Raw genomic sequence first — 124,564 nt, forward strand, 5'->3', positions numbered from 1 at the left:
TCCAACCCTTAGGGTTGGGTTTTTTTTTCTCTAAAACTACAAGTTGTCGACATCTCCCGTGAAATAAAACCGGGGAAGGTTAAAATCGGATTAAAACCCAGTAACTTCTTGGCTTGCTCAGAAGCATTACAGGCACCTTAAACGTGGAAATTAAGTACCATTTGAAACATCCTGCATTGGCAGGTCAAAGCACTTAATTTCAGCTTTTAAATGGCCTTTCCTTCCGGTGCTTTCCCTCGTCCACTTCATTCAGCCGACGCCAACGACGTTCCCAGGGGTTTGTCTGACCAAGGACTCGTCCCTGCACGGTTCCTGCACCATCTCTGCTCATCCTCAAACCCAGCAGCCAGGCCTCTGCCCCAGGAGCTGTTTAAAGCACGAGGTGCTGAGAGCCTGGCACACATTCCCAGCTGGATCCTTTCCCTGCCCGTCCGCCCTGGGCCCTGGCACTGCCTGAGCTCTGATTAAGAGCCCGGCAGGATGACACACAGTCTGGGGACTGGAAGCTAATCCAGAGGCAACAGAGGGATTCACCCCAAACTCTGTGGCCTGGGGAAGGGAGTGGGGCTGGACTGCAGAGCCAGGACTCTGAGATCCATGGAATCATCATGGAATCACAGAACCACTGAGACTGGACGAGTCCTCCAGGATCAGCTGGTCCCACCGTTAACCAGCACCAGGTTCACCACTAAACCACCTCCCCAAGTGCCACATCCACGTGTTTTATGAACACTTCCAGGGATGGTGACTCTGCCACTGCCCTGGGCATCCTGTTCCAAAGCCTGGCCACCCTTTCCATGAAGAAATTTTTCCTAATATCCAATCTAAACCTCCCCTGGGGCAACCTGAGGTGATTTCTTCTCTTCCTGCCGCTTGTCACCTGGGAGAAAAAAGACTCAAATCTCCTTAATCTCCAGAATGTGCCCTGTGCAGCCCCAACGTTCAGGCTGGTAGCAGCTCCAGGGGGATCTTTTTCAGACTAAATGATTCTGTGATTCTAAAATCATTTAGTGCAGCCATTAACCCAGCACTGCCACATCGACCACTAAACCATGTCCCCAGGTGCCACATCTACACCTCTTTTTAATCCCTCCAGGGCTGGAGGCTGGCCTGGAAGTGGGAATTGTGTTCTGGTGTCCTTCCATGGCTTCTCCTGGTCTCCAGTGGTGCCTGGAGACCCAGAGGTGTCTGAGAACCCATCTGTGACTTGTTTGACTGGAGGAAGGGGGTATAATTTAAAGAATTTAAAGAACAGTTTGGGTCAGAAGGGACCTTAAACATCATCCAGTTCCAATCCCCTGCCACAGGCAAACACAACACACCTCACTGGGCACAGCAGGAGACAGGGAGATGTTTCCAGCTGTGACCAACCTGGAACTGCAGCCTGAGGCTCGTGGCAGGACTGCCACCCACGTGGGCACAGAATCATCCAGTGCCATGGAATCACTCGGGTTGGAAAAGACCTCTGAGCTCATTAATCCCAACCTGCATCTCTGCAGGCACCTCAGGACCAGCTGCCTTGGGCCTTGCAGGACAAGGATATCCCAAAGAACAAGGCAGGGAGGGCTGGGACACCTCTGTGTGTCACCTTGCTCTGTGCCACCTTGCTCAGCACCACCAGGCCTGGGCAAGGCCCTGGGATGCCATCCAGGAGCAGGGAACACACCTCCTCCCTTGCAGCTGCAGTGGCAAAGCAGTGGCTGGGAATTGAGGGGAAGGATGGGGGTGGGTTTTATTTTGTCCTCTCTTTATCCTTGCACTGACACCCCGTGGGTCAGGACTGGCTCTCCCATGGGACCCACACTGTCCCAGCTCTCCAGGGCCGTGCCCTGCCCCCAGACAGAGATCCCAGCTCCTCCCAGCTGCCCGTCCCGGGCGCTGTCCCTGCCCTGGCCAGGCTCTGCCGCCTTCCCTGGCTCTCAGTACAGTATCTCCCGGCCCCCTCCCTGCTCCTCGGGCTTTGTCAAAGCACATTTCCCAATTAGAGGATAAAAATATTCCATTCCTGACTCGGCACGCTATCGATTTTGCCTGTAGCTGTGGAGGGGGCGAGGGCGGGCGTGTGCGGGGTAGGGAGAGGTGAGGGGCTGTAGGCACGAAGTGCAGCTGCCTCCCCCCTACCCCTTTATTATTATTGTTATTATTCATCCCTGTGAAAAGCAGCGAGCAGGACTGGTTAGCTCAGCTGACCACTGATAGAGAACAGGGGATCGATACTTAATTGACACAGGCTGGGCAGCCGGAGCAGCGATTGGAGATGGGGGAAGGCTTCTGGGAGGAGGGAGGGGAAGAGGAGAGAAGGAACAAAAGCCGGGCGAAGGAGGAGAGGCAGGGAGAGGGTGGGAGGAGCGGAGGAATAGTGAAGGAAGAGGCAGAGAGGACGGAGGAGGAGGAGGTGGGAGGACAAAGCCCCGCGGAGCCCATCGTGCCCCGGGGGGAGCTCCGCGGTGGGTGCTGTGCCACACGCAGGGTGCGACGGGACAGGAGGGGACTGTCCCCACGTGGATATATCCACAGGCTCTGTCGAGGGCGAGGGGTGGGCTCTGCCACTGCTGCGGGTGCGTGGGCGCCCTCAGTGCCGCAGCAACACCGAAGAGCCCACGGGCAGCGCCGCCGACTGTCCCTCCTGGCCCACGGCGGGCAGGGTGGGGAGAAGCGCCCGACAAAAACACCCCAGGGAGCCCCGAGCAGCTCTCAGGAAATAAACCTGCCGGCCTCGCATCTCCTCTTCCCCCACGCCGTGGTGTAACTCCACCTCCCTGGGCAGGTCCCTCCCTCGGCAGCACAGCCTGTCCCGCGTGGTTGGTGGTGTTTTCTGCCGCTGCCGGTGGCCTGAACTCCCCAAACCTCAAGATTTCCGACCTCCAGATAATTCCTGCCCTGGGTGCTGGAAGAGTGAGTTTGAGTGAGGCTCCTCTACCGCCACTGATCCCGTGAGGGACGTCCCTGCCTAAGGCAGGAGGGTGGAACAAGGTGATCTTCAAGGTCCCTCCCAACCCAAACCAGTCTGGGATTTGGTGATTCTGTGACATGTTTTCCCTCACGTTGGTCATCCAGGTCCTCCCTCTGCCCAGCCAAGCCCTGCCATGGGGCTGGCAGCTCACAGGCCGGGCTCTCACCGAGGACTGATGTGTCACCTGCTGGCCCTGGTCGTTCCAGTCCCTCAGGCAGAGCTAGTTCTGAGTGCCCACTGGGTTTTTTTGGGAAATCCCTGAGCAGGTTGGGAAGCGCATGGGGCCCAGGTGAGGTCCCAGACCTGGCAGCCACCCTCTTGTTACACTCAGCTTTACTGAGGGCCCCACTGGAGCCTCTCAGCTGGGCTGGGCCCCAGATTCACAAGGAAAGTGTGGACAACCTGGAGAACCACGAAGGGAAGGAAGAGGAATTAGGCGTTTGGAAGGCGTGGCCTTTGAGAAGAGCAGAAGTTCAGGTACTCCAGAAGGGAGCAGATACCAGCAGCAAGGCCGGTGGGACACCACACCAGCTGATTTCTTCTCTGTCTCTGTTAAGGGACAGGAGAAACCACGGCAGGTTGAAGGTGGGCTCCCAGCCAGGAGCCCAGTTTCTCTCTGGGTATCTTGGTGGCCTTTGGTGACACTGAACATGATTTTTGCAGAGCTCTGGGGCAGAACGAGGTGGACATTCCTGCACAGCTCCAAGAGACACCACCTGTGGAATGGAGGTCTCCCAAGGGGACTTTGACCAGCAGGACAGAACCCTGTTGAACTTCTCCAGGACTTGGCTGCTCCCAAAGCATTGGGCAAGACATGCCTGGGGCCTTTTGCTGGGCCAGGAAGGGAGAAGCTGAGACTTGCCTTGACCCTCAAAGTCCTTGGGCTGCTCTTCACTGTGAGCTGAGCCGAGCTCTCTCCCCGACAGAGAGAGACAGCAGAACTCCTTCCTTCAGCAGAGAGCTCTTCACCCCTCCTTGGGGAATAAGCAGGATGACCTTTCCTAAGCCAGAAGATGACTTTTCTTCCTCTCTCATTTTACCCTGGAGCCTTCCAGTTCTTCCCCACCATCGTCTTCAAGAGGACATCCACACAGAGAAAATCAAGGCCATCACCTCCCACCACACAGCACAGCCATCCAGGGAGAGGCCAGTTGGCCTTGAGCAGAGCCCAGTGGAGCCTTTGGCTATCTCCCAGTCAATGGGAAGAAGAAGGACCTTCCAGGCACCTTGTCCTGCTCCAGAGGTTTCAACCTACATGGGACATACCAACCTGGAGACACGAACTAGGAGAGGTCTGGATGGGAAACACTCAGATCCTCTTCCCATCCACGCAGTTGACTATTCATGGAGGGCAAAGGCAGATATATTTAACTTTTCCTGGCACCAAAAGAGCTGGTAAGGGAGGGAAAACAAGATTTTGGTTTTACTTGTTCTTTTTATGGACTCTTATGGGCACAGGCTGCCAGTTGCTGCCTGTCAGGGCATGGGGCCCAACAGGCCATGGCAGCCTCAACGCCGGGCCTGTCTCATCGCTCTCGATCTATAACACGTCAGCCTTAAAAGGCTCCTCTCCATCTCCTTAAACAATATATTGCCGCTGTCCATCGCTGCCATTAATGCATAAAAAATCATTAGGGATTTCTATGGAGACCCATCTCCATAAACAGCCTCCCAAATGCAATCCGGCGTGAAAGGGCCAAAGTAAACTGAGGGCGATTTCTGCGGTGAAACCCTCTCATCACATCCCAGCCCAGCCCTCCCCCGGCCCTCGCCGTCGCTCTTCCCTCGATCAATTTTATGGTGCTTGCCTGGGGTTCATTAATGTTTCCGGAATCTCTCTCTCTCTGCCCTGCTTAAAAATTCTTAATTAAGCAAGGGGGGTTGTGGTGTGTTTTTTTTTTTTTTTTTTTTTTTGTTTACACTTGAACTAATTACACTTTTAAACCCGACAATAAAACATCAGCTCTGGGCCATTAGGGCCCGCCAGGGCCAGGCAATTCAGGAACTGCCATGCTCTGCAAGGAGATAGGAAGGCTGGGGATGAGGCCCTTCTGCCTGGTTTCAGTCAAGAGGACGCCAGGATCTTCACCTGGCACGTGGAGATGGGGGCCAAGGGTTCGAGCAGCCAGATGTCCCCTTTCAGCTCTTCCTCGTTCCCCCCGGATGCGGCGTCCCCGGATAGCGCCTGGCAGAGCGGATCGATGGGGACGTGTCCTCCTCCGGTGCTCATCCGTGTTTGCCGCGCTTGGGTTCTCCTCAGAGCCACCCTGTTTGCCCACGGGCACGTTTTGGCACGGTGGGGCCCAAGGGTGAGGGAGGATGGAGGTGATGGAGGGCCGGGAAGGGCCCTGTGGAGGATGCAGGCCTGGGATGGCAGTGGTTGGGTTGTCTCAAGCAGGCCGGGCTCGAGGGCTCGTCCCTACGGAAGGAGATGCTCTCCCAGGAGGCCAAGGAGCAGAAGCGATGGAGCAGGACCTCTGGGACACATCTACCTCCATCCACAAGGGAATGTGTCCCGGCCAAGCCATGGGAGGGCATCTCAGGAGCTTGGGTTCAGCTTCCCATCCCTGCAGGACTCTTTGCTCCTGGCCATTGTCCCCTTGAGCTTTGTGTGTCCATCCCTGGGGACAGGAGCTGGGTTGGGGTGCTGAGTCCTTGGGCTGATGGTGGTGGAGGCCCTTCAAGCAGGAGCTGGTGAAGCCGGTGGTGGGCACAGTGCCCCCTGACAGGGAGCTGCCCAGCACCACCACGGTGTGAGTGCCCAAAAGCCCCTGTGAGCAGAGCAATGCGGGTCACCCCGAAGCTGCTCTGCCCCAGTCAGGACCAGCACATGCTGGTCATTAGTTCACCTCCCACCACGCTTGTGAGACTCCAGGTACCAGCTCCAAACTGGTGTTTCCTGCCTTCTCCCTGTCCCATCGAAAAATAACCTCCCTGACATCAGGAAAGCACGTGGAGGGTGATGAAGGTGGGACCTGATGGAGGTGGGACTGGGGCCAGGGTTGTTGGGAGACTTTGGGTTGTGGTGCCAATGTCCATGTGGAGGGGGAGGGCAGGACAAGGCAGGTTCTGTCACCTGCACGTTGGCAGCTCTTGGTGGCCTCAGGTTTCTGTGTGAGGCACCTGACACACAACAAGAGGGGTGGCCACCCTCCATATCCCACTGAGCCAAATAGCCTTTCCCAGGTTCCCAAGGGACCCACCCAGAGGCAAAAGGGGGAACCAGGTCCTGGTGGCCCAGTCTTCACTCAGCTGCTTTCCTGAAATCCCCACCAGAGGGGAAAACCAGAATCCAGGGCTCCCTCTGTGGAAGGGAGCGTGGTGTTGGAGCCCCAGGAGACATCCTCCCACCAGGGGAAACTCAGGTTGGGTATTAGGAACGCTTCCTTCACTGGAAGGGGGTCAGGCACTGGCACAAACTGTCCAGGGAAGAGTCACCATCCCTGGAAGTGCTCAAACAACATGTGGATGTGGCACTTGGGGATGAGGGTTAGTGGAGAACATGGCAGTGCTGGGTTAATGGTTGGCCTCGATGACCTTAAAGGGCTTTTCCAACTTTAATGACTCCAGGATTCTGTGACTTTCTCTTCTGTGTCCAGGTCTCACCCAGCCAGGAGTGGGGGAGGCTTTTGCAAGGCAATAAACACCCTGAGGGAGACCAAACACTCCCCACACCCTGCTCCCCACATTCCTCCATCCCCAAAACCTGCCCACCTCACCCTTTGCAAACCCCTTGGCCAAGACCCTCACCAAGACCAACCTGCCTGACAAACTCACATGGGGAGAGATGAGGTTTCAAAACAATTCTTTTTTCTATAGAGAATTATTAAAAAAAAATAAATCCACAAGCAAAACTTTTTTTTTTTTAATGTTGCAATTTTTTTAACATGAAAAAAACCCCCAGAGGCACCAAGGTCTTTGGGAGCCTAACTCCTAAATGGAGCCATTGGATTTGCTGGGAAAGGAGAGAGGAAAGACAGGACTGGAATTGCCTTCCACCACACTGATCCTTCTTCTCTCCCCTCCTGTCTGAAGCAGAAAAATTTCACATTTTGTGAGAAAATCTGAAGAGAAGCCCGAGCAAACAGTTGGTTCCGTGATGATGCTGCCCACGTGAGTGCTCAGCCCTCCTCCCGCGCAGGAGCCCGAGCGAGGAGGCAGCAGCGAGTCAGTCCCCACCTCGCCCATCGATCCCTCCGATTCCCGTGTTATTTCCAGCCATTCTGGGCTGGACCTGCGTGGTGGCAGCTGCTGGTTGGTGTGAAACCTGCCTGCACCTCACTGCAGCCACCCCAACCTGCCCGGGGTGAGCTGCACCTCGGCTTAAAGGGGTTCCTGCCTTGCCCCCGGGCCAGGAATCCCCCTGGGGCTTCTCCTGGGGGGTTTTCTCCGTGCACAGCAGAGTCCTGCTTTGCCCCAAGGCAGGGTGGAAGGAAGGAAAGTGCTTTGTCCTCCTGGGCTTTGAGAGAAGCCGAGGCCCAGAGCAGGAGAGCAGCTCAGCAGACCTGAGAGCCCCTTGCAGGGCCTAAAGGGGCTCCAGGAGAGCTGGGGAGGGACTGGGGACAAGGGATGGAGGGACAGGACACAGGGAATGGCTTCCCAGTGCCAGAGAGCAGGGTGAGATGGGAAATTGGGAAGGAATTCTTGGCTGTGAGGGTGGTGAGGGGCTGTCCCAGGTTTCCCAGAGCAGCTGTGGCTGCCCCTGGATCCCTGGGAGTGTCCAAGGCCAGGTTGGATGGGTCCTCCTCACCCCACCATCCCCCTGCTCTCAGCAGCTGGAGCTGAGACCTGGCAGACTCGGTCCCTCAAGGAGTCACTGCCAGTCCCACAACCAGAGCTGGGGATGAGGGATAAAAGCACCCCAGGCTGCTGCCAATCTCCTTGGGAGGGATCAGGAGGGATCATGGAGGAGAGTACGAGGCTGTGGATGGAGGATGAGGAGGGCAAGGAGGAAGGAGCAGCAGGAGATGGGGATGCTTTTCCTGGAGCGCCCACGGGAACCTGCAGGGACTGGGGAGCCACAGGGAGGAAGGAGAGGGGCTCATCTCCCCCTGCTCCCCCACTGCCCACCTCCTGGGAGGGGGCTTTGGGTGGGAGAGATCCCCCTGGGTAATTTGGAGCAGCGTTTTGGGAGAGGATTTACAGCAGGGAAGGTGCCAGGGGAGGTGGAGAAGGGAAACAGCACTGGGTGGGGTTTGACACTGTGGGAAGGAGGAGGAGGAAAGGGGAGAGGGATGAAGGAGCAAATCACGGCAGGGGGACCACGTGGGGACCTTCATGCCTCTTCTGGCATGAGGGGTCACCCCTGGGTGTCCTCCTGGCTGGGACAGAGGAGAGGGGACACACGTTTTGCAGGGGGAGGATGAGCTGATGCCCCTGCACAAACCCTCCTGCCTCTCTTCATTTTTTCCCCCAGTTCTTCTCATAAATATCTTCCCTCATCAAGGCCTGGAGAAAAACTGCAGCTCCTGGAAATGCCAGGCAGGGTTTGCTCTTTGAGGCCAGAGGCAGCAGGGACAGGATGGGACAAGAGGGGAACAGGATGAGCGGCTGCAGGGGGCAATAAAAGGGGGACGATGCCTTCCCTGTGTGTGTCCCCAAAAAATACATCAGGACTCCTCTGCGGGCTTTGGGCTGGCCCCAGAGCTCTCCCCCTGTGGTGTGTGGCTGATGGGGGCCTGCACAGGGCTGGGGGCAGGAGCTTGCTGGGTTTGACACCCCAAACCCCCTCCAGGCACAGCCGTGTGTGTGTCCCCCTCCGTGCTCTCCCCTGACCCCACTCGGGACATCATTTGGTGCTCCCCTGCCCCACGCGTTGAGTCTCCGCCCCACAACCCCTCCAGCACCGAATCCCACCCCCTAACCAACCCCCCAGGGTGGGTGGGCAGCTCCCCCACATCCCTTTCCCCTTCCCGTGGTCAGCGTAATGGCCGGAGCGGGGCCGGGCTGAGCCTCCTCCCGCGCTCTGCCCTTCTTCCCGTTTTATGAGCTTTTTCTTGCCGTAAATACGGGCTTGAGAGCCCATCTGTCAGGTCCTGCAGCTCTGGAGTCAGCCTGCCGCGCTGCCCATGACAGGGCACGATTGACTCGGATGATATTAGAATTGCTATCGATCCCTTCGGCACCTCGCAGCGCTCCCGGCTCCGTGACCCGGTGTCAGGCTGGGCAGGACCCTGCCCCCAGCAGCCCCCCCTGCCGCCCTGCCCTTCGTCCTGCCGGCTCCCCGTCCCTCTGTCTGTCCCTGCAGCGGGGACACGACCCCCCTTTGCGCTCCCGAGGGCCGTTTATCCCCCCATCGCCTCCCCCTCGCCGCTCCGCTGGGAGGTGCTGAGCAGGACGTGCCCCCGGAGCTGCTCCGTGAATCCCGGAGGGAAATCCCGCTCTGCTCCGGGTGACTCTCAGGGCTCTGAGCCCGTCGCAGGAGCACTTTGGGGCTGGGATTGATGTGGAGCCCCAAAAGGGTCGTCAAACCCTCCGTGCCTCAGTTTCCCTGCCTGCAAAGGGAGAATCTTCCCCTCCTTCTCCTGCAGGGTTGTAGGATTGTGGCACTGGAGGCCCCTGAAGGCTCAAGCAGCTCTGGGGGGTTGTTTTTATCCAAACAAGCAAGCGCTGCCACCAGTTCAAGCTGAATTATCCTGGTTTCCTCCACCTCTGTTTCCTGGGGGATCCATGCAGGTTCCTCCCGTGCTGGGAGTCCTTCAGCAGCTTCCCAGAACACGGTCATTCCCACCCCCACGTTCCTTTGGCCTCCTGTCAAATCTTCATCCTGTTTTCCCCCGGAGAAGGAGACAACGGAAAGACCATTTGCTGTTCCTTCCTTTGGAGAACAGAGGGCACCAAAAGCAAAGGGCAGGCAGCAGCATCCAGCCATGCAGGAGAAGGGCCTTCTCCACTGACATCTCTCCCCTGCTCAGGCAAGAGGGTGCTCAGGGCCAAGGGCCACATCCACGGGAGACAAACCATTTGTGGTTGGGCACAGCCAAGAACCAAACCCTGCACCTGGGGGCTGAGGGAACAGCTGGGGCTGCCGGTGTGGTGGTGGGGTGGTGGTCACCCGTGGTCATTTGCCGTCATATGTGGTCATGTGTGCTTGTAGGCGAGTTGTGCATGGGGTTGTACGTGGTCATGGGTGGTCATGGGTGGTTTTGTGTCGTTGTAGATTGTGGTGAGTGGTCGTGGATGGTCATCCATGGCTGTGCATGGTAATACAGGGTTGCACGTGGTCCTGTGTGGTTGTGTGTGGTTGTAGATGGTGGTGAGTGGCCATGTGTGGTCATCTGTGGTTGTGCATGGTCCTACATTGTCCTTGGTGATGGTGAGTGGTCATGTGTGGTGACACACGATAATGTAGGGTTGTTATGTGGTCATGTGGGATCATGGATGTTTGGGAATGGTTGGGAATGTTCCCGTGTGCTCCTGTGTGGTCACACACTGTCCTGCATGACACTGAGTGGTCATGGATGGTCACACATGGCTGCAGGGACACCCAGAGCCACCTCCCTGTGCCCACAGCCCAGAGCAGGACACAGGGTGGCCACCAGCTCAGCAGCTCCCCAGGTGCAACCTCAGGGATCCTGGAACACCAGACCTGGCTGTCCAAGGGGTTTGTCTGGAGCCAGGCCTGGCAATCGATCAAGGGGAGACTCCACATCCTGCAGAGCAGCCCAGGATTAATTTATGTTTGTCTGAAGGACGCTAATTAAGCCTGTTTAAGAGAAAGTTAACTTTAGTACCGTGATCTAGTTGATATTAAGAAGCTGCCAAGGAGAGCTGGAAGCAGCTGATCCAACATCTCCCAGAGGCTCCGTCTCAGGATCTGCTCAGCACAGACCCAGGGCAGGACCTGCCTGCCCTGGGATGCTCCTGGGAAAGGCCATTCCCTGTTCCTGCATCCCACCTGCTGCAGCACCCAAAGGACCAAACCCTGATCCAACCTGGGCTTATCAAACAGGACCAAAAATGCTTTTTTTTTTTTTCAGTTTATTGGCAATTTCCCCTCCCCCCCCAAAAAAAAAAAAAATAGAAGTAATTTGATTTGAAACGAAAACCGGTTGGAAATCATTAACACATCGAAAGTCGAGCAAAAACCGATTGTTCTGGGTCGGGCAGCACGTTCGGGTTTGATTTCAGCCTTTGAGGCGCAGCTCAAACATTTTAAGGTCAAACCAAGGGATTTTTTTTTTTCCCCCACCAAACAAAGTTTGTCTGGTGGCGGAGCCGGAGCTGCTCTGATGGGAGAGGGCACGGTGGGCTGGGATCCCCTGGGACGCTCTCGTCACCCTCGGGCTGGGAGCTGGGCCTGATGCTGCTGCCATGGGCGGTGCAGGTAGCCCTGGGCTCCTTCTGCTGCCGGTTACACCTCTGGCAACCTCCGTGGTCACACCCCTGGCACCTCCGTGGTCACACCCCTGGTCACACCCCACACGCCCTGGCGCTGTGAGAGAGGCCACCAACCCCGGAGGGCTGAGCGGTGGCAGCAGCTCCTCGTCCCACCCAGCCCCATCACCCCGGGCAGGGCGATGCACATCGAGCCAACAACAACAACAAAAAAAACCCCCAAACAATCTGCTGGCAGCTCCATCTCTTTTTTTTTTTTTTCTTTTCTTTTTTTCTTTTCTTTTTTTTTTCCCCCCCTTAAAGCAAACATCTTCATTACAGCTCGGAGTTGTTTAAATAAATGAATTAATATTGACAAACCATCAACGAGGCTAATAAATGATTAGTTAAAGGCATACATACATCACATTACGGTTAGCATTAGCCCAGGCTTAATTACTTGTGGAGAGGATCCCATTAGAGCAGGTGCTACGTCGCCGTCACCCTCTGCTCCCACGGGGCTCCCAGCACCCCCCGTGCCCCCGTGGGGCCGTGCCAGGGTGGGCATCGCTGTCAGGAGAGGAGATAATAGAGGAATCCTCACCCTGGCAGCTGCTGCAGGCACCGCCCGCCGGTGCCATGGGCGGGACGGTCTCACCTCTCACCAGGCAGAGCTGGCGGCTCTCGCCGTGGGGATTTTTGAGCCCTGGCTCGGCGGCACGAGGTGGTCAAACCTTCCCCCCTCCCCCAGATCCACGAGGCCCGTGAAGAGAGACACCGACAAATAAAACAGGCAATAAATAATAATAACAATATCATAAAATTTTCAAATTTATTGAAAACCGGTCCACTCGCCGAATATCGGATTTTTCTATTATTTACACAGCTGCTGATTTTCTGTAAATATTTAATGCCCCATGGATTTTTTTTTTATTTATTTTTTTTTCCCCCAAAGTACAAATCTGAACAATTTCTAAATCTGAAAATCCTCTGCACGGCACAACACGGAGAGGGCCCGATCCTGCCACTCTCCCTCCTTTGGAGCCGTTCCTGGAGCTGGGACAGGACCAGTATCCCCCCCCACAAGAGGTGTCCACGGAAGCTCCTCCTGCTGGGGATGCTTCGGACCGTCCTCTCGGTCCTCTGATATCAGAGGGGAACAGACGGGCAAAGCAAAACCCCTTAAAACCCATTAACATCTTGGCGGGGTGTCCAGCACCCCGCGGCCACCCATCCCAGGGTGCCGAGGCCACCGCGCCGGTGACACACGCGGTGTCGCCGGGTTGTTCCTGCAGGGGGCAAAAAAGCCGAAGAGCCCAAAAGGCGAACGCCGAGATGAAAGGCAGCGAGCGCCCCGGCTCGCATCCATATGCATTTCGGCTTCGAGAGGTTTGTTAGGACTAAAGAGGCGCTTTCATCCCTTCCCAAGGTGTTGTAATGTATCCCCAGCTGGCTTTCATCTCCCCCTGATTGATACTCAGGGCTCTAATGAGCGTGACGGGAAAAGTGGCCGAGGCCGGGAGGAGGGGGGGAGTGGAGGGGAGGGGGGACACAGACCCCTCTGCAAAGGTTTCAAAACACTTTCCGTGTTGCAGCTAATGAGGGGATCAGGGAGGGGAGCTGGAGCCGCTGCCGAGGAGCGTGACGGGAGGACAGGGCTCCCTGAAGGCTCCCGGGGGCAGGACTGTGCCCACCCTGGGGACATCGAACCGTGGGTGACCCACCCCCTTCCCTCCCCCGGAGCGTTTAGAGCCAAAGAAAGACTCGAACTCCCTTTTGCTGCTGCTCCTCCAGCTGGTTTGTCCCCAAAACACAGAGCAGGGGGAGAATGGCCCCAGTGCCCCTGTCCCTAGGGAGGGGAAGGTTTGTGCCCCTCTCCTGAGGGTGGGTGAGTGAGAAAGGAGCCCCAGAACAGAGTGCCCTGCTCCTGGGCAGGTCAGATGCTCAGAAGGCATCACCTGCCTCCCCCTCCATCCTCCTCCTCGCTCCTGGGCCAAAAATCCCAGAATCCCTGAATGGTTTGGGTTGGAAGGGATCTTAAAGATGATCTTGTGGTGGAACAAGGGCCATGGGCAGGGACACCTCTCACTAGACCAGGTTGCTCAGAGCTCCACCCAGCCTGGCCTTGGACACTTCCAGGGATGGAGAATCTGTGCCAACACTGCTGGGACACCCCTGTGTCCCCACGTCACCTCCCTGCTCCTGCTCCCTTCCCATTTATGCCACCAGGGTCAGCTCGGTGGCAGCAGGACTGTCCCCTCCCTGCTGTCCTGGCACCAGGGGACCAGCCCTGCTGGCTCCTGCTGTGGGGAGAGGAAAAAAGGGAAAGGGAGAAATGGCAGCTCCATGGATTGGCAAGTGCTCCGAGCTGTGTATTGGAGATGTGCTGGGGAGCCAGGCACTGTCACCTCCCTCCATCCATCACCCCGGTGCAGTTCCCTCCTCTCTTCTCCCCCATCCCAAGCAGTTCCCACTGCCCCCAGAGGGGCTCAGGCACTCCTGGCCCTGGCACTGGGTGTCCTTCCCTGCAGCAGCTCCGGCCAGTGAAGAGAAAACCAAAACAACAAAACTCCCAAGCCAACCCACACACCATTTCCCAGGAAATGCAGGGATTTGGGGCAGGGCACCTGTGTGCAGCCACAGGGGAACAGGGATGGGATTTTTATCACTTTGTTTCATTTTCTGTTTTCAAGGAATCCCAGAGTGGTTTGGGTGGAAAGGGACTTAAAGCCCATCCAGTCCCACTCTCTGCCATGGGCAGGGACACCTTCCACCAGCCCAGGGTGCTCCAAGCCCATCCAACCTGGCCTTAGACACTTCCAGGGATCCAGGGGCAGTCACAGCTGCTCTGGGAAACCTGTGTCAGGGCCTCCCCACCCTCACAGGCAGGAATTCCTTCCCAATATCCCATCTATCCCTACCCTCTGGCACTGGGAAGCCATTCCCTGTGTCCTGTCCCTCCATCCCTTGTCCCCAGTCCCTCTCCAGCTCTCCTGGAGCCCCTTTAGGCCCTGCAAGGGGCTCTCAGGTCTCCCCAGATCCTTCTCTTCTCCAGGTGAACCCCCCAGCTCTCCCAGCCTGGCTCCAGAGCAGAGGTGCAGGGATTTACTTTAAATCTCTTCCAGCCCTTGAATCCAGCTGTGATGCAGGAACAAGAACTAACACAAGAGAAGAAAAAGAAGGGGAGGACAAGCAGATCCCCCACTGTGCACAAGTGTCTGCAGTTCAGAGAGACTTGCCCAGAGCCTCTGGACCCCCACAGCCCTGATGAGGAGTTGGGAACTGGGGGTTTCCCACCCCCAGCACTGCTGTGGTTGTGGTACCCAGGACCCGTCCCAGCTGACAAAACCCTGGGAGGGGCTTCCAGCCCTTCACACAACCACCTGGGCGGTGCCCCGGGCTCGGGAAAACCAGCAACGCACTGAAAAACCTCCCAGAATTCAGGGCCTGAGGCTTTAAAATCCAACCCCCAACCTGGCCATGGGCAATCTCTGTCCAAGCCAGCTCAGCTCCCAGAGCAGCTCGGGACTCCCACGACCTCAGCCCCAGCCTGGAGCTCCTGCCCTGTGGCTGCTCCAGCTCCCGGCCCCGACCCCAGCCCGTCCCTGCCTGTCCCACCCAGAGCTGGGAGGTGCTGGGGGGGCATCCCAGGTGGAGGTGGCGCAGGTGCTTCGGCCTCTGGCATTTCGGGCAGCCCCGATGGATCCACCCCCTCCTGCCGGCACAGCCCCCGGCTCAGGGATCGATGGGATTTTCTGTTGCACTGGGAGGAAGAAGGTGAAAATAAAAGGGGAAGTGAGGGAGGAGGAGCAGGAGCTGCGTTTGGCACTGGAGCAGTCGCTGCTCAGTGCCTGGAGTGCAGAACCCCCAGGCCCTGGTGGCTGCTGCTCCCAGAGATCCCATCTCAGTCCCAAATCTCCGACTGTGAGTGCTGGGGCCTCATGTAAAAGCAGCCCTGAGAGATGCAACAAAGGACCTTGAATCCCCTCCAAATTCCTTTGTCCTGCCTCCAACCAGTCTCCCACTGCCTCACCAGCGAGGGTTCTGTCCCATTCCCTTTGCTCCCTGTGCCCAGTACATCCCAGTGACTGTCTGGGTTTGCTGGTCTCACCCCGGGCAGGGCAGTGTCAGGCACGGAGGGGTTGGTTGGGGACCCCCACACTAACGGGGTCCCCCGTGGGGCAGCTGCTCCCCCAGGATCCGGGGTGGCCCCAGTCTAAGGGCAGCCGGGGGTGAAAAAAGAGGGCAGCAGGGCACAGCTCCCACCCAAGAACCAAGGGCACATCCCAGCTCCCCTCTGTGACCCTCCCCGGGCTGACCCCTCCTTCTCTCAGCTCCTCCAGCAGCTGCCTCTCCGCACCGCCTTCCGCTCCCTCCCCACTTTGAAACGTGCTCAGAGCGTGTGGCACGATCCTGTGCCTCCCCATCCTGTTCCCGTGCCTGCCCATCCCGCTCCCGTGCCTCCCCATCCCGCTCCCGTGCCTCCCCATCCCGCTCCCGTGCCTCCCCATCCTGTTCCCGTGCCTCCCCATCCCGCTCCCGGTGCCTCCCCATCCTGTTCCCGTGCCTCCCCATCCCGCTCCCGGTGCCTCCCCATCCCGCTCCCGTGCCTCCCCATCCCGCTCCGGTGTCTCCCGACGCTGCCCCGCGGCTTCCACAGCCACCACCGAAAGGTTGGGATCCACACGGAGCCTTCATCTCCCAGTTTTGTGTGAGGGTCCAAACACCTCCGGGCTCTCCTGGGAGAGGACGATCCAGCGGGAACAGGATGAGCCGTGTCCTGTCCTACCAACTTGCCGGCGAGGGAGTGGGCACGGAAGGCTCTGCCTGGGATTTGGGAGCTTTATCCACCCACCCAGGGGTTGCTCCCTCCTGGCGTTCCCGGGGAGGGGTTTTGGTTGAGCCCCAGCTCCTCGCCTTGTTCCTGGGGGTCTGTGCAAAGCCAGGAGAGGGGTTGGAAGGAGCCTGCCCTGCAATCCCAGAGCGCACAAGGAGCTGCAGGGCTCGGACTCACCGAGTGAGCCGGATCAGCAGCAGCTGCTGGATGGAAAAGGATTTTGGCAAAGCTGCCCCCCTGCAGTTCCCCTGCCCTTCCTGTGCCACAGCAGTAGGGAAAAACTGCTCTTTTCCACTCCAAAGGCATAGCCCTGGCAGATGGAGAGGTTGGAGAGAACCCAGACACTTCACCTGCCCTGTTTCTTGGGCCTGGGTCCTTCCCTGGGTGTTTCTTCTTTCCAAGGGAGACGAGATGTGGGAGTAGCTGTGGCTGCTTTGGGAGCAAAGGTGTTTGCCATGGAATTTTCCCACTTTTGACCAATTCCACAGGTATTCCCTTTCGAACCCAAACCATGGGCCCTGGAGCATGGATCCCTCAGTCTCACACGTGCACCGAGCGCTGCCCGTGCTCGGCTCTGGAGGAGCTGCCACACCACAGCCCCTGTTTAGCCCAAACCTCTGCGGGGAGCTGGTTTACAAGAAGAGGAGTGCTGGCTTCCCAAACAAGCCTCCCAGTCCACAACACATTTCCAGCCATACATAATCTAATATACGTTACCATAGCGCCAATCAATAACTCAGTAGGCCAGCTCCGAAATTATTCCCTTAAAGGGCCAGCGCGGCTCTTCCTCCCCCTCCCCGGGTCCATCTGGCTCTGTTATGGCCCAGAGGAGCTCTGTGCCCCCACATCTCACCTGCCAGGTGAGGCACCACGCCAGGCTGGCCGTGCCACCCTTCACCCACCCCGTTCCCCTCTGTGTCACATCCCTGTGGCACAGAGTGGTGAACACGTGGGTGTCCATCGCCAGGGCACGGCTCTGCCACCACCAGCAGCCTCCTCCCTGCTCAGCAGCTCTGCCACAGGCACAGATTTCCCCCCCTCAGCCTCCCATGCTCCCTCATCCCACCAGCTCAGCGGGGTTTTCCAGGTTTCCCGGAGCTGCAGCAGGAGCAGAGGATGAGGCGGCACCTGAAGCCGCTCCAGCCCCTGCCCAGCAGCTCCCTGCACCTGTCACTGTCCTTGGGGACAGGGACTTCCATGCCCAGCCAGTCCTGCCAAACCCCTGGGACGTGCCCTCTGGTGCCAAAGCTCCCGGGACTCCCAGAGTGTGTTTCTGCCTGGTCCTGAAGTACCACCGGCAGTAGCTTCTCCTCCTGCTTCTAATCCAAGAGAAGAAAAGCTCCAAAATCCCCCAAAATGGCAATGGCCTCCCTGCAGCCTTCCCTGGATTTAACTCCCCTCAGGAAAACCCTCCCCAGAGCCTCCGCTCTGCTCTCCAGGCATCCCCCACAATCCCACCCCGCATCGAAGATTTGCAGACCCAGTTCTGAGCCCTCAGGCTCAAGCACTTCCCTCAAACACTCGTGGTGGTGGCTGGAGCAGGGTCAGGTGGGCCCTGAGCTCCTCTCACCCGCTTCACTCCCGTTATAAAAACCAGGGAGCCACAGAGGGGCTCCTCAGTGCCAGGGCACAGGGAATGGCTTCCCAGTGCCAGAGGGCAGGGTGAGATGGGAGATTGGGAAGGGATTGTTCCCTGGGAGGGTGGGGAGGCCCTGGCACAGGTTGCCCAGAGAAGCTGTGGCTGCCCCTGGATCACTGGAAGTGTCCAAGGCCAGGTTGGACGGGGCTTGGAGCACCCTGGGCTGGTGGAAGGTGTCCCTGCCCATGGCAGGGGGTGGCACTGGGTGGGCTTTAAGGTCCCTTCCAACCCAAACCATTCCACGACCCTTGTGACAATTAATAAGACCCTAATGAGCCCCACCAAGTGGCATGGGCTGCAAAGTGTCTCATTTAGGGTGGAGTTTGGGAGGTTTCTGAGCTGACCACAGGCTCGGCAGGTGCTTCTGTTTGATTTGCGTTGGCAGAATTTGGAATTGCCCACCTGCCCCCAGGGCTGAGCAGCAAACGGCCACGGCCTGGGAAGGAGGAATTCTGCTGCTGCCAGTGCTGCCCCAGGCTGCTCCAGGCCCCTCAGCACTGGAGGGAAATGCTTTTGGGGGGGATTTTTGAGGCTTTGCTTTATTCCAAGCTCACCACAAAACGCTCTGCAGAGGTAAAAGAGACACTGGAACTCCCAACTGCTGGATGCAGGCAGGGTCCTGCTTCCACCCTGCTCCTCTGGGCACAGAGAAAGAGAAGCAAACTGATTTTAACAGGAAACTGGGGATTTTAACAGGAAGCAGGGGATTTTAACAGGAAACGGGATTTTTCTCTCCTTTTATTTCCACACAACCCCCAAAACGTTTTCTTGGAAATTCTGAACAAAAAGCCTCCCCGAGAGCCCCATGAGAAAATATCCCTTAAGCCCCGAGGTGCCTGGCTGTGGGTACAGACGATCTCCCGGAGCTGGGATCCCATGGAGGGGGTGGGATCCGTGGGCGCCAGGGGCTGTCCCGGGAACCGGAGGATCCCAAATCTCCCGTCGGTGAGAAGCTCCGGAGCCACAAGGTCCCTGCGGCCACACGGCCACCCCCTCCTCCCACCCGGCCCAGCGGCATCCCCGGCCCCCGGGGCAGGGCTGGAGGAGGGAGGGTCCCCGGGGACCCCTCGCGGCATCGCCAGCTGCCTTCCAGCAGCCCCCGAAGGGCAGCGCGGCCCCGGCAGCGCTGTCAGCCAGGCTCTACGTCTTCCATTAATTCACTTCACACTGTCCGTATTGATCGGCCCTGCTCTCTCCCCGGTGCCCCCCTCCCCGCCATCCCGCGCAGCCCTCCCCCCCGCCGGCTGCTGCACCGCTGGGCAGCCCAGCCTGCATGCTGCATGATCCATACAAACTCACTTACTCAGGGAAATCAATGGGCTCGAAAGAGCACACGCAGCAAGGCGAGGAGTCTGTCTGGGGATCGACCGCCCAACAAGGAGACACAGAGAGCAGCAGCCCGTGCCCCGCCGCAGCCCGGCGCCCCGCGGGGGGACCGAGGGGGATGGGGGGGTGGTGTGGGGAGGGTCCTGCTGCCACCCCGCAGTGCCCCAGACCCCCGTGGGATCAGCCATCCCGGGCGGCTTCCTCCCTTTCCTCCCGGGAAGTGGCGTCGCACCAAGGGCAGGTGCAGGGGAGGGTCCCCACAGAGACCGGCTGACTCCCCCAAAATCCAAGAGGAAGCACATCCCTCTTTCATGCTCCAGCATCCTCCCTTTGGTTCTCTTTGGCTCCAGACAGCCCTGCCTCAGTTTCCCCGAGTTTAACGGGCAGGACGGATCATGGAATACCAGAATGGCTGGGTGGGAAGGGACCTTAAATCCCACCCCTGTCATGGGCAGGGACACCTTCCACCAGCCCAGGTTGCTCCAAGCCCCGTCCAAACTGGCCTTGGACACTTCCAGGGATCCAGGGGCAGCCACAGCTGCTCTGGGCAACCTGTGCCAGGGCCTCCCCACCCTCACAGGGAAGGATTCCTTCCCAAAATCCCATCTAATTCTACTTTCCTTCAGCTTAAAACCTTTTTCCCCTCTCCTGTCACTGCATGGCCCAGGAAGCTGGAAGTATCTTCCCCTCCATCCCATTTCAGGGGAGGGGGTCCTGTTCTGCCAGGCTCACCCACAGCAGCAACAACTGGTCCTGGGCTGAGAAGCAGCTAAAATTGAGGATTTTTTGCCCCCTCTCAGGGCACCACTGGCCCTATTTGCCCCGGGAAACAGTTGCCACAGCACAGGCAGCTCTGGGGTGATTAATAAATCCTGCCAGAGGAGCTGCTGCTGTGCTGAGTTTGCCCATCAAGGAAGGAAATCTTTATTTATATATATCCTATAAACTAATTTTTGCATCATTGCAATAAATCCATCTTCCAGCCGTCAGCTGCAATCTGCCCTCGGTGCCGCTCACGTGCGGCCCCGGGCGGGATGCTGGGGGTGGGGAGAGCAGGAGCATCCCGGCACTGCTGGGGGCGGTGGGGTCCCCAGGGGTCCCAAAATGGGGACTCGGGGCCGTGTCAGGGGGGAAAAGCAGCTGCTGGCACCCAGTTCCCACCCTGTGGGTCCGCCAGAGTGGTGGGGGGGGTCCCCTGGAGCATCGATGACACGGGACCCCCAGCGGGCCAGACCTGCTGCGTCCCCGGGGAGGAACTGGGGGGAACTGGGAAGGCCTGGAGACGGCGCTGTCGGCCCAGTACCGGTAAATCCTGGCCGGCAATCCCCTGCCTGGCGGGGGGAGCCTTTTCCCAGCAGCCCCCCCCCTCCCCGAGGCCAGTGTGGTTGTGAGCTGGAGACACCGTGTCTGTGCCGCACAGGCTCCAGCCCCGGGGGCAGCTGCGGGGGCACGGGGAGAAGCAGCGGAGCTACGGGGATGGCCACTGCTCCCTCCCCAAAACCACCCCGGCTCTGGGGTGTCCCTGGGGGGGTTCAGTCTGGGGGACAGGAGGTGACAAGGCTGCTCTGAGCAGCCTCTGCTGGGACCTGGTGGCTTTTTGGGCTGGGAACCTTGTCCAGGCAGCTGCACCACCTTTGCACCATCCCAGCATGGGAGTTGTACGAGAAGGTGGAGATCCCACAGGCAGAGGGATGCCCCTCTCTGCCCTGCCAGGCTGGGGTGTCCCCAGGAGCAGGACCTCTTTTTGGGGGAGGATTTCAGTGCCCCATCCCACCCCCTGCCCGGGAGGGGGCTCTGCTGCCCGGCCTCATCCCAGCACAGCCCGGAGCCGAGCAGCCGGATCGAACACAGCCGAGGGCAGGCAGGGCAGGCAGGAGGTGAGGGCAGGGACCCGCTGGGGAGATGAGTCTGCTGGGCCTCAGCCAGGCCAGGAGGCCCCGCAGCCGCGGTTGCTGGCCCAGGACTGCTGGGGACGGTGGGAGGGGAGGAAGGCTCGCAGCAGTGGGGGTGGAGGGAGGCTGCCATGAGCTGCCCTGCGTGGCAGGCAGAGCCCCCTGAGCCCTCCCCAGGGGGTCTGCCCATTGCTGGGGGCACAGGGCTGCCTGCCCCCCTCCCCTCCAGGGTGTGGGTGGGGTTCAGCAAAGGCCCCTGTCCCCCCACCCCTTCCTGACATGGGCTGGATGGTGGGAGTGGGGTGTCATCCACGTGGGCAAAGGGGTTCAGGAAGCCCTGGAAGCCCCCCAGGCCCAACCTCGGGCACCCAAACCCCTCTCCTGGCCAGGGACACCCACCCCAGCACCCCCCTCTGCCCTGAGGTCCCTGCAGAGCCCTGGAGGGACCCACCTCAGGGGTCCCTGAGGGAGATGGAGGTAACTGGGACAGGCTTTGGAAACAGAAGTCTTTTCTGTTGCTTTTCTATCATTTTGCCCCCATTTTTATTCCCTTTCTCCCCCCACCCCTCCCCACTTTCCCTGCCAGCCCTGGCACTGGTTGTGGAGGAAACGCAGGGCCCTGTGCATAGCAATGAGATTGATTGACCCCTGTGACCCTGGCCAGGGCCAGGGCTCCCTCCAGGGCACCCAGGTCACCGGCTGCTGACCATCACTGGTTGCCACGGTGACACCAGTGGTCCCCGGGGAGGGATGGGGGGCTCTGGGATGCAGGGGGGGTCCGGGGCAGGTCAGAGTGTCAAGGCTGCTGTGTTAGTGGGATGCTCCTGGTTTGGGGAGGGCGAGGGTTCATTTCCCGGCCCAGGTGGGACCCTCAAGGGGCAGGTCCCTTCTGAGGGGAGCAGGACAGGGGGTGCCAGCATGTGCCAGATCAGCGGTGAGAGTTGGGGTGTGTGGGGGGGTTCCCTGGGGAAACTGAGGCACCGAGGGATCCGGGGTGGCACAGCAGGAACCCGGGAGTGATGGGAGTCGGTGGGGAGTGGGGAAAGAAGACTGGGGGAGTTGGGGGGCAGGGGAGGAAGGGGGTGTGGAGAAGAGTAGGGTGGAGGTTGGAGGTTTGGATGGGGAGGTGTGGGGTGGGGGTGCGGGATGAGGGGGGGGCAGAAGAAAGGGAGGAGGGGGGCAGGACAGGATGGAGGGGTGCAGGATGAAGGGTGCAGGGGTGGAAGATGAGGGGTGCAGGGTGAGGGGTGCAGGATGCGGGTCCCGCCCGGGGACCCCAATTCCTGGGCTCCGGTGCCCTCTAGTGGGCAGGTCCGGCCCTCCCCGCTCGGCCGTCCCCGCGCAGAGACCCCCCTGTCCTGGAGGTCGCGGTGCCGACCCCGCCCCGTCCCCCGGGATCCACGTGGGGCCACTGTCACCCCCCGGGGGGACACGTCGGGGACACGTCCCCAGGGTGAAGGGGACGGGGAGGGAGCTGCGAGTTGCTCTGGGGTTAAAGCCACCCGACCCACCCTCGGAGGAAGTCCCCCGCGCGGGACCCACGGGCCGGGTTCCCCCTGTCCCCTCGAGGGTCCCCCCTCACCCGGCGGGTCCCCCCGACCCCCGGCCCCGCCGAGCTGCAGTTCCTCCGGCGGCCGCCGGGTGGAGACACCAACCCTGCCAGGCCCGGCTCGAACGGTGCGGGACCGGCGCGACCGCGTCTGTCCGTCCGTGTGTCCGTCCTGTCCCTGTGTCTGTCCCTGTGTCTGTCTGTCCTGTCCATGTGTCCGTCCTGTCCCTGTGTCTGTCCCTGTGTCTGTCCTGTCCCTGTGTCTGCCCTCTCCCTGTGCCGGTCCTGTCCTTGTGCCCAGCCCAGACCTGTCCCTGTGTCTTTGTCTGTCTTGTCCCTGTCCTAGTCCTGTTCCTGTGTCCAGCCCTGTTCCTGTGCCCAGCCCTGCCCTGTCCCTATCCCTGTCCCTCTCCCGGCCCTGTCCCTGTCCCTGTGCCCAGCCCTGCCCCTTTCCCCAGCCCCGTCTCCAGCCTCGATTCTGTCCCCAGTCATGTCCTTGTGCCCAGCCTTGTTCAGACTCATCCCTATCCCTGTCCACAGCCCGGCCCCTGCCCACCCCACCTCCCGAATCCTGTGCTGACGCTCCGCATCCCGCAGGGCTGTCCCACCCGCGGGCTCCCTCCGCGACAGCCCCTGGTGGCACCTGGCAGGCTGAGTCACCCGGGCAGCCCCGGGCTGGTGACACCTGGGTCAGCCGACCGTGGGGACACTCGGCCACACCGCGGGCTTGGCCGGGGACGGGAAACTCTCGGTTCTGCTTCTGCCCCTCTGACGTGGGGTGAGATGTGGGAAGGGATCAGAGATCAACCCCCCCGAGGGCCGCGGTCAGGGCACGCTCGGGGACCGCGCAGCGGGTCCTGCCGGGGTTCAGCTGGTCCTGGCGGCCAGGACGGGACCCCAAACACCAGCCCAGGACAGCGACATACGGGGGGATCTGGAGCGGGGGCACAGCACCCCCAACCTGGGCAGAGCCGGGGGGCTCCCAACCCAGCCCCGCACTCTGCGGAGAGGGCTCAGCATCCCCTCATCCCCTGGAACCTTTCTTTCCCCATCAGTTATTTCGGGAGGTGGCACCTCCGCATCCCGCCGTGCCCTGTCCCGGCGGGCAGCGGGAACAGGGATGCTCAGGAGCGGCGAGGGAGCGAGGCCGGCGGGGAGCGGAGGGAGGCAGAGGGGAGGCAGAGTCCCCGCTCCTGCCCAGCCTGTTGCGGTTGGAGCCATGGAGTGGAAGTAACAGGCGGTGACACCGCTGCCCAAAAACCGCCGCCAGAACAATAGTAGGGAGCGCGGAGGACGCAGGCGGCCACGCCGCCCCCAACGCTCGCCAAGGAGCCGGGGACATCCTGGGGACATCCTGGGGACACCTCACACAGGCACCTGGCCTGGGCACCCCACCCGAGGGACGCCCGACGGGGACTGGGTGGCCCGAGGGGCTGACGAAGGCACCGTGTTGATGAAGAAGAGTTGGTAGTTCCGAGGGTGGCACTGGGACACAGCGGGGCCATCGCGCTGGGGACGCGACCCGACCGGAGGCATCGCTGAGCCCGGGGCTGAGCCGCCTGCGGCCCTGACGGGGAGAAAGGGAGGGAAGAGAAAATGGCAGGAGACACAACAGAGGAGCGGGGCTGCTTCGCCTTTAAAATAATGCAGCAAAATTAGCAGCTCTGCAGTCATTAATATGCAAAAATGCAAATGAGGAGGTAATTAAGCTGCAGTCCTCCGGAGGATATTTCCATCATAATGAATTCTATTGTCAGGGAAAGAGCAGCCAGGCGGATTTATGGTGCTTACATGAATAAAAAATATGAGTATCCAAGCGGTGTCCTTGCTGCCGGCTGCTGTCCCCTGCCCCAGCCGAGGGCTGTGTCCGTGTCCCCAGCAGAGGAGGGCACAGGGCACAGAGTCCCCGTCCCTGGGGCCAGCCTGACTGGCACTGCCCATCGCCGAGTCACAGCAGCAGAAAGGGACTTGGGCACCTGCAACAGGGGGAAGTGGCCTCTCCCTTCCCTTCCCTTCTCTCTGTGCCACAGCCCCAGCAAACCCCCCAGCCAACCGGCAGCACATCAGTGCCCACTGGCACCGGGACCTGTGCCAGGGCCACCCCAGTTCCACGGGGCCACAGAGGGGCTGGGGGCACCCAAGCCAGGGGGTGACTCTTCCACATGTTGGGGGGCTCCCCCAGCGGCACCCTGGCCTAGCCAGTGCCGTGTCTCTGCAAGGACCTGGGGCCTGAACTCGCCAGGATCCTCCCAGCCAAACTCCTGGGAGAGCTGGATGCTGGAGAACACTTGGACTGTCCATCTCTTCCCTGCCCATGAGTCCTTTGGGGGCCAGGACCCAGCTGAGGAGCACAGGGACTCTTGGACACCGCGACCCCAAACGGGGAGAGTGACCTGTGGGTACCCCCAGGATTTGGGGTGGGGGCAGCCGGACCCCTGAGCCACACGGGCGATGCACCAGCCACAGGGCCACCGGTCCTTGGGCACGGGCTCAGAGCCCGCCTTCCAAGTCCAATCCCTGCCCGCGGGTGCCCCCTCCGCAGCCCCCAAACCTGGCGAGGAGGGGCTTGGGGCACAGCCTTCCCCTTTCATTCCCTCCAGCGGCGGCCGCCACGGAAAACAAACCGAAACCCACCCAAAACGAAATAGTTGGCCGGGTGCCACCCTGCAGCTGCCGGCCCCGGCTCAGCCTGGCATTTTTCAAATGTCAAGGCGAGAGGCGGCGGGGCCGCCCGGCTCGGGGGCTTCAGGGGGCTCGGGGGGCTGGGGACGGGAGGGGGCCGGGAAGGGGCTCGGGAGAGGGGGAAGGGACACCCGCCACCCTCGCAGCTGTCATTGTCACCGAGAGGTGAGGTGTAGCTGCGGGAGGCGGGTTGGATGGGAGGGAACCGGCTCCATCTTAGCGTCGATGTGGTCGAGGCGAGAGAAGATGATTTAAAAAAAGAAGGTTGTAGGGGGGGGAAGTAGGGAAGGAGACGGGCAGACAGGAGCAGCTGCTCCTGGAGGCGCAGGGCTTTTTTTTTTTTTTTTTTTCTTGCTTTCAAAGCCGCAGAAGTTGTTGCTCGCGGGCTCGGGACCACCCCCCTCATACACACACACACAGAGTCCTCCATCCCATGTGATGTCTGGAGAGGGTGGTCAGAGGTTGGGGTTGTGCTGAGTGCCCGAGGGGAGCTGGAGGTGAGCTCGTCCTCACCCCAGGGCACCCCCCGGGCTCACCAGGAGGGAAGGGTCCTCCCTGCCCTGCTCAGCGTGGGACTGGGGGCTGGCGGGTGGGTGAAAAGCGACCTGCTTTCCCCAGCAGCACCATCGTCCTCCTCGGCACAGCCCCAGCGCGGCCCGCGGGTGCCTCTCGGCCAGGTTGAGCCCGCGGGCACAACCCAGTGGTCCCCCGTCCCCCCCAACCCCCTCAGCCCCACACACACCTGCACAGCCGGAAACCTTCACACCCCACCCTTCCCACGGTGGAGCCCAGAGCGGGGGCACGGGGGTGAGGAGTGGGGGCAGGAGGGGGGTTACCCCCGTCCCTCCTCCCCGTGCTCAGCCTCTCGCCGTGGAGCAGCGGGAAACCTCCGCCTTTCCCCACGGGAAGCTCAGAGCCCCGATGCTGCATCCCTGGAGGGGTGGGCACCTCGTGGGTGCCTGCACGGGTCGGGGAGGGATCGCCCCGTGTGACACCTCCACGGAGGAGCACCCGAGCTGTGGGGCCACTGCCATGCCGGGGGGGTTCCCTCCCCACCGCCCTCCTGAGCCCCGTTAGGGTCAGCGGGGGCTGGGAGGGCTCTGGGGATCAGCCGGGGGTTTAGGAATGTAGGAAGGACTCACGGCCCCCTCCTTGCCGTGTTCCAGCCCCACGTCCGGGGCTCACAGATTCCCCCCAGCATGGTCGAGGGCCCTGCTTTTCCCAGCTTTCAGGGTTCTCGTGCCCCAGGTGGGCTGAGGAGGGATTCAGAGGGTCCTGTGGAGGATGGAGGAGCAAAAAGGGTTTGTGGTGGTGGTGGCCAACAAGTCGATATCAAAACGGCTCTTGAGGAGTCCAGAAGCAGAGCAGGCTGAGGGCAAACCCCTCAATTCACCCATCCAGATCTAAGGTCTGACCCCCCTCCTACCCCAGGAGATTAAGGAGCCAGGGCTGTGTCCCCAACCCTTGTCCCAGCGCCACCAAATCCATCCTGGAGCAGATGGCAGGGATCGAGGGGCTGGGGTGCTGTGCTGACCCCACAGAAGGGGACACCCTTGTGCCGCCACCTGAGAAGGATCCTCGGAAGGCACCGGGGCATTTCCTTCAGTCACGGACCCAACACAGCCCTGCAAAGGGTCTTGTCCCCACCCCGGGAGGCTCCCAGTGCCCCGAGGCCACTCCCAGTCCTGGGGAGGACACGGGAGCTGCTCAGCAGGGCTGGGGTAGGGGACAGTTGGGAGAGGAGCAGCCGTGTTTACATACAGTGCCTTGCAACCCCCCCCTTCAAACCCAGCATCCCACACCCCCCCCCCTCCCGGTGGCAGCTCCTCTTGAGGTTTGAGGTGACATCCTGCTTTCTGCATCTCGCTGTCACCCTGCCCCGGGGGGCCCTGGAGCAGGCAGGGCAACCGCAGAGGCAGAGCAGGCAGGGCTGGGGGGGTGCAGATCCCCCTGCCCAGCTCGGGCTGCACCCAAAAAATGACAGCTATCAAACCCAGTGACGTCCCCCCTCTCCTCCTTGCACAGATTGGGGGTCGGGGGGGGGGGCGGGCAAAGGGATCACAGATTCCTTTCCTGAGCTCCCCACGCCTGCCTCCTTCCCCCATTCAGGGAAAAAAATTGCCAAATTTGGGTTTATGAACCACCAAGGCAAGGAAAGCAGCAGGCTGTAAGTCAGGGGACGTCCTGCCCAGCAGCAGGTCAGAGCAGGTGAAGCCTTTTGCCGTCAGTGCTTTGTTCTGGAAGCGCTTGCAGAGGCAGGATTTGGGACAAACACCGGGCTCTGCAGGCTCTGGGCACCTCCACACCTCCAGCACGGCCAGAACACCAGAGAAAGGGATGAAAATAGAGACCAGGGGGATGGCAGGCTTTCCATCCTCCCCTTCCCGGGACGCTGGGGGACGGAGGAGGGATGTGGGCATGGGAGCACTCTTGAGTTAACCCAGGGCAAAGCTGCAGTGCCAGCTCCGAGTGCCGTGTGTGGAGCAGCTGCTCCCCCAGGGTGTCCCCCACACCCTGAGGGGGGTGCTCAGGGCTGTGCCTGGGGATGGGGGTGCCCTGGCAGGGGTGATGGGGGTGTCCTGGCAGGGGTGATGGGGGTGTCCTGGCAGGGGTGATGGGGGTGCCCTGGCAGGGGTGATGGGGGTGCCCTGGCAGGGATGATGAGGGTGCCCTAGCAGGGGTGATGGGGGTGTCCTGGCAGGGACGATGGGGGTGCCCTGGCAGAGGTGATGGGGGTGTCCTGGCAGGGGTGATGGGGGTGTCCTGGCAGAGGTGATGGGGGGGTCCTGGCAGGCAGGAGCAGGGGAAGCCACGGCACTCAGCACTGGTTTCTCTTCGAGCACAGCCCGATGCAGAGATAAGATAAAAGGTGTCTGAGGCTGCCAAGGTAAACTGAGGTCACTGCGAACCCAGATGGCTGAACGTGTCCCCACAGCCCCGGGTTACACACACACAGAAGCCCAGGCTGGTTTGGGTTGGAAGGGACCTCACAGCCCATCCAGTGCCACCCCCTGCCATGGGCAGGCACACCTTCCACTGTCCCAGGTGGCTCCAAGCCCTGTCCAACCTGGCCTTGGGCACTCCCGGGGCTGGGGCAGCCACAGCTGCTCTGGGCAGTCTGTGTAACTCTGGGCCACATCCAGGTGTGTATTTTCATTTCAGGCAGGTTTGTGTCCTTCCACCCATCTCCTGCCCAGTGTGATAAAACACCCCCTTTTCCCACAGCCCCAGGTGTGGAGCAGAGCTGATGGCAGGGCAGGGCCAGGGGCTTCCAGGTCACTTTTTGCCTAATTTTGCTCGAAATTCTGGGCAAGATGCTCAGTGGGAGAGGGGCAGCCTCTTGGGCAGCCAGGGGTTCTTGTATTTCACAGCTGGAGGGGTTGGGGGCTCCCCCTCTCAGCGTAACCACGGGGCTGGTGTGGGGTGGGCTGTCAGGACACCATCCTGCAGCCCCCAGCCTGTCCCAGCTCTCCATGCTCCATGACATCTCCAGGGGCTGGCAGAGCTGGCACCCTCCCTGGCACCTCCTTGGGGGGATCCAGTGCTGCCAGTCACTGAAAGCTTTGGAAGCAGCTTCCAAAGCCAGGGTGCCAAGGGACTGTGGAGCCAGGGCTCTTTCCCCTCCCCTCTACAAATGCACTTTTCTCTCCCCCGAGCTCCTGCTTTTGAAACAAAACCATCATGAACCCCCCTGACTCCCTGACCTGGAGCTTTCCAGAGGCCTCAGAAGAGGAGAAAGCTCCTGGGTGTCCCAAAACTGGTTGGAGGAGAGGCAGGAGCCCAGGCCGGGGGCTGCCTGTGGGAACAAGAGGAACATCCAGGGCTTAAAAAGGGTAAAAAGCTCCTGTGGCACCCCAAGGCCTCCTCTCCCCACAGCCCCCCCGGATGCGGGTTAGCAGGGAGCAGGGTGGGGAGGGGCTGCAGGGGGTGGGGGAGGCATCGCAGGCGGATTCGAACGGGAGACGCCTGACAGATGGGTCTGCCCTACATTTCACGACTGGCTGCCGTTAATCTGGCTTCCTGCACCCTCCCCCCCAGCCCACCTCCCCTCCCAGCAGCTCAGGGCTCCCCACGGCCGGGGCAGGGGGTTGGCAGGGCCCCGTGGGGACACGGGGGGAGGGTCACGGTGCAGTGGGGGCCATCAGGTGTCCCCAGCCTTTGGCAGAGCTGCTGGGAACCCACCAGCCCACGGCCAGAGTGCCCCTGCTCTATCCTGAACATCCCCTGTCACTTGGGCACAGCCCAAAACCCAGCCCTGGGATGCCCATGTCCCCTCCCGACCCCCCAACCTCAGCTGACTGAAGGGGGAAATGGGCTTTGCTGCCACGTCCTTTCACATGCCCTGGGCTGAGCATCTCTTCAGCCTCCTCCTCTCCCTCCAGCGTCCCTTAACCCACTCCTGGATTTCATCCCATCTCCCCTCTGTGCCCCCCTATCCCCCAAAGCCATGGATACAGGGGAGGGGGAGCGCCCTGCAAACTGCCGGGGAGGGGCCTGACAGCTCGGGCTGTGGAACTGTCACCCACGGAGGGGCTGCAGGAGTTTTGGCCTCTCCCCCGCTGCCCTCTGCCACCCCCCCAAGCAGCAGCTTCGTGCCCTGCCTTACAGGGCACGGCGCATGGGGAGGATGCTCTGCTGGCCTCAGCTGCGCTTTGCTGTGTCCCCAGCCCAGCCCCCACCCCTCGGGTCCCCCAGCAGCAGTTCAGCCCTCCCAGGAGTTCCTGGTTCTCCTTCCTCTCCCGCCGTGACGAGCTCGGGGGTTGCCGGTGTCTGATTTCACCGGGGTTGGTGCGGTCGATCCCCCCCTCTCCCCACCCCTGCACCATCTCAGCCCGGGGAGGCGAAAGGGAAGCGATGCCGCAGCCAGGCCGGGTGGGAGGACACGGCAGGGACGCAGCTGCAGCCGTGGCAAAGGATGGGCAAGAGCCGGCAGAACTCCGGCCCCCCTCGTGCCCGGAGAGGGGGCTGGATGTGGGGGTGTGGTACTGCTGCAGCCCCCAGCTCCCCCCGGCATGAGGGGGTGTCCAGAAGCCCACCCAGACCTCAGCCACTTGCTGGGGAGCTGAGCTATGAATTTAGGTCACTCAGGGGTCACTTGGGGGGAGTTTTCAGCACGGAAGGTTCTTCCCCCAGAGGGTGGTGGGCACTGCCCAGGCTCCCCAGGGCAGTGGGCACGGCCCCAAGGCTGCCAGAGCTCCAGGAGCGTTTGGACAACGCTCTGAGGGACAGGGGGGGATTGTTGGGGTGTCTGGGCAGGGTAGGAGTTGGGCTGGATGGGTCCCTTCCTAGGATGTCCTGTGATTCTCTTATTCCACCCATGTCAGAGTTGCACAGAGTGGGATGGGGACATGGTGCAGCATGGGAGAGGACAGAGTCAAACTGGATGTTTCCAATACCAGCAGGGCTGGATCCAGCAGTGAGAAGGTAGATGGGGGCAGGTGGTGCCCAAACCACTCCCTGGGCTGAGACTGCAAGAAAGGAGGATGGAAAATGGGGCTGAGATGGAAAATTGGGCTCCTCTTTGCTGATGAGAAGGTTTAAGCCCTCTCCTGCCCTGGATCCCATCACCAGGATCTGGCCAGCCCCTCCCATGGATTGGAGCAGGGATCACCTCACTGTGTGGTTTCTATTACTCCTGAAGTGATCCTGAAAGTTGACATCACATCACAGAACCCACTAAGAGAAGAAATCTGGGCAGGGAAGGGAAATCCCCCCTCGGGCCCAACGAGGCATCTCCGTGTCCTCTCCTTCCCCTGTGCAGCAAAGGAGCAAAGGCCACGGTGGTCCCAGAGCTCAGAGCAGCTCCCCTTCAGGGGGTGTTTGCAGACTGAAACTTCCTGAACCCCCCCCAAAGGCAAGGATGGATTGCTGGAGCTGTTTAGCTTGAAGAATCAGGAAAGGCAGCCCAAGAGCAGCACATTCACACCCCAAAGACACCCTAACCTGTAGCTCAGCCAGGCAAAAACCTGCTGCCTCCTCCTGTCCTTCCTCAACTGGGGGGCACCCACCCCTGCTTTGGGCCTTTTCCAGCTGGCTGGGGGTACACTGGCAGTCCTGGGTGCTGTCCCCTTCCTTGTCCATGGGGAATATTCACCCTCAGGTTTGAGAGCTGCCCTCAGGCCCTGCTGTTTTCACCTGTGAAGGTGCTAGGTGCCCCATCTGACATCCAGGACAAGGCTCCTGTCCCCTGCTCCATGTCTAACTCCTATGACCACTACCTCATTCCCTCTGTTTCTCTCTTCCTTTCCTCCTCACTCTTCCCTCCTTTTCCTCCCTCTGCCCCCATCCTGTTCCCCAGAGCCTCCTGCCTGTGCCTCTGCCCCAGATCCAGGATCCAGGCTCCCTTCAGGAGGTTCTCCCACTCCCCTTTCAACCACGAGCCGTCCCAGGCAGCAGCAGCATCTTCACCCCCACACCCTGGTGGGGGACGACGGTCCCCGGGGCACCCCTGGAGATCCCCCCCTCCCCCCTCCCGCCCCAGAGGAGGTGCTAAGATGGTTTTCTGGGGGCGAGGGCGCCTTTTCTTTCCATTCAGAGGAGATTCCCCGGGCCCCCGCCCCGGCGAGCACGTCCCGAGGGTTTCCTGTTCGTGGGCGGATGCTATTCTGGGGCCGCGGCTGCCGCGGGGAAGGTGGGGGGGACCCCACCTGGGGCCGGGGATGCCTCGCTGCCTCCTCCTCCACACCACTCCCAGGGCACTCTCATGACCCCAGCTCGGCTTTGGTTGATTTTAGGACAGTTTTTTCAACCCCTGTGGGCAGGATTTCACAACCCCCCTCCTCGCCCCGGGTAGACACGACATCCCCAGGCTCAGCTGTGCCGTGGGGGGGGGGGGACAATATCCCACTGTCCAGGGCGTGTGGAGCAGGAGGACCTGGTTCCCACCTGAGATGCCCCGGGTGGGATTTCTGTACAACCAGACCATCCGAACGTGACAATTTGGGGACCCCTTTCTCCTGAGCCGCGGCAGAGGAGCTGGGGGGGTGTTTCCCAGGGGGTCCCGGCAGCGCCCAGCAGCCTGAGGGCCAAGGGCTGGATCACGGAGAGTCGCTCCGGGTGTGAGGAGGGGAAGCAGAGCAGTGGTGGCCGCGGGGGGCGGGGGTGGCCTCGGGAGGGTGTTCTGTCACCTCCGAGGCGTCCGGTCGCCCTTTCGATGGAGCGTTTATTTATTTATTTATTTATTTATTTATTTTAATCGAGCCTTGCCCAGAAAACGAGGTGTTTGCACACAGAACCACCCGCGGAACTTTCCAACGGGCTGCCCCGAAGGTTTTCGGCGTGGGAAGGTCGAGAAGTTTCCATCCCAGCTCTGCCTCCTGAGGGTCTCGAGCGATGGTGGAGCCACTCCCAGTGCCCCCAGTGCCCCTGCCAGTGCCCCTCCGTCCCACTGGGACGTAGCCCTGTCCAGCAGGTGCATGTGAAGACACTCAGTGGCCACCCCAACACGGGTGGGCTCTGTGCTCCAGCAGAGAAGCTGCTGCCCCTTTCCTGGGCCTCGGTTTCTCCCTCCACAAATGGGGCTGAGGGCTGCACAGACCCCCTGAATGGGGTCTGGAGGAGCGGGGGGGGCAGTTCACTGGGTCCCTGGGGGTCCCTGGGGACAAACGTGACCCCAACACCCATCAGCAACACCCAGCCAGGAGCTGAGGGGGATTTAGGGGTGACAGGGGAGGTGGCAGCAGGAGGTCAGAGCCACTGGTGTTCCTGCCCCACTCTGTGCCCAAAGGAGAGACTGAAGGAAGAGAGGAAGAAGAGGGTCCCTGAGGCCCCCGTGGCAGGGAGGGCAGTGACGATGACGCTGCTCTCGGTGTCACTTCTGTCCCCAGAGCTGGAAGAAAAGGAGCAAAGCAGGTCGGGGAAGGGGATGTGCTGGGGGAGGACCCTGTGGGGCAGCCCCGGCAGGCAGGGGTGAGCTGGGATCTGTTGGGTGACTCCAGAGTGTCCTGCAGGGGTTTGTGACTGTCCCAGCTCAGCTGGCAGAGACAGAACAGTGGCAGGGGCCACGGGGGCCATCGCTGGTGACAAATGGCACCTGAAGGGAGGGTGGTGAGTGAGGCCAAGGACGCTCCCAGGGAGCTGCCAGCGCTCACCCTTCGGTGGAGGAAGTGTCAGGAGCTGCAGGGTGCCCCAGCTCTGCTGTGCTGGCCAGGAAGGAGGGGGAACCCTGGGAGGGGAGGGGGACAGTGTGGCCAAAGGGGCTGTAACCACTGGCCAAGCCAAACCCAAAACTCAGCCCTTCCCAGAGCCCAGCCCAGCCCACCGCACAGTCTGGGAGGGAGCTGGGGACAAAGTCGCTGTAATGTGAGAGATGGGCGGGCTTTAAAGAGAGAGAGAGGGAAAAAAAAAAAAAAAAAAGAGTTTTGAGGCCTTTCTTCTCTCTCCCTGTTGTTGTTGTTATCCATAAATAATAATTAAACCCCCATTTCCAGCCCAGGCCACTTGTTTTAAATTTCCTGGCTAAAGTGATGTAACAGCTGTGCGTGATGCAACGCCATGTGGAATGCATCATCCAGGAAACCAAAAACAAAACTGCCTTTCTGTCCAAGCCCTCGGCCCAGCTCCTTCCCCCAGTCCCCAGAGCAGCCCCCAGGTCTGGACTGGGCACCCCGATGCCCCCCCAAGGGCCCAGCCCTGGGTGCAGGGGGACAGCGAGGGGCAGTGTGGGGGCACAGGGGGGAGGCAGCTCCCTGCTCTGAGCCCGCTGAGCTCCAGGTTCTTTTTTAATTAAAAACTTTACAAATCAGGACCTGGCGCTTTGCTGAGGAAAAATAAACCTGTGCAAGCCTGACACGTACCCTGCAGCTGAGGGGAGGGTCTGGTGGGCTTTTCCTCGGGGTTTGCCAAATTCTCCCCCTTCTTTCCCCCAGTTTTGCCGTGCCCTGGGACCTCACTGTGATTGCTGCCGGTGGCTTCAGCAGGGCTCCTGCCACCCCCCCATCCCCCCACCATTGCTGGAGGGATGTGGGGGCTCCCTGGCTCAACCCCCTCCACCTGGCAGGGTTTAACTCCTCCTTGGCTTCCCGCAGCTACAGGGAAAAATCAGCTCCCCGGGATGGCCGTGCCCCTCCCTCTGCCCCATCCTCTCTCTGCCCGGTGCCCCCTGTCAGCTCCGCTGCCACGGCAGCACGACCTGCCTCTGGAACAGGACTGGCCAGAAAGGACAGAGAGAGGGACGGTGAAGGAGAGACAGGGAAAAAGGGTGGGGGGAGAGAAAAGAAAAAAAAAAAAACACAACACAGAAAAAGAAAAGAAAAAAAAAGAAAAAAACACAAACCCAAACCAACCCAAGGTTGCAGTGGGAAATCAGAAGTCAGAGCTGAGGCATTTCGGCAGCCGGGGCTGGAATGTCTGACTCACACTGTGACTAAATGCAAATATGAGCTCGAAGTTGCTCCTTAAAGTCCTCGGGATCCAGCGAGGAGCCCCGAGCTCCCCCCGGTCCCTCGTCCCGGCGCTCCCGGAGGGGTGGCCCGAGCCGGCCACACGCTGGCCCGGGGCTCGGTGGCTCCGGGGAGGGGCACCAGCGTTGAGCGATGCTCTGCACCTCCCGGTTTGTTCTACCTGCCCGGAACTCCCTGTAAGGGGAGCCTGGCACCAGGATGGTGCCCCCCGCCCCCAGACCTCGGTCCCGGGTGGGAGGTGCCCTCCTGGTCATGCCCCTCACTGTTCCCCCCCCATTCCTGGCGTTTGGGGGCAGGGGGGCTTTGCACAGGCACTTGGTGCAGTGGCTTCTCTGGGTGGTCCTGGTCCCTCCACCCCCCCTGCACTGGATAGCAGGTCCCTGGTGGTGTGGGTGGCTGTCACAGTGTCCATGAACACACAGGGCAAGGGTCTGGGTCCCAAACAGGAGCAGGTCTCAGTGAGCAGCGCCATACCCAGGATAGAAAATCAACCCTGCTCGAAGGAAATTCCAGGGAAATGGGGACTTTCTCCAGGGCACATGTAATTTGTTTAAAGCCTGTTTCGTTTCCCAGCACTGCCCTGAAATTTCACTCCTTTTCAGTTTTTTAAGAGGGAGGTGGGAGGCTCTGACTGGTGTCCTGCAGCCCCCACTGGGGCCAAAGCCTTCCCCAGAGCGTTTCACAACCCACAGGCTGGACTAGCCCAGCATTCCCAAGCTCTCCTGGCCAAGGACTGCAGCAAGACTTTCCTGGACCCTACTGAACCACTGGAAGGTGACATGGGGACAGTGACAGGCCAGGTGGGAGCTCAGAGGCAGAACAACCTGCCTCAAACTAAGTCTCCTATCCATCCCTCCATCTATCCATCTTTCTATCCATCCATCCCTCCATCTATCCATCTTTCTATCCATCCATCCATCCACCCCTCTGTCCACCCCTCCATCCATCCATCCATCCATCCATCCATCCTTCCATCCATCCCAACTGGGTTTTATTTAAGCCACAGCTCTTGGTGTTACAGGACTTGGACACAACCTCAGCTCCATTTACTGATTTATCAGCTGATGTGTTATAAGATGATGAAAACTGCTATCCAAGGGTTCAGGGGATGGGAACAAGGAGAACTTGAGATGTTCTGGGCACCTGGGAGAATCTTAATGATTCTTGGGGCTGCCTCCCTGCAGGGCCAGGAGCTGGACACTTCGATGGTCCTGTGGGTCCCTTCCCACTCAGGAGATTCCAAGATTCTGTGATTCTGTGTTGTTGTGTTTTATTCCTCCCATCACCAGGTGCTCAGGGCATGCTGAGGTTGCTCCTGAACCTACAGGCTCCAGGGCACCCCCAGTGAGGAATGTCACCAGAGCCCCCCTGATGTGCTGGGGGGATGTGTCTGCACAGCACTCCTGTGGCACCCCTTTGTGTATCCCCCCCTTTGTGTATCCCCCCTTTTGTGTATCCCCCCCAGCCCTTCTGCTTCCTCCTGCCCAACCAAAATAGCTCTAAATAGGAAACTGAGGGGGGCCACGCCATGAACTGGAAGGGGGAACTTCCCAGCTCCCAAAAAACCCCCCACAATGTCAGAGGAGTTTTAAGCCCTCCCGGTTCCCCATGGGCAGGCCTGGGGAAATGCTTCATGCCACCAGGGAGGAGGTATTATTAATTATTGGCTAATTAATTATTTAATGAAGTTCAACAAAGGTAAGTGTAGGGTCCTGCTCCTCCTGGTGGGGGATGACCCCAGAATAGGGTTGGGGGTGACCTATCAGGGAGCAGCTCTGCAGAGAAGGACCTTGGTGGATGATGACAAGCTGACCACAGGCCAGCCGTGTGTCCTGGGGCCAGGAGGGATCCTGGGGGGCATTGGGAAGAGTGTGGCCAGGTCAGGAAGGGGATCCTGCTCCTCTGCTCGGCCCTGGGGAGGCACATCTGGAGTGTTGTGTCCAGCTCTGGGCTCCACAGCTCGAGAAGGACAAGGAGCTGCTGGAGAGGGTCCAGCAGAGCCACAGAGATGGTGAAGGGTCTGGAGCATCTCCCTGATGAGGAAAGACTGAGGGAGCTGGGCCTGGTCAGTCTGGAGAGGAGAAGACTGAGAGGGGGTCTCATCAATCCATACAAATATTTCCAAGGGCTGTCAGAGGATGGTGCCAGACCCTTTCCAGTGGTGCCCAGAGACAGGACGAGGAGTAAACTCATAAGCTATAAACCAAAACACAAGAAGTTCCACCTCAACATGAGGAAGAATTTCTTTCCATGAGGGGTGTCAGAGCACTGGAACAGCTGCATACAAAGGTCCTAGAGAGGGAGACATTCCAAACCCACCTGGGTGTGTTCCTGCTCCAGGTGACCCTACCTTGAACTGAAGGATCTCCAAATGTCCCTTGAGGATTAAGGAGGATCCTCCTTGAACTGGAGGATCTCCAGATGTCCCTTCCAACCCCAGCTATTCTGCTGGATTCTTTGATTCTGTGAAATGCAAATTCTACTTTCAGCGTAGGCAAAGTGACCAAAACCAGCTCAGAACAGGAAAATCTCATCCCACACTGTCCCAGCCACGGATGCCCAGGGGACACCAGCCAGCTCCTGCCCACCCCAGCTCTCCATGGCTTGGCTCTGCCCAGCCACCAGCAGCAGGAGAGCGAGGCTCTGAGGCTTAATTACAATTGTTGACAGGGAAATCATGGCCACACACGCAAAATTAGAGTATAATTGTGTTAGGGAAATGTTTTGTCTTCTCCCTGTCATCCCCAGGAGAGGAGGGCAGGGGGGGAGCAGGGAGAGGGACGGTGCTGGTGGGAGGCCCAGCAGGGGAAGGGAACAGCCAGGCTTGGGGTGCTGTGGGGTGACCCCAGTCCCAGGGGCCACTGGCACAGAGAAAATGCAGCAGAAAAAGGGGAATGGCTTCTTTTTACCGAGGGGGCAGCCATGAGGCAGAGCTGCCCTTCCTGGGGAGCAGAGGGGGAGTTCATGGCACAGGCAGGGGGGTAGCATTGCTGTTGTCCCATGAGCCCAGAGCTCAGCCTTGTGCCGATTCCCAAAAGCAGCAACACCCAGTGGCCACCCCATCCATGCCCTGCATCCCTTTCCATCCCAAGCCCAGGCTGCCCTTCCCCTGGCCGGGCTCTGGGCAGGGCTGGCTGCCTGTGGGCAAGTGCCAAGGCCAACGGTGATGCCCATCCTGCCATGCCGTGGGTGGGATCCGTGTGGGATGTGCCCTGAGCAGCTGGATCCCACTCCCACAGGAATGTGCTCCTCCTGGGGGGCTGCAGAAGGCTGTGTGGGAGTGTGGTGACTGGCAGGTCCTACTGTACCTGAAGGGAACCTACAGGAAAGAGGGAGAGGGACTTTGGACAAGGGCCTGGAGGGACAGGACAAGGGGGAATGGCTTCCCACTGCCAGAGGGCAGGGTGAGATAGGATATCAACACTGTGAGGGTGGGCAGGCCCTGGCACAGGTTGCCCAGAGCAGCTGTGGCTGCCCCTGGATCCCTGGAAGTGTCCAAGGCCAGTTGGGATCAAAGGAGCAATCTGGGCTAGTGGAAGGAGTCCCTGCCCATGGCAGGGAGTTGGATCACGACGGGCTTCCAGGTGTCCTCTAGCCCAAACCATTCCATGATTCTGTGATTCCATGTGCCCTGGATCAGCACCCTGGATCCAGGGTGGACTCAGGGAGATGAGGAGAACCCCTGGCCACATCTGCAGCAGCCACACGCTCCTGCCTCTGCTCCTGCACCTGAACCAGCTATACCAGGGGCAAAGCACCATCTCTTCCCCGTGGGCTGAGGGGACCCCCAGCTCCCCAGTCCAGGCTCCTCCTGCACACATGGAATGATAAAAACCTGCTGGGGAAGTGGTGGGGGAAGCAGCTCCCAGGGCACCAGGGAATGATCCTGCCAAGCCAGCACCAGGCTCCCTCACCCCCGTGAGCCAGGCAGACGCTCCAGTCGGCACCTTTGATCCAAAGCACCTGCCAACTGCTCCGGAGCGCGGCTGCAACGGCAAACCTGGCAGGGAGAGGGGAGGAAGGTCTGCCAGGGACACGGGCAGTGGGATCACTGCACACACACAGAGGTGCTGGTGAAAGAGCTGTGGGGTGCTGGAGGGAAGGGATGGCATCCACAGGGACCCAGACAGGCTGGAGAGCTGGGATTGGGAGACCCTCATGAAGTTCAGCGAGGCCAAGTGTGAGATCCTGCACCCAATCACAACACGGGCTGGAGAGAGAATGGAGCCCTGAGCAGAAGGACTTGAGGGTGCAGGTGGATGAAAAGCTGGATGTGGGCATGGCTTGGCTGTGTGTCCTGGCACTCAGAACCCTCCATGCCCTGGGCTGATCCCACAGCAGGGGAGGGGGATTCTGCCCCTCTGCCCACTCAGCTGAGACCCCCCTGCAGAGCTGCCCCAGCCCTGGGGAACAACAGCACAGGGACGTGGAGCTGCTGGAGAGAGTCCAGAGGAGGCCACGGAGATGCTGCCAGGGCTGGAGCCCCTCTGCTCTGGAGCCAGGCTGGGAGAGCTGGGGGGGTTCACCTGGAGAAGGCTCCAGGGAGACCTGAGAGCCCCTTGCAGGGCCTAAAGGGGCTCCAGGAGAGCTGGAGAGGGACTGGGGACAAGGGATGGAGGGACAGGACACAGAGAATGGCTTCCCAGTGCCAAACGGCAGAGATAGATGGGAGATTGGGAAGGAATTTTTGGCTGTGAGGGTGGGGAGGCCCTGGCACAGGTTGCCCAGAGCAGCTGTGGCTGCCCCATCCCTGGACGTGTCCAAGGCCAGGTTGGATGGAGCTTGGAGCACCCTGGGCTGGTGGAAGGTGTCCCTGCCCATGGCAGGGGTGGCACTGGATGGGCTTTAAGGACCTGCCAACCCACGGCGCTCCGTGATGACCCCACGATGTAACCCAGGGACTCTCCATCCCCAGCCCCGCTGCACCGCACGTCCTTCCCGAGCCCGGGTCAGACCCGTCCAGGCCTCACAGCGCTCCCGGGCGACCCCAGACCCCACAGCGGGGCTGCCCCGGCCCCACACCCAGGGTGGACCCGCCGGCCCCAGCGCCGCCCAACGTGCCCAAGGCCCCCCCGAGGGGCGGCGGGGCCAGGCCGCGGCCGCCACGCAGGACCTGCCGAGCTCCGCGGCCTCTCGGCGGGGCACCCGGGGGGCCGCGGGCTGTGCCGCAGCCGCTGCCGGGCGAGATCCCGTCCTGGGACCCCGGGGGGACCCCCCAGCCCTGCCCGCCCGCCCCGCCGGGTCCGCGCCGGGAGCGGGGGAGCTGCGGGCGGCGACGAGAACCAGCGGCCACCCCCGCCCCGCCTCCGCGCTCGGTGGGCGGGGCCGGGGGCAGAGCGCGCTATCATTGGCCGCGCCGCCTGCCACTCAGAGCCGCGCGGCCTTCCCATTGGGCGGCGCCCCGCTGCTTTATCAGTCCATCGCGCGGAGCCTCCCGTGTCGTCACAGTGATCCGTTCGCCCATCCCCCTCCGCTACGAAACATAGTCCCCCCATCCTGGCGATGCCCCCGAAACCCCCGCTCCCCGTCCTGCCGGTCCCGCCGCGACGGCGCCCGCGCCGGTGCCGCGGGGCGCGTAGCGTGGCGAGGGACATCCCCCTTCCCCGCTTCTCCTCCGCCTGTGCGGGCGGCGGAGGGATACGGCGGGGGGCGGGGCGTGAGGACGCGACTCGGCCGGGCGCGGAGGGGGTCGTCAGAGGCGGGCGGGGGGGCGAGGAGGGGGGAGTGTGCGCTGCCGCCGCCGCCGCCGCGGGGGGAGACCATGCGGGGGCCGCGGGTCCGGCGGGCGGGACAGCGGCGGGAGGCGGAGCGGCGGCGGCGGCACCAGGAGCAGCAGCGGCCCCGGCGGCGTTAGGGCCCGGTTGGCGGGGCGGGGCCGCGGGGCGGTCCCGGGGCGCACGCGCCGCCCGGTGCGGGGCGATCGCGCCGCTTTTCTCGCTACATTGTATCCGCCGGCGGCGGAGAACAATAGGCGCCGCCGCCGCCGCCCCCGGCCCTGGGCGCCGCGGCCGCCCCCGCCCCCGCCGCGACCCCCGCGACCCTTCATGCGCTTCCCCTGCCCCCGGGCGCGCCGGGCCTGGAACAGGTAAAAAAAAAAACCATACCCCGAAAATAATAAAAAATTATATATATATATATTTATGTAGATTAATAAAATAATAACCGAAGCCGGCCGCGCCGCCCCCGGCGCTGCGCGGAGTGCGCGTCCCGGGGCTGCCGGCGCTGGGTGGGGGGTCCCGGGGCTGCCGCCCCCTCCCTGCCTCGCTCGGTCCGTGCGGAGCGGGACGGGACGGGACGGGCTCGGCGCTATTGTCCCCTCGGCAAAGTTTGCCGGGCCCGGGGGAAGGGGGGGCGGCAGCGGCGGGGCCGGGGTGGGGGTGTGCGGGGCGGCTGGAAGGGGGTCCGCGGGTCCCCGGCGTGCGGGGGGGGCGGGGGCCGGTCCGCGGTCCTGCTGCGAACTTCGGCAACCCCCTCGCCCCCGGGGGTCTCCGTGCCCCTTCCCGGCTCGGGAGGCTGCACAAGCCGCAGGACCCACCGCGGGGGCGGCTGCTTTGGCTTCTTTGAGCCGCCCGAGGCTGGGAGGGGGTTCGTGGGGGCCGCTGCGGCTTCCTCCGGTCTGGGTGGGGGCTGCCCGCCGTGCCCCCCCCTGCCCACGGCACGGGGGGTGCGGGTGGGGGGCCCTGACCAACTTCACCCACCGTGGGACCCCCGGCCCGGCCCGCGCCTGTCCCGGGACAGCCGAGCCTTTGTCCGGGCTGGGGAGGGGGCGCGGGGGCATCTGCGGCGGGTCCTCAGCCCCGCACCCCCGGGGCTGCTTTGGGGTTAGAAAGTGTGCGTGGGGCATAAATACAAATAAACTCCCCGGGCTGACTTTGGGTTTTGTTCAAGTTGTCCCCCCCCCGGGCGCTTTGAGGGGGCTGCAAAGTGATGCCCCCACCCCCTTGCCCGGCTTCTCCGGGGTCTCGGCTGCCCTGGCCCCACTCAAGGCACCAGGGCAGAAGGTTGGGAAAGTGGCTTTAAAAATACTGACCTGCTGCACTGATGACACTTTAAAAAAGGGCTTTGCAAAAGAAAATAAAAAAGAAAGAAGGTGGTGGGGGAGGAAAGGAATCCCCCGGCTGTTTTTTTCATAGTGGTGAAGGGTTTTTACACGCTGGGCTGATTTCAGTGTTTTTTATAAAACTTCGTTGAAACGTAGTGGCTGAGTCTACAAATGCTTTGGATCACAGAGAGTTTTCTTTTTCTTTCTTTTTTTTTTTAACCTTATGATTAATGAGTTAAATTTATTGGCCAGCTGCCCTTTGTAACCATGAATGAGTTCCTAAAAAAAAAAAAAAAAAAAAAAAAAAAAAAAAAAAAAAGGGAATCTTTTATCTCATCCCAGGCCTCTCTTCCTCCCTCCCAAAGAAATATTTTTCTATCATAGCAAGCTGGCCAAAAAGATCAATCTCCCTTTTGAAAAAAAATAATCTGTAAAATTAGGAAGAATAATATTTACCTATCTTGCAAGGTTGCCTGGAGGGCTTTATTTTTGCAAAACACTCCGAAAACAAAAATTTTTTTTGTTTCCAGTCCCTTTTGGGAGAGCAGAGAGGTTCAGTTCTCACTGAGCACAGCCTGGCTGGGCATCCCCAAACACAGTCCCTGAAAAAGCAGCTGCAGGTGCTCGGCGACCCGAAGGAAAGAGCTGTAACATCAGACTTTTTTTTTTTTTTTTTTTTTTTTTTTTTCCTTCATTTTTTTTCAAACAAAACTAGGCAAGGACAAGAGAGCCTCCTGCGGGGAGCGAGCGTGGGGGAAGGCGAGGGGGCGAGCCGAGCCAGACAAGCGCCTGAGTGATAACTTGCCTGAACCCTTTGATAAATGAGTTGACTTTTTTTTTTTCCCTTTTTCTCCCCCCCCCTCCCAATCCCTTCATTCGCCACACGCCAGGAACAGAATTGGCCCGAACTAGTGGAATTGGCAGCAAAAAACTAACATACAAGTGTGTCTGGTCAATAGAGCGCTTGTTCCTGCCGCTGGGTGCTGTGTGAGGACTCCGACTGTGCTCTCCGAGGAGAGTTGGACGCTGGGGACGCGCTGAGGGCTCCTCTTTGCTCGCCCCCTCAGCTCTGTCTTTTTAAAATATTCATCAATGGGGTGGGTAGTTTGCTCTAGTCATTAAAATATCTCTCTCCCCTCCCCCTCGCTTTCTCCAGGACTGCCACTGTTGAGTCTGTGGGAATATGAATCAGCAGCAGCAGAGAATGGCTGCAGTTGGGACAGACAAAGAGCTCAGTGACCTGCTGGACTTCAGTATGGTGAGCGAGCGCGGCCGGGGGGCTCGGCAGGCCCCGGGGCTCTGCCGGGGCTGGGAGCTGCACAGGGGAGGAAATGTGAGCCTGTAAATTGGACATGATGGGTTTCAGATGTGCCGTGTTTGTGTGCGTGCACATGTGCTGCAACTTGTTTATTTTCAAGTTAAAGCAAAGCCTCTGCCCCTCCTCTCCCCCCTCCCTCTCCCCCCCTCAAACGTGTGTTGTTTCCTCGCAGGGAGCTCAGAGAGGTTTTTTTTTCTGGATGGGAAATTTTGGGGGAATTAACGGAGTTGTGTGTTCTCTGTTTAAATGCTCACTGGGTGACTGTTTCTGCAGCCATGCAGAGATGTAACTTCAGTAGCTGATTAATCAAGCTTTTTTCCTCTCCCCAGATCCAGACTATTAAACTTTTGCTCCCACAGGTTATTTTGTCACAGTTTGAAACGTGTCCAAGCTCTCCAGCGCGTTATTTTTGCAGGAGTTGGACACTTGTGTTCCCCATGCTCCGCTCCTCTGTATCCTGGAAACCTGGAGCTGCCTTTAGAAGCTGTTTATTTTCAAAGAAACGGGACCTATAGAGTTCCCCCCGAAGGGTGGGCACAGCTCAGAGGGAGGAGAAGTCCCTTTGGTGACGGCAGAGGGGGGTCAGTCCCTGGCATGTCCCGTGTGGCGCTGCCAGCGCTGCCACCTCTCCTTGGCAGGTGACTCGTGGAGGGCAGAGCTGGTGTTGGAAAGCAAACAACTGTCTGTTGGGTTCCTCTGTTGTGTGCTGCACCCTCATGGCACTTGGAGTGTGTGCCTTGCTGTTTAGATAAGCAAACGTGCTGCAGAGATAGAAACAACAGCTCCAGGAGGAGGAATGGCCGGGGGTGTCACGGCCGTGGGCCTGGGCTGGCCTGGGTCACCCAGCCCACGGCCCTGCTGGGCTGGATTTCCTGCCCCTTGGAGAAGGGAGGGAAGGTGGTGGCAGAACTGAGGTCACCTGCAGTCCTGGTGACACCTGTGACACCTGTGGGTGTGCTGAGGCTCATCTGCTTTTCTGCCCTGAGGTTCAGCAGTGGGACATAAACCTTTTTGTACAGCGGAGGTTTGTACCTGTTGGTGCTGGTGGGGAGGGTCTCTCAGCCCTCACAAGAGCAATTCTCCTGCTGGAGAGGCCCAGTTCTCCCAGCTTCACCCCTCTGTTGGGAGGCTGGTTCTGTGAATTCACCAGTGGTGGAACTTTTGCAGTGGGGTGTTTTACAGGGGCTGCAGTGAGAGTATCCCTGTAAAACCAGGAATCAGGTCAGGGCTTGCTGGGGAGCAGTGTGTGGTTGTTTGTCCCTCTCAGAGGTCCTGCAGGTTGGCAGGAGCCCTGGGGCTTTCCATCCCCTGCACTGGGAGTTTTGAACTGCACTTTGGGTCAGTAACCCAGAATCTGCTCCTTGGCTGGGGCTGCTTTGCTTTTTCTCCCCCTTGGAAAAAAATCCAACCCCACTCACCATTTAGAGCTTCAAAAAAACCCCAAAAACCCAAGACCTTTTCAAACCTAACGAACCATCCTCATTTGCATGCTCAGATCTGTATTCCCTGGAGGGGTCCTGACCTGTCCCCTCTGTACACAAATGTTCCTGTCCTTGAAGATGAATCCACTCCAAATCTGGGTTTGGATTCAATGCTTTTACACTGGTGCAAACCTGGGAAGGACCAGGACTCGTCCTGTGTTGGGGTAAGGCTCGTCCAGCAGCGCCGGGGGCGGCTGCTCTTGCAGCATCAGGGCCTGCAAATGTCATTTGCCAGCAAATGATTCGGAGACATTCCCTCCAGGATCAGTTGGCCGATGGGCTCCGACGCAGCCTGGCCCGGAGCCAGCTCTGTTTCACAAACCCTCATCTCCACACACCCTTCTCCCGAGTTTGCATAAAGGGAATGTTAACATCTCTCCTCCAGGACGAGTAGCTGAAGTGGAAAAGCTTCCTAGACTGTCCATGGTGGGTCTGTCAAAGAGGCTCCCCCAGGATTCGCTCTTTCTGTGTCCTTGGGATGCGGGATTTTTGTCCACAAAGCTCCCCCTTCCAAGTATATTTATATTTTAATTTGAATAAACAGGAGTGGAGCATCAGTTCTGCAGTCCTCTCCAGGAGAGGAGATGGGAGGGAAATCTAGAGATATTCAGAGCAGCTGGAAGCATTTGCTCCAGATCAGTATTTGGATTGCTTTTTTTCTAGGGAAAATGTGCTCAGCCCCAGTAGCCTGTGGTCCAGCCCTGCGCTGTGGGAATTTTGAGATTTGGCCATAATGGGTTTGCATGGTCTGCCCTGAGTTCCTGGGCCATTAAATGCCAGGGTTGTGTGAGATGCTATAAGTTGGACTTACAGTCCTGTTAATAAATAATACCATTGCATAGATCCTGAGCTGCCCCAGAGCTTTGTGCCAGTGCAATTTGCCAAGAGGGCAAAACCCAAGGGATGTTCTGTAAGTGAGCTGGAACCAAAGGCCCAGCAATGCAGCCTCGTGGCTGCTTTGGGGTGTGCATGGCAGCACGCTTCCCTCTACCCTTGAACAAATTGCCTTTTATGATTGCCCCAAAGTGCAGGTAATTTGTAAGCTTGCCTTCACCGCTGCTCCCTGGCAGCCGGCCAGGACGGGCTGGCAAATCTGGAGAAGAGCTTTCCAGAAAGCATCCTGCACATACACCCGAGTGGGCAGCTCAGCCCATTGGTTAGGCTGGGCTTTGGGGGCTGCCAGGCTTTGCAGGTCAGTCTGGCAGGTGCAGGAGCTGCCCTTGGCCTGTGCTTGTGGGAGATGATGGATCGTGAGGACTTGGATGTTAAGGAATGGTTCTTCCCCCAGAGGGTGGTGGGCACTGCCCAGGCTCCCCAGGGCAGTGGGCACAGCCCCAAGGCTGCCAGAGCTCCAGGAGCGTTTGGACAACGCTCTGAGGGACAGGGGGGGATTGTTGGGGTGTCCTGGGCAGGACCAGGAGTTGGGCTGGATGAGCCCTGTGGGTCCCTCCCAGCTCGGGACATTCTACTATTCTGTGACTTGTGGTTGTTGGTTATCCCAGGCAGTGTGCCATCTCTGCCAGTGCTGGTGCGCTGTGGGAAGGTGTGGGTGGGTATCCTGGCTGGGCTGGGATGCTCCAAGGGCAGGGGCACCCCCGGGCACGGCCGAGCTGGGGCAGAGCAGCCCCAGGAGGGTCTGTCGGTGCCGCCGAGCGCCTGCGGAGCCGGAGAGCGGCAGCGGCTCGGTGCCAGCCGGGGGCTCTGGCAGGAGCGAGATGCTGTTAACAGCCATGATTATTAGCAGAGTATTAACCATATGCTGCGGGGAGGCTGCTGTCAGAGGGGGTTTCTGGCTCGATGAGACGGTGCAGGGTGGGCAGGGGCCTGAGCAGTCGCACAGGACCTGCCAGTTCATTTCCCCACACGCGGCTGCTCCCGCCGCGCTCCGGCCCCCGTGGCTTCAGCCGTGGAACCGGGGTAGGAATGCCTGACTGTTGGCAGCAAGCAGGGCTCGAGCAGCTCCTCCTGCCCTGCTGGAGGATGCTGAAGCTGTGCCCTGCTCCAACCAAGGCCCAGTGCCTGCCTTTCCATGATAAACCTCTCACTTTTGTTCAGAGGGGAGCAGTTGTAAAGTTCGACTTCACGCCGCAGTGGGCGTTTGGGGCCGTAGTCAGGAAGGTCTGTCTTAAGTGAACACATATAAAATGTCCTGCTGGCAGTGGTTTTTGAGCCGAATTCCCTCTTCTCCCCAGATTAACAGCTGGATACTTTCCACGCTGCAAAACAGATTTCAGGTTTGGAGTTCAGGCTTGAGGTTGGGTCAGCCTGGAGTTCAAGAGGTGGGAGAGGGGAGAAAATGAAAACTGATTGAATTTGAGAAGCGATGCGCTGGTAGCAGTGCACAGTAAATGAAATGCTTCTTGATGTTCCTTGTGTCTGGCAAATTCTCTTTCTTGCCTATGAGTTTGCTCATGTTGAGAGTTTGGGGTGTCTTGGCTATAACCTCCCTGGGGGAAGGGTGCAGGCGTTTGGATCCTGCCACGTGCTGGATTTGCCCCGGGAGAAGTGGATGGAGAATAAATCCTTTGGGAGGGGTGGAAATTGAGCTACAAGGGTATGCAGAAGTTGTCAGCTCTCAGGGAGGCTGGAGGTAGGACCTGAGAAACCAAATACAGCGACTTAAGATGGGGGATTTTACATAACCGTTTCAATCTACATTATTCAAATCTAACAAAGGCCGAGTAATGACCCAATTACAACCCTTGAGAGCTCCTGTCTGGGTCCCTCCTCAGTGCCTGGGTCCCTCTGTAGGTGCCAGCTCTGGTTCATCTCCTCCCTGCCCCCCCCTCCTCCCGTTTATTTTTAAAGCAGCATTTTAAAAGCAGAAAGGAAATTTGCAGTGGGTGGATGAACTTTGCCTGTGAGCGACACGCGCCAGCGAGGGCAGGCGCCACTTCACGTATGACTTGTGCTGGCTCCTCGGGGCTGCAGCCCACACCACAGTGGAAAAAGGAGCTGGGAGCAAGAAAAAAACCACCCCAAAACACTTCCTGGGGCTGCCAAGTGATAAATGTGGAGGGGTAACCCGGGGTTCCCCCCTGCTCCATCACCCTGCTTTGAGGGCTGGAGCTGTGCCAGGGGGGTTGGGAAGGATCTCAGGGAAAGGTTCTTCCCCCAGAGGGTGGTGGGCACTGCCCAGGCTCCCCAGGGCAGTGGGCACGGCCCCAAGGCTGCCAGAGCTCCAGGAGCGTTTGGACAACGCTCTGAGGGACAGGGGGGATTGTTGGGGTGTCCTGGGCCAGGAGTTGGCATGGATGATCCCTGTGGGTTCCTCCCAACTCCCAATTCCATGATTCTGTGCCTTGGCATCCCCACTTGCCCTGGTGCAGGAAGGGGTCTGTGACTCCTAAATCCCTTGTGGGGAGGGAGAGCAGGAAGGTGTTGCATCAGCCTCAAAACACCTCTGAAAGCAGGTGGAGGAGGGGAGGGAATCCCCGGGGATGTGGGGGTGTTTTGGGGACATGGGGGGTGATGGGGATCACCAGGGGGTGGGGGGGACCCACCTCCTGTTCTGCAGAAGCAGAAGGCTCTGGGTGCAGAGTGGAACAAGGCTGTTCATTTTCTCCACTCGTGTTTGGTGCTCAAACCTTGGGTTTTTCAGCCTCAGCAAGTGCTGAGCAGAAATGCTCATGAAAAGGAGCCAGCGGTGCCTTGGGGTTTAATTTTTTTTTTATTTCTATTTCTTTTTTTTCTATTTCTATTTTTTTTTTATTTTTATTTCTTTTTTTGGGTGCCTGGGTTCATCGTGCATCCCTTCCCCCCATGCTTGCACATACAGACCTGCCCCTTGGAAAGGGGGATTTCTAAGCACTTCATCCTCTTCCCTACCTTAAGAGCAGGGAGTGAGCACAGGCCGGGTGGGATCAGCCCCGTAAATTCCAGTAGTTTTTTGGAGGTCTTTGCAGAAACCACCCCCTGCCCTGCAAGGGAAGCCCTTGCAGCAGTGCAGGGAGGAAGGCTGGCCGCAACCTTCGGTGTGTCAGGGTTTGTTTTTATTTTCTAGCCCAACTTCCTGAGGAAACAAGTGCCATCTGACGGTGGGGCTGCTGGGCCGCCCCAAATCCCTCTGGAGCCCCTCGGGTGGGCAGCAGGGGCTCCCTTCTTGGGGCACCTCCACAGTGGGGGCTCCGTGGGCAGCCAGGTGTGGGCAGGTGCTGGCAGCAGTGCCAGGATGCTTAAACACTGTTTACCCCTTTATTTAAATCCATATACAGAACATCTACACACCCCGTGCATGCATATACATGATCCCAAATTTGTGCTCTTTATGAATGGCAGTTGGTTCCTTAACTGCTTTCTTTGCATCTCCACCACATTTTAACTGGTTTTTGTTGGGTTTTTTTGTGTTGTGTTTTTCTTTTTTTTTTTTTTCTCCCCAGCATTTGTGAAAACAAAGCTGGGCAGACGGCTCTGCACAAAGGAATGTTTCTGACCACAGCCAGACATCAGCTATGTCAGGGCATGAAACGCTGCCTTTCTGTAGGCTCTTGTGCCATTACATTGTTTAATCTTCAAAGCATTAAAACTTTTGAGTTACTCAGACATTACAAAGCTAAAAATAATAAAAATTCAAATGACTTGGTGGTGAAAGTATCTTGAGTAGAAAAAGGATATTAAAATGTTAATTCACTAAACGTTTTCCCACCGGTTGTTTTATTGGCTGGAGCTCCATTTGTGTGGAGGGGAATTAGTTTTCTTTTCTGCTGCACGCAGGTGCATGTAAATTATTAAATAACAGCTTCTGAAACTCTCCCAACTTTTATTAAAAATATTTATACAGGTTAGGTGACGAGGTGTGCAGTATTTTTGAGGAAGCTCCTGGCAGGAGGAACTCAGTTGTGATACTGGAGCTGCAGCAATAGAGCAAACAAGTCCCCAGAGCGACTAATACCCTAAAACAGGTTGATTTTTGAAACCTTTGCCCTTGGAGTAGCTTCTCCCCCCCAGACCCCGAGGCTGGGCTGGGTCCTGGGGCTGCTGGACCCCCGAAGCAGCGGGGTGGGAGCTGTTCTGGGGGGTGGGAACTGCTCTGGGGGGTGGGAGGGCTCATCCCGCGGAGCTGGCGCCGAGGTCGGGCATCGTCGGCTCCCGGGGCTGAGTCATCTCTGCCTGTGCCAACCAGACCCACGGGCAGCCCACGTCCTGCCCAGGCACTGTGTGTGTCCAGAGAGACTGGGAGCTGGGCTGGGGAGGGATGAGATGAGCTTTTTTGGGGTGCTGCAGTGCCGTTATCCTGCTGGGTGTTTGTGAATGGGAGGGCCTCGGTGAGCAAGTTAGGGAAGAAGCTGCTGGGTTTGACCACAGCAGTGATGCTCCTTGGCAGGTTTTTAGTTGCACCCAAGGAGGCAGGCACGCTGTGGACACAGGAGCATCACAGAATCACAGGGTAGGCTGAGTTGGACCCACGAGGATCATCGAGTCCAGCTCCTGTCCCTGCTCAGGACCATCCCCAGGAGTCACACCGTGTGCCTGGGAGCATTGTCCAAACGCTTCTTGAGCTCTGGCCTGGTGCTGTGAGCCCTTCTCTGTGGTCAGGTTGTGTGTGTTAGTGCAGAGCTGCTCTGCTGCCCCTGCTGCAGCTGATGGATGGAGCAGGGACACAGGGAGAGGGAAGTTTTTTGCATCAGTAAAGTGCTCCTCTTCCCCCTTTCCTCCCCCAATCTGACCCCTTTGCAGCAGCACAGTAAAACTAACAGACTGAAATCTCTTTTCTCTTCCCTTCTCTCTCATCTTCTTGTTTTTCTAGATGTTTCCCCTGCCAGTGGCTAATGGAAAAAACAGACCCACGACCCTAGCGAGCACTCAGTTTGGAGGATCAGGTACTGTCATCTTACTTTTTTTTTCTTTTCTCCCTAAATACCATAACGATTCTCGCCATAAATTTGTGTTTGGTTCCAGAGACACTGAAGGAGGGGTTGGTGTAGTTTTGTTATGTGTTTTTCTGGTGATGGAAATCTGCTGCTGTTTCTCTGGGTGATTTTCTTGTTGCTTCGTGTGTCTCCCGGTGGGCAAAGCTGCTCTTGCTGATCTGTCTCACGTTAAGAAGTTGCTGCCTGAGCTGGAGATTGTTGTCCCACCACTCCAGGATCCTGGGAGCAGACAATCAGGACTGTTCTCTAAGCTGCTTAGACGTGTCTGCACTGCCCTGGAAGACTTTTGCTGCCCCTTTTTTTGAAGACATTGTGATGGTTCATTCCTGGGGCTCTGGTGCAGTTTGGGCTCCTCACAGTCCCTCCAGAGGCTCCCTGGTTGGGATCTCGGCATTCCCAAAGGGATCTTGTGAAGCCCTCCTGGCTGGATGCTTCCAGGGTGCCAAGAGGGGGCCAGGGGTGCCAACACCCAAGGGCTTTGGGAGCAGGGCAGCTCTGGGGAGGAGGGGGCAGGCGATCTGGGTGTGACAGGAGACTCTGCAGGGTGTGTGGCTTCAGGTGTCTGATGGGAAATGTGCTGCTCCTGGCTTTGAGGCTGAAGTGGAGAATTCCTGGGCAGTGCTGTGCTGGGTTTTTGATGCCTGAGGAAGCTGCTCTGTGTGGGGCTCACACGGCCCCTGGCACGTGGGAGGTTCGTTCATCTGCCCTTCTTGCTGAACACCTTGTGGATGGTTAAAACTCAACCATCTCTACCATGGGCCAACTCCAGCTGTCCAGGGAAACCCCTGGTCACATGGAACAGGCATGCTGTGACATCCTGGAGGTTTCTGGAGAGCACCTTTGATGCCCCACAGTGTGTTGTGGGGCACTGGGGAACCTGCAGCAGCAGGATGGGGGGCCCTGCCCTGCCCTGCCCTGCCTTGCTCGTGCCCTCTTTGACCAGGGAAATGTGCTGCTTTGGGGTTGAGCTGCTTAGCTGCATGTCAAGATGGTTTTGAGCAAACACTTTTCCAGGGAGGGAAGCTGTTGAGTGGGCTGGAGGAAACTGGAGGGGGGAAAACTCTCGGGTTAACCCAGATGGAAGCCGAGCTCTCCAGCGAGCGTTCCTTGCGCGACTTCTGCTGTTAAAATAATCCACAAAAGACGTGCTCCACGCTGCGGGGGGACAAGAGCAACGGCATTCATGTGCTTCCTGCTCAGAGCCTGGCCTGGCTGCCGGGCCTGTGGTGCTGGCCAGGAGCAGAGGCACAGCCGGACCCCCCCGCTTGGCTCGGCAGCCGCCAGAACGACACCGAATCTTTGAATGTCCCTCCCTCCCCTCCTCCCCTTCTTTTCTTTCGGGTGAGTGAAAGGTAACGTTGACACCACCCTTCCTCTGGGCTGCTGCTCTCTGAGGCTGCCTGCGAGCAGCTCCTGGGAGCAGAGCGCTGGTGTTATACAACGGCGCTGGAGGACGTTGCACAATCCCCGCTGTCCCGCTCGTGGACTCTGCCAAGGCTCCCTCGTCCTGCCATGAGCATCCTGGGGTGGGAATTCGGCTCGGGGAAGGGTTTTGCTCCAGCAGCAGAGTTATCCCTCGGACAGCCGTCCTTGGCCTCTCCTCAGAGCGGGGGACACGTTCCATTTGTGCGTTGGCTTTGTGGCTTCTCGCTGTGCCTGAGTCTTTGGCTCTTTGCTGGTGGGATGAATAGTGCAGGGAGGCATCAGTGAGATGCTCCATGCACAGGGCTGTGCTCTGCTTGGTAGAAGGATCTGAAGAGTCTAAGCGAGGTCCTAGATAGTGGCAAGTGGTTGTTTTCACAGTTTGTTGATGTTCTGGCTTTGTTCACTAATAGTCAGCAAGGTGCAATCAGGTGCTGGTTAGAATCATAAAATCATGGAGTTCCACCCCCTGCCATGCCTTCCAGTACATCAGGTTGCTCCAAGCCCAGTCCAGCCTGGCCCTGATCATCCCCAAAGGCAGTTCATCCCCAAAGGCAGTTCATCCTCAAAGACATACCCAGCCAGCCAGCTCAAAATTTGATTTGAAGTCAAACCTTCACGAACCCTGCTGTGGTCAGAGGGTGAAAAGCAGATGGTCCTTGGATTTGGGGACCTGGCCTTACTGAGGGAGCAGAGTGTCTCGCAGCCAAGCCATAATCTGGACCTGGAGATTAGCTCCCTAAGTCTTGCCATGCAGCAAGGCCAAGGCTTCATCTTTAATGTGCCTCATGTGTTTCGAGCCCTCCTGCTCAGTCAGGGCCAGGCCACCAATAAAGGCAGAGCAGCATTTCCCCTCCACTGCCACCTCTGCCCAGAAAGGAGAAGCAAACACTGATTTGTGTAAGTCTGAGCTCAGTGCTGTGCACCCCAGTGCCAGGGTCTCATCCTTTGTGCTCATTATACTGGGCCCAGAATAATAAACTGGTGTTGTCCTGCGTGCCAGAAAAATTGGTGTGTCATTCCCTCTGTCCACACAGGATGGGATCCCATCACTGGGTTGATGGCATTGGGGCTGGACATGGGAATTCATGGCTCCCACTCTCCACCCCCTCCTGGTGGAAACCCTGGAGCAGTGTGTAGCTTTTCTGACTTTTCCCCTCCAGAGGAGCTGTTACCTCGAGGTTCTTTTCTCCCCAGGGCAGGTGAGGAGTGAAGAGAGCAAGGCACTGACTGATCACTCCCCTCCAAAACTTGCCAAAGTGAGGTTCTTGCTTCCAAAGCCCAACTGGTAAATATGATTCTGATTACTGCCCTGCCCAAGCTGCCCGTGGCCCTTTGGCCAAAGGGGAACCTGTTATCCCCTCCCAGGCCAGAAAAACCCAAATTGTTCGTGCAAACCCCCCAGCCTCGAGGTCCCTTCGCTCTCCCATTTGCCTCCTGCTTTTATTTTAAGCTCTTGCCACCGTTTCCCTCGTCTCTGTCCTCAAATGCCCCGGGGAGGAACTGCTTTCGCTCCCCCGCCGCACGGACAATTCAGCACCTCCGCTCTGCCTTTTCTTGGCAAGGAGAAACCCAACAATTGCCACGAGGATGGAGCTGACGTCACGCAGCCCGTGTCTGCGGCATTTATAGCACATATAGGTCACGGTGGGAAGTTGGTCTTCCTGGGGCTTGGAGCTGCAAGCCCGTGTTTTCCAGCCCAGGCCCTGGGGCGTTCAGGGTTTTATTTTGGCCGGGTCACCCCCCCTTGGCCCGTTGTGCCTCTTGTCCTGCCCTCAGAGGCAGCGGTTGTGCCGGCCCCTCCCCGAGCTGTTTGTTGTTTGCAGTAGCAAAAAAAGTCGTAAAGGATTCATCTGAGTGGCACCCATCGCCCTCCTCAAAGCTGCCTCGGGCAGGATTTCGGGATTTCGCCTGGAAGTGACCGCTTGGGTGGACGTGGGGACAGCAGGAGTGTCAGGAGGCAGCGAGGTCAGGCTGTGCTGGGGTGGCTGCTGAGCTTTGGCAGGGTTGGTGTGGGCAAGGCTGAGCCTTCGCCCCAGCGAAGGAGTTTGGGCTCCGCGGGGCAGGGGGATAAACCCAAGGCACGAAGCTGTGCGAGTGAACTCATCTCCTGCAGCAGCACAGGAGCAGCACTTCCAGCTGGGGGTAGTGTGGAGGGCGTTCAGCCATCTCACTCCACAGCCCAAATGGTGTGGGGTGCCAGGACTGGGTCCTGTTGGAACAGGAGCCCACAGGTCTTCTGCTCACAGACAGCAGATAAAACCTCTGCTGAAAAATAGGGGGGTTTTGCCTTTTAAGTAAGCTAATTCACCATTAAATGCCTTTTTCTTCTTGCTTTGTGCCCAAGTGAGCTCCTTTGCTTGGGCTCTCTGATGGCTTTGGGGTAGAGTCCCCTCCTGGCCTGTGCTGTGATTCCCACCCCCAAAATTTGTTGTGTCCTTTCTTGCTCGTGAGCTGAGGCTGCTCGTGGGGGAATTGCTTTGATCGGGGGAAGTTCATCACGTACATTTGAAGCTGGCTGAGCAGGGAGTTTTTCAAAGAGTTACAAGCTGGTGCATGTAACAAATTTTAAGTTATAGTCTGGTGAACAAAGCAAATGGATTCTCCCCGGAGGGAGGCGAGCCCAGATCCCCTTTGAAAGGCGCTTTAAACAACGCTCAAACTTGGATACCTGTGGCAACAGCACTGAAAGTCATAAATTCTCTGAAAGCTGGGGTTGTCTCTGTAAATTGGTGCTGTGGGGGAGCTGTTTGAAGGTTTAATTAGTTACTGTGTGCAGGCAGCCCTGCGTTAGGAAGCCCCGAGCGGGCCGGGCAGGATCTGGTGCCCTGGTGGGAGCAGGATGGTGCTGGGCTCCACTCTGCTCCTGGGGCTGGGGGGGGCTGGCAGTGAAACCATGGAAGGTGGGGCTGGGAAGAGCCAAGCACAGCCTTCCTGTTGCCATGCTGTCAGCAGCCGAGTCTCGGGCTGCAGAAACCCGTTTGCAACCGTTTTCCATAGTGAGGAAAAGCGGGAGCTTTTATTAGCAAGGCTGTATCACGTTTTCCTACAAACTGCCTCGAGTTCCCACGTGTTTTGCTTGTGCTGAGGTGGGGAGTGCTGGGCTCCACTTGCTATTTTGGTGGATGATGAGAGGCAGACGTGGAGTGTGCAGTAGATGGGGCTTGGTGTTTCGAGCTGGCACTTCCCGTGGCAGTCCAGGCTCGGTGTTCGCATGGGGGGCGCGCGTGGGACGGTCCAGCTGCCACCAAACACAGAGCCACCACCACAAAAGAGGGCAGAGCAGGAAAGTTCACTCGCCAGCCCCTTGGTGTGACCATTTCAGCTTCAAAGGAAATGTTGCTGTTGAGCAGTTATCAAAGGAAATCAAAGGAGAGCTGGGGCTGTTCAGACAGGAGCAGAGAAGGATACAGGGAGACCCTGGAGCCTCTTCCAGCACCTGAAGGGGCTCCAGGAGAGCTGGAGAGGGACTTTGGACAAGGGGTGGAGGCACAGGACAAGGGGAATGACTTTAAGCTGAAGGAGGGTCAGGTTTAGGTGGGATATTGGGAAGGAATTGTTGGCTGTGAGGGTGGGGAGGCCCTGGCACAGGTTGCCCAGAGAAGCTGTGGCTGCCCCTGGATCCCTGGAAGTGTCAAAGGCCAGGTTGGATGGGGCTTGGAGCAACCTGGGGTAGTGGAAGGTGTCCCTGCCCATGGCAGGGGGTGAAACTGGATGGGCTTGAAGTTCCCTTCCAACCCAAACCACTCCATGATTCTCTGGAGAAGCCTGGCCATGGGCAGGTCAAGCTTGCAAGGCTGTGAGGTCTCATTAGCCTGGAAGGAGACAGTCCCTGCAGCCCCCATTGCTCTCCACCACTCTGGAGCATTTCCATTCCTGCTGCTGGCAGAGCCCACTCCTGGGGTGTAGGAAGATGCTGCCAGGTACGCCAGGGACACCCTCAGGATGCTGCAGTCCTGACTTTTCCAGTATCAAAGCCTGGAGGACTTTCAGTGAGGTTCATCTCCCACGTGCTAGTCGGGCTCTCTGCTTTGGTTTAGTCTTTGCCTTTGGGAAGCTCCTGTTCTTCTCCCTCTCCCCTTTCTGCTCCCTGTTTCTCCCGTGGGGTGCATCCCATTAACCAGGATCCAGAAAGCAGGGTTCTCTGCTGGACACAGGAGGAGTGAGGTGGGGAAGGGAAGGAGCAGGGTGACCATGCTGTGGGGGTGCCCTGGCAGCAGCTCAGCTGGGGAGAGGCAAATATAACCCAATCCCTGTCTTGGTGTGTTTCTGACTTCAGGGGCTAAGGGGTGCCTGTTTTCAGGGGAAGATATTTTTGGGGGTTCTTTTGAGTTTTTTCATTCATCTCCCACCCTGGAGAAGAGTCCTCCTGACTGGATTTGACATTTTGAACTAGGAAAGAGCACAGAGAGTGCTGGGGGGTGCCAGAGCTGCACTGAGAGAAGTGACAGCTTTTGTTTAGAAACTGCCAATTTGCCACAGACCTTGTTTAAGCACAGTTTTAACTTTGCCAGAATTGCTGAAGCAGTGCAGTGCTCTCTCTTCCTGGCAGAGCTCTTTCCTTCCTTTGATGAGGCAATTCCTACCAGTGGAGCTGTGCCTGCTGGAGGGGCTGGGATGGGATCAGTGTCTTATGTAAAAATCACGTGCCTGGGCTGAGACTGAGGTGAAGCTGGGCTTGGTGTGCACCTTCTGTGTGTCCAAAGAACAGCTACAAGCCCCAGCACCTGCTTGTCTTCTAATGAGGGGAGCTGCTGGGTAGTAACTAATGAGTAAAGAGAGTGGGTTCACATCAGATATTGGGAAGAAATCCTTCCCTGTGAGGGTGGGGAGGCCCTGGCACAGGTTGCCCAGAGCAGCTGTGGCTGCCCCTGGATCCCTGGAAGTGTCCAAGGCCAGGTTGGACAGGGCTTGGAGCAGCCTGGGCTAGTGGAAGGTGTCCCTGCCCATGGCAGGGGGTGGAACGGGATGAGCTTTAATGTCCCTCCCAGCCCAAACCCTTCCTTGATTCTGTGAATTCCCTGCTGTCACTGCCCTGTTCATCCTGCTCTCTCCCCACTGCCAGGTCTCAGTGTGGGTGCTCTCCAGAAGGCAGCACACTGGGATTTGGTGCTGGATGCAGCAGCTCTGCCTCAGCCCACCCCAAATCCCGCGCTGCCCGAGCGGCGCGTGCCGGCTCAGCCTCCCGGCTCGAGGCCTCCACGCTTGTTGTGCCCTTTCCAAAGGAGAGAGATGGCTTTGGAAGGGGCCCAGCAGGCCTGGCAGGCGTTTCTGCTGGACCTCAGTGCTGCTAATTTCCAATGCTGCATGCCCTGTGGGGTGCCCTGCTCCAGCACGTGTCCCGCGTGTGACCAGCTCCTCGGCCTCGTGCACCTCCCCTTGTTCATCTTTTTGTGCAGTGAGACTCAAATTGCAATTATTATTATTATTATTAGTGTTATTATTTTGAGACAACAAACGGGCATCTTCAAGGGGTGGATTTAAAGCCAAGTGGTGTTTTGATGCTCTGGGGAGCTTCCTCTCTCACCTGGCACCAACCCCTCCGATGTTAACACAGCTGAAGGATGTGCCACTCATGCATTTCTCAGCTCACCAGCACCCAAAGGCACCAGTGCAGGTGAGGTTTTCAGTGCTCTTCTAACATAAGGGAGGGAGACCTGGGAGCCCCTTGCAGGGCCTAAAGGGGCTCCAGGAGAGCTTGGAGGGACTTTGGACAAGGGATGGAGGGTCAGGACACAGGGAATGACTTCCCAGTGCCAGAGGGCAGGGTGAGATGGGAGATTGGGAGAGATTGTTCCCTGTGAGGGTGGGCAGGCCCTGGCACAGGTTGCCCAGAGCAGCTGTGACTGCCCCATCCCTGGAAGTGTCCAAGGCCAGGTTGGACGGGGCTTGGAGCAGCCTGGGCTGGTGGAAGGTGTCCCTGTCCATGCCAGGGGGTGGCACTGGATGGGCTTTAAGGTCCCTTCCAACTCAAACCATTCCATGGTTCTATCTGCCTGCTGGATTCCCAGCTGTGTGGGTCAGGATTATCCTGCCTTCTCCCAGCACCTCCAAAGAGCTGAGAGCACAGCAGGAAGGTGTTATCCCAGAGACTCCGAGGAAGGGCACCCACCTGGCCCTGTGTGGTGGTGATGAGACCTGGGCAGCCTCAGGGCTGGGTGCTGGTGTGTCCCTGGCACATTCCCAGGCTGCCAGCCCAGCTGGATCCGTGCAGGTGCCTCAGTGTGATCAGCTTGGGAAGCGAGGATGGACCGTGACCCACTTGGTGTCCCTTCCTCCCGAGGGCAGGCGGAGGGGCAGGCGCTGAGCTCTGCTCTGGGACCAGGGACAGGAGCCAGGGAAGGGCTGGAGCTGTGCCAGGGGGGTTGGGATGGATCTCAGGGAAAGGTTCTTCCCCCAGAGGGTGGTGGGCACTGCCCAGGCTCCCCAGGGCAGTGGGCACGGCCCCAAGGCTGCCAGAGCTCCAGGAGCGTTTGGACAACGCTCTGAGGGACATGGGGGGGATTGTTGGGGTGTCCTGGGCAGGGCCAGGAGTTGGACTGGATGATCCTTGTGGGTCCCTTCCAGCTCAGGATATCCCAGGATTCTGTGATTCCCAGAAGTGGGCAGCTCAGAGCCCCACAGACCCTGAGATGGTGTGTTGTCCTGACTGCAGGTGCCTGGTGGTGCCCGGGGCTGCCAGAGGAGGGAATGCACATTAAGAAAGTGGGGCTTTTCCAGAGGCTGTGGCATCAGGAGTCGGTGCCTGTGTGCCCCCCAGGCAGAGCCCAGCTGGTGTGGAGCACATCTCACTGCGTGATCTGGAGCCCCCTCTGCCAGGAGGTCCCCAAACACTTGGCAAGCCCCGATTAGCACATTACCTCAAACAAATTGAGCCGTGTGTGCACGGAGGGGAGAGAGGTGCTGCACTCCTTCGGCGCTGACTTAAAGTTTAATTAATTTTGTTGCCAAATGAGGCATGAAATACAGTGTGAAATACGCCGTGGTGCTGAATGTGTAATTATTCGGGGGACTGGGAGCTCTGAGGATCAGGGATCACCTGAGGCAAGGCGGGCACAGAGCTCTCATGGCCCTGAAACGTGTGTGAGTGTGACAGCAGAGGGGGGCACACACAGGGGACAGACCCCCCAGCTCTGTCCTCTCCAGGAGCAGCCACTGTGGCCACGGTGTCTCTGCCATCCCAAAATTGATTTGCCCCAGGTCTGGGGTGGGGTGGAGGGCGGTGGTTTTGCCCCATGGGTTATGGAGATCCTGGGTTGTCTGTCCCCTTGGTGGGGCCTTGCAGGGTGGAAATAAATGTGAACAAAGGGAAAAAGCTGAACTGTGGGGGGAGATCTCTGGGTTCACCTTCTGGGAGTTTCTGTCGTGGCTGTTTGGATGCTCTTCTCCCTGCCCTGATTAACGTTTCTGGAGGGAGGTTGCCTTCACAGTGCCTTGCTCCCCCCTCAAGTAAAGAAGGGAAAGAGGCAGCCTGGGACATCTGCCCCCATTTTTTAATCTTGAATTTTTCAATTAACTCGCCAGGTAGCCCAGCTCCAAAGCCAGCAGGGAGAAAAAGCTAAAAAACACTGTCCATCTGCCTGTTAACCCTGGGAAGCACATCCCCACCTCCAAAGTGACCTCAGGCAACATCTTCCTCTAAATTTAGCTGGGGATTGCGTCAGGAGTGAGAAGGAGGTGAAGTTAATGTGGCATAAGCTTTTTCTAGCAGGGGAGTTTGCATGATTAGGCAGGGACTGAAAATAAATAAATGGGCTTCATATCAGAGCATCTCAAGCATCTGAGGCCGGGGCTGGGAGGAGGGGCAGCCTCCAGCACCCTGGGATCTGTGGGGAGGTGGCTTTTTTTTTTTTGGACCAAGTGGGGCAAAGGATTGTTGTCTACAAACCTCAGCTCTTCCTGCCTGGGAAGAACCTTCCAGGAGAGCGGGTGATGCTCCCCAGGTCCTGTCTCCAGGGCACTGGGCACGGCCAGCGAGCTCTGGGGTCGCTCTGGGACTGGTGGCAGCAGGTTTGGTGGCAGCTCGTGGGCACCGCTCGAGGCAGAGCTGTTCCTGCCCTCCTCAGGGAGTGCTGGAGCATCTTCTGCCCATCCTTCACCCCTGGCCCCTGGCGGTGAGGAATTAGCAAGTTTTTTTTCTCCCCTCTAAAAGCCCTCCTGGGTCTCTGTTGTGGTGGCATCCAGGAGTGCCCCAGGGGACAACCCAGCGTGGCCCTGAGCTGGGAGAAGAAGCTCAACTCCTGCAGGACAAGCCTGGCGTTGCCAATCCCCTCTCTTCCCTTTCAGCCTCATCCTGCCCAGCCCAGGGGACGAGTCTTGGTTGTGCCAAGTGACAAACCCCGTCCCCGTGGCGCTGAGTGCGTGACCTTTGCCGGGAGAGTGGGGGTGGCCTGGGCCCCTTCTGCTGGCTGGGACTTTTTTTTTTTTTTTCCCCAAAGTGCCGTGGTCTCCCTTCCAAAGGCTCCTCAGTGCCCCGTTAACATTGTTATACAAAGCAGCAGTGTGCCATTTAATTAGGAAAAATACGCACTAACCTCTACCATATGTTGCTCTTCTCCTCGTATTTGCATTTGAAAGTCCAGCTGAATTTCAATGTGAGACTGGATTTTATCCAAATGATGAATGGCCTGGGAAGCTGTGGGAAGGTGGATGTGCCTCCCCATCGCATATGGTTGGTTGGTTGGTTGGTCGGCTGGGGTTTTCTTTCCCGTTTTAAATTAAAAAACTGGGTTCCTTGATTTCGTGTCCTGCTCACACCTCTCCTCCAAACCCTGCCGTGGGCTTGTCTGGCTGGGTGGGCACTCCTGAGCATTCTGAGGGGCAGGAGCTCCAGCCCCCACTGAGGGACAGAGATTGGATTTACTCTTAAGTAAATCCTCCCAGGAGCCAGGCTGGGAGAGCTGGGGGTGTTCACCTGGAGAAGAGAAGGCTCCAGGAAGACCTGAGAGCCTCTTGCAGGGCCTAAAGGGGCTCCAGGAGAGCTGGAGAGGGACTGGGGACAAGGGATGGAGGGACAGGACACAGGGAATGGCTTCCCAGTGCCAGAGGGCAGGGTGAGATGGGATATTGGGATGGAATTGTTGGCTGTGAGGGTGGGGAGAGGCTGGGATAGAACTCCCAGAGCAGCTGTGGCTGCCCCTGGATCCCTGGGAGTGTCCAAGGCCAGGTTGGACGGGACTTGGAGCACCCTGGGCTAGTGGAAGGTGTCCCTGCCCATGGCAGGGGGGGGAATGAGATGAGTTTTAAGGTCCCTTCCCACCAAACCATTCTGGGATTCTCTGATTCCCTTCATTTTCCCAGCCCACCATCAGGTGTTGTCGGTGCCTGTGCCCCTTGACTTGTTTCCTGGCACTCAGGGCTTTAGGAGAGGGCACCACCCACAGCTCCTGAGTTGAGGGGTTGAAGTTTTTGGCTTGGCTTTCCTGGTTGGAGCAATGGCAGCTCCAAACCTCTTCCCAACCAGGGCCATGGCTTGGGGCAGAGTTCCCCAGCCACCATAAAACAGGAGCAGAGCCATTGCTCCTGCATAGACTGCTGGAAGTTTTAGCAGCCACGTGGTTGCTGAGTCCTTACAGCACATCCCCACATCTCCCAGAGCTGCCTGGACTCTTTTTTTAACTGGCTTTTTCTCCTCATTTCAGCTGAGTTAAGCTCTGTGACACACTCAGCATTACGCTGCTGAGCTGGGTGTGCTCACACTGCTCTTAGTGACCTTTTACCTCACCTACCTGGCAAAAAAACCCCACCAAACCCTTAAAAATCACTTCATATCCTGATGATTTCACATCCTCTGCAAATGTGTCGTCAGAGGGTGGCCTGGGTGCCGGGCTGGCCCTGCTGCTCACAGGGGGACCTGGTTGCTTCAGGTTTCTGACTTTTGTTCTCCTTTCTCTTCACCCCTCAGAGATCAGTTCAATCTTTAAGACAATTTCTGTTGGTTTTTTTTTTTGTTGTTGTGTTAATGCAGCTGAACTAATATGATTACATTTCCAGATTTGGGTAATGGAATAACAAGTCAGGAAGCTTTTTTTTTCTTTTTTTAGAAAAAAAAGGAGAATTTATGTCACTTCCAAATTATCCAAGTCTCCAGTTGGGAAGCTCTTTCCTTTTCTCAGTTAGTTGCCCAGAGAGGTTGTGGACTCTCCATCCCTGGAAGTGTCCAAGGCCAGATTGGACGGGGCTTGGAGCAACCTGGGCTGGTGGAAGGTGTCCCTGCCCATGGCAGGGGGTGGGATTGGATGGGACTTAAGGTCTCTTCCATCCCAAACAATTCCATGAGTCCCTGTTCTACACTTGGCACGAGGCTGCTGTGGTCATGGACCAGCATCCCAGTGCTCTGCACTCTGAGCTGTGGGCATGGAGCAACCACAGGGTTGTCCTGGGTGCCCAAAAAGAGGACTCTTCCCTTTACCCTGAGAGCTGCCAGGCCAGAGGGGCCACGTCCCTGCCCTGGGGCTGTGTTTTGGGGCAGAGGCCCTTGCACATCTGCCCTTCCTGGAATGGTTTCATCGCTGTCTTGAGGCGTGTTGGCTTCGCTCATCCCCGTGCTCACGTTCAGAGGAGAGATCTGGAAAACAGCTCAGCCAAACCATCCTGCAATGGCAACTTCCTTTCTGAAAAAGAGAAGGATGTTGTGGAGTTGGTGGCTTCCCATTATTTTCCCCAGTTTGAGCTTTCTTGACATTGGTCCCACGGTGTCTGCAGGGTCAGAAGGATCTGAAGCTGTTGGGGAGGGTCCAAAGGAGGGACAGGGAGCTGGGGAAGAGTGTGGAGGGGAAGGGTGTGAGGAGCAGCTGAGGGCACTTGGCTGGCTCAGCTGGAGCAGAGGAGACTGAGGGGAGACTCCTCGGGGGCTGCAGCTCCTCCCGAGGGCAGGCGGAGGGGCAGGCGCTGAGCTCTGCTCTGGGACCAGGGACAGGAGCCAGGGAAGGGCTGGAGCTGTGCCAGGGGGGTTGGGATGGATCCCAGGGAAAGGTTCTTCCCCCAGAGGGTGGTGGGCACTGCCCAGGCTCCCCAGGGCAGTGGGCACGGCCCCAAGGCTGCCAGAGCTCCAGGAGCGTTTGGACAACGCTCTGAGGGACAGGGGGGGATTGTTGGGGTGTTCTGGGCAGGGCCAGGAGATGGGCTGGATGGTCCTTGTGGGTCTGGCTCTCGTTTTCAGCCTCACTGCTGCAGTTCTCACTGTAGTACAGGGTGCTCCTGCCCTCCCAGGCATCCTCCCTCCCTGCCATCCCAAGGATGGTGGTCCTGGCCAGCAGAGCCCCCACAGCAGCACAGCCCCAGTGAGCAGGAGCAGGACTGTGGTGTTTGCCCTTTTTGGGAATGCTGTAAGAAGGTAGTGACTCACTTTCCATGGAGCTGATAGTTACCCTGCTCCTGTCTTGGATTTGTGTTGTTTAGCCAGCAGGATTATTTATAACTTAGCCAGCATCCCGAGTCTATTGTTTCTGCAAAGAGCAGGAATGACTAGATGACTTCCTGAGACTTTTTTTTTTTTCTGCCACCCCCTCATTTTTTATTTTTTCAAAAATCTGCTTTTCCTTCCAAGTATTATATTCGCCAGTTGGATGCTTTCCCCCCACATCTTCCCCTCCTGATTGTGCATTTGTGCTGCTGACAATCCCACTACCGGTGCTGCTTTAACTCTAAAGTCTCTCCCAGGAAAACCTGGGGGCTGTGCCCCAGGAGGGCTGGGGCACCTTCCAGTGGCACAGGGGGCTCTCTGGCCTTGCAGGTGCTGAGGACTGAGGCACGAGGCTCCAGCTTCCCTGCATCCCAGGGGCAGGGTTAGTGCCTTCGAGGATTGCACCACTGAGCTCCAGGTCAGCCTTGTTGTTGCTGCCCCTCTGAAGGTGTCACTTGGGGCAATGGAAAGTCCTCCCCTGAGCCCAGGGCTCTGCAGAGCAAAAGTCCTTTCCATCCTGGTGCAAGTGGCACATCCAGGCCTGGGGAATGTGGCAGTGGTGGGCGTGGAAGTGGAAGAAGTGGGTCCTGAGCTCCAGCCCTTGGACGTGCAGCCACTCTCCTGGTCCCGTCTGGGCAGGGTTGGCCCTAAATCCTGGAGCTTTCTGGGTTCTTCTCTTCCTTGGCCTGAAGAGCACAGGCTGTATAAAGTGGGAGCTGCCCTCAGCCTGTGCCATGGGGAGATGCTCAGCCATGAGGACTCGGATCTCAGGGAAAGGTTCTTCCCCCAGAGGGTGGTGGGCACTGCCCAGGCTCCCCAGGGCAGTGGGCACGGCCCCAAGGCTGCCAGAGCTCCAGGAGCGTTTGGACAACGCTCTGAGGGACAGGGGGGATTGTTGGGGTGTGCTGGGCAGGGCCAGGAGTTGGACTGGATGATCCCTGTGGGTCTCTCCCAGCTCAGGACATTCTGTTGTTCTGTTCCTCTGTTGTTTGTCCATCCACCTGCAGTTGATTCACTGTTGATACCACAAGGCCCAGCTTTAATTAAGCACTTCCCTGGAAGTCAGTGGGTCGTGAAGGTGCAGAAAGGAGGGAAGGGGCCTGACACTTGTGCCTGAGACCCCCACTTTGGGTTTGGTTGAGTCAGGTTCTCCCCGTGGCCGTGTGGATGCTCATCCCAGCTGTGCTCCCTTCCTTCCCTTCTGTGAGGGAACGAGCAGCCTCGGAGCTTCCAGCGGCTGCAGGAGCCACGGGGGCGAAACAGCTGAAGGGGAAGGAGCCCGGGCTGCCTTGTGGGCAGCAGAGACCCTGCTCAGTCCTCTCGGTTTCCACCAGTCCAGAACACAAAACTGAGCGCTCGTTTATTTTGAAGCTGCCGTTCCCAGAGGGGCAGAGGCCTCTGCTCCTCCTCTCCCCATCGGTCACTAAAAGCTTCCTCGTGGCCCCTCTGGCTCCAGCCCTTTCCCGAGCTGCAAGGAAGCCGTGGAAGGGGCTGGCACTTGCCAGGCCCATCTCTGGTTCTCCCCCTTCCCAGGGCTTGTGCCACTGAGGTGCTGCTGTCCCTGTGCTGACTTCCCTGGCTCCACAGGGAAGCGAGAAGCTGATCCAAGTGGAGTTCTGTCGTGCTGGAAACGCCACTCGGATGTGAGCAACTTGTAGTGGAAAATGAGTCCTGAATACTGTCCTGTGGGGTTTTTACACACTCTTCAAAGAGCCATAGAATCAAGGAATGGTTTGGGTTGGAAGGGATTTTAAGGATCATCTCATTCCACCCCCTGCCATGGGCAGGGACACCTTCTACCAGCCCAGATTGCTCCAAGCCCCGTCCAACCTGGCCTTGGACACTTCCAGGGATCCAGGGGCAGCCACAGCTTCTCTGGGCAGCCTGTGCCAGGGCCTGCCTACCCTCAAAGGGGAGAATTCCTTCCCAATATCCAATGTAAATCTGGCCTCCTTCAGCTTAAAGCCATTCCCCCGTGTCCTATCACTCCATGCCCTCTTCATAGCCAGTTTTGCTCTTCCACCTTTGCTGTGGTGCAGAGCCCCAGATGTGGGCAGAAGCTGGAGGAATGGCTGTCACCTGAGGTGCCAGGCTTGGGGCCGAGATGGTGCTCTGAGAAGGGCTCAGGAATTGAGGCATCTCAGGGAAGTGATGTCTGGAGTCAGGGGCTCCCAGCAGACTTTGGGGTTCTCTGTTAATTGCTTAGTGCAGACAAATTGCAGACAAAGGCCAGGCCCTTCACTTGCTTCCTGAGAGAGTTGGTCCCAAGTCCTTTACAGCCTGAGCTGAGCAGGTTTGTGCATCCCAAAGGGCACCTGTGCCAGCTGCTGGGCTGCTCCCTTCTCCTGCTGGTCCTGTGGCATTTTCCAGCTGCTGTTCCCCGTGCCAGGGCACCCTTGTGCTGCCTCTGTCCCATCCCAGCCACTCAGTTACTGTGGTTTCCTCCCCAGCTGGAGCCCACAGGCAGCGAGTGATCTCCCGAGCAAAGCGCTGGTGTGGTTCCATCCCACCCTGAAGTGGTGGGAAAAGCCAGGGCTGGATGGCACTGGATTCCCACTTCCTGCTGGTCCTTGGGTTCCTTTAAACTGGAATGCATGGAAAATAAAGCTGAGTGAAAAGGTGGGGAGCCACAACACTCCCCATGGTGAAATCACGGGAGTGGGACAGCGGGATCGGAGAGCCAGGCAGGAGCATCTCCCCCTGCCTCTGCCAGCCCTCCTGGGCCAGCCCAGAAACAGAGAACAGCCCTTCTCCTCCTGCCTGCTTCGTATTTTTAAAATCCTTGTGGTTTTTTTGTTCTGTTTTCTTTAAATAATTTTCTAAAAAGTTGAAACTGTAGAACTGCTTTTTTTTTTTTTTTTTTAACCCAAAGAAGAAAACTGAAAGATGAGTGAGACGTTGTGGTTTGGAGGACCACCAGTTGTAAATAGAGGTTTTTCTGGGTGCTCCAGCGTGCCAGGCTCTCCCACCTGGAGAGCACAACTGCTTCTTCCAGAGGTGGGTTAGGAGCTGGAGATGTGTTTGTCCACACAGGTATTCCAGGGATAATCTGTGTCGCTGTATATTGTGCTGATATATATATGTGTGTGTGTGTATATATGTGCTGATATATATATATGAGATATATAAAGCTCAGCTGTCTCAGCTCTGGGCTCTGCCACATCCTTAGCTCTGCCCTCATTTTTGGGCAAGTCTCTCCATCCGTACAATAGCAGAAAGAGTTTTGTTCCCTGGAGAGGCTTTGAGGTTTAACATTTACAAAATGCTTTGAGATCTGCAGATAAAGAAAGCCAGACAATAAGCAGCTCCCAGGGCTGTGCCACGGGAGCCCCCCAGATCACCATGGCAGAGCCAGGGTTGGGTGGAGGTGGCTTTTGGGAGAGGGCAAACAAACAACTGCTCCAGCTGCAGCCCTGGTTGGGAGCCTGGCGAGCAGGAGGGGTGCTGAGCCGGCCTGTTAAGGAGATAACACGATGGAATCACGGGATGGTTTGGAAGGGATCCTAAAGCTCATCTCATCCCACCCCCTGCCATGGGCAGGGACACCTTCCACCAGCTCGGGTTGTTCCAAGTCCCGTCCAGCCTGGCCTTGGACACTTCCAGGGATCCAGGGGCAACCACAGCTTCTCTGCCCCACCTGTGCCAGGGCCTCCATCACCCTCATCTGGGGCTCAGAGCGCGACTGAGGCACTTGGGTGAGTTTTTCCAGGGCTCCCTGGGAGCGATCCCGGTGTGGGAGAGCTGCTGCCCAGCCGCTCTTCTCTCTCCGGGCAGCGCTTCACAAAATCCCCCCCCGGCAAACCCGATCCACTCCATCAACTTCATTAACTCCCCTTGCACTGGCGCTGCCCGCCCTCCCCTCGCTCCCTCCGCTGTCCCCAGACAAAGAAGGGCGGGCAGGGCGAGGGACCGAGCGGGAGCTGCTCCTCCCCGAGCTCCGGCCGGGGTGGGAGGAGCGCGCCGGGCTGGGAGCGCTCGGTGCGGGGTGCGGAGCTCCTGGGCTGCCCCGCGGACATGGCATCCCGCAAGGAGCTGCTCGCGGGTAGGTCCTCCCGCCGGGCTTCTGGCAGTGCCGGGGTTTTTTTGAGGGAGGGAGGGAGGGTGGAGTGCGAAGGAGCGATCTGTAGTGGATCAGTTGGGAATTGTGCTCTCCGAGGGATTTGGAGGCAGGTGGGCTGGAAGTCTGCAGGGATCGTCCTCTCCGCGCTCTGAGTGTCTGCTTTTGGGCAGGAGCAGGGAGAGTTAAAGCCGCTTGAGGACCTGTTTTGGGAGGAAGATCAGCTCAGCTTTGTCTGCTCTCTCCCTGCCATAGCGTGTGCCCAGGTCCCTTAAAACTGTCCCAGCTGTGGTGAGGGCAGGGCAGAGGAGGATAAGGGGATGTGGATGGAGCCCTGGCTGGCTCCAGCACACCACGAGGGTGGGTGCCAGCCGAGGGTGCCCTGGGTGGGGGTGACCCGTGGTCCCCAGGCTGGGGGGGGGGCACTGGCACAGTCCCTGTGTACGGGGTGGTGACACGGCCTGGTGGGGGTTTCCTTGCTCTGCAAGGGTCTCCTGGAGTGGAACCAATGCACAGCTCTCTGGAGGTGGTGTGGCTGTGATTCGAGTGACTTGTGTGTGTTGTGTTGTAACTCAAGAGAAATCAGTTTGTTGGAATCACTGCAAGTGGTGCCTGCTTTGAACTGAGCTGGGTACAGGGGCTGCTGGGGAGACCTGCACCTCTGGGTTTGTGTTTAGGGTGAGGGGGCATCCTGTGTGCAGACTGGGTTCCCTCTGGGATGCCAGGGCGCAGCTGAGGCTTTGGGATGCTGTGAGACAGGAGAGAAGGTGCAGGATGGACAAAATATTGCAAGCCCAGAAGTAGGTTCCCATCTGCACCCCGTGCTAGTGGAAGGTGTCCCTGCCCATGCAGGGGGTGGAAGATGGACTTTAAGGTCCCTCCCAAACCAAACCACTCTGGGATTCCGTGGGAGAGTTAAAGCTCCGTGCCTGAGGTCACCAGAAGTCAGTGTGTGCTCCCCATCCTGACCAGAGCAGTGTGGGCAGGAGCTGGATGGACAATCCCTCGAGTATGGTGGATCCTGGGCACCAAAGGGATTTACACCAGCTTGTTTCTCCTTGATTCTGCAGGGGGAATGAGGTGGAGTAGCTGGGGCAGCTTGCACAGAGGTGGTGTCCCCCCCAGCCTGTGCCCTGATGGCAGCAGTGATGGGGCTCTGAGAGGCAGGAGGTGAGGAGCTGTGGTTTTGCAAACCAGCTGCTGGCTGAGGTCTTCCTCTTCCCGTCCATCTTGGCCTGCCCCAGCCTGGGGGCTTCTGGGGCACGTTGTGCTCCAAATGGGGAACTGATTTTCTTTGGGTTTCCTGCTGTCTTACGTGTTCAGCAGCCCCTGGAAAGTCCAGCGAGCCCCAGAACTCGTAGGGTGAGGAGGGCCCTTTCCTTCCAGAGCTGCCATGCCTTGAGCCACCTCACTAACCCAGTGCAGTGAGGATCCAGGGGGAGTGGTGATCCAGAGGGAGCTTGGTCCACAGCCAGGGTAGCCCTGGCTCTCCCAGGAGCAGAGGTGGGAGCTGCCAACAAAGCTCGTGCACTGGGGTCAGTCCAGTCATTTAGGGATGACTTTGGTCCTTCTCATTTTCCTTGCTACACTAGGCTAAGAGTGGCTTTATTTTTCCTTCCTTCCTCATTTTTATACATATATTCTTTTCAAAGCTGCATTTGAAAATGCAGCCACTTTTCTTCAGGACAGCAGCCTCTCATCCAGAAGAAGGGGGAGCTCAGCTCTCACCATCCCAGCAAACTGCAGCTCCAGCTTCTTAACTGATGCAGCTCCTCTTGTTCATAGAGGAAAACATTCCCTTGAGCTTCTCCTAGTTAAAAGAAAGCAAGCTTTGAGCAAAATATCAGAGAAGCTTGTTAATGGTCTATTTTCCTCGACAGTTATATTGGGATTCCTGATAAGAGGCGTTAGTGCCTGGCTTGACAAAAGCACCAGAAAATCGAACCATCATGTAGAGGAGACACAGACAAGATAACCTAATAGGTCCCTTTTTGTCTGCATGTTGTTGCTGTGAGCAGCACAGCCCTGATGTGTGGGATGTGGGTGTGAGGCAAGGCTGGATGCTGCCCTGGGGTTGCCACACGGGATGTGGAGCAGGGAGGGAAAATCCCCTCCCACCTTCCCAGCATCACCCAGCAGTGGTCAGTGCATGCCCAAAGTAATGTGGAAGATCTCAATAAAAATAACAAACCCCGTTTTCCTGAGGCCTCCCTGGGGCTTCTGAGGGACTGTGCAGTGTTGTTTTTTTTTTTGTTCTTCAAGGCTCTTTTTGAGCCTTGAACCCTCCCACCATGAGGGGTCAGACCAAAGGAGCACCAGCTCCTGCCAGCCGCTGTTAAGTGATGCCAAAATCGCACCCAGGAAATGGTTTGAAACGTTCAGGCAGGACCAAAAGTGTTGGTTAGTCCCGGAAAAGAGAGGATCTGTGAGGGAGGATCCGTGCTACACATGGAGTGCCATCTACTGGCACCTCACCCGTGCCATCCGTGTGATCCGGGGACAGGGAGGGAGCGGCGCGGGGCAGAGCTCAGTGCCCAGCCCGGAGGGATGATGGTGATCCCTCGGTCATGTCCTCCTTGCCCTTCCCTGGAGTCCCAGGTGGTGCAGGAGCAGCCCAGCAGTGCCTGCTGAGGGTGGCACATCCCAGCCTGAGCCGGTGCCTCGTGCGGTGCCTCCGTGGCTGATTCCACTCGGGAGGCATCCACGCTGCCCTGGGCAGGAGCTGTGCCCCCCTTCATCCTGTCCCCACCCCAGACACTTCTCTACACCCCAAACCAGACCAGGTGACGCATCCAGATTTATAAAAACCCACCCTCCCCCCCCAGCTCAGTCCCTTAATCCCTGACCAGCGTTCAGGCTGAGGCCCTGCGTGGAGCCAGGGGGGTTGGAGCAACTTTTTGGTGTCCCCTGACCGATGTACAATTAGAAACAGAGTCTCAGGGGCTGATTGGCAGCCTGAACCCATGGTGTGAAGCATCATTGATTCCCACCAAGGTCAAGAGTCTGAGCCCTGACCTGCTGGCCCTGCACTGTGCACACCATAAAACTCTGTAGCCCTAAAGCTGACGGGTTTGGGTGGTTTTGTTCCAGGTGAGCTCTTCCTGTGGCTTGTTGTCCTTTTGGCTTCAGGGTCACAAGGGGAATTTGGAGCATGGGGTGTGGTTGTACAAAGATGAGGATTCTTTCAGGGGAAGGGACAGATGAACATCTTGAAATATTTATGTGTAAAGAGAAGGGGAAAAAGAGTTGTGGTCTGTGAACATGGTGCTCTGTAGCAGCAAGTGGATTGAATTCAGCCCTTTTTAATGCACTTTAAATTATCAATGGTCTATTCAGTTACAGAGATATTTGGCAGAGCTCTAAATAGGTCACATCTGTCTTTAAATTGTTCCTCAGGTGGATATCTCACTGGGTGGTATCACATTGACCAATTCTGTAAGAGCTGGTGTCTGGGAGAGAAAACTCCTTGGCAGTACAAGCAGTTACCCCCAAAACTCTGCACGTGGTATACTCTGACCCTCAGGTTTGCTTTAGGGGTGCCTTAGTAAGCCTGGCTTGTGTATTTTGGGTATATCCAGCTACTGAAGTTTGCACCCCTGAGATTACTGTTTGTAACTGGGCATGGCCAGAGGCTTTGCTGGCATCTCCTGTGTTCCTCTTAGGGGCCAGGGTGGCATCCTGATCCCACTGTGCCCTCAGAGACGGGGGGAGGAGAGAGCAAAAAGACCCAGCTTTTGTTGTGGTGACCCAAGGCTGGAGGTTACTCTCGAGCAGAAGCCGGGGCTGAGGGAGAGAGGCAGGTGGTGGTGAGAACACTTTGTTTGGGAAAGTTTTCCTCATTGTGTCCAGCAATTCTTCTTAGATGATCCTTCCTGTGGGCTGAATCATCGTCTCGGCAAACACGCTGGCTCCGGAGCCGGCCCCGCGGCCGCATCCTGTGCCGGGGCATCCCAGCTGAGCCCCAGGGTGCTGGGCTGCCCAGCACCCCACAGGATTGCAGAATAGCCACTCCTGGGTGTCTTTCTCTCCCTTTGGGGTTGATTTTTTCCGAGGAAGTTTGCAGGGATGGCACAGGCATCAAGTCATTAACCACAGTCCCTCACCCCGCCAAGAGGAGACTCTCAAACAAACTGCCAAGGCCACTGTGGTGGTGTCTACGTGTGTTTGGCCATTTCCCCGTGTAATTTCCACATTTTTTGGAAGCAGTCGTTAATTTGTCTAATTTTTAACAGCCCCTGGCCTCCCTCCCTGCAGCTCTGTGGCACTGGAGGGCTGGGAGGGCTCACGTACGCAGGGCTGGCACTGCGCTCTGCCGCCAGACATCAAGCCCAGCTCTTCGATCTCAAATGCCTCTCTGGCAAACTTCTGGGTTTGTTTTTTTGGTCAGTTATAAGTAAACACGCGTTTGCCCCCGGTTTTGTCACTTGGTGAGTAACGGAAACTGAGCGGGAAAAGGTTTCTGCTCCCCAGAAACAACGCCGGTGTCCTGGTCGCGTGGCCGCGATTCGGTTTTACATTGCAAATGAAACAATACTTGGAAAGATGCAAATCAGGGCAGAAATAGAGGAAGATGCTACGAAGGGAAGGAGTGTGGGGGTGTTGCACCTACTGGGTGCATCTGTGGGGGTGTGCAAAATACACCGTGGCCCCAGGGACATGAAAGGGCACCGAGGGCATCCCGGGGAACCCGCGGTGTTTCATCCCTCGCTGCCTCAGGCTGCTGAGTTCACTCCTTCACTCAGCAAAACGAGTTCTCTCTCTCTCTCTCTCTCTCTGGACAACCACCCGTGTGTGAGTGTGGAGTGTCTGCAGCTCTCATGAGTGTGCAACTTTTGTGGTAAAATAAATGAGCTGGAAAAACCAGGATGTGGATTTACCCGTGCTCTTCTCCCTAAAGCTTTCTGTTTAATGGGATGTAACCCCTGGCTCTGTGAATAACCCTGGATCTACTGAATTTAATTTGTTTTGTGGGAGCAAATGTGTTGATGTTGCTGAATGCATGTGAGGCAGAACAAGAGTGAAGGTTCTCTACAGGCCTGTCTGAGTATTTCAGTTCCCCTGGGGGAGAACGGACTGAGAGCAGCCCTGAGGAGAAGGACCCTGGGGGTGTGGGTGGATGAGAAGCTTCACATGTCCTGTCACCCAAACCCCCTGTGCCCTGGGCTGGTCCCACAGCGTGGGCAGCAGGGGAGGGGTGGATTCTGCCCCTCTGCCCCCTCAGGTGAGACCCCCCTGCAGAGCTGCCCCAGCCCTGGGGAACAACAGCACAGGGACGTGGAGCTGCTGGAGAGAGTCCAGAGGAGGCCACGGAGATGCTGCCAGGGCTGGAGCCCCTCTGCTCTGGAGCCAGGCTGGGAGAGCTGGGGGGGTTCCCCTGGAGAAGAGAAGGCTCCAGGGAGACCTGAGAGCCCCTTGCAGGGCCTAAAGGGGCTCCAGGAGAGCTGGAGAGGGACTGGGGACAAGGGATGGAGGGACAGGACACAGGGAATGGCTTCTCAGTGCCAGAGGGCAGGGTGAGATGGGAGATTGGGATGGAATTGTTGGCTGTGAGGGTGGGGAGGGGATGTCCCAGGTTTCCCAGAGCAGCTGTGGCTGCCCCTGGATCCCTGGAAGTGTCCAAGGCAAGGTTGGACAGGGCTTGGAGCATCCTGGGCCAGTGGAAGGTGTTCCTGGCCATGGCAGGGGGGGAACAAGATGAGCTTTGAGGTTCCTTCCAACCCAAACCATTCTGGGATTCCATGACTGCAGCTCCCAGGAGTCCTCAGAGGTCCTACAGACACTCGTGTGGGCTTCAAGCTGTGGCCTCCTGAGTGCTGAGGGTCTGGTGTTCCACACAAGGATGTAACTCCTTGCAGCTCCAGGGATTTTAAGTATTTAGGGAATGGAATGGAATGGAATGGAATGGAATGGAATGGAATGGAATGGAATGGAATGGAATGGAATGGAATGTTGTCAAACTGCACACCAGGAGCAGTGAGAATCCTCGTGCTGGCAGCACTGGGTGACCTCAGGGCGCAGGACCGCGGGGAGGTGACATGGTGGCACTGCTGGTGTCCAGGGCTGCATTCCCTGCACCAAGATCTATTACCTTGAGTCAGACCTGGGTTCAAGGCATGGATGTGTCCCCAGCCCCTGTCACAAAGCACTCTGAGGTGCTGCCTGACACCCTGCTGGAAAGGGGGGACTGTGGGGTCGGGTCTGAGCCGCCTCCTGGCTCCTCTGCAGGGTTGTTTTTATCCCAGGCTGTTTGCAGCAGCTGCAGGGGGCTCGTCATCCCCAGGGTTTAGGGCATCCCCTCGTGCTCTCCCACCCTCTGTGGGCCCTGTCACCTGCCATGTCACAGAGCAGTGGCCCCACAGGGCTGTCCAGCCACGGGGTTCCTGCTGTCACCTCATGGTGCCTCCATCTGCAAGAGCTGCTCCTGCAAAGCACCCACTGACCCGAGGTGCAGCAAAGAAAAGCAGCTCCTCTGACACCTGTTATGGGTCTGACTCAGCCCAGGGTTGGTCTTGGTCCCTCTCCCTGCACTTTTGTCCCTCAGACCCTCCTTGCTTCTCGCAGGGCTGTGGGGCTTGGGTAGAAGGTGGGGCTGAGGGACATGGAGAGGTTTATCCCAGACAGGCTGAGGACAAGGGACACAGAGGGTTTGTCCCACAGGCTGGTGACCTTTAGAAAGCACCGACTGCTGGAGCCCTGTGTTGCCCTCCATCCCCTTCTCATGCCTCTCCTTTGTGCTCATGTTTGGTCATTGCTGGCCTTTGTTTTTACAGCTGGGGGAAGTGTTTTGAGCTTTAAAGTTTATTTTCTTCCCCCTGGTTGTCGTCACAGGTTTGTTTTCTTTCTCCCTGTGGCATCTTGCTGGCTCTCCTGGGGGCTGGGAGAGAGGACTGTCTGCTCTCCATGAATTTCTGCTGGAGGGAGTGGGCTCTTCCCTGCTCTCTGGGGGAGGCTCAGTGGCCTCTCTGCCTTCACGTGCTCCCTCTGGCTTTTTGGTATCACAGAATCCCAGAATGGTTTGGGTGGAAAGGGACTTAAAACCCATCCAGTGCCACCCCCTGCCATGGGCAGGGACACCTTCCACCAGCCCAGGTGGCTCCAAGCCCCATCCAACCTGGCCTTGGACTCTTCCAGGGATCCAGGGGCAGCCACAGCTGCTCTGGGAATTCCACCCCAGCCCCTCCCCACCCTCACAGGCAGGAATTCCTTCCCAATATCCCATCTAACCCTGCCCTCTGGCAGTGGGAAGCCATTCCCTGTGTCCTGTCCCTCCATCCCTTGTCCCCAGTCCCTCTCCAGCTCTCCTGGAGCCCCTTTAGGCCCTGCAAGGGGCTCTCAGGTCTCCCTGGAGGACCCTCCTGTAGGACTGCAAATAACACTTGTGTCTAAAGGGAGGGATGGTTGGATTTGTTTGTTGCATTTTGTTGTTTTTTTCCAAGCCTTCCCCATCCCTGTGCCAGGCACTATTTTGTTATTTATTATTGCTTGTAATTATTATTATTTATGCACAGGGTGGGATTGTTGGGGTGTCCTGTAGAGGCAGGAGTTGAACTTGAGGATCTTCGTGGGTCCCTTCCAGCCCAGGACATTCTGTGCTTCTGTTTCTGGGGTGTCACACCAGCACCCCCAAAACCAACCCTGGGGCTGCCTTGGATCCTGCCCTGTCCTTTGGGAGCAGTTTCAGTGACATTGGAGCATCTTCCAAAGACCAGGAGTAACTAAAGTAGTTCTTTGACTCTTTTTCCCCCTTTCTGGTAAATTTGGGTGTCCTGTGCAGGGTCAGGAGTTGTACTTGATGATCCTGCTGGGTCTCTTCCCCCTCAGCATATTCTGTGATTCTTTGATTTTGGTGTTGACTGCAGATTTAATTTCTCTCCATACTCATCCCATATGCAAAGCCAATGGGGAATGGGTAATTTTTCCCTGGTTCTCTCCCATCTTTCCCCAGCCACAAACATTTCCTAAAATCCATCTCTGAGTGTGCAGAAACTGCTGAACTGGAGCAGGGCGCAGGAGATAACGGAGCAGATGCTCAGCAGAGGAATTAGTGATCACCCAAGTGGTGGCATCAGCTTTTTTAAGTCAAAAATTATCCCCGAGTGTGAGTTTGGGATAGGGGGGGAGGCAGCAGCAGGTGCTTCCCAGGAACAGGGGATGTGCCTGTCTTGGCTTCGAGTTCTTGCTTCATTCATCACCACAAAGACCAACAGGCAGAGTCTGCTCCAGAAATCCTGCAGGGATCTGTGGCAGTGGTGTCTGGAACAGCTCTGTGTGTCCCCCTGCGCTGCCTGGGCTGGGCTGTCAGGGTCCAGAGCACCTGTTTTCAGAATCCCAGAATGTCCTGAGCTGGGAAAGGACCCCCAAGGTCCATCCAGCCCAACTCCTGGTCCCTGCCCAGGACACCCCAACAATCCCCCCTGTCCCTCAGAGCGTTGTCCAAACGCTCCTGGAGCTCTGGCAGCCTTGGGGCCGTGCCCACTGCCCTGGGGAGCCTGGGCAGTGCCCACCACCCTCTGGGGGAAGAACCTTTCCCTGAGATCCATCCCAACCCCCCTGGCACAGCTCCAGCCCTTCCCTGGCTCCTGTCCCTGGTCCCAGAGGGCAGTGCCACCTGGCCCACTTGCTCCTCTGGGACAGCCTGGCCCTGGACACTGCAGGGCAGCAGAACAGCTGAGCTTTGCTGTCACCACCAGTTCTGGTCCAACCTCAAATTTCGAGGCAGTGGAGGGGATAAAACGCCCCACTCCAGCCCCACGAGCAGGGCCCTCTGGGATGGCACTGCCAGGGACCCCATGCTGCCCTCCAGGTGTTTGAGGCTGGTTTTTTACCCCCCTCCTCCCCCTTTTCTTTCTGATTGTTTTGTCGTGCGCCGGGAAAAGGAAGTGACCGAATTGTGTAGTCCACAATCGACGTCCTGTAAACAGCTCCACTCACAGCTGTTTTTTCCTATTTGGGGGCGGACGGGGCTGGTAAATAAACAGGCAGAGCTGGGAGCCGCTTCCAGCACCCCCTTTTTTTTCCTGACAGGGGCTCTGCCTGCACCCCCGAGCCTTTCCCAGGGCGGGTTGTTCCGGGCTGAGCGGTGGCGGCGGCTCTGAGGGGCCAACTCTGGCCGGGGAAAAACAACTTTGCTGCTTTGCCTGGGACTAAAGCTAATTACTAGTCGACTAATTTTATTGATTTCCAATCCCTTTTAGCAGAGATTTTGCTGTGGGGCTGATGGCCAGGGCGATTAGGACACAAAGCCGCTTAATTTGGAAGTGTTTATCAAGCAGCCTTCTGTCACCTCTGCTTCAAATCAAATTATGGGGCTGCCACCGTCCCTGCCCCTGGTGGTTTGTGCTGTCCCCACCTCCGAGGTGGGCAACAGGGATCCCCAAACTCCTCCTCCTGGGGTTTGGAGGGGGTTTTGGAGCTAGATGGTCTTTAAGGTTCTTCCAGACACAAAGCATTCCATGATTCCCAGTGTATTCCGTGAGAATCGTGTGGAGCAACCCAGGGGCACCAGGACAGAGCTGAGTTTGCTGCCTGTGGCTCTCAGAGCCCCACCAGGGGCACAGAGTGGGTCAGCAGACCTTCAGAGGTGGAAAGTGCCAGCTGTGGTTGCCTCTGACCCCTCTCCAGCCTGTGTGAGGGATTTGGCCTAAATATTTTTATTAGAATTTAGAAAAAAAAAAAAAAAGAAGCCTGGCCTGGTGGTTTTGATGGGAATCAGATTAGGGAGAGGGCTTGGACAGTGGCAGATTGTGGGGGCAGGGGTGGCTGGGGGGAGGGAGATGCTCAGCCCAGCTCAGCCACAGCACAGCAACCCCAGAGAGTCCCCCACTGTCACCTGTGATGGTCCCATCGCTGCATCCTCCTCCTGACAGTGAAAACGAGGTGCCTTTGGGTCATTTTGAGTCACAGGGACAAATTGTTGGCTGTGAGGGTGGGGAGGCCCTGGCACAGGTTGCCCAGAGCAGCTGTGGCTGCCCCTGGATCCCTGGAAGTGTTCATGGCCAGGTTGGACAGGGCTTGGAGCACCCTGGGCTGGTGGAAGGTGTCCCTGCCCATGGCAGGGGGTGGGATGAGATGATCTTTAAGGTCTCTTCCAACCCAAACCATTCCATGCTGGGCCACAGCTTTGCAGCAGTGTGTGCTCCCCTCAGGGTATCCCAGGGTGCAGGATTTAAGAGCAGAAACTCTGGATCTTGCCACACAAATGGTGTCTGAGAGGTCTCAGGAACAAAATGTCCTGCCCTCCATCCCTGCCTGCCCTCTGGATCCAGAGGGATGGCTGCACCCTCTGGGAACTTTGCTCATGAAGCCATCACTGGGGGCTGAGCTTGTTCTGAAAGACCTTTCACAGAATCCTGGAACATCCTGCGTTGGAGGGGATCCCTAAGGATCCTCCAGTCCCACTCCTGACCTTGTCCAGCTCAGGACCGTGGCCTGAGCACAAAGGCTGGTGCTCAGGGCACAGTGTGACACCAGAGCCACGCTCCTGCCAAGCCACATCCCAGTGCTGTGCCCAGACTGGGGGCTGCAGAGCTGGGAAACACCTCAGGGCTCGCCCTGCCTGCAGGACCAGCCCCTGTGCCCAGGTGGGTTTGGGAGCTCCGCTTGTTGAACCCAGAGCAGCCCCTCTTGGTGCGGTGTTTGGGGCTCCAGGGACCCCCTGGATGGCAGAGAGCAGGAACTGAGCAGGGGGGATGTGGGATGTGGGATGGATCACAAAACCCTACACCTTTTCACAGAATCCCAGAGTGATTTGGGCTGGAAGGGACATTAAAGCCCATCCAGTGCCACCCCCTGCCATGGGCAGGGACACCTTCCACCAGCCCAGGGTGCTCCAAGCCCCGTCCAACCTGGCCTTGGACACTCCCAGAGATCCAGGGGCAGCCACAGCTGCTCTGGGCAACCTGTGCCAGGGCCTCCCCACCCTCACAGGGAGGAATCTCTTCCTAACATCTAAACTAAATCTCTCCTCTAGGTTAAACCAGCTCCTCCTTGTCCTGTCTCTCTCTCTGCCCGTGTTTTCTTGACCAAAGTGGTTCCTTCTGGGTGGGGGACAACTCCCATCTCCCTGTATCGCTGGGCACTTGCCCACAGCCTGTTCCTGTGGCTCGTTGCTGCACCAAGGACTTGTTTTTTCTGAGGCTCAACGTGGTTCAATTATTTTTATCCCAGCTGCAGCCTGGGACAGCTCTTCTTGTCTGTCAGCTCTTCTTGGCTGCTGCAGAAAAATCGTGAGGGGGGGAGTGGAAAAAAAAAACGGCTGTCTGACAGCTACATCTTATTCTATTAGTATGTTTTAATTAGAACATGAGCAAGAAATGTGTTATGAATATTCATGCCCAGGGTTATTAAAATGCACAATTAATCTGTACGCGGTTTAATAACTGTATTAATGGCGGGAGGAGGTAGCTCTCCTATTTTTGTCTTTTCTCAATTGGAGAGTGTGCCTGAACTTGGGGAGCTGGGAAATGGGGTTATTTTAAAATCAGGCTGGCTCCTGCCAGCAGCGTGGGCACGTGGGCGTCTCCAAAACTCACACACCCTGCACTGGGAGAGCGCTGGGACAGGGGCAGAGCCAAGGGCTCCAACGCTGGGATGAGCTGGGATGGAGCTCACCTGTGCAAACTTAATCAGCTCAGTGCCATGGGAGATTTCAGTCACACAGTCACGGAATCCTGGAATGGTTTGGGTTGGAAGGGACCTTAAAGCTCATCTCATCCCACCCCATGCCATGGGCAGGGACACCTTCCACCAGCCCAGGTGTGCTCCAAGCCCCGTCCAGCCTGGCCTTGGACACTTCCAGGGATCCAGGGGCAGCCACAGCTGCTCTGGGAATTCCATCCCAGTCCCTCCCCACCCTCACAGGCAAGAATTCCTTCCCAGTATCCCAACTATCCCTGCCCTCTGGCAGTGGGAAGCCATTCCCTGTGTCCTGTCCCTCCATGCCTTGTCCCCAGTCCCTCTCCAGCTCTCCTGGAGCCCCTTTAGGCCCTGCAAGGGGCTCTCAGGTCTCCCTGGAGCCTTCTCTTCTCCAGCTGAACCCCCCCAGCTCTCCCAGCCTGGCTCCAGAGCAGAGGGGCTCCAGCCCTGGGAGAATCTCTGTCCCACCCCAGCTTCCCTCTCCTCCCCCTCCTCCTTCCTCTTCCTCCATCTTCACCCAGCCTGGCTGCTCCGTGCCAGCTGTGCCCAGGGGAGCACCAGGCTGGTGGGCTGGGGAAGGGGTGGTGGCACTTGGGGACCACCCCGTGTTCGGGGGGGCTCTGTGGTATGAGTGGAGCAAACCCTGCTTTGGGAGCTCTTCCAGAGGCTCCTGCCTTTGGCCAAACACTTGGATTTCACAGGGCTGGCAGAGGGGCGTTTGCTGCCAAATTGTGGCTCCTTCCCCGTAGGAAGGGAGGGAAGGGCAGGCTGGCAGGGAGTGCAGCACAGATGCCAGACGTCGGGCGCGGGCAGTCTGCTTTTTCCTGGCTCCAGCCCAGAAATCCCTGAATTCTTAAAGCACCTGCAGGCTGAAGATGGGAGGTTTTTGCCAGCACCTTTCACGCTGGTGGCTGCAGCCTGGGGAAGGTGTGAGACCTTGTTTTTCCAGGAGGCATCAGACAAAGAGCTGGCACGGGCACCTTTGGGGGTGGTGGAGCCTCGGCTGCTTCCAAAGCCATGGGATGCTCTTTGCTACAAGGGTGGGACAGTGATAACCTCACTTCACCTCTCTGGGGGTCTCTCTGCCATGCTGGTGACACCGCAGGGTGGGAGCAGCTTGTGCCAGGGGTTTCTCCTTGTTGAAGGGATGTGTGAGCCCTCCCCTCAGCTTTTGTCCCCTGTGCCACCCACCCTCTCCTCTCCCTCCTTCCCTGGGGAAGCCTGGCAGGTTTGTTTTTATTTTTCAGGGATTTTGGCACAGAATCCCAGAATGGGCCAGGCTGGAAGGGACCACAGTGGGTCATCTGGTCCCACATCCCTGCTCAAACAGGGTCATCCCAGAGCTCAGTGGCCGGGGATTGTGTCCAGACTTTTTGGGAATATCTGAAGGTTTCTGAATATCTCAAGGGATGATTCAAGTGAGGGAGAGTCCACAAGCCAGGACAAAATTCACTCTGGGCTTCCAGGCAGCCCAGGTCTCTCCAGAGACTGCGGTGCTGCAGTCCTTGTCCTTCCAGAGCAGAGGGATGAGCGTTCCAAGGATGTCCGAGGCTGCAGATCCTGCCCGTGCCTTCGCCCTGACCCTTGGGGAGCTTTAAAACCACCCGTGACAGCAAAATGACTCCAAGGAGCATTTCTGCCTCCTGCCTCGCTGGGGTTTGCAGGGATTGCAGATGAATTGCTTTGGAAAAACACATTAGCAAAGCAAAAGTTTATTCTAGGAAGTAGGAGGTGGGAGAATTGGCAGTAATTCTCCCCAGTATCCAAGGTATTATTAGAGGCTTATCCCTGCTCTGCACAGTAATCACATTGGAAATTTTTGATTAGAAAACAAAATCTAAATGAGAATTATGAATATTCATTAGGTGTGGAGATTAATATGCATAATTATGCAAATTAGACAGCAATTAAACACCAATTCTCTGGGGAAATGATTAACACAAAGGCACCGAAATAGAAGGATGTAATTTGAAAGAAGTTTCTGGTTAAATGAACAGTGAGGGGAGCGGAGGAGACAAATCCGTGGCATGTTTGCCATAATAATCAGCTTTGCCGAGCTGGAATGGGAGTGAGCCCTGTCCCCCTGCCCCTGCCCCCGTGTCCTTGCTCCCACACACTCCCCACCCCACTGTCAGCACCGCTGCAGGCAGCTCCCTGCTCCCAGCACAGCGTCCCGGGGCAGCTGGCAGGGAGAGCCCCCAGTGCAGCCAGGGGGTGATCCTGGATGCTGCCAGGAGTGCCATGTGCTGCTCCATGACCAGTGTGGCCCTGAGCCCCTGTGTGGGGTCGGGGTTGCCGTGGGCTGGAGCAGAGAGCTGGCCCCAGCCAGTGCCCTCCACACTGCTCAGCCTGCCAGGAGCTGGCATTTCTCCTTACCAGTGTCCCTGCAGCCTCCCCAGAGGTGGTGCCCCCACGCTGCCCAGCGCCCTCTCAAACCCCTGCATTCAACCCCCCGAGCCTTTAAAGCCCTGGTCACCCAGCAGAGCGGGAGGTGGAGCAGCACAGTCAGAAATGCTGCTGCTCTCTTCCAGGCAATGCTCATCCTGTGCAGTCGTGGCATCAGCTGCACCTCCAGCAGCTTTGCTTATGCAACACCCCAGGATTTTTGTGTCCCAGTGGGAATTTGCATCTCCCTGAAGGGGACCCAGGAGAGCTGGAGAGGGACTTTGGATGAGAACCTGAAGAGATAGGACAAGGGGGAATGGATTCCCACTGCCAGAGGACAGGGTCAGGTGGGACATTGGGAAGAAATTCCTCCCTGTGAGGGTGGGCAGGCCCTGGCACAGGTTGCCCAGAGCAGCTGTGGCTGCCCCTGGATCCCTGGAAGTGTCCAAGACCAGGTTGGACGGGGCTTGGAGCACCCTGGGCTGGTGGAAGGTGTCCCTGCCCATGGCAGGGGGTGGAACTGGATGAGCTTTGAGGTGCCTTCCAACCCAAACCATTCCATGATTCTCTGGCTCCCCAGGGTGCCTCGTGTGCCCAAGAGCTGCAGCCTGGGTGGACCTGGCAGGGGATGAAAGGAGCCCATTTCCCACCACAGGCTGTGCAGGCTCATTGCAAAACCCTCCTGGTTGGTCCTTTGCCATTTGGGTGAGATCCCCTTTGCCAGGGATGTGCTTGGAGATAAGCAGGAATGTGCTCTGATGGGCCCCTGCTGACATCACACCTTGACACCATGTCCTTGTAGCTCCATGGACAAAAATCAGGTCCTGCTGGAGAACTGGGATGGGTGCACTGGGATGTTTTCGACTCACAGTCCTCTTCACCGTCAGTCTGTGGGGGGAGGAGGTTGATGGGTGCTCTCTGGAATAAAGGAGTTAAAATGCTTGTTTCTCCTCTTCCCACTGTCCCGTGTTTTGAAACATTTCCAGGCTGTGGTGGGATTTGCTTTGAAGTTCGTGGAATAAATCCCAGCGGGAGTGGGAAGGTGAGGAGGGAGAGGGGAGGCTCACTCACGCCAAGTGGAAGTGGTTTATTAATGAAAATATTGGTTTGTTTGTAGAAGGAAGAGTTAATTTTACGAGAACACCTTTGAGGCTTTGCTGATAAAGCAAAGAGTAACCTTTGTTCTTCCTGTTTTTCGGCAGGCTTGGATGAAAGACCGGGATCAGGTTCCTGGGGAACGGGAGATCAAAACAGCTCCGCGTTTGACCAAGGAAGGGTAAGGACAAAGCACCAACAGCCACCTCCAACCAAAACAAAAGGGGGCTTTCCCAGGCCTTTCAGAGCACTGGGTCTAACCCTGGAACAGCTTCTCTTGCCCCGTTTTGGCCGTGGGTTCTGTGAACCCTGCGGGGGTGACAGCAGGGCCTCCCATCCCCGTCTCCCCAGGCTTCGCTGCCTTGAGGTCCCCTTGGAGAAGGTTTCTCCTCCAAAAGCCTCCCCCAGCCCCACTAGGGTGGTCTCCCATGGCTGCTCAGGCATCTCCCCTCCCTGCACAGTGTTGGTGTGGGAGAGGGGCGTTCCTGGGTGGGGGTGGGACAGGTCCCCAGATGGGGTCACAGTTGAGTGGGCTGAGGATTTTCACCGGGTGACAAAGCTTTCTGGGCTTTGGGAGACCAAGAAGGGGATGCAACCACATCATCCAGCCAAGGTGGCCTTAGTGGGGATAGAGAACATGGCAGGGGTTTTGCAGGAAAGGAGTCAAGGCTGCAACAGCTCTTGGCTTGGACCTGGGGAGGGAAAGAGAGAAAAGACATGAACTTAAGTGGAAACAGTGGCAGATGCTCGTGTCTAATGGGTTTGTGCCATTCATTTTTACAATGGCACCTTCCCCTCCCCTCTGGTCGGCAGCGGAGCTGTTGCTGTGCTGTCGGCTCTCATTTATATATTTAGATCTCATCTATTTATAGGAATATATTAAAAAATCATATTTATATTTATCCAGCCTTTTCCTAGCCCCTTGGCCCCCCTGGCTCTGAGAGGGCCTGCCTGGCTCTCGCCTGGTGAGTGCCAAACTGCCTGAGAGCTGCCAGCCTGGGGCAAACCGTGGTGCCACATCCCCTCCCAGCGCCACATCCTCGTGGCTGCACTGCCCAGCTCTCCTCTGGCATGAGGATAAAAAGCCTTTTCATAAGGAGCCTTTGCCCCTGCCAGGGGGAGGTTGGGCCCTGACAGTCCTGGGGTTTGGCTCAGCCCCCCCTGGCTCCAGGGTGACCCTCTGGTGTTGTCCCAGCAGAGCTACGGCGAAGGGCCCCACTACGGCGAGCACCGGGACATGCCCTCCCACAACAGCATCTCCTCGTCACCATTCCTGGGAGCAGGGCTCGTGGGTAAGTGCCTTCCAGCTGCCTGGCAGGTCCCCAGGGCGGGGGACATGTGGCACAGACTGGCCCGTGGGGGTGGGAGCGTTTGCCATCGCCCAGCATTGCCGTTCCCTGTGTCAGACCCGCTCCGGGTGTTCTCCAAGCTGTGGATCCAGAGGGTCTCATCAGTGCCCGACCTGTGGGACAGCTGCTGTGTTTTGTGGGGGGGGTTATTTTTCTCTGCTTCACAGGAGCACCCAGAGGCAGGTAGCAGGGATCAGTGCCTGACCGGCAGGCACAGGGTGGGCTGAGTGTGCTCCTGGGGGATGGTAATCAGGGGTGGGAGAGCCCCAGGAATGAGGGGGAGAGAAGACACGCTCATTGTTAAGGATTTAGGACAACATTAAGGACTTGGGATGAGCCTGCTTGAGCGGGGAGGTGTGACCAGATGAACCCACTGTGGTCCCTTCCAACCTGACCCACTCGGTGACTTGAATTGCAAGGGGCTCGTGGATGTGTCGCTTCCCAGCCTGGCAGCCCCTGCAGAGAACTGGAGGTGCTGCCCTCACTGCAGGGGGATTTGGAGGGGCCTTTTCCCGTGTCCTGCAAGGTTCCAGCAGCCCCACCCAACTCCTCCATCCCCAGCTCCAACAGGGCAGTGTGAGGAGCTCACAGGGACCGGCGAGTGCCGGAGATGATGATCCTGCATGACCGGATGTGTGTGACCATTTACCCAGTTACCTCTCCCAGCTCGGGGGTGGGAGGAGAGATTAAGAGCAGAAAATACCCATCCTGGAGGGCTTAGAGAGCTCTAATGGCATTAGGTCAGGAATTGGGGTTAGTCCTCCCCACCTTTGCCCACGCAGGGGTGATTAAACCCTCGGGCAGGTGTGGAAGGAGCAGTGCTGGGACAGGACCCGCTTGGGTTTGAAGGAGGGGTGGGAAGAGGGAATGGTGTTTGAAACAGAAAATCCCCCCCACAACAGGACCTCCTGCAGAGCTGGTGGGAAAGGGGAAGAGCAGAGCAGGCTCGTGCTGGGAAGGGAGCAGCCACACGTTGGCTGCTCCTGGCTCAGGTCGGAGTGAGGGGCTCGCTGTCAGCTCTGCTCCCCCCTTTCACCCCTCCTGCTCTTGGGGGGACGAAGTTTAGTTGCCCCTGGGGGCGGGGGTGTTGTGTGCAGGTGGAGGAGCATTTCTGAGCAGCTCCCCTGGCCCTCTGCAGGGGTGGTTGTTCCTTCTCATTTCTGCCCCAGGAGGATGTCGGTGAAGCAGAGGAGACGTTTCTGAGCGGGACGGAGCAGCCTTGATGCAGCTTGGCAGGGTTTGGGGGGGGATGTGCGTGGGGGGCCCATCCCAGCCCATCCCACACCTGGGGCCAAGGCAGCCTTGAGAGTTTCCAGCCCAGGAGGAGCTGCCCGGGGAGGAACACGGAGGTTTCCCCTTTGATGTGTACAGGGAAGACGCCTTTGGCTCCCTCTCAAAGCCGGGGCTCCCAGTCCTTGGCAGGCACCGCGGCACTCCCGGCGCTCCCGGCGGAGCTGCCGGCCCGACCGGTCCCCGGCACGTGGAGCTGGAGCCTCCACAGCCCCAGAGGGTGATTTCCAGTGGCTGGCCCTGGAGCTGAGGGCAGTCAGTGGCCTGTGGGACAGTGGCCACGCTCCGTGCCCGAGGCTCAAGTGGCATCTCCGCAGGGTCCCAGCCCGGGCGGTGGGTGCAGCACCGGGAGCTCCAGTGCCAAAACAGGAACAGCAACAGCCAGGGGTGTAAAGGGGTTCTTCACATTTCAAAGTCTCTTTTGTTCCTAAAACTGGGTGTGGTGAAGTAGAAAGCGTCAATTCCTGGAGCAGGTTCCAAAATACATAAATAAGTTTTCAGTGTAGAATCATGGAATGGTTTGGGTGGGAAGGGACCTTAAAGCCCATCCAGTCCCACACCCTGCCATGGGCAGGGACACCTTCCACTAACCCAGGGTGCTCCAAACTCCATCCAGCCTGGCCTTGGACACTTCCAGGGATCCAGGGGCAGCCACAGCTGCTCTGGGCAACCTGTGCCAGGGCCTCCCCACCCTCAGAGGGAATTTTTTCCCAATATCTAATCTAAACTTACAATCAAATCTGAACCTCCTCATGTGCTGAGCAGGATGGACCCAAGGAAGACCACAGGTGGAATTTTCCCTTCCTCTTTTCCAAGCTGCTTCTGAAAATTTTTCAGGTGGACAGATGCTGAGGGGTGGGGAGGAGGAACAGGCAGGGAAATAAAATAGTGCTTTTGCATACAGTAGTGTGAAAGCAGTGGCAGAATGGGAGGGAAAGGACAGTTTTGGAGGTTTGTCACTTCAGCTACCAGTCCCTTATTGCCATCAAGGTCCCCCTGGGCTGGGAAGCTCACTCCAGTGGGGAAAATGAGCAGAACCAGGAAATTTGAAAACTGGAGGAGATGGAGGGAGCAGATGAGGATGAACATGTTCTGGTACTTGGTGCATGAAAGGTGTGTGAGACATCTGAGCCCTTCTCCAAAATCTGAATTTGTGTCTCTTTCCCACTTGATCTTGTCTCTTCAAGAAGGATCAAGAACTGCTGAGAGAAACATTTTGGGTGGAATAAGGATGATCTGTGTTGGCAGTGGCGGGCTTGGCCAGCCAGAGATGGAGGCTGAGCTGGAAGGGTCCCCCAAAGCCAATGTGGACATTGGCTTCCCGTGCTGCTGCAGGCTCTGAGCACAGTCCTGGTGGTGCTGGCCTCCTCCTGGGACCCCTGTCCTCTGGATTTTGGGTTCCTGGAGTCAGTGCATGTCCCAGGGCCAGGCTGCAGCCCCCCATCCTCTGCCAATGGGCTTTAGGGACAGCGAGCACCTTCCCAGGGCGCAGGGACACCGCTGGACCGGGCAGCACTTGCTGGGGAAACAGAGCCAAAGGGTGATTTTTTTGGCTCTGTTTTCCACGTGGAAAAAGAGGCTCCTCTCTGACCAGGCTTTTGGTGGGCTGAGGAGCTCCTGCCAGCCTGAGCTTTGAAACAATCCTTTCCAGAGTGGAGATTCCCCCTGCCCCTGCAGGCCGGTGACATTCTGGGGCCGTGAAGTGCCCGAGGAGGATCCCGGGGGCAGCCTGTGCTGCCCTTCCCTCATGAAGGGATGTGTATCACCACTGTGTCACCACTCAAACTGATCTGACATGAGCAGAGGGCAAGGAGAGGGAGTTGGGAGCTGCAGGGTGGGGTGGTCCTTTGGATGGAGGAGCAGTGGAACGTGTGTGTTCATCCAGGGTTCTTCCCGCTGTGTCCCTGCACTGGGAGCTGGCTTTGCAAACTCCACGAGCAGACACTCCATGAAAAAGGCAGGGCTGGAGGGATTTGCCTGGCCCAGGAGAGAGGGAACATAGATGTGAGCTCAGCCAGAGTAGGGCACCGCCAGCACATCCTTGAAATCCCTGTGGGGCTGCAGCCCTGCCCCTTGTTCCTGTCCTGGCAGGTCCCTTTGCTGTCACCCCAACCCGTGCCCTCCTCCCCTGCCCACAGTCCCCTCCTGGAGCAGTGAGGAGGGGGCTGCTCAGCCCCTGGGGCAGAGCTGGTGGAGCACAAAGCTCTGGTGCACAGGCCAGGCAGATTTAATCCCGTTGTTCCCTGTCATTCCCTGCAGGCAGGCAGTGGTCCCAGCAGTGCTGGCAGCCGGAGGGACGGTCCCTGCCTGCTCCTCACAGGCAGCCCTGGTCCAGCCCATCCTTGGGGTGGTGTCCCTGTGGATTGCAGGGTGCACACCTCACCCAGAGCCAGCTGGAAAGGAGAAGCACTGAAATCTGCTCAGCTCAGACACAGAGATGTTGGATTTGGCCTTAGGGATGTTCTTTTGTTGAACGTCTGGCACGGTGGGATTTGCTTTGGGAGGCCCCTTCAGCACAGAGCAGGGAGGGCTGCCCTGGCGTGGGACCTGTGGGAGCTGCCCTCAGAGCTGACCTTCCTCTGCCCCCAGGGCTGCCCCAAGCTGGGGGTGATGCCCCTCCTGCACTCCTGGAGGGGACAATGTGAGGGGAATCCTCAGTGAGTTCCCTCTGCCACAGCTTCAGCTCCACGAGAGAGGAACAACCAGAGCTGTCTGCGGGACTGACTGGGCAGGGGGCTCTGGGCTGGGTTACACTGGGATGGCATAACCTGAATTTACAAAAAGAAGAAGAAAGTAAATTAGAACGTGTCCAAAGGAGGGACACAGAGCTGGGGAAGGGTCTGAGGAGCATCTGAGCTCTGCTCTGGGACCAGGGACAGGTCCTAGGGAATGACTGGAGCTGTGCCAGGGGGGTTGGGATGGATCTCAGGGAAAGGTTCTTCCCCCAGAGGGTGGTGGGCACTGCCCAGGCTCCCCAGGGCAGTGGGCACGGCCCCAAGACTGCCAGAGCTCCAGGAGCGTTTGGACAACGCTCTGAGGGACAGGGGGGGATTGTTGAGGTGTCCTGTGCCAGCCCTTGGTGCTGTTCCTGGAGGACAAGGGACATCCTGGGGACTTCTGAGCATCCCAGCCCGGGATGTGGAGAGGTGACAGGAGGGTCCCTGGCTGTCCCAGGGTGGTGCCAGGACACGGTGTGGTGACAAACCGGCTCTGCCCAGAGGATGAGGAGGATGAGAGGAGCTTTTCTGTCTGTTTGCAATCACCAGCTCCACAATTTACTGTTCATCTTCAGCGGGGGCAGGCGGGGAGGGGGTTGGTTAAACAGTGAGGAAACTGATAAGCCAGAACAGATTTCTTTCTAGTAATTATTTCCAGTAATTAGCTGCCTTTCAGAGCAGTGTTTCTAATCGGGTGGGTATTGTCAGAGACTGTGTATTGGGGTCTTCCTGGACAATGACTTTAATCGGGGGGTTGTTGCTGCTCCTGGGTTTTTAACTTTTTTTTTTTCCCTCCCCCTCTTTAATCCCTGGCTGTGTTTTTCCTCCCCTTTTCCCCCAGGCTGGAGCTCTAATGGAATTATCGGTGCAGGGCTGGGGGAGGCACGTGCTGGGTGGTGGGAGCTGTTTCAGGATGGGGTGATGGCACTGGTTTTCCCAGCAGGTGCTGCAAAAACTCATAGGCAGCACTTAAATACCTTTTCTTGGGGCGTCCTGTGCAGGGCCAGGGGCTGGACTCTGATGATCCCCATGGGTCCCATCCATCTCAGGACACTCTGTGAGTGGGGCTTGTCTTGGGGAGAGAAGTGGCAAAGCCACAAGTCCATTAAAAAGCAGTTTGCACCAGTGGGGATGAAATGCCACCACAGTCCAGGTGCCAAAGCCAATCCCTGTTGCTGCCAGAGCTGGTGGGAACCTCGGGGAAGAGGAGTTTTGACTGTGCCACCCTGTCCCTGGGCTCAGGAGCAGATGTGCCTTTGGGAGGAGCCAGCACAGACGGCTTGGGGGGGTTCTCTGGAGAAGCCCTGGGTGAGGGCAGGGCCTGGGGGAGGCTTTCCTGAGCCTGGCACAGCCAGAGCCTGCAAGAGGGAACGTGCTGGAGATGCTGAATGCTCCCAAACAGTTTCTGGGGGCACCTTGCTCCAGGTGCCTCCACAGTGCTTCACCCTGGCATGTTGAAAATCTGCAGAGGTAAATCCCACAGGGAGGATTTCCAAAGGAAACCCCTTTCCTCTTCAAGGGATTTATTCCCAGTATCTCCTGATCCCCCTCCCACAAGAGCTCTTAACACCCGTCTGCAGGATTTCAGTAATGCTGTCGGGAGCACGACGGCACCTGGGGAGGTTCCTGGGGGTTTCTTTGCCGAGAAACTGCCTCCATCCTGGTCCCTGCCTCCCTCCTGGTCCCTGCCTCCCTCCTGGGGCTCTGCCACCTTTCCTGGGCAGTGCTCTGGGCTGTGGCTGCCAAGGGGTGACCAAGGGGACTCCGGGTTTGCCGCCTGTGCCGGTGGCATCTCCCTGCCCACGGAAACAGCTCCTTCTGCTGGCAAGTTCAGCTGCTTCTGGCCCAGCCTGTGGACTTCTTGAATTTCATCAGGCTGAGTTACCCGCCTGGAAGAGTTTGCCATTCTCTTTTCTGCCTTGTTTTTGTAGGAAATTAAATGTATGATTTCTACTGCTGAGGTTTTTGCTGCTTTTCCCCTTGTTATGGGATGATGGAGGGTGCAGGAGCTGGGGCTGGCTGGGGGCTGCCCTCTCTTTCCCAATCTCCCACATCCCAGGAGGCTCCCACTGATCCAAGCGTGCAGGAGACCCTGATACTGGGCACGTTAACCAAGCAAGGCATCAGAGACCACCCAGAGAAGGTTGTGGGTTTGGAACAGTGCAGTGCAGAGCTGGCCCTCGGTTCAGAGAATCCCAGAATCTCCTGAGCTGGGAGGGACTCACAGGGATCATCCAGTCCAACTCCTGGCCCTGCCCAGGACACCCCAACAATCCCCCCTGTCCCTCAGAGCGTTGTCCAAACGCTCCTGGAGCTCTGGCAGCCTTGGGGCCGTGCCCACTGCCCTGGGGAGCCTGGGCAGTGCCCACCACCCTCTGGGGGAAGAACCTTTCCCTGAGATCCGAGTCCTCGTGGCTGAGCATCTCCCCATGGCACAGGCTGAGTCCTTTGCAGCGTGGCCGGCGCTGCGGCAGATCCAGCCCTTAAGCTCTTTTAGGAATTAGGTCATTTAGGGGATCCATCCTCTGACATCCTGACCTTTGTTTACTTAACGTTTAAGCCTCTGAGAGGAAAGGGCAGCAGTGCCCGGGGGACCTGTCTGTGGCTGCAGGTGAGGGGTGGGGGGTGCTGGGGAACTGTGAGCTTCCCATTGGGAATGGGGTGCTGGGGCTTGGGGCTTGCAGTGGGGGAACCCACGCTGAATTTTCTGGCTCGAGTTCAAGGCCTCCATGGTAAGGTTGCACTGTGAGCAGCCTCCTCTCTCTTCCCATCTGGCACAGGTTGCCCAGAGCAGCAGTGGCTGCCTCTGGATCCCTGGGAGTGCCCAAGGCCAGGTTGGATGGGGCTTGGAGCAATCTGGGCTGGTGGAAGGTGTCCCTGCCCATGGCAGGGGTGGAACTGGATGGTATTTAAGGTCCCTTCCAACCCAAGCCAGTCTGGGATTCTATAAAGTCCACGTGGGCACTGCTGGCATGGGGCTGCTCCCGTGTGGATCCCAACTGGCATCAACGCTCCGGCCGTGAGGAACCCACAGACCAGGAGGAGTCTGCCTGGTGGGACTGAACAGAGGGGGCTTGGCAAGGAAAGGAGTGCTTTCCTATTAATCCCCCCTCTTCAGATCTGGATGGGGTTTGGAAAGTTGAATCCCCACCAGGAGAGGGGGAGAAGGTGACCAGGGCACTGGAGCGGAGCAGGAGCGCAGCTCTCGTGCTCTGGGGTTGTATTTCCTGTTGTCTGGGAAGCGCCTGTGGAGTCTGGTCACACATCCTGGCGCTCGGTTCGCTCCGTCCCTGCCTCTGCCAAGTTCAGCTGGCTGGATCTGAGGTGTCTGCAGGGATTTTTTTGGCTCTGGGCTGACACTGCCAGTTTCCATGGCCACGGGCACTTCCCTGCGCCGCTGCAGCACCAGGGTTGGTGTTTCTGGACCCGCTCTCCCTCAACTTAGAGCGGCTCCTCTTTCAGCACAAGCGTTTTTGGGGGGCTGTCGCTTCCGTGGAGGGTGGGGGGAGCTGCCTCACAGAAACAGGCTTTGCCCCTCAGCCTGGCCTGGGTGCTTGGGGGCACACAGAACACATCCCCTTCCCTCTTACCCAAAGCCTTGTCTTTCCTCTGCAGGGAAGAGCAGTGACAGAGCCTCATACTCCACGTTTGGAAGAGACACAGGGATGCCAGGACTAAACCAGGTAATGATCGAATGCAGGGTGATTTTTTTGCCTGGTTTACTGGCTCCCAGGAGTGAGAGCCTGTGAGTGAAAACCAGCCTGGGGTTTGCATCTCCCCTCTGTGCACGGGGTCCTGGAAAGCCTCTGCTCTGCTCCAAAACCTCTGTGGAGTGTCAGGAGTTCACAGAGGCGTGTGTTGCTGGCTCAGAAGAGTTGTCAGAGGTTAGAAAATGTTGGTTGTAGCAGCTTCTCACTTCTTTTCCAAACCTCTTCAGTCAGGCTCGCTTGTTTTGTTATTGTTAATCCTGGCTTGTATTTAATCAGCCATGACCCAGCTACGCTGTCTTGGTGGGGAGTTCCAGTGAGTCAGATCCAAGCAACACCTTTCCCTGTGCCAGGGTGGCCAAGGAAGGAATCTTCTCCCTCCTACTGCCTGCCCTGGGGCTCTCTCTCTGTCTCTCTGTCTCCCCAACCCAAAAATCCCCCAGTACCCTGTGTCCCATTTTAGGGCAGGGAGGTTCCATGAGATGGTTTCTGTGCTGTTGTATCATCATTTCAGTGACTGTCGGGCAGTGGTTTTGTTTTATGGTGGGGACCCACAGACAAGTTCTGTGTTCAGCTCTGGGGCACCAACATCAGGACGTGGAGCTGCTGGAACAAGCCCAGAGGAGGCCACAGAGATGCTGCCAGGGCTGGAGCCCCTCTGCTCTGGAGCCAGGCTGGGAGAGCTGGGGGGGTTCACCTGGAGAAGAGAAGGCTCCAGGGAGACCTGAGAGCCCCTTGCAGGGCCTAAAGGGGCTCCAGGAGAGCTGGAGAGGGACTGGGGACAAGGGATGGAGGGACAGGACAAGGGGGGATGGCTTCAAACTGACAGAGGGCAGGGATAGATGGGATACTGGGAAGGAATTGTTGGCTGTGAGGGTGGGGAGGCCCTGGCACAGGTTGCCCAGAGCAGCTGTGGCTGCCCCTGGATCCCTGGAAGTGTCCAAGGCCAGGTTGGATCAAAGGAGCACCCTGGGCTGGTGGAAGGTGTCCCTGCCCATGGCAGGAGGTGGAATTGGGTGGGCTTTATATCCCTTCCAACCTGAATCATTCCAAGATTCCACAATTTCCACACTGCAGGACGGTGGCAGAGCCTCCTCTTGCAGCCACAGCCCAGCCCCGCCAGGTCACCCCGTGTGAACCCCCGGGCCGTGCCGGGGGAATGAAGGACGCGCTTCCTGTGGGGAATACCACGGGCGTAAATCCGAGCCCGGGAACGCGGTCCAGCAGCCCTGAGATAATCCACCAGCATCCAGAAATAGTCTGTCTGGAAGGAGCGAGCACCTCTGCTTTGATGTGCTGCTCCCAGTGCCCCCGTGGGTGCCCAGAGCGGCTCCAGGGGAAACAGTCCCACCATTTGATCTGCGGGAGGGGCTCTTGGCCGGACAGCTCTTATTTTATCCGTGTACACACACGCACACATGACATGTTTTAATTTTGCACAAATTGGTCATAATTTCCTCCTCTCTGAAGTGAGGATGTTTCCTTTGCTGGAGCAGCTGTGCTGGCTGTGCCAGAGTGGATTTCATTTACCGCTGAAGCTGCTCAAACAAAACCGGGCCCGGTGCCAAGTGTTGCTTTTGGATGTGATGGTTTTGCTGGGCTCTGGTGGAGGAGGGGAGATATAAGGTAACACAGATGGGGGGGGAAAATGGTGCTGCAGGGCTCTGGATCGGGTGGCAGATCCCATCTGATGTGGGGGGGGGAGACAAAACCCCCTTGTGTGGGGCTGGGGAGGCGAACGGAGCCAGCTGTGACCCCCAGAGCAGTTGTTGCTTCTGGCTCCCATTTGCGGGGAGTGAGGGGAGGGTTGGCCTTTTTTTTTTATTATTTTTGAAGAGATGAAAAATTTCCTGGTGGAGATGCCCTGGCTGGGGGAGCAGGTTCTTCCCAAAAACACTCTGCTCCGAGGCAGAGCCGTGGCTTCCTCCTTGTGCAACTCTGAACCACCTCCAGAGGCATCTCGAGGGAGAGGGAATGGGAAGAAAACTCTTTTCTCTTGGAAATGGCCTTGAAATCCCAGAGATGCCCACGGGAGGAGCTGGGCAGCAGCTCCCGGGATCCCTCTGGGCTGCTTTCCTTGGCAGAGCAGGTCCGGTGTGACGGTAACCTGAGCGCTGGAACAGATTGCAGGAATGTCACCAGCTGTGAACACACGAGCTCCTCTTTCCCTCCCTGACCCCTTTCTGGAGTTTGAAAGCAGAGTTTTTTCCTTCCAGTTTCTCCAAAGCCTGAAATCCTCCTTTATTTCCGTGTGTTGCCCTCGGAAGATGGGTCAAAGCTGAGCTTTTGGGACTTGAAGGGCCCTTTGGCAGCCCTGTGCAATTCCATGTAAATACACTGAACTTCCTCCCGAGGTGAGGGGGGCTGGAGGAAAGGTGGGATTGCTCCATCCCAGGAGGGTTGGAGCACCCTGGGCTCCGGCTCCCCCAGCTCTGTGCTGCTTCCCAGCGTGCCCAAGGTCAGCTACGATAAACACAGGGGAGGAGTTTCCTGGTTTTAGAAAGAGGGATTTGGCTTTTCTCTGATAAAACACAAGAGAAAACCACCCCAAGCAGCAGCAGCAGCTTGTTCTCAAGCAGGGCTTGCCCATGTCTGGATCTACCTGGGAATAAACCATTTTGCTTTTGCCAAAGGCCGAGCTCAGGTGTGAGTCTAACTTTGGAGGGAAGACAAGTTCCAGTTCCCCAGAACTTGTGTTTCTTGTCACAGTTCCCCCTGGACCCCCCAGAATCACTTTCCTGCTACTATTTTGGGCTTTCCCAAACAAACAGAACTGGCTTATCCCACCCTCCTGAGCAGCAGGGTGAGCTGGGACCCCAACACTCCCACCGTGGCACCTGCAGGGTGAGCTGGGACCACGATGCTCCCCGTGATGGCACCTGCTGGTTCTCCTCCTCGGCTTGCAGGGGTTCCTCGCTGGGGTCCAGCAGGAAAACACAGGCTGAAAGACCCTCTTGTTCCTCCACACCTCCCCCTCCATCTCTCCCCCCATATTTACGGGTTTGTTTTCCCTTCTGGCCCCTCGGCTCGTGTTTGTTTTTCCCCTCGGCCGAGTCGCTGGGAAGGTGTCTCAAAGCCGCTCTGTTCTCTCCCAGCGAGTCGTTTTCCAGCCTCATTCCATGGAAGGGCTTCTCTCTCTCTCCTTGTTTGCAGAGCGGGTTCCTGCCCAGCGAAATGGGAATCGCCAGCCCCGGCACTCTGTCCCCCACGGGGGGCAAAGGGGGGTCCCAGTATTTCTCTTACCCCAACAATCCTCGCAGGAGAGGTGCTGAGAGCAGCATTGGTGAGTCCCCACGTGCCATGGCTTGAGGGAACCTCAGGGGTGTCACCTGAGGCAGCTCTGCCTTTGGGAATGGAGGAACTGAGGCTGGGAATGTTGGGAATGACAAACTGATGTTGCCAAGTGTGTACCTGGTGTGAATTTGGCTTTTGGGTTTTTTTTTTTTTTGGGGGGGGAATGCATAGAAATATCTCTGTGTATCTATATAGAAATATCTGACTTTAAGAAAATAAAGGGCTCAGGGTCAGGTAGAATTCCCTTCTTCCTGGAAAATGTCAGATTAGATGAAAGCAGCAAATGGCTCGAGGTTCTTCTCAAAACACCTGCAGCCACAGTGCACATCACTGGGCATTCCTGAAGACCTTGGAATGCCTTGGCAGCTGTTTTTATGGCCGGTGGCCCTCCCTGGAGCCCAGGAACAGGTCATTGCAGGGTAGCATGAGGTCCAGACACTGTGCCAGGACACGGGACACAGGGAATGTCCACTCTCTCCCTGCCTGCTCCCAAGTTCCCAAGCAGGAGCCCACGTCTGGATCTACCTGGGAATAAACCATTTTGCTTTTGCCAAAGGCTGAGCTCAGGTGTGAGTTTAACTTTGGAGGGAAGACAAGCTCCAGTTCCCCAGAACTTGAGTTTCTTGTCACAGTTCCCCTCCAGAATCACTTTCCTGCTGCTATTTTGGGCTTTCCCCAACAAACGAAACCAGAAGTGACCCTGTGTGACGGGTGGTTTCTCAGTGCTTTTCAGAAAAAGGCTGCCCCCACCCATTTTCAGCCTGGAAAATGATTCTTTTGTGTTCTATGGGATTAATTTCTCCTCCAGAGAAACATCCCAGCAGAGTCCCTGGCTGTGTTAGCACCCTGCCCCCCTGCCCCTCAGCCACAGCCATCCTTAATTATGAAAATTAAGGACCTTAGTTATGAAAAATAATAAATAATAATGATGAGAAATAATAACTATTAAAAATACAAATTAGGAAAATATCAAATTAAAATATCAGAAGCACTGGTTGTGCTTCCCTTGAGCCACTCATGATGTTTCCCCACCACCTCCCTGAATTGTCCCCCCCCCCACAGGACACTGTCCCTCCAGGGCTGGACCTGCAGGGATGTACTGGGGACTGGTCCTGGGAAGCACATCCCTGCCTCCTGCAGCAGTGAAGCTTTCCCAAGTATATCCTTGTGTAAGGAGAAATGAAAATACAACCCAGCCCTGCACGTGTTCCCTTTCTCCACAGACCCACTTCAAGTTAAATTGTTTCCCAAAAAAGCCCCAGCAAGGGTTTGTAACACTAAATACTATTATATTTATGGGCTCACTCTCTCCCAAGGAGCCCTTCCTTGTGGGGTGGCACCTCTTGCTGCCCCGGGATCTCTGTCTGTGGGTGAAACCTGCCCCCAAAAGGTGCAGATGAGATTTGGAGAGGCTCATCCTCGGACACTTTGACCATTGATCCTTCCTTGGCTGTGGGACATTTGGGATCTGAGCCCTGTCTGTACCTGCAGCTTCCAGCCCTAGAAATTTTTGCTGTAGGTGGTTTTCCCTCCCACTGACCCCCTTCGAAACTTAGACCCTCTCTTCTCTCCCCTAACCCAGATGGACAGCCCAAAAAGGTTCGGAAGGTGCCTCCTGGACTCCCCTCCTCGGTAAGTGGCGGCAGCGTGTTCCGTGTTCCCCGCGGGCATCTCCTCCCTCCCTTGGGAATTATCCCTGCTCCTGGGAGCTGCCAGGGCCCTGCAACCCCAAACAGCCAGGGTTTGGATTTTAGCAGGATGGGGAAGGGTTTTCCCAGCTCCCAAGCAGGACAGAGGGGAAGTGATGGGAAGGAGAGCTCCTTAGGGAAGGAGCATTCCCGGTGCGGGGGCATTCCTGGTGCGGGGGCACCTCCCCAGCCGGGGCTCTGGCCCCGTGGCCTCCTGCCCTGCTGCCTCTGCTGTGTCTGACGTTATGTGGCGAGTGAAAGGCGATCCTCAGGGCTCGGGTTTCACTCCAGGAGGGAAAGCAGCGCCGTTGGAGCAGGCTCCAGGTGTGCGTGCCCTGCGCGGGCTGCGCGGTGGGAAAGCCGAGCAGCCTGCAGGAATACGCTCTCCCTGCTCCCGCGGCTGCTCCAGGGGAGCAGACTGAACAATGTCTTTGTGGCTGCGAGTAATGGGATCTCCAGGAAAGCTAATTGGAGCGGGCTGGAGGGTTCCTGCAGGAATACGGGAGCTGTCTGGCGGCCGAGGCTGCATTCCTGGCTGGAGCGTTTGCGTGCTTGGAGGGGGACGGGACGGCTCTGTCCCATGGGCTCTGTCCCATGGGCTCTGTCCCCAGGCCGGGGCTGTGCCCTCATCCATGTCCTGTCACTCCCTGCCAAAGCTGGTGCTGGTGCAGTGCTCCCCCACTGCCCAGGGGACACCCCCATCCGTGGGGGAAATCTGTGCAGTTGCATTCCCTGTCTCTGCTGGCTGTAACCTCCACCACAGGCTCGGCCTTTGGAAGTGCAGCCTGAGGTGCTGGTTTGGGAGGATGGAGGGGGAGGAAGGCACAGAGGGTTTGCCAGGTTGTGCTCGCAGGCTGGAGTGTGTTGAAGGGTCGGTGTGGATCCACATGGGGCAGAAACCACCTCCAGTGAGCAGGGCCGAGTTGCTCCAAGTCTGTGTTTTCCCTGGGAAAACCTGCTTGGAGCGGAGTCTGTGTCGCTGCCTCGAGTTTCTGTGTGAAGTGTGGAGCTTTCAAATCCAGTCGACATGTGGGGAAAACATCGCTCCCGACAAATGGCCTTTATTGGCCTCGGATTTCAAAGTGTCGGGACTGGCCCGGTCCTGCTGGCGGTGCCCTGCAGGGCCCCGATTCCCACAGGAAAAGCCGCTCGGCTTTTGCCAAAGCCCAGCCCCTTCCCTGTGCCTGAGCCAACACCTGCACAGTGGCCTTTCATAGGATCGTGGAATGGTTTGGATTGGAAGGGACCTTGAAGCTCATCCAGTCCCACCCCCTGCCACGGGCAGGGACACCTTCCACCAGCCCAGGTTGCTCCTTTGATCCAACCTGGCCTTGGACACTTCCAGGGATGGGGCAGGCACAGCTTCTCTGGACAACCTGTGCCAGGGCCTCCCCACCCATGAGGGTGAATTTCCTCCTCACATCTCCCCTAAATCACCCTCCTTGCCCTGGCTGTCACCTCGGCTGCCCCTTGAGGCCAAAGCTCTGATTTTGGGAGCACAGGCTGGTGCTGCCTCCTTCCCTCACCCTCTCCGTGCCGTGAGCTCCGGCTTCCTGCTTTGTTTTTGAACTTCCACACCTGGGGAGAGCAATCCGTGCCGAGGCGGCAGGAGAAGTGTGAAGCAGAAGGAGTGGCCTCAAAGGCAGCGGATCAAAGGCTCTTTCTTGTCTGACTCGCCCGTGCAGGAGCCCGCCCCGTGTTATCACTGGACCCTGTGCAAAATAAATAGGTTAATCAGCATCTTATTAAAATGAAGTGCTTTAATCCGTAATTCCCGAGCTGCTTTGAAAACTCGCCGAGGTCAGCGGCTGGAAGGGCTGGGGGTGGCTGGAGGGGGAGCGGTGATGCCAAAGGCACCGAGAGGCACCGGCAGTGTGAGGGGGATGTGAGGGGCGATGCCAGGCAGGGATGGGCACAGAGAGGCCTGTTCTGGTAACCTGCAGCCTTCGGGCTCAGTGCTTGTGTCCTGAGGAGGCCCCGAAAATGCTCCAAAGGCTGGAGCCCCTCTGCTCTGGAGCCAGGCTGGGAGAGCTGGGGGGGTTCACCTGGAGGAGAGAAGGCTCCAGGGAGACCTGAGAGCCCCTTTCAGAGTCTGAAGGATCTGGAGGCCCTTTAGGGGAGCTGGAGAGGGACTTTGGACAAGGGATGGAAGGACAGAACAAGGGGGAATGGCTTCCCAGTGCCAGAGGGCAGGGTTAGATGGGAGATTGGGAAGGAATTGTTGGCTGTGAGGGTGGGGAGGCCCTGGCACAGGTTGCCCAGAGCAGCTGTGGCTGTCCCTGGATCCCTGGAAGTGTCCAAGGCCATGTTGGACGGGGCTTGGAGCACCCTGGGCTAGTGGAATGTGTCCCTGCCCATGGCAGGGGGTGGGATGAGATGATTTTTAAGGTCCCTTCCAACCCAAACCATTCCATGATTTCAGGCAAGAGGTGCTGGGCTCTGGTTGCCCTCAGGGCACGAAGCCTCTTGGAGCCTCCCTGCAGCTCTGGAGCTCCTGACCACAGGCTGGTGTGTCCAGGCACAGGACTAGGACTGGATAGGGCCCCCCAGGCCCTGCTGCACATCAGCTGCTGAGCCACAGGAACCCGGGGAGGGATTTTGTGCAAGTCCATTCCTGCAGGATGTTGTTGCCACAGCGAGAGCGGAGCTGTTTGAGCCTGCGAATTCCCAGTCTGGTCACTGCTCTGTTTAGCCTCAGTCTGCCCCAAGTCCCACCCCAGCTCCTGCATTTGAGCAAGAAAAACAGGGAGGGGAAAACAACCCAACACCACAAAGCGCTGCGAATCCCAGCGCTGGGGCTTTTCGAGCGGCTCTCGCCGCGCTGGCAATTTTAACCGGAGGAAATGACCTCACCTGGAGGTCCCCGAGGCCGCCGGCTGAGGGCTGGGGCCACGGGCTGGGGAAGGGCTGGGGAACGGGGACCTGGCCCTGATTTACTGTTTCCTGCAGCCCTTGGCCCCCGGCTCGGCCGCCGTGCCCGCACGGAGGGGCTCAGTGCTCCTCACTTGGCTGGGCCAGGGAAGGATGGAGTCGGCTTTTCACAGCCCTCCCCGGTGCTGAGCAGCAGAAATGAAAAATCTGGAGGGGTCAGGGCCAGAACTGTGGTGAAATTTGGCTCCAGCAGGAGATGGAGGGGGAGAAGGGGGTGTCCGGGATGGGGGAGCAACAAAGCGAACTCTCCTCTGCTCTGCCTCTCCCCTGCAATGCTTCTTCTCCCTTGCTTTGCACCCTCCTTGCCCCGTTCCATCCCTGTGATTTTCCCCTCCCGGTTTCCAGCGGGGATGTCGGAAATGGCTGTTGGGGCCGGCGGTTCCCCCCGCGCTGCTGCGGCACAGCTGCCTGTGGCGCTGGCCGGGCGCCAGCCCCTGGCAGATGGCGCAGGGCTCTTCAGGCGTCCTCCCCTCGGCTCCCCGGCCTGGCTCCCGCCATTTAATCAAATTACAGCAAAAGGCAATTTGCTGGGTTCTCTCCTTCCCCCCCCATCCTACCCCACCACCACCCCGCTCCGTTCCCCCCTCCCCGTGCCCGCCACGCTGGCCCCGCTGCCGCTCCAAGGAAAGGGGCCTGCAAGTCTCTTCTCGAGTGAGGGATGAAGGGCAGCTGCCAGTGTCTGTCAGGGTTTTCCCTCCCCCCATCTCTTTATTTCCTTTTTTTTTTGGTCTTCAGTTCACAGGTTCCCCCCAGAGTCACCGAGTCGGGGGTGTTGACGGAGCTCTCTCAGGTCCTCGAGCCCAACCATAACCCCCCCCGAACCCGTGTCCCCAGGTGCCACATCTGTGCATTTTTGAACACTGCCAGGGATGGTGACTCCACCACTGCCCTGGGCAGCCTGTGCCAGTGCCTGACCACTCTTTCAGTGAAGACATTTCCCCTGATATCCCACCTGAGCCTTCCCTGGCACAACTTGAAGCTGTTTCCTCTTGTCCTTGTGTCTGCCTGGGAGCAGAGCCCGACACCCACCCCAGCTCCCCCCTTCCTGTCAGGGAGTTGCAGAGCCAGAAGGTCCCTCCTGAGCCTCCTTTTCTCCAGGCTGAGCCCCCCCAGCTCCCTCAGCTGCTCCTGCTGCTCCAGCCCCTTCCCCAGCTCTGTTGTCCCTTCACCCGCTCTCCATCCATGGCACCAACGCCCACAAGGTGATTTCAGCTCCCTGTGGCCCTGCAGGGTCCAGCCACACGTGGGGAAGGACCAGGGCTGCCCCTGGTGTTCTGAACACCCCAGTTTTGGGAGAAGCTGCTCCAAGAAATGGGAACCTCAGCTGCCAGGGGAAAATGAAGCCGTGGATATGTTGAAGTGCAGCCACTGGTGCTTTTCAGAGGGGTTTGGTGGGATTTGGGAGATTTTTTTTGTCAGTGTTTTGGGTTTTTTTTAACAAAAAGAAGCCTGGAATGGGCTGCCCAGGACAGTGGTGGAGTCACTATCCCTGGAATTGTTCAAAAGATGTGTAGATGTGACATTTGAGAACGTGGTTTAGAGGTGAAAAAGGTGGTGGTGCTGGGCTGAGGGCTGGACTTGATGATCTTGAGGGCCTTTTTCATTTCCATTTCCTTTTCCAACCTAAACCATTCTGTGATTCTGGTTTTTATTCTCCACCACCCATTCTGCCCCTTCTTGCTGGTGAGGGGCAGGGCTGGAAGGGAGCAGCTGGCTGTGAGGAAAGAGAAACTCAGGGCAGGTTTCCTTCCCAAAGAGAGCCGTGTGTGCCAGGCAGAGCCCAGCCTGTCCCCGCCTCTGCTTTCAGCTGGATTTAAAAAAAAAAAAGATTATCGGTTTCAGAATGAATCAAAGGGGATGAAAATAAGCTGTGACGAAAGTTCTCACATCATTTTGAGTGCCATTTCAGTTTCTTTGCGTGTTGAATTTCTGCTTTTTTTACTTTAAAAAAAAAAAAAAAGGGTTTATTTTTTGCCCTGGCACAGGTGATTTTCAGTCAGGGCTTTCTAAGGATGGGCTTGGTTAATTTAGGAAGGAAGGAAAGGCCTTTTCTCCTGCTTAATGTGCTGTTAAATCACGTAGCTGAGCAGTGCTGCAGAAATCTGTCCCAGAGCTGTCCCAGAGCTGTCCCCCTCCCCCTGACAGCCCTTTTGAGGAGCTGCTCAGCCCTCAGTATCCCCCGTGCCACACTTTCCCTTCGAGCTGCTTTGTGTGGCAGGTTTGGGCAGGGGAGCCTGGCACACCCCAGGGTTGGCACAGGGGGTCCCAAGGCCAGCCCCCAGCCCGCGGGGTCACCCCACAGCAGTGGTGGCTTTTGTGGTTACCCAGAAAAACTTTATAACCACGGAAAACGGAACTGGAGCCGAGTCGAAACTTCTGCTGGGGCCAGTGAGTTCTGCAGGAGGGGGCTGGGGGACCCACGGGGTCACAGGAAGGCAGAGGGGCTCTGTCCCCTGTCCCACTGCCCTTCAGGGACTTGGGCTGAACCTCTCCAGTGCTCCCCAGATCTGCTGTGGGATGAATAGAAGTGAAGCTCAGGGACTCATGGAATGGGTTGGGATGGATGGGACCTTAAAGCCCACCCAGTGCCACCCCTGCCATGGGCAGGGACACCTTCCACCAGCCCAGGTTGCTGCAAGCCCCGTCCAACCTGGCCTTGGACACTTTCAGGGATCCAGGGACAGCCACAGCTGCTCTGGGCAACCTGTGCCAGGGCCTCCCCATCCTCACAGGGAACAATTTCTCCCAATATCCCATCTATCCCTGCCCTCTGGCACTGGGAAGCCATCCCCCCGTGCCCTGTCTCTCCAGGCCCTTGAAAGGCCAGTTGAGTGAAACACTTGCTGCTCTGTTGTTGTGAGAGAGGCCACTCAAACCCTGCTGAAGGTTAACTTTGAAGCTTAAATTTGAAGTTTAGGCTGTGCAGGGTTAGGGAGAGGCAAGGTGAGGATGTGGGGCCTTGGAGTGGCCAAGCAGTTCTCTTCAACCCTTTTCCTGCCCCACAGGTGTATCCATCCAACTCAGGTGATGACTACAGCAGGGATCCAGCTGGATATACTCCCTCAAAACCTCCCAGCACTGTGTATCCTGGAGCCTTTTATATGGCAGGTGGGTTACTCACACCCTGGGGCAGAGCAGGGGCTGCCTGGATTGGTACAGACCACGGGAGGGATTGGATGGAGGCAGCTCAGGAGTGCAGGAGACAAAAAGCAGCCCTGAAATCATAGACTTATGGAATCTCCTGAGCTGGAAGGGACCCACAGGGATCATCCAGCCCAACCCCTGGCCCTGCCCAGGACACCCCAACAATCCCCCCCTGTCCCTCAGAGCGTTGTCCAAACGCTCCTGGAGCTCTGGCAGCCTTGGGGCCGTGCCCACTGCCCTGGGGAGCCTGGGCAGTGCCCACCACCCTCTGGGGGAAGAACCTTTCCCTGAGATCCATCCCAACCCCCCTGGCACAGCTCCAGCCCTTCCCTGGCTCCTGTCCCTGGTCCCAGAGAGGTGGTCCCGATTTACTCAGCAGATGATGCTCAGTGCAGACAGGACACGATGGGGACAGTCACAGCCCCTCAGCCCAGGCTGACCTGCCCCTGGGGGACTGGGGGCTGCCTGTGGTGTCTCTGCCCTGCCCAGCTCCACTTTTCCTTGCAGATGGACTCCATAACTCGGCAGACCTGTGGAGTTCCCCGGGTGCCATGAGCCAGTCGAGTTACGGTGCCATGCTGGGCAGCTCCTCCTCCCCACTCCCACAGTCCAGTGGCTTCAACAGTTTACACCAGCACGAACGCATGGTAATTCATCCCCTGGGGCTGGGGGGCTCTGTCACCTCCGTGTCACCTCCTTCCATGGCTCTGGGCACGGGGGACCCGGGTCCTGGCCCCGATGCCACAGCCCAGCAGCTTTCCCAGGGCTCCTCTCACCCCTCTCCTCCTCCCTGCCAGAACTACCAGCTGCATTCAGGAGAGGTGAACGGGGCACTCCCCTCCGTGTCCGGCTTCTCCTCGGCCTCCACGCCCTACGGAGTGTCCAGTCACACGCCCCCGATCAGCGGCACAGACAACATGATGGGTATGTGCAACCCCCTGGCCCTGCACAGGCTCACCTGGAGAGCCAAAGCCTTGGGCAAACCTGGTACCTGAGGCACCCAAACCCCGACACCTTTAGTCCCTCGTGTGTCACTGTGTGAGCACAGCGAGGTTCCTGCTGCTGGATGCCTGGAGCAGGGAGACAGGTGTGGGGTTTCCACCTGCTGTGGGGGATCTGGGAGGAGCCCAGGAGCTCTGGCATTATCTCTTGGAGGTGCTGTGGCTGACATGAGTTGTGGGAAGGATTTGCACCTGCGTGAAGCTGTTCACTTAAATCTGCAATGGGAATGTTCATGCTGCATTTAGACACCATTTTAACCCCTGAGTGCTTTAATCTCTGACCCTGCTGAACCTGTTGCCAAACCTGTCACTGAAATGAACTTATGCTCCCCAGGAAATGAGGATCCTGACCTGGACTTGTAGAAAAACTCTTATTTTTCCACAGGGAATCAAGTTTGGGATTCACAGAATGATAGAATCATTAAGGTTGGACAAGACTTCCAAGATCATCCAGTCCACTGGTGATTGTAGGGGCTTAAAATGCCCCATGGCAATGGGCTGTGCTGCAGCAGACACATCTGACTGCTGTTGGTGGCACCTCCAACCCAGAGCTCAGAGACACCTTCGTGCAGCCCCCTGAAAGCTGTCAGGGGGGGTGTGCCCTGTCTGGGCTGCCCCGAGCCAGACAAACATTTCATTTACAAGCAAAGCACTGAAAGCAAAAAGTTCCCACCTCAGAGCAGGTGACCCCAGAGAGGGTCTCGTAGGGTGCCATGTCCTGCTGGGGTCTGGTGCCCTGGCAGTGACATCTGTGTCCTGTCCTGGCAGGTAACAGAGGAACCACAGCCGGGAGCTCTGGAGACGCGCTCGGGAAGGCACTGGCCTCGGTAAGGGTTGGGATCATCCCTGACCTGCTCCTGCTGCTCCTGCTGCTCTGGGCCCCCTCTCCATAGCAGGGAGTATGGACACAGTGAGAAGTGTGGGTGAACACAGCCCAAAGCCACGGCAGACTCTGAGGGAGGGTTTTCCCCACTCCACGTGCTGCCATCTCGGTCCTGGGGCCTCTTGGCAGATGAGGAAACTGAGGCACTGATGGGGAAACTGAGGCACTGCTTGTTGCAGCCCAGTGACATGCCCAGCACTGCAGCCTCATGCTCTCTGCCCAGACCACCCTGCACAGCCCCCATGGCAGGACTTGCAGGTCCCAGCAGTCCTGGGCCTGCATGTGCTGGTTCAGACTGGAGGCCACTGGTCCCACTGGGTTATCAGAGTCTCCTTTGTCACCTTCAGTGACCTTTGCACAGTGGCAGAAGGGGGCTGGCAGTGCACCCTGTGACGATTCCATAGGGTTCTCACTTCCTTCCAAGGTGGGACCCGAAGATTGGAGGCTGCACTCAGGGGTGGGGACAGAGAGAGACCCCAGGGTTGATGGGGGAGCTGGGCTGGGCCTTCACCCTGGGTGTGGGTTTGGGACAGGGGTTCCCCTCAGGGGTCCCAGGGGGTGGTGGGTGCTGCTGGGAGGGGGCAGCAGCTCAGGGTGGGCGCTGCTCACTGCCCACCCTCTCTCTCCCCAGATTTACTCCCCTGATCACTCTAGCAATAACTTCTCCTCAAACCCCTCCACACCGGTCGGCTCCCCGCAGGGGCTTGCAGGTGAGTGACAGATGTTGTTCTCTGGGTCGGGTTTGCTTTTGGGAGCTTCCCAGACCAGCCCCAAACCCTCACTACAGAGCCCAGGGATGACAGTGACCCCAGGAGCTGCTCCCGCCGTTCCTGATCCTGTCCCTGAGCATCCCATCTCCCAGAGGCTGTCCCTGGATTTGTCTCCCGTGGGAGAAGCACACTGGGAACTGGCCAACCAGTTAAAACCCATTTCCAGCACCTGGTGAAAGCCTGTCCCTGCTGCCCCCGGGGCAGGACAAGGTCCCGTTGTGCCCAGCAGAACTGGTGCCCAGGCTCCCCATGCCCGGGGTGCAGCCCCAAGGTCACAGCGTGTCACTGAGACCGGGGACAGTTGGAAACCTCTTGAGTCTGAAGGCCAGAGCTCAGCTCCCTGCTGAGCCAGGGCAGTGGCTGAGCCCGGAGTGCCACGAGGTGCCATGTGGTGCCATGTGGTGCCATGTGGTGCCATGTGGTGCCATGCAGCTCTGTGGTGTCCCATGCAGTGCCGTGGTGGCACAGTGGCCCGTGCAGTGCCATGTGGTGCTGTGGTGGCCCATGTGGTGCCGTGGGGTGCTGAGCGTGGCAGGGTGGCCCGTGCACAGCGTGGTGGCCCCGGCAGTGCCGGGCCATGGCCCAGCTTCCAGCCCCATCTAGTGGCAGCCGGTGCCCAGCTCTCCCTTTGTCCCCAGGCACGTCGCAGTGGCCGCGGGCGAGCGGAGCGGGTGCCTTATCTCCCAGCTATGAAGGGAGCCTCCACACTTTGGTGAGTGGCTGCTCCTTCTCCCTCCCGTCCCCTGGGGCCTGGCGGGGAAGGATTTTTTGGGGGAAGAACTCTCCCCTGAACAGCCAGGGGCTGGAATCAGATGGTTGGTCAAGGTGGATGGATGGATGGATGGATGGATGGATGTGTCCCTGAGCCTGGCACCTGGAGGACAGCCTGGCACCCTCCCCGTGTCCGTGGCCCAGGCCCATCCTGGGCTCTGGCCCAGTGGAATGGATTCCTGGCAGGTTTCTGCCTCCCTTCCCTGAGCAGCTCTGCTGGTGTGACTGCTGTGACCCCTCGTGCCTTTAGGGGATGGCACTGACTGGGGGGGTTATTTCTCCCCATCCCTGCCCTGTGGCACTTCAGTGCTGGGATGCCACGAGCCATCCTGCAGTGCAGAGCTGCAGCAGGCTGCTGGCTTTACGGGATGGCAGTCATGGAATTGTGGAATGGTTGGGGTTGGGAGGGACCTTAAAGCCCATTCCATTCCCATGGGCAGGGGCACCTTCCACCAGACCAGGTTGCTCCAGCCTGGCCTCAGGCACTTCCAGGGACGGGCAGTTAACACAGACCTCTCTCTCTGCCCTGTCCTTGCAGCAAAACAAAATGGAAGACAGGTTGGACGAAGCCATCCACGTGCTGAGGAACCACGCCGTGGGCCAGACCGCTGCCATGCCCAGCAACCACGGGGACATGCACGGGCTCCTGGGCTCGGCTCCCCCCCACAGCGCCGCCGTGGGCAGCCTGGGCCAGGCCTTCCCTGCCTCGGTCATGGCCCTGGGCAACAGGCACCCCAGCCTGGTACGTGTGGGGGCACCATGGCAGCTGGCGGGGCCACGCTGGGGACACGTGTTGCGTGTGGGCTGCCCTGGCATCCAGAGGGATGAGAATAGCTCGGTGTGGCCCAGCTTGGGTCGGGTGCTGAATGCGTGACGTGCGTGGAAGTCACGTGCTGTGTTCCTGCAGGGAGGGCTGAATCCCGTCTCATCCCAACCCCTGCCATGGGCAGGGGCACCTTCCACTAGCCCAAGTGGCTCCAAGCCCTGTCCAGCCTTGCTTTGAACACTTCCAGGGATGGGGCAGTCACAGTTTAGTTTCTCTGGGCACACTGAGTTCTCCCTCAGCACAGACGTGGCTCTTGGCACAAGCTCTGTGTGCACTTTGTTCATGCCCCTTCTCAGGGCAGGCAGAGGTGGTGAAAGCTCTTCTTTACCTGCAACGGGGATGGAAATCCCTCAAAACAGCTTCAAACCATCCCTGGAGTATGCAGGGAGAAGGAGAGGAGGGATCCAGTGGGTATAAGAGAGCCAGGTATCACCAGGAAGGAATTCCCTGCTCTGAATGACTGGGGCAGGCACCGTGTCCTGCCCTGTGTGTGGGGAGTGCTGGTGCTGTGAGGGCTCACTCTGGCTCTAGGGAATGGAACACATTCCAGGCTCCCTGAGCGTGTGGATGCTGAGGTTCCATGCTGGGTCACCAGGATCCCCCTTGTCCAGAGGCTGGTGACCACAGCAGCACATCTCTGGCAGAACTGGTTGCAGGTCTCCAGACTCTGAACCAGTTGTGAGCCCCTGCCAGGCTTCCCAGACTCTGCTGCTGAGCGAGGAATCAGACATGATCACACGTGTGTCCTGCCAGCTGGAAACCCAGCAGGGCTGACTCTGTCCTGCCAGTCCCTGGCCTGTGTGGCACAGAAGGGCTGCCCCTCACCCTTTCTGAAGACAAGTTCACACTGCTGGGATGTCCCTCACTCTGATGGCAGTGGGTGGTGGCAGAAACTGGTGCTTGATGGAGACAGGGCATGTGTCCTCCCTGGTGTGCCGGCCTTGCATCCAGGCAGGGAGGGGCTTTTCCACGGTGGGGGCACAGCTCTGATGGGGCCTTTGGGCCGGGCCCAGCTCATGTGCAGAGCTGCAGTGTCCCTGCCACAGTCCTCAGAGAGCTGGTGCTAGAGCAGGCTGGCTCTGCCCTGCCACCTGCCTGTGCTCTGGGTGATGGGATTGTGCAAGGGGAACACACAGCTGTGCCTTAGCCCGGTCCATGGAGCCCTGGGGGTGTCCTCAGGTGACTGTCCCCCTGACCTCCTACTGGCTGTGACATGTCCCCCTTGCTCTGCTTGTTGTGCTGTAGGTGGGAGGAGGTCACCCCGAAGATGGCTTGTCCAGCAACCCCAGCTTGCTCCACAACCACGTCACGCTGCCATCCCAGCCCAGCTCGCTCCCTGACCTCAGCAGGCAGCAGGACACGTACAGCGGTAAGGCAGCTCTGCACGCCAGGGCTCACCTGTACCAGGGCTCACCTGTGCCAGGGCTCACCTGTGCCAGGGCTCACCTGTGCCAGGGAGAGAGAGTTTGGGGCACCTGTCAGGTCCAGCCCTGTGCAGCAGCAGCCCAGGTGGACACGGATGGTGCTGCAAGGCTGGTGCTTCCTTGCACGATCCACAGGGCAGTTTTGACTTTGAGCCTTTTCCAGAGGTTTTGTAGAATCCCAGACTGGTTTGGGTTAGAAAGGACCTTAAAGCCCATCCAGTCCCACCCCCTGCCATGGGCAGGGGCACCTTCCACCAGCCCAGGTGGCTCCAAGCCCCATCCAACCTGGCCCTGGACACTTCCAGGGATCCAGGGGCAGCCACAGCTGCTCTGGGCACCCTGTGCCAGGGCCTGCCCACCCTCACAGCCAAGAATTTCTTCCCAATATCCCATTTAATCCTACTAGGTTTGACCTTACATGTCCCTGTCCCTCCTGCCAGCTGTGGATGCACTGTCCCCCAGGCCCTGCTCTGCTGGAGAGGTTGGGCTCTCATTTTGGAGGGCCTGGGAGGTGGAGGGAGAGCAGGGAGCAGCAGCAGGGCAGAGCCAGCACGGCTCCATCTTCCCTGGCTGCGGAGCAACGGTGCAGGATGAGTTTGGGATGCCACAGCAGGAGCAGGGCCTGTGCACCCCCCAGGCTCCTGTATGGGTCACTCAAGCCCTGCATGTGGCTCTGCTCTCTCCACAGGTTTGTCCGGGGGGCTGGGGCGGAGCAGCGTCTCCTCGGGAACGAGCGAAATAAAGAGGGAGGAGAAGGAGGACGAGGAGAACACGTCAGTGGCAGACAACTCAGAGGAGGAGAAGAAGGAGCTGAAACCCTCTAGGAACAGAACAAGGTGCTCTTTGAACAGGTCTCTCCCTTCACTTACTCTGTTCCCAGGCTAGGGGTGTTCAGGCCGGGTGCTGGGCTTGACCCGGTGAGGCTGAGGGTCATCCTGTGGCACAGACCCCCAGCCCTGCCCACCCTGGGAGCCTGGTGTGGCCTCACACAGCCTGGGCTCCTGCTGCTGCCCCAGGGGAAGGGTCCCTGGCACCCTCCTGCTGGCTCCTGTCCCTGTGGGCTCAGGGTTTCCTCATGCTCCTAAAGCAGAGGGATGCACCTCATCCACAGAGCCTGTGTGGGCCCTCGGGGCTGTGCACAGGAAGGAGTGAGTGCTCAGCCCCAGACAGGGAAGGTTTCACCTCTTCCCTGCCTTGGGGCATCTCTGCTGTCTGCTTTGGGCTCCTGTGTCCTCTGTCACATCCAGCCGAGGAGTGGCAGCGGGTCAGGTTCCAGCTCCCTGGCTGTTCTGCAGCCCCACCACCAGCTCGGAGACCTCACCAGGGGGATGGTGCCCAGCAGGGCAGTGCCAGCCCCGCTCCTGCCCTGGAGGCAGAGGGCTGTGTCTCCCCAAATTCCAGCTGGGGATTCCAGTGTCGGCCCTCACCTTCTCGGGGCCACCCGCACTCTCCCAGCAACAACCTTTAGTTGCACTGTGGTTTCTTTCCGTGTTGTTTAAAACCAAACCAAACCAAAAAGAGGCAGAAGAAGAGCCTTCACTGCTTCTCTCCAGAGTCCCTGCGTGTCCCTGTGCCCGAGCGTGTGGCCCAGGCCAGCAGGTCCCTGGGGGCACCGGGGGCCACGCGGGGCTCGGTGCCTCGCCGTGTGTTTCTTGTCTGTGAGTTGACCAGTGCTGAGAGTGCACGCGAGGAATGTCCCTGTCTCGTTCTTATTTTAAACCATTAGTCAAGATGAGGATGAGGAGGACGATCTTCTTCCCCCAGAGCAAAAAGCCGAGAGAGAGAGAGAAAGGAGGGTCGCCAATAATGCCCGTGAGCGCCTGCGGGTCCGGGACATCAACGAGGCCTTTAAAGAGCTCGGACGCATGTGCCAACTGCACCTAAACAGCGAAAAACCGCAGACCAAACTGCTAATCCTACACCAGGCCGTATCAGTCATACTGAACCTGGAGCAACAAGTTAGAGGTCAGTGAGGGTCCCGGAGTGGTGATATTTTACGTATCTGATCGGCACGGGGCTGTCTGTCTGTCTGTCTCCTGTGACGTGCTGTGGTGCCTCGCACTGTCTCTCTCCCCCTGTGGCCTTGGGGACCAACCCAAGGCTGTTGATGTCCTTTTTAGTTTGGTTTTTTTTTTGCCTTTTTTTTTTGCATCCCTCCCTGCTGTTCTCTCCTCCGTTCCCCCACTGCCACTGCGTGTGCTGCATGCCCTGCGCCGTCACTCCCCCGCAGCCAGGGCTGCTCCGTGCTTGGCCAGCTTGGAAAATCCCCAGCCAGCAAACCTCCCAGAGGGACCCAAATCTGCCATCGACAAGGGCTGCTCCGGGCACAGGGCACATCCCTCGTGGCCCAGCGGGGCTCTGTGCTCCTGTCCCACCTGTGTGGCAGCTGGAGAACCCTGGGATCACTGGAGCTGTGCCGGGGGCAGCGGGACGCCCTGGGCTGAGCAGCCCTCGCTGCCTGCACAGACTGGTCCCAGACCAAAGCTGGGAGCTCTGCGTGTTCCGAGCTGAGCCGGGAGCTGCCGGTGGGTGCGTGCGGGGCCTGCCCCTCACCAGGGCACCCTCACGTCCTCCCACACGTGTGTGCACCCATCTGGTGTGCTCACCCTCTCCAGAGTGCACCCCTCTGTGCCCCAGCCCTGGGTGCTGCATGCCTGCGGGCTGGGAAGTGGAGGGCTGGGTGTCCCGCTCCAGAGGACTTTGCTGCTTTGCTCCCGCATCCCGCAGTGCATGTTCCCGCTCCAGCCCGGGGTGCCGGGGCAGGATAACCCCCTTTCTCTCTGCAGAGCCTGTCGTAACACGCGTCGGGGGCTGTGCCTGGCTGTGCTCCTCTCTGCTGGCCTTGCTGTGCCTTGATGTTGGAGTCCTTTGTGCCTCTCTTCAGTTTGTAATTTTTTGCCTTTCATAACATGTATATTTTTTCCTGTCTCTTTTTTAATTTCCCCTTCCTTTTGGTTTTGGTTTGTTTTTTTTTTTTTTTTCCCATTTTATTTCGAGTTTTTATTTTTTTGGTTCTGTTCTTTCCGATCTCCTACAGACAGTCCCCAGCCGTGACCTCTCGGTGGTCCCACTCTACCTTGTACTTGCTGCTCACGGATCCCAGGCAGGACCGAGGGGGGCAGGGCTTAGGCAGAGTTGGCACCGTGTTCACTTTGGTCTCCCACGCTTGTCCCTTTTTAAACCCTTCCTGGAGGCAGCCAGGGAAGCGGCTGAGCCCGGTGGGCTGCCCCGGGCAGTGTTAGTGCAGGCAGCCTGTGTCCCCTCCCTGTGGGTTTCCAGGAGAGAATCCCACTCTCACCCCCCATGGGAATGGGGCTGTCGGGTCCCTGTGTGCCCAGCCAGGGCTGCCAGGACCCTCCTGCTGCCACAGTAGCTGTGGGGCAGGAAGGGAAAGGAGGAGACTGAGGGGTTTCAGGGGGTCCAGGCAGGCAGGTCGGTGACCCCTTGGAGCAGGGCACAAGGCAGCCAGAGCACCCCATCCTTATAAACCCCTGCAAGCTGCCAGCGGTGTGTGCTGGTGGCAGGGAGGTGGCTCTGTCCTGCCCAGGTGTGACATCCCAGCTGTGACATCCCAGGAGAGCCACCAGCCAGGCCCCATGGCCACCAGCCTGAGCTGAGAGGAGCGAGCTGGGCTCCTGCTGTGGGGTGGCTTGGTAACCCCAACCCCCTGCCCGTCCTGGGTGCGTGCAGAGAAGGTGGCAGTGCCGGCTGGGGCAGCGAGGAGGGGACAAGGACAGGAACGAGGCAGCAAAGAGAGGCTGCAGGCAGGGACAGTGGGCAGCCCTCTGTCCCACACAGGCAAACACTTGCCTGGGAAGCACTTGCCCCCCTTCCTGCATCCATGCACCACCCAGAAGCCCTCCAGCACCCCAGGAGGGCTCTGCCTCTGCGGCCCCTCTTCACTGAAGGCTCATCCCCACACGGCTCCCCTGGCAGGCCTCAGTCTGTCCCAGTGCAGGGCTCAGGACCCTCCTCAGATAGGTGTCTTCCTGCAGGAGATTTTGCTCTGGGGGAGAAGGTCGTCTGTGCATAAACTGGGGCTTTGGAGGGGACGGGCTGGGGGCAAGGCCACGGTTCAAGGTGCTGCCAGCACGACTCTGCCTCCCCCCTGTCCCGGCCTGTTTCGGCTATCCATGGGGTGATGTCAACAGCGGAGGCTCTCCCAGAGCTTCTGGGTGTGCCTGGAAAAGAAAATCACCCCCTTCTGGTGGGATCCAGTGTCTGCATCTGAGTCTGATCCTCAGCAGCAGCCCAGGCACTTGGCTCCTGCCCCTGGTGCTGCCCCCAGCCCCTAAGAGGGTGCCAGGCCAGGCTGCTCCTGCTGCTGTGGCAGAAACGCCTTCACTGGGAGCTGCAGGTGGAGTTTTGGAAGGAGATCTTACAAAGAGGGATTTGCTTTCTGCCAAAAAGTCTTTTTTTTGGGGGGGGGGGCGGTTCCAGACCTGATGGTTTTGGCCGAGACCCTCCCCTAGACTTGGAGTTTTCAGCTGAAAACTGGCATCACTGGCCCTGTGGCAGCACCCTCCAGCCCCATGGGCACCCTCCAGTCCCGTGGGCACCCTCCAGCCCCGTGGGCACCCTCCAGCCCCGTGGGCACCCTCCAGCCCCATGGGCACCCAGCCTCATGCTGGCAGCACCTTCACCTGGCTCGCAGAGGTGACACAGCCCGGGCCACTCCTGGCAGCAACCCAGAGGAATTGGCTTTGCAAAGTGAGGCCGTTTGGGCCGTCTCCAGTGGACACCAGGAGCACTCCCAGCACGGCAACATATAAACCCCCCCCTTGGAATAACCCCCTGACTAACCCCTGTGGTGCTGTGAACCCAGCAGTACAGACGAGGCCTTGTCACTGGAGGACAAAGATCTGAGGGACCGGGAGAGGAGAATGGCCAATAACGCCAGGGAGAGGGTGCGTGTGCGGGACATTAACGAGGCCTTTAAGGAACTGGGACGAATGTGTCAGATGCACTTAAAAACGGACAAAGCACAGACCAAACTGATCATCCTACAGCAAGCGGTGCAGGTCATTCTGGGCCTGGAGCAGCAAGTACGAGGTATGGTACCAGCTGGCAGGGGCACTGTGGGGCCTGTCTCTCCCCCCCTGTCTCTGCATGTTCGTGCTTCTCTGTCCTGACTCCTGCTTTTGGTGCGAGGTGTGTGTTTGCAGCGCTGGCAGCACCCCTGGGGGCTGGCTGAGCTCTCCCTGGCCCCAGCCTGGGATGGATTTGAGGCTGCTCTCTCCCTCTCCCCTCCTGCTTAATGGGAATTTGGCACCTGGATCCCATTAAGCAGCTTTGGAAAACTCAGTCCTCAACTTGGAGAGCTGGTTGAGGCACTTGGGGGTTCCTGAAACAGGCACATGGGGAGGCCCTGGCACAGGTTGCCCAGAGCAGCTGTGACTGCCCCTGGATCCCTGGAAGTGTCCAAGGCCAGCTTGGACAGGGCTTGGAGCAACCTGGGCTAGTGGAAGGTGTCCCTGCCCATGGAACTGGGTGATCTTTAAGGTCCCTTCCAACCCAAACCATTCTGGGATTCTGTGTTTAAATTGGCAAGGAGCAGCTGCACGGGGCTTGTCCCCCCACGTGGTGCCGTGGGGCTGCTCTGGGGCTCTGTCCTCGCTCTCCCTCCTGGGTGCTGCTGCCCCGTGCGATGCTGTTGCCCACACTGAGGCTGCTCCCCCTCCCTGTTCCCGGCACAGAGCGCAACCTGAACCCTAAAGCAGCCTGCTTGAAGCGTCGGGAAGAGGAGAAAGTGTCCGGAGTGGTAGGAGACCCCCAGATGACACTTTCAGCTTCACATCCTGGTCTAGGAGACGGTCACAACCCTGTTGGACACATGTAAAGGTACCGTTTTTCCCCGTGACGCCACATCCCCAGCCCGTGCCGACACGCATTGCTCTGCTCTGGCTGCTCAGCCCCCTTCCCTCAGCACCAGCCAAGGTCCTGCTTCATTTAGCTGGAATCAGGGGCTTGCACATGTCCAAGGCACTGGCACAGCTTGCCCAGAGAGGCAGGGGACACTCCATCCCTGATAGTGTTCGAGGCCAGGTTGGATGGGACATGGAGCAATGTGGTCTAGTGGAAGGTGTCCCTGTCCATGGCAGGGGATTGGAAGGAGATGAGCTTTAAAATCCCTTCCAACCCAGACCATTCCATGATTCTTTGTGCATGTCTTGTGCCCTGTGGATGCCCAAAGCCTCTGGCCCAGAGGAGGGGTGGGATGGGGGTTTCAGTGCTCTCCCCACCCTGAGTGAGCTCATCTCTGCTCTGCATCTCCCAGACCTGCCCCAGCTGGCTACTGGAAAGCAGCAGCTCCTTTCCCTTGTGGCTCTATGGGAGGGAATGGGCAGGTTCCAGAAATGCTGAGAGGGTCAGAGAAGGTAAAAATCCTGCACTGGAACTGCAGCAGGCACAGGCCCTGAGGGGCTGTCCCCATTTCTGGGGAAACCCTGTGCTTGGCCAGGAGCAGCCGAGCCTGTTTATCCCAGTGGTGCAGAGATGCTGGAGGGCGTTGAGCAGACCCAGGAGTGGTGGATCAGGAGCTGATCCCACCAGCACTGCATGGAGGGGCCACAGTTCCCTCGCTGTCCCCTGTCCCAGTGGGTGCCTGGGGGTGGCCTGACCCAAGCAAAGGCAAAGCTCATGTCCCAACTCTGCTGCAGCCCCGTGGGCTGACTCCTGCAGGGACAGGCTGCGGCAGGAGCCTCAGGGTCCCCCTGCAAGGAGCACAGGTTTATTCTTATTTGGATTTCCATCACCTCAGGCTCTTTTTTTTTAATTTTATTTTAGTTGTAGGTCTCCCTGTTCCTCTGGCTACAGAGATCTGTAGGAAGAAAGCCCTCGGTGTGACCTGCAACCTTCTTGAACCATGGACTGTAGTACTGCTCATACTGACACACGCAGACGGATCCTGGTGTGACGTAAGGGGTGGAAAAAAAACACTTTGTCAAAAACAGAACGGAAACAAAAAAATTGCCTTAAGTATAAAGTGCAGAACAGTCAATACATATCACTCAGTTAGGAGGGGGTGGCGTGTTCTCTTGGCTTGTTCACAAGCAGCCAGCAGCAAAATTGTGCCTAAGCTTGATATTTCTTTTTTTTTTAAAAAAAAAAAAAAAGAACATTAGTTATGAGATTTTTTATGTAGAACAAATAGCAATGCCTTTTGGGTTTTTTTTAGCTTCTTTTGCATATGTTTTGTAAGCGACGAAAAGAATTTTTTTTTTTTGTATAAAAACATGTCTTGTACCCTCCGCTTTTCTGCTGCTGTTTCTATAGTTAACGTTGCATCTTTAGGATCAACCAGAATATTAAAATTGTATTAAGAGAGACTGGATATAAAGAGAGGAATTCTCAGATTCGGCTCGGAAAGCCACTAAAAGCGAATGTAGCCACAGCAAGGGGATGTTCTTCCTTGCCTGGCTTGTACCTTCCATGACAAAAAAAAAAACAAACAAACTCACGTGCTGAATTCACCATCTCTTTTGCTTCGGCCACTTCTGATTTGGGAAAAGGAAGTTAAACAGCAAAGCAAGCGGCAGCAGCGCCCCTTGCTCCTCCCGGGAGGCGACCGAGGTGCTCTGCGAGGTTTGCTTTATTCCTGGAGATCTGGCGTGGCACAGGAGGTGCCCCACGGCTGTCCCGGAGCTGCCGGGAGGGAGCAGGGGTGGAAGAGACCCAAGGCACTGGGGCACTTCCAGGCAAAGCGGAGCGGGAACACGGATGCCCGAGGAAAGCCCGAGGTGGAGGGAAGAGCCTCTTCCCCACACGCCTGAGCTGTCGGAGGCAGTTCCAGGAGCAGCGCTGAACAAAGACCGAGTGAACAAAGCTGGAGCACTGGGAAGAGGCGGAGGCAGCAGCAGAACATGGGGCCAGGCAGCCCGGTATCCGGGGCAGGAAGAGACCTGGAACGTGGGCTCACTCCAGCCCTTGGCAAGCCATGACCAGCAGCAGGATCCCTTCTCCCTGCACTGGAGTCACCGCCACTGGAAGTGGAAAACACCACAGGCTCGGGGAGAGGGGCCTCACACTCTGCTGTCACCTCCTGTCACATCTCCAGGGCATCCTTGGAGGCAGACTGAGCTCGGCACGGGCTTCCCGTGGGGATGTGAGTGGTAACTTCACCTGCCTGCGGGCTCCTCTCCGTGCTGGGAAGGAGGGAAGCGGGAGCACCTGCCCTGCAGGACGTGCTCCAGCAGCCAAGCTGGGCCAGCCATGCCCCACTGCCAGGGATTCCCAGTGCTGCTCCAGAGTGCTCAGCAGGAGGAAGATCCCTGGCAGCCCCACTGGGTGGCACAGAGAGGTGGAGCAAACGAAGAGGTGCTGGGCAGTGCTGAGCTGCAGCAGCCGTTCTGGAGGTGGCCATGGAAAAACATCCGCCGGGAATTTACTCTGGTTTCTTCCCTCTCCTTCCCCTTCTGAAACGTTCTGTGCCTGGTTCCTCCCAGCTCTGCAGGCAGATGGGGCAGTTCCCCAGGGAGTGTGACATCTGGAATGTTCTTGGACTGGGGCCACAGCTGCCCAGATGTGCCTGGCAGAGCCCAGTCAGACAGGACAGTGCTGGCCTGGGGGGGACGTGGGGACGATGAGTACGGTAGGATCCCCCCTCTCCCCTACAGGGTCCATCTCTCCCCTCTGCTGCTCCAGCCTTTGCTCCTGGGGAAGCTGTGCTGCTTTGGCAAAGGGAAGGACTGGCAAACAGGACTGGGTTCTGTAGCACTTCCCAGCAATCCCGGGCTTTGGCATAACCTCCTGGTGCTCCTCTGTGCTCGTGGCTGCACTTTGTGCTCTGGCAAACCCTGCTGGAAGTGCTTATCTCCCACCTCACCTGGGCACCGTGGCCTCAGCTCCAGCAGCATCTCTGAGAGGAGCCAGTCCAAGTGCCAGGGCAGCACTGGGACTGTCCCCTGCCTTGGGGCTCCACAGCATCCACCCTTAGCTCTGAAGCTTTCGGGTGCTCCTGGCTTTCCCCAGCTTGCTGCTCCCACCATTCCTTCTGTGTGGGGAGACCTGAGACCACAGCAGCCCCCAGCTGTGTTCCCAGGAAGGCCAGGAAAAGTCAGCAGTTCCAGCAGCCCAGGTTCTTCTTGCCTGTGTCAACAGACTCATTTTAGCCTAATTAGCTCGCCAGGTTATGACACTTCCCTCCTTTGGGTTCTTCTGGCTGCTGAATCACGGGGCAGTGAGATAGATGAGGTTTCCCTCCACGTGTGACAGTCCTTGACTCCCATTCGTGCTCTGGGGTTCAAATGTGGGGGCTCAGCAGCTGCTTTTTGCAGCTGTGAGAGGTGGCTTCATCCCATGAGAATTCCTGCGCCATGGGTGGGACAGTGATGGGACTGCAGGGCTTTCACTGCCCAGGGTTTTCAGCTGGCTCAGTGCCCCTGCCCCAGGAGTGGGAGGGATGGAGCAGTGTCCCAGATCTGGCAAGCCTGAAACCCTACAAAAAAAATTTAAAGTGCTTCCCAAACCCTTTGATTCTGCCACAAGAATTGAAGGCAGCAATCGTGGACAACTGGACTTACAGAGACTAGTCAAGAAAAATCCAGAAACTCAACAAAATTGGAAATTTGAGAAGATTCATGAGTTGTTCAAAATTTTTCCTGAACTTCTTCATCCCCTCCAAGTCCTGCAGGCCAGGGGGGATTCGTGATAAGCCAGAGCCTTTCCCACCATCCCCAAACTCCCAGGCATTGTGACAGAGATGGGGCTTTTCAGCTGCATTGCAGTGGTTGAGATGCTGTTTTCTTGATGGCAAACCCAGGCAACTTCCTTCCTTGGCAAGGCCTGGGTGAAGATCCTTGAGCACAAACCCTCTAGAGCCAGGATTTGGAGGAGATCTGGGTTCCTCCAGCTCAAAAGCACAGTGTGGGGGTGGCAGTGCTGTGCCACCTTGATGGCACGGCTTTGTGTGCCAGCCCAGTGTGGCCTCGGTGGCATCTCTGCTTTCCAAGTGCTACAGGGCAATTGGGAAGTGCAGCAAGGAAAAATTCCTTTGGCTTCCCAGCGTGTTTGGTTCGGTATGAATGAGGTGCCTGTAACCTGCCAGGGAAAGTGGCTGTTCTAAAAATGAGCACTATCGGGTGCAGTCCCCAAAATACCACCCTGAAATGTCACCCTGTGGCAATGAAACTCTTTTCTTTAGGTGTCATGCTCACTGAGGGACAGGTCAGGGCTGTGCTGGCATTCCACTTGGGATCTTCACAGATCCCCAGACCTGCTTCTCTGCCTGCCTGCATGTCCCCCACACCCATAGTGCTGCCAAGAGAGGTGTCCCAGGTGGGTGACAGACTGTAGAGTGCCATTTATTCAGTTTTCTGCTTCCTCTCTCAGCCCTGCATGCACAGGTGCTCCTGGGCCACCTGCCCCTCCTCGCTGGGGGCCACAGAGCCCCCCCAAAGCTTCCATCATCAGACAGGGGATCGAGGGGCTGCCTTCCCCTCTGTGCAGCTTCTAGTTTCTCTTTTCCCAGGCTGTATCCCAGTCAAGCAGCAGAACTGGATTCCCATCTGCCTTGGGACACTCCTTATGTGGCAAGGACAGTCCTGGAGTGCAGTCCTGGGGTCCCCAGCCCCAGGGGTCTGCCCTTCCTCCCCCCCAGCCAACCCCCTGCCTCCCTGCATGAGCTGTTCGTGCCACGGTGCTGAGGAGTGTCTGGAATCCGGTTTATTAACAGTGAGATTGCAGGTATTTGTTCTTTCTCCCTTTTCACCTCCTTTTACCCCAGAGCAAAGCAGCTGCAGCCCCCCCAGGTCTTTACCTTCCTGGGCTTGTGCTGGGGCAGTGGTGTCAGCCTGCCTGCTCCTGCTGCTCCTGCTCCTGCTGTTGATGTTGCTGCTGCTGCTGCTGCTGCTGCTGCTGCTGCTCACAGCCCAGGGAGCAGAATTCCAGCTGTTTGCAGCCACCTTCCTGCCACCACTCCCTAGTCAGACCAACTCACAGCCAAGCAACTGCGGTTCCAGGGTCAGTGCAGAACCTGCTCTTGAAGGTCCTTTGTGCTCCCCCAGTGTCCCCACTGGAGCCAGCAGAGCCTTTGGGCCCTCGGCCCTCATGGAGTGATTCCCCACATCCTCCCCTCAGCTGGTTGGGGGGGGCTTGAGAAACAAGAGGTTTTGGAACCCCCAACCCCTGCACCCCCTGAGCTTTGCTGCCAACTTTGGGGCCAGTGGAGCCCAAGATCCTCTTGCAGGCCCTGCTCTGTTCTAGTGAGGACTCTGGGCCAGCTCCAGTCTCAGCAAAGCCCTGGCCTGGGCTTTGGGATGTGAAGCAAAGCTGGGGCTGGAGTTGGGCCAGGACAAGCCATCAGCCCCTCCTGCAGTGCTGGCTAACCCAGAGCAAGCTGTGCCCACTGGACTGCCCCGTTCCTGCCCGACACCAGCAATAGCAAGGCCTGTTTTCTGTCCCCCAAGCTTGCACAAGGTCTTTGCCCTGTTAAATCCTATGCAACCCCCTCTCCTCTCACCAGGACTCTCCAGGTCCCAGCCCAGCCCATTCTCTCTGCCCTTGTCCCATGACTGCTGAGTTCTCCCTCCCTGCTGCTCTCAGAGTCCACCTTTATTTCTAGCAGCTCCAAAAGCATTCCAAGTCCTGTGCCCTGGAGCTGGGAAGGGGTAGATGAGGGCTGAGACCGCAGGAACACCTCTTCCAAGTCATTCTGTGGGAGCTGAGCACTCAATTGGAGGGGGCAAGGCCTGGGGCCCCCCCACACCCCCTTCACCCTCCCGTGCCTTCTGCTCGCTGCCATCCTTCACCCCCCTGCCCTGAAGGGAGAAGTTGAGTCCCACCACGTTGCTGCCCGGGCTGTTCTCTTAACACCTGAGCCTCAGGCTTGGCTTGGCTGCTCCCCCTTCAGCCCCCCCAAGCCTGAAGGAGTGTTTCCCTGTCTCCCCTGCTCCTCAGTCTCTCCAGCCAGCACCTCTGAGCTGTTTGCCTTTGCAAGGGGTCACCAGCTGGGGTGGAGGCAGGAGGATTCAGGAGGTCAGTCCCACACCATGGCTGCCTCTCCCTGCAGGTGTGGGGGGATCTGGTGCTCTGTACTTTGGTTTTCAGGGCAATTCAGCCCTTCCTGGGAGCCAGCCCTGCCATGCCTTGGCCTGCAGGACTCCCACAGGAGGGTGGGCTCTGGTTAGGAGGGTGGTGCAGTCTCCAGGTGTTCTGCCAAAACCTTTTGTGCCCGTCCTGCAGCCCAGCCCAGGGCAGGAGGCAGTCCTGCTGTGCTCTCCTCGCTGGTATTACTGTTCCCCTGGCTTTGTCCATCTCCTGCTCCTTGGGGCTCTCAGGTCCCACCCTGGCCCAGCCAAGCACCTGCCATGATGGAGGGCCAAAGTTTGACACTCCCCCCGCTCCATCTCATCTCATCTCATCTCATCTCATCTCATCTCATCTCATCTCATCTCATCTCATCTCATCTCAGCTGTGGCACCAGCACAGGAGAGCAGAGGGGCTTTTTTGCTTCCAAACGGGGTGTTCTGGTACCAAGAGCATCCCCACGCCCTGCATGCCTGGGCTGTGCTTGGGTCAGCCCTGCTGCTCCTCGGGGCAGCAAGCTGGGACACCACAGGTCCCCCTTCCCAGTGCCATCCACGTCTTCCCAAATCACTCAGACCCACCAGCTTTGGAGCAAACCTTGGAACGTGGGGCCTCTTGGGCAGGGAAGGAGCCGCGGGAAGCCTCGCACCAGCCGTGGTGACTGTGCCAGGAGAGGGGAAAGAGGCACCTGGAGAGGCAGGGGGTGATCCTGGGGGTGATCCCAAGCCCATGCTTGGGAATGACCCGTTGGGAGTGGAGGGCTCCAGCTCTTGGGAATGACCCGTTGGGAGTGGGGGGCTCCAGCTCGCTGGGGAAACAAAGCATTCTTGGGATGCTCTTTCTCTATATTTTTGTAGGATGGGGGGTGGGAGAGCAGATGGGAGATGCCTGCGGAAGTTGTTTATTTTTAACCCTGGTTGGTTTTGGTTTTTGGCCTTTAAAAAAAAAAAAAAAAAAGAAATGGTCCTTGCTTTTGATGTTTATGCTGCCTACCTGTAAATCCAGATGTACTTAAGTGGCTGAAATCCTTGTTCTTAAATCAGATACACATTATAGTTTTGAACTATATATATAGTAAATATATATATATATATGCCTAACCCAGCAAAAAAAAAAAAAAAAAATAAAGTATTTGGGGGTGGGAAATGCGTTGCTCTTTGAAATGAATCACAATTGGGGGATGAAATTGTGTTTCTGAGTGCCTCAAGATATGAATTGTTTTCATTTTTTTAAATAATTTTATACAAGTGTCAAAACAGCTGGCTGGATTATTTGGAATTTTTAAATAATCCTAACTTTTTTAAAGTAGATTTTGAGAACTGTCCTGTATATAACAGTAATGTAGCAATAAATGTGACATTTTATAACAATATTACTTTTTTTTTCCCCCATGTCTGTCTTTCAGATGTTGTATTCCTAGGAATAAGAAGTTGGAATAAAAAAAAAAAAAGAAAGAAAGAAAACACCAGACAGGTTTTCAGACACTTGCTCTGGGCACAGGTCCTGCGTCAGCTCTGGCACAGCTGGAATGGTTTGGGTTGGAAGAGACCTTAAAGTCCATCTTGTTCCAACCCCTGCCATGGGCAGGGACACCCTCCACTAGACACATGCACTGGGAATGTGGCCTCTGGGGAGGGTTTCCAGCCCTTTCCATCACTGTGGGATCAGGGCACCGTTTCCAACACCATCAGGAAGGCTCTGGAGGTGCTGGGCCCTCCCTGGTGCAGCACAGCCTCTCCCGTGGCTCTGCTGTGCTCAGTGGGCTCAGCCCTGTCCTGGAGAGAACCCAGTGGAAGTGGCTGCCCCCAGGAGTTCATTCAGCACGGACTGGTGGTGGTGATTCACGGAATCACAGAATCATTCAGACCTTTTAAATCATCAAGTCCCACCATCAACCCAGCACCGTGTTCAGCACTAACCCAGGTCCCCAAGTGCCACCCCCACACACCGCTTGGGCACTTCGAGGAATGGAGGGCTTGACAACCCTTTCCATGAAGAATTTTTTCCTAATGCCCCACCTAAACCTTCTCTGTACAACTTGAGGCTGTTCCCTCTTGTCCTGTCCCTTGTTCCCTGGGGGAGCAGAGCCTGACCCCCAGACCTCCACCCTCCTGTCAGGGAGGGAGCAATAGCAGTTGCAGAGAACGTGGCAGAAGGTTCAAGAGGGCTCAAACCCTGCAAGAATGGGATGCATCCAGTACTGGGAGACAGCCCAGCCTCGCAGGTTCTCACTCTCCCACCCCCATCCGAGGGGTGAGGGTGAATAGTTGGGTCTCTGTCACTCTGTGCCAAGGGCCCGGCCCCAGCCCCTCACACCCCTCACTGTGCTGCCCTGCCCAGGCTCTACCTGCCCTCATCCTCCACTGCCAGCTTGTCTGTGGGATAAACAGAGACGGGGCAGCTGCACCCAGGAGCACTGAGCTCTGCAGACCCTCTCCGAGCCCCCGGCTCCAGTGGGGAGGTGCTGCCTTGGAGTAGGGTGGGAAGGAAGGTGAGAGCTGCTGGAATTGCTGCTGGACACCGGGCACCATTCCTGTGGGTTTGCACAGGGAAGCCCAGGAAGCATCTGCAGCCCTGAGGCTTTGGCAGTGCATCCACCAGCCTCAGGCAGACAAGCACTTCAAGCTCTAACATCCTGTGGGATTTTCACAGAATCCCAAAATGGTTTGAGTTGGAAGGAACCTTAAAGCCTATCTTGTTCCACCCCCTGCCTTGGACAGGGACACCTTCCACTAGACCAGGTTGCTCTAAGGTCTGTCCAACCTGGCCTTGGACAGCCTTTTCCAGCATTCTTCCTGTAGGTTCACAAGAGGCTGAGCAGGCTCAGAGCAGAGCCCTGGGAACCTTATGGAACTGATGGTGAATTTAGGACCCTCTGCTGAAAAATCTGGCTGGAAGCTCCCTCTCCTGTAGGGAGAGGCTGAGCAGCCGTGACAGGAGGGTTTGTGGAGGCACTGACAGGCACTGGGGAAACCTCTCTGGGAAGGGACCACTACCCTTCAGCACAGAGAGTGGGAAGCAGTCCCAGCTCACTGAGGGGACAGTGCCACCCCTCAGGGCTTGTGTCCTCCCTCCGGTGTAGGGACAGCCCATCACCTCGGGGCTGGTGTCTCCCCTTCAGCATGGGGACATCCCGTTGTTATGACCCGCCCCAGAAGGCAAAGGTAACCCAGGTTCTTGCTAATAGATCCCTTGGGGATGGATTAGAGTGAAACGACACTGAATGATCAGTGTTTGTAAATATATATATATGTGTGTAGTTTGTTTTAGAACAATTTTGCGTCAAAGAAAAACAGGTATGTAGCCATTTTGGTGGTTGTAATCTATAGTAATAGAGCAATATTAAAGCATAAAAATAACACTTAGGAAAACGTATAAGGGAGAGAAAGAGAAAGAAAGGATGAGAAAGAGGTGGTCTTGATCCATTGAGGGTGGGGGAACTCCACAAAACTCAAAGATTTCAAGAGTTATATGAGTTCCCACTCAGGCTCAGGTGGGAACACCTTCTACCTCTTCCCGGGGTGGGGAGTTTTAAAATGGATGATGTAATACTGGATCATGGGACACGGCATGAGCCTTTGACACCTTCTGAAGATATTACAGCTGCCCATTATGTCAGAATCAATCATGACCCGTTAGGGTCCATCATCCGAGATGAATAGCTCAGGGTAGGTGTGAATGTCTTCGATGCTCCCCAGAGGGGTTTCCACAGCAGAGTCATCAGGTAAGGGAGGACATTGGCATGATAAGAAGGACTACCCCACTTCGGAGGATTTGCCTTTTAATTAGCCTCTTCCCTTATCTGGAAATCCAGTTTGTAGCTTCAGGTATGGAGGCCCTTCTGCACCTGGGGTAGTTGGACAGTAGTACCCCCTTATCTTACCTCAAGGTCCTTTAGCAGTTCAAATTAGGAGGCGTATTCAGGGAGGGGTGGGCTGCTGGACGAGCAGCTGCTTCTTTGCAGTTTGCTAGAGTGGACAAAAATCTTTTGGTGATCTTAACATGCTTAAGACATTAACCCTTGCAGTCTCTGACACCTGTCCCCTCGGGGCTCATGTTCCCTCTCCAGCATGGGGACAACTCAACCCCTCAGGGCTCATGTCTCCTCGGGGTTTGGGTCCCCTTCTCCAGCATGGGGACAGCCCACCCCTCAAGGTTCGTATCCCCTCAAGGTTCATGTCCCCTCATGGCTCATGTCCCCTCATGGCTCATGTCCCCTCAGGGCTCATGTCTCCTCAGGGTTCGTGTCCCCACTCCAGTGTGGGGAGAGCCCATCATCCGCTCCAGGCTCGTGTCCCCTCAGGGCTCGTGTCAGGGCCGGTGTCCCTTCTCTGGTGCAAGGACAGTCTGTCCCCTCACGATTTGTGTCTCCTCAGGACTTGTGTCGCGGCTCTTGTCCCCTCTCCAGCGTGGGGACAGCCATCACCCCCTCAGGGCTCGTG

General features: G+C 57.8%; 1 protein-coding gene across 8 annotated transcripts; it reads left to right on the forward strand.

The window, feature by feature from the left end:
• The first annotated feature begins 40,569 nt into the window (after positions 1-40,569).
• TCF3 (transcription factor 3) lies at positions 40,570-121,494 on the forward strand. Of its 8 annotated transcripts, none has more exons than XM_050321401.1 (20): positions 40,570-40,680; positions 42,794-42,895; positions 50,183-50,255; positions 82,411-82,484; positions 83,502-83,595; positions 91,275-91,342; positions 94,520-94,649; positions 96,243-96,292; positions 102,285-102,387; positions 102,931-103,070; positions 103,221-103,347; positions 104,193-104,251; positions 104,939-105,017; positions 105,716-105,789; positions 106,387-106,590; positions 107,920-108,043; positions 108,787-108,949; positions 109,825-110,063; positions 113,795-113,939; positions 114,885-121,494. In XM_050321401.1, exons 2-19 carry the CDS (start codon positions 42,821-42,823, stop codon positions 113,935-113,937), a joined length of 2,019 nt encoding a protein of 672 aa, XP_050177358.1. In that variant the 5' UTR covers positions 40,570-40,680; positions 42,794-42,820; the 3' UTR covers positions 113,938-113,939; positions 114,885-121,494. The 8 variants fall into 8 exon arrangements, with proteins under 8 accessions (XP_050177358.1, XP_050177359.1, XP_050177361.1 ...); XM_050321402.1 differs by lacking the exon at positions 109,825-110,063 and adding an exon at positions 112,924-113,150; XM_050321404.1 differs by lacking the exon at positions 109,825-110,063 and adding an exon at positions 112,927-113,150.
• Positions 121,495-124,564: the final 3,070 nt, after the last annotated feature.

Source organism: Myiozetetes cayanensis, unplaced genomic scaffold (assembly GCF_022539395.1).
Source record: "Myiozetetes cayanensis isolate MyiCay16 unplaced genomic scaffold, myiCay2020 scf26, whole genome shotgun sequence".
Lineage (NCBI taxonomy): Eukaryota > Metazoa > Chordata > Aves > Passeriformes > Tyrannidae > Myiozetetes > Myiozetetes cayanensis.

Coding starts and splice junctions, on each gene's coding strand:
- TCF3 (XM_050321401.1), top strand. CDS start 42,821: ATGAATCAGCAGCAGCAGAGAATGGCTGCAGTTGGGACAGACAAAGAG. Junction 42,896..50,182: donor ACCTGCTGGACTTCAGTATG/GTGAGCGAGCGC, acceptor TTGTTTTTCTAG/ATGTTTCCCCTGCCAGTGGC. Junction 96,293..102,284: donor CTCCTGGACTCCCCTCCTCG/GTAAGTGGCGGC, acceptor CCTGCCCCACAG/GTGTATCCATCCAACTCAGG.